Source organism: Oryctolagus cuniculus (genome assembly GCF_964237555.1).
Source record: "Oryctolagus cuniculus chromosome 17 unlocalized genomic scaffold, mOryCun1.1 SUPER_17_unloc_1, whole genome shotgun sequence".
Lineage (NCBI taxonomy): Eukaryota > Metazoa > Chordata > Mammalia > Lagomorpha > Leporidae > Oryctolagus > Oryctolagus cuniculus.
In genome coordinates this window covers 265,709-393,794 of record NW_027208202.1, presented here as the reverse complement: position 1 = coordinate 393,794, position 128,086 = coordinate 265,709, and the positions used below count along the sequence as shown (strand labels likewise).

Genomic DNA, 128,086 nt, shown 5'->3' with positions numbered 1-128,086 from the left:
TAATGATGGAAATCAAGGGCTTAGAAAACAATGACAAACCAAACCCAAAATTACCAGGAGGCAAGAAATGACATCAGAGCAGAAATTAATGAAACTGTAACAAAAATAAAAGAGCAACAAAATGAAACAAAATAGGCAAACCTTACAAACTAACAAAAAGAAAAACTAAAATAATAAGAGATAAAAGATGTTACAACTGACACTACACAAATACATAGGATCATAAGCAACCACTATGAACAGCTAAATGCTAACAACCTTGAAGAAATGGATAAATCCCTGGATATATATGACCTACCAAGATTGTAGTAAGGAGATATAAAAAATCTGAACAGACATATGGCAAGCAATGAGACTGAAGGAGGAATGTAAGAACTTACATGAGTGAAACTTTCAAGATCTGAAGGTTTTAATATTGAATTCTCCAAAATATTTAAAGAGGGACCAATACAATATATAATATATTTACAATACAATGCAATATACAAAATATTTAAAGAGGGACCAATACAATATTATTCCAAAAATACTGAAAAGAAAGGCACTCTGTCAAACCCCTTATATGAGGCCAATATTATTCTGATACCAGATCTAAACAAAGACACAACATAAAAAGCAAACTACAGACCAATAGTCTTGATGAACATAGATGTAATAAATTCCAACACCATATTAGCAAACTAAATCCAGCAGTACATATAAAAGATGATCCATGGGGCTGGCACTGTGGCATAGCAAGTAAAGCTGCTGACTACAGTGCCAGAATCCCATATGGGTGCCAGTTTGAGTCCCAGCTTCTCTAATTTCAATCCAGCTCTGTGCTATGGCCTGGAAAAGCAGCAGAAGATGGCTCAGTCCTTGGGCACCTGAACCTGCGTGGGAGACCCAGGGTAAGCTCCTGGCTCCTGGCTTCGGATCAGTGCAGCTCCGGCCATTGTGACCAATTGGGGAGTGGGCCAGCACATGGAAGACCTCTCTCTTTCTCTGCCTCTCTCTCTCTCTGTAATTCTGATTTTCAAATAAATAAATCTTTTTTAAAAAAAGATCATACATCATATTCAAGAGAGATTATCCAAGAGATCAAAGAGTGGCTCAACATTTGGAAATCAATAAGCATCCTAAGTCAGACTAACAGAATGAAGAACAAAAACCATGCACAATCCACTGAAAGAGATGCAGAGAAAGTATTTAATAAGATTCAACGCCCCTTCATAATAAGAATTCTTAACAAACTAGGAATACAAGAGACATCCCTGAAAATGATAAAGGCAACAGATTACAGTCTAACAGCAAATTTCATATTAAATGTGGAAAACCTGAACTCATCTCTCTAAAATACGGAACAAGACAAGGCCATTCATTTTCACCACTCTTACTCAATATAAAAAATAAAGGCCATAAAAACCAGAAAAGAGGAATCAAAATATCCATGTTTGTGGATGACATGGTATTGTACATAGAAAATTCCAAAAATCAGTTACAACTGAAGAAGCAATATCAGAAAGTCACAGGCTACAAAGTCAACATATAAAAAGAGAATTTTCATACACCAATAATGATCTTGCTGAAAGAAAAATCAAGGAAAGAATCCCTTTCATAAAATGTACAAAAATTTATTTAGGATGAAATTCAATGAGAACTCTTTACAATGAAAAGTATAAAAGTATATGATGAAAAAAATGGAGAAAGAATCAAAAAAATTAAGATATTCTTTGCTCAGAGATTGAAGCATTAATGGCATTAAAATGTACACACACCTGAATGAATCTATAGGTTCAGTGTAAACCATATGAGCATATCAATGGCATTTTATACAGAATTAGAAAAATGTATCCTACACTATGGAACCACAGAATGCAAACAAGTCAGGAAGTCCAGATTCCCTCAAGATCAAGCTGGAATCTCAATACTTGATTTCAAAGCACACTGCAAAGGCATAGTAACTAAGACGGCATTGTACTGGCATCAAAACTGACTCACAGATCAACAGAACAGAATAGAGAATCAAGAAATTCATCCATGTACATACAGTCAACTGATTTTTGACAAAATTGCCAAGAACATACATTAGTGAAAGGTTGTTTCTTCCAATTAATGGTGCTGGGAAAACTGGACATGAAAATTAGATCCCTACCTCTCACGATATACAAAATAAACTCAAGATAGATCAAGCACCTAAGTGGAAGATGTGAAACTATAAAATGGATACAAGAAACCCTAGAGGGAGTATTTCAGGACATTGATATAGACGATGATTTTTCAGACAAGACCTCAAAATCACAGGCAACAGAAGCAAAACTAGACAAATGGTATTGTATCAAACTCGGGAGCTTCTGCACAGCAAGAAAACAATCATTAGCGTGAATGTACACCCATCAGAATGGGAGAAAATATCTAAGTTCCTTACCTGACAAAGGACTAACATGCAGAATGATGGATGGTCCTTGATGCATTGTGATTTGGCTTATGCATTTGCAACTTGATGGTTTGTAACAGTGTAACCACACAACCAAGCTGATTTTCATTTCAGTCTAGTTTTCAATAAATTACATGAACTGGTCAGCATGTCTGGACTAACCACATTTAGGTTAAGATGATTTTGCCCAGATAGGATAATGGGACAGTTCTGCAGATGTTTAAGGCAAGCTAGAAGAAGCTCCAGTTGTTGCTGGGTTAGACATATTAAATATATTCATTTTCAGCTTTAATGTGCTCATTGGAACATCACTCCATTGTAAGTTGAGGGGCATCTCTATATTAAAAGTGGCCTAGTGCTGTTCTAAAGCTGGCCATGTTCATGCTGCTTGCCCAGGCAGTGGGGCTTCTGGGCCAGCCAGTTGGGCCCTGCAGGCTTGGCTGGGAAACTTCTTTGAGCACATGGCTGGAGCTCGGCACAGAACTGGGGAGGAACAGCAAACTTTGTGGACTAGATTTATTTTCAAAGATTTCTTTATTTATATGGAAGGCAGGGTTACAGAGAGGCAGAGGCAGAGAGAGAGAGGTCTTCTATCAGCTGGTTCACTCCCCAGATGGCTGCAACGTCTGAAGCTGTGCTGATCTGAAGCCAGGAGCCAGGAGCTTCCTGCAGGTCTCCCACGTGGGTACAGGGGCCCAAGGGTTTGGGCTGTTTTCTACTTTCCCAGGGCATAGCAAAGAGTGGGATTAGAAGTGGAACAGCCAGGAATTGAACCGGTGCCCATATGGGATGCCAACACTGCAGGCAACAACTTTACCCACTATGCCACAGTGCCGGCCTCATGGACTAGATCTTAACCAGCAGCCCAGATGAACTTTAATAAACCAGCCTGACATTTGTAGTCTCTCAAGATCCATACACACGAATCCTTTAATCAACACCAATTTGTGTCCTGACTTTTTATGGTTTGTGAAGTCTGAGCAAAGCTCTGGTTATGAGAGATCTGAATTGTGTTCCTGGCACACCACAGCCTAAAACACTGTGTGTGTGTGTGTGTGTGTGTGTGTGTGTGAGAGAGAGAGAGAGAGAGAGAGAGAGAGAGACTGTATGTGTATGTATGTACTAAGTAAGCATCTTAAAATTATTATAGAGGTAGAGTGACAGAGAGATGGAGAAGGGAGAAGGGGAGGGGGACGGATGGAGAGGGTGACAGAGAGGAGGTAGGGAGGAATGGACAGAGACAGCACTCCCACTGATTCACTACAAAATGCCCACAACAGCTTGCACACAGACAAAGCTGGGAGCCAGGAACACAATTCAGATCTCTCAGGAGGGTGGCAGTAATATTATTTTTGAGCCATCCCAGTGGACTCCCAAGGCCTACTCTAGGAGGGTTCTTTAGTCATGAGACACATGCAGGTAGCAAATGCAGGAACCTCCAATAAGGGACATGGGCATCTCAACTAGCCTCTGAATTCCTTGGCCAAACTTATGCCATGAGCCTCTTTTACATACACTTTTTGAAGTTGTAAAATAGTTGCCCTATTTGTTTGAATGGCCTAGAGACAAGGAGACACAGTCCATCAGACAAGATATAGACAACAATCAAATCATTAGATGTCAGTTTAGCTGGATATACACGGTGTTTTTTTTTTTTTTTTTTGTACTCTATATATTAACTACAACCAATCAGAGAAAGCACATGTCTTCAGGGGTCTGGCTTCTTTCATTAGCATAATGGTCTCCAGTTGCACCCATTTTGTTGCAAAAGACAGAATTTCATTCTTTTTTATAGATGAGTGTGTATATATGTACCATATTTTCCTTAATGAGTCACCAGTTGATGGAAATCTGGGTTGATTCCCTACCTTGGCTATTGTGAATTGAGCTGTTATAAACAGGGGACTACAGATAATTCTTTCATATGCTTATTACATTTCCTTTGGGCATAGTCCCAGAAATGGGATGGGTGGATCATATGATAGATCTATTTTCTGAGGAATCTCTAGACTGGCTTCCACAATGGTTATACTAGCTTACATTCCCACCAGAAGTGTATTTAGGGTACCTTTTTCTCCACATTAGCAGGGTCTAGAGATGGATTCTTATTATCAGAAAACGAAAGTATGGACCTGGCACTGTGGTGTAGTGGATAAAGCTGTTGCCTGAAGTGCTGGCATCCTATATGGGTGCTGGTTGGAGTCCCTACTGCTCCACTTCTGATCTAGCTCTCTGCTATGTCCTAGGAAAGCAGTGGAAGATGGCCCAAGTGCTCAGGACACTGCACCCACATGGGAGACCAGGAAGAAGCTCAAGTCTCCTGGCTTTGGTTCGGTTCAACTCAGGCTACTGTGGCCAGATGGGGAGTAAATCAGCAAATGGAAGACCTCTCTCTCTGTGTGTTGTCTCTCCATCTCTCTCTCAGTCTCTGTCTCTCTCTCCCTGCCTCCTTTCTTCCCTCTCTGTAATTCTGACTTTCAAATAAGTAAATAAAACTTTTTTTAAAAAAAAGCCATAAAAGTATAAGGGAAGCTGCTTCTGCATGTGGTAAGAAAATGATAATGGTATTGTAAAAAAGATGAGAGAAAACTCTGAAAATACAGAATAGCAAAGAAAAATAAGTATTTCAAAATTAAATTTAGACTAAATAATCTAAGATTTGAATTACTTGATAGAAAAAATGATAATCAGCTTTAACACTTTTTAAAGGTTTATTTATTTAAAAGGCAGAGTTACAGAGAGAGAGACACAGAGAAAGAAATCTTCAGTCTGCTGGTTCACTCTCCAAATGGTTGCAACACCCAGGGCTGTGCTAGGCTGAGGCCAGGAACTTCATCCAAGTCTCCCATGGTACTTGGATCCAAGGATCCTAGGTACTTGGGCCATCTTCCACTGCTTTCTCAGATGCATTGGCAGGCAGCTGGATTGGAAACAGTGCAGCCAGGATTAGAACTAGCAACCATAGGGATTCTTGCATTGCAGGCCATGGCATAACCCACTATACCATGTAGCCCCCAAAGTCAACCGATCAATACTTAAAATAACTAAGTTTCTCTCTCAAATATGTGAAGTAACTTGATTTAAACAAATTTACATAGTACTAAATACTAGAAAGTTAAAACGCCCAAACCAGTAACATTTCTCTACACCAAATGATGAACTTTCTTAAACAAACAGAAGAATTTAGACCAACTGCACTTAGCAATTACCATAAGAAAATAAATAAATAAATAACAGGTAAGTAAATAATTAGGGATAAATTTAACCAAGGAAGTGAAAGACTTATACCCCCAAAATTATAAACATTAATAAAAGCAACTGAAGAGGGCACAGATACATGGAAAGATATCCCATGTTCATGGATTACAAGAATATTGCTGAAGTAGTATTACTTGAACTAATCTGTTAAACAATAGCCATCAAATTTCCAACAACTTTCTTTTTGTAAATAATTTTTATTTATATAAGGTGAACAAATTTCATGTGTTGCCTACATATGGATTTAGGAGCACAGTGATATTTTTCACCCTCCCTCTGACCCACACTCCCACCCTCATCATTTTTCATATATATAAAAAATCCTAAAATTAATATGGAACAAGAAAAACAAATAGTCCAGTGAAATGAATCATAAGCAAAAAGAACAAAGCTAGGACATCGCATTACCTTATTTCAAACTATACTACATGCAATAGTAATTAAAATAACATGGTACTGGCATAAAATTAGACATACTGGTCAGTGCAATAGAACAGAAGGTCAAGAAAAGAACCCATGCAACTATACCAGTTGAACTTCAATAAACATGACAAGAATATACAATGTGAATGGACAGTCTCTTCAATATGTGATGCTGGGAAAACTGTATATTCAATTATACAACAATGAACTGGGACATTATCTTGCACTAAATATAAAAATTGACTCAAAGTGGATTAAATTATATGAAATGGTGCAACTACTAAAGCAAATACAGAGGAAAAGCTATGCAGTGTTGGTCTAGGCAGTATTTTTTTTTTAGATTTGACAAAATGCAGACAATAGAAACAAAGACAATGAGATTACATCAAAACTAAAAGCTTCTGTATAGCAAAGAAAGCAATTAACAGAGCAAAGAGATAACCTACAGATTGGAGGAAATACTGACAATCCACATATGTGATAGGGTTTAATATATAAAATATATAAGTATTCAAACAACTCAAAAATTGGGTCTGAATGAACGGTTCTCAAAAGAAGGATTTGAATAGATGTTTTTCAAAAGAAGACAAACTAAAGGCTAACCTTAAAAGGTTCAACATCACTAATCTTTAGGGATATGCAAATTAAAACATCGCACCTGTTAGAGTGCCTCTTCTCAGAAAGACAAAGGATAGCCCAGTGTTAGCAAGGATGTGGAGAAAAAGATAAGCACCATACACCTTTGGTGGAAACAAAAATTAGTACAGCCACCATAAAGTTGAGATAAAATACTAAAACTAAAACCACTATATGATTCATCAATACTGCTTCAAAGTGTCTTACTGGAAAGATTTTAACTTAGTATGTGGAATAAATGTCTGCCTGCCTATATTCATTTCAACATTTTTCATAATAGCTAAGATATGAAATCAGCCTAAGTGTCCATCAACAGACAAAAAAAAGTGTGAGTGTGTGTGTGTGTGTGTGTATATATATATATAAATATATATATAAATATATATATATATATATATAAAGAAATAACATTTAGCCTTTTTTAACATTTAGCCTTTTAAAAAAAGAAGAGATTCTATCATTGAGGGCAACATGGATGAACTGGAAAACATTATACCAAAACAAACCATACACAAAAAGACCAATGATCAAGTTCTCACTAATATGTGGAAGCTAAAATAATGGAAGTCATAGAAGTAGACAGTAGAATGGTCGTTATCAGAGGTTGGGGAATAGGGGAAAGCAGGGAGATGATAATCTGTGGGTACAAAGCTCAGATAGACTATTTTAATTTTTGAGATTTAATATACAGTATGGTGATAGAGGTAATCATTGAGTACTATTCATTTCAACTTCACTAAGAGAATAATTCTCAGATGTTCTCACCACAAGAAATGTCAAATATTTGAGATGATGAATAGGTTAATTAGTTTGATTTAATCTATCTATATGGTAGTCACAAAACACATAACTTTATAACCTATAAATATACATGATTGCAATTTATAATTACAATAAAAAGTAGAAAAATACATGATTAAAATATATTGATCAAGTCACTGTTTCTCATAGTGTACAATGTAATACTTTATCCATTTTAGTATTTTTTGTTCTAGTACTATTGGTTGAACTCTGTAATTAACACACAATTATTCTTAGGTGTTTAAATTTTAACTGAAAAGTGATCCCTGTTAGGAATTTGGAAAACATTATGCTGAGGGAAATAAGCCAGTCACAAAGGGACAAATATCATATGTTCTCCCTGATTGGTGACAACTAACTGAGCACCAAAAAGGAAACCTGTTGAAGTGAAATGAACACTGTGAGAAATGGTGACTTGATCAGCCCTTGCCCTGACTGTTGATGAACAACTTAATACGTTATCCCTCTTAGTATTTTTTTTGTTTGTTCTACTTAATACTTTTGGTTGAATACTGTAATCAATACACAGTTATTCTTAAGTGTTGAAACTTAACTGAAAAGTGATCGCTGTTAAATATAAGAGTGGGAATGAGAGGGAAGAGATGTGCAATTTGGGACATGCTCAAGCTGACTTGCCCCAAACGGTAGAGTTAGAAACATACCAGGAGATTCCAATTCAATCCCATCAAGGTGGCATGTACGAATGCTATCTCACTAGTCCAAGTGATCAATTTCTGCTCACAATTGATCATAATGATAGGACTAAGAGCCAAAGGGATCACATAAACAAGACTAGTGTCTGCTAATACTAACTGATAGAATAAAAAGGGAAAGAACGATCCAACATGGGAAGTGAGATACACAGCAGACTCATAGAATGGCAGATGTCCTAAACAGCACTCTGGACTCAGAATCAGCCCTGAAGGCATGCGGATCTGGCTGAAAAGCCCATGAGAGTATTTCAAGCATGGAAAGCCAAGACACTCTGGCAAAAAAAAAAAAAAATGACCTAAATGAAAGATCTCCGCAAGTGAGATCCCAGTGGAAGGAAAGAACAGGTCATCAAAGAAGGAGGTACCTTTCTGTGAAGGGAGGAGAGAACTTCTACTCTGACTACGACCTTGTCTAAATATGATCAGAGTCAGTGAACTCAAAAGGCTTCCATAGCCTTGGCAACTCATGACAAGAGCCTAGGGTGATTCCTGATGCCATAAACAAGAGTGTCAATTTGTTAAGTCAACAACAGGAGTCACTGTGCACTTACTCCTCATATAGGATCTCTGTCCTTAATGTGCTGTACATTGTGATTTAATGCTTGAAAAGAAAAATCTGTTTTAATTTATTTAATAAAACATTAAAATAAATCTGGATTTGCATTTATTTTTTGCAAATGAATATTAAAAGTTAAACAACAGGGAACCGGGTGGTATACAAGTATTTGTATACAAATAGTCTAGCAGCAGGTTTCCTGCCTTTACTGCCTGCATACAATAGAAGAAAAATGCATTTGAATTATTGAATCTAAATTACTAAATCTAAAATTGTCTCAGCATTTCATTCTCTCTTTACTTGTACAGACACAGTATGCTCAATTTATACAGATAATCCTAAAAACTTTCAGTAGAAGTCATTTTAGAAACCAGTCTAAATCCCAATTAATTCATTTTTGGAGAACAAAAGGGGGTACTATTTCAAAGCACTTAAAACATGGCTGCTGATTATCATTACCAGTTTTGATAACCAAAGCTTCTTCCCTTCCAAAGACACTAACCCAGTTTCCTTCTATTTCTCCTTGTTGCCTTGACTTTGTGATTTTAAGGAAAAGAATTGTAAAAAACTCTTCTGATCCTCTATTTATGAAAGGAAAAGAGAGGATGACTAGATGATGGCACTTGATGCAGTAAGAACCTGAAAGCTAATTGCCCCCTCCCTTTCCTGCCCAGCTCAAGAGTTTCTGCAAACATTTTTGGAGAACGTCAAAGTGTTGCTCTGACTTTTGCACCATCCAAAGAAGAAAAGATGGTTATTTTATCATCACCAGTTACTCAGGACTAAGGTGGCTCATCTCATTAGTAAATGTCCTGTGAAAGACAAACATGAAAGGCCAAATGACTAGGGGCGAAGTCTCTCGGAAAATTCAGCAATCCCCTTCATGGGTAATCTTCCAGGGCATCAGGTCATGTGTTGATCTATTGCAATCACAAACTGTAAATAAATATTTTCTTCTTACCTTCCAGCAAATGCTGCGGAACCTGCTGCTTCTCAGCTGCCCATGAATCCCCTTCTGCCCTTGTTACCAAGTAATTGTTGTTTACAAGTTGTTCTTCCCATTCTTTCCTACAGGAAAGAAACCAAAGCATGGGAATCCCTTTTTTAGAATTCTTCTGCTTAGAAAGCAATGCTATAGGAAATTAATTTTAAACAAGCCTAAGAAACAAAACTTTTAAATCATGTATATTTAATTGTGTACTGTTTCTGAATGCATGGCTGTCTTTTGGAAGACAGTTCTTCTGTAGATTTAATGAATATGTAGATAGCTATAATTATGCCAGTGACTGAAATTCATAAAGTTTAAGGAGGCTATTCCATCTCCACTAAAATGCTGGTAGTGCAGTTCAGTGAATAAACAAAAAATTAATATTAATATAAACACTTGACTCCAATACATACTTGACTGCCAAAGACATATTTCAAAAAATACACACAGAAAGGTGAATTGTTGATTACACTGATTTATCACATGAGATATTCGTGTAGATAAACCGGTTTCTCTTTAATGTTAGGCTGGGCAGTTAAGTATAGTGAGACTACTTACTTTAGCTGTTATTGCAATTCACTATTGAAATCTGCAATTTCTCTCTACATGATCAGTTCTAAAATTTTAACAGATATAGGTAAATTTGAAAAAAAAATTAAAAAATTAAAAACCCTCACTGTAAAAACTGCTAAAGGCAAGCCTGAATACCTTGCAGTACCTATGGCTGAGTAGATAAACAACTGAAGTACACCTCTCAGGCATGCAGGCACCAGGGGCCTAACACCTGTGCCTCATTAATATACAAATAAATCTGCTCTTGGGAAACAACTGGGAATTCATTGTCCCAACTCATTTACTGAGTTTGAATAAGGGAATTAGACTGCCGGTGCCGCGGCTCACTAGGCTAATCCTCCGCCTTGCGGCGCCAGCACACTGTGTTCTAGTCCTGGTTGGGGCACCGGATTCTGTCCTGGTTGCCCCTCTTCCAGGCCAGCTCTCTGCTGTGGCCAGGGAGTGCAGTGGAGGATGGCCCAAGTACTTGGGCCCTGCACCCCATGGGAGACCAGGAGAAGCACCTGGCTCCTGCCATCGGATCAGCGTGGTGCACCGGCTGCAGCGCGCCAACCGCGGTGGCCATTGGAGGGTGAACCAATGGCAAAAGAAAGACCTCTCTCTCTCTCTCTCTCTCTCTCTCTCACTGTCCACTCTGCCTGTCAAGAAAAATAAAAAAATAAAATAAAATAAAGGAATTAGACACGTATTCCCTGCATTTTGTACCAAAACAAACACTAACAATCATTTTTTGGGGCCAGTGCTGTGGTACAGCGGGTTAACGCCCTTGCCTGAAGTGCCAGCATCCCATATGGGAGCCAGTTCAAGACCCAGCTGCTCCACTTCTAATCCAGCCCTCTGCTATGGCCTGGGAAAGCAGTAGAAGATGGCCCAAGTCTTTGGGCCCCTGCACTCACATGGGAGACCAGGAAGAATCACCTGGCTCCTGGTTTCAGATCAGCACAGCTCCAGCCGCTGGGGCCAATTGGGGAGTGAACCATTGGGTGGAAGACCTTTCTCTCTCTCTGCCTCTCCTCTCTCTGTTTGTAACTCTGACTTCCAAATAAATGAATAAATCTTTTAAAAAAGAATCATTTGTCAACAGTGGAGGCAAGTAAGATTGGCTTTATGAATTTTTCTCAAATTTAATAATGTCACAAATAAACCTATAATTTAAAATTTATCATCAATGCTGAAACCCTGGTAACAATATCTTGAGAGGCTTGCTGAAAAGAAAGCCACTGAAACCTCTAGTCATCCTATCCACATGTGCTTGCAGTCATTACCCACCACACCCTATCATCTGAGGAGAAGACAACCTCACATACTAGGCTAACAGCCATGAATATGACCGACTGAACGCCTGAAGCTCAAAAATCTGACCACGGCAAAGACGCATCTTCCCCAAAGACCTCCAGAAGTGCAACTGAACTAAAAAGAAATTGCTAAATTTTGCCTTATATAAAAAGGTATATATAAGAGCACATCAAAAAGTTCCTGGAAAAAAAAGTTCAGCACAAACTTTTCAAAATGCCTGTATGGTTCTATCTTGAGACACATTTTTCATGAATACTCACAATAGAGGTATGTGGAGAGAAGGAGTGTGTGGGTAGGAGGGTGGGAAGAAGAGAGAGAGAGCACAAATAAATAGCAAAACTCTAACAATGATGTCATCAAAATGTCAAAAATTCTATTTATGAACAAATATTTTACATAAATCTCCTCTAACCTCTGCAATAACCCTCTGGAGAGAGTGTTTTTTATCTCCCTTTCCAAATGAGGAAACTAAGGTTCAGAAAAAAACTAAATAATTGGTGGAGAGAAAAAAGGAATGAGAATTACAAAACACACCTCCCTTGAATAAGTTGGAAGACAGGAGACACTAGAAAGACACATGATACTCCAGATATTATGGGCAAAATTGCTTCTAGCAACAAGGCAAGGTTGAAATCCGTGATTTCTTCCCCAAATTTTTCATTTCTGAGTACCACAATTAAGGACATAGAGATGAGTTTTCACCAGTTGCACTCAGAAGGTAGGTTAACAACAGCTGTTGTGAGGGTTCATAACCTGGGTCATTTAGGTGTACAAAAGCCTTGAATGGAATAGTTTAGAGGCATGGGCATTGAAGGGTTCCTTTTAAAGGCTGGAGTGCCATCTAGTGGTAACTATTCTACCTTGCAGGCACTGGGTCCCTGAAAACAATCAGCACCAAGTTGGGAGAGGCACCCTATGTAGGTTTCATCTCTACACTGATGTTAATGGACCAGAGGCTGTCATGGAACCACTGTGTTGAGGACTCTGAACCTATCCCTCAGAAAGGAAGACTGTGCCTGACTAAAAACAACAGCCATGAGTGCCATCATCATTTCTCAGGAAATCAAACTTTCACAGCAGCAACTGATGCCCTCCCCCTTAAGAATTCCTGCTTAGATAGCGCCTTGTCCCGAAATAGTTTTCTCTGACACGGAAATGCACTAGACTATGCAATGAACCCTTATAAATAGTAAGTACATGTAGCTGATGATTACATAGGAATATCTATTTCTAATTATATTAAAGTAATATTTTCCGAAGATATGAACATAAATTTGTATGAGACTAGAATTTTTTTTTCTGTCACAAAGGCGTTTAGTTTATTCTATCACGGATACTCCGGGGTTCACATTTCCAGACGCCGCTCCTCCTTTACAGACGTTCAGGGAAGGGACAGCAGCTGGCCGCCTTGGGGGGGGGGCTCCTGAGCTAAGGCACTGCCCTGTCTGGCTCTCCTGGTGGGAAGTTCCCTCCCCTGCACCCCCCCGGCCTGCCCCCCCAGGCCCGGAAGCCAGGGGCCACCTCCTGGGGTCCCTGAAGACCACTGGGCTCTGCCACCTGGCCCTGGCACTGCAGAGCGCCCCCACCGCGGGAAAAGGTGGGGAGGGAGGAGAACCCCAGTTCCAGGGAGCCAGTGTGCCTACTCAGGCCTTGGAGGCCTGGACACACCTGGGCACGCCCACTGTTCTCTGAGGGTCTGGCTGGAGTCCCCCGCCCACCCTCGGCCCCAGCTGCTTGCCAAGAGACCAGGATATTGTGCTTTGGGGTCAGCGCTGGGGCGGGGATGGGGTGGGGACTAAGGAGCTTGTGCTTTAGCAGGGGGTGCCGACCCTCCCATACACACTCGGGGTGGCTGGGGGCTAAGTCACGGGCCAGGCTGAGACTCCCCGCCAAAGCAGGCTGGTGGTGATGCTGTTGGAAGGGTATAGTGTGGGGCGACCCCCTTTGGTCCTCCCCACCCCACACTGGAACCCCCCCCTAAAATGCTCCACCTGGAAAGCGAGATCGTCGGGCACAAGGTGTACACAGAAGTCAGAGCCAGGGGGCAGAAAGGCTGGTAATGGGGGGGAGAAGGCGAGAGGTGTGGGGGTGGGGAAGAAGCCTCCGTGTGCACATGCACGCACACACTCGCGTACACACACTCATGTACACACACACTTGCCCTAAGCGAAAACGAGAGGAATGGTGAGAAGAAACTGCCAGCGGCCCAAGCAGACCCTGCTCTGCCCCTGGGGGAACCAGGCCCACCCAACCAGCCAAGGCCAGGGACCTCCCTTGAAATACAGCAGTGGGGGGGGGGCAGAGAAGTTGAGGGAGGGAGGGAAGCAGGTCAGACCCATGGGTCCCGAGTCAGGAACACACAGCCACACTCCACACACACGCACACGCACTCCGCTTGCCTGCCCAGCACATGTCCCCCCCATATCCTGCCTTCCACAGTGCGTCCCCACCCCCACTGGGGACCTGCAGGTGGGCTGGTGGGGTCAGACCCAGTCCAGGTGGTTTGAAAAATAAAAGGAAATCTTATACTAAAATATTTCAGTAGCTAAAAAAATGTTCTGTACACGGGTAGGGGCTGGGCCCTGTCCCGGTTGGGTGGGGGTGGCAGGGCAGGGGCGGGGGTGGGAAGCGGAGGAGAGGACAGCAGCCCCACCCCTCCAAGTCTGCTCCCCACCCCCCATTCCAACCCAGGTCCCACTCTGCCTCTTTTACCTTCATTCAAGTTGCGCGTGCGCATGCACACACACACACACACACACATACACACACTCACACACAAGAGGCTCCTTGGCTGAGGATCTCCCTCCCTGGGGCTCCAGGGGACACGGGCTGGAGGGGTGAGAGCAGGTGCTGGGCCACCACCCCCAGCCACCTTAGGCTGCTTGTGGCATTGCTCTGAGCCTGTTGGCTCGGCTGTACCACGGGCAGTGCCCACGGCCTCGCCTGCCCCGGCCCCCAGGCGCAGGGACTGAGGAGGAGGCAGGAAGGCGCTTTGGAGGGGGAAGCACTGGGGGGTGGGTGGGGGTGCGGAGGGGTCCTGAGCACCCCCATCCAGTCTCAGTGGAGGCTGAGGAAGGACTTCCACCAGGCAGGCCCCTGCCCCGTGCCCGGACTGGTGTGTGTGTGGGGGGCACAAAGCTTGGGGTGAAGGAAGGGGGAGCCATGTGTGAAAGAAGGAAACCTGGGCCTGCCCCCCGCCCCTGCCTGCCCGCCCTTGCCGGCCCTGCCCACCCCGGCCAGCAGCTCACACTGGGGAAGGGGCTGGGACACGGGGGAGGGGGACCCAGGAACATGCAGTGACCCCTGCGGGGCCTGGGGAGGGACAGACAGTAGCTCCTGACCAAGGTGTGTGAGGACATGGGGGTGGGGGAGTGTGACGGCCCCCCCAGGTGGGGTAGGGGAGTGTGACGGATCCCCCGGGTAGGGTGGGTGGAGTGTGATGGCCCCCCTGGGTGGGGTGAGGGAGTGTGATGGCCCCCCCCGGGTGGGGTGGGGGAGTGTGACGGCCCTCCCGGGTGCGGTGTGGGGGCGCGGTTACTGCAGGGCCTCGGCCGAGGGCCGCCTCGCCCCATAGCTGGCCGGCTGGAAGCTGTACTCCCCGCCCGTCACCTCCGGCTCCATCTTGCCCGAGTCCCTGATGCAGGCGGTGTAGGGTCGCCCTCGGGTGAGCAGCTTCAGCTTGGGCATCCAGCTCTGGCGCAGGACCTGGCGCGCGTTGGGGCACACGCCGGCCGCGATGGCGTTCCTCTTGCTCTCCTTGAAGTTCCTGCAGTGGTTCTTGAGGGCGTGGAGGGCGCGGCTGTCTAGTGGTTTGCCGGTGCCACAGCTGGGGGCCAGTGCGTTCTGGTCAAAGGAGGAGGCGAGGAGCGGCCGGCAAGACCTGGTGCCGGGTTCCTGGGCTGCACCCTCGTGATGCACACCTTGGCACCTGTCACCAGCTCTGGCTTCTCGGAGGGGCCGCCTTCGTCCTGGAGCTTGGGGTGACAACGGGTGCCGATCTGGTCGAGGAGCTCAGCCAGGAGCGACGCCAATCTTGCCGCACCCTGATCGGTCTGTGGGTTCCGGGAGGGCCTCAACCTTCTCGGCTGTCTGGCCCACGTTCATCGCGCTGTGTACGGTGTACCTGTTGCAGATCTGCCGGCACTGCTTGTCTGAGCCTTCCTCCCCTGCGTCGTCCTCCTGGTAGGAGTCGGGCTGTCGCTGGTGTAGACGCTCCAGGTGCCTGGGCTCCTGCGGTCCGACGTGCTGGGCCCGCTTCCCACGCCCGCAGCGGCCACCACCGCCCCGCTGGCCGGCTGCCCTGCCCCCACCCCCGCAGCCAAGGCCACCCCGGCGGGGACCTGCTGCAGGGGCTGCCGGTTGGCCGCCAGGTCCAGCATGGAGAACTTGGCCATCTTAAGGCTACCGCCACTGCCGCCGCTGCCCCCGGCCTCCTTGGGGCCACCGTCCCACAGCCGTTTGGCCGCGGGCGTGCACTGCAGCGAGTCCGACTTCTGCTACTCCTTCCTGACCGTTGAGACCAGGGGCAGCGGCGAGCTGCAGGTGGGCCAGCCGGAAGTCTGCGCCACTGGGCTCTGTGGCTCGGAGGAGGGCGCCCCTAGGTGTGCAGGCCCTGCGAATCGCCGCTCCGGGAGCTCACCTTCAGGAAGAACTCAGCGCCTTTCTCCAGGATCTCCTGGATGTGCAGGAAGCCCGCCGTGTCCGTGAGCAGGAACTGGTCCCACGTTCGTGCTCAGCGGCCCGTGTAGCAGAAGCTCAGGGTCTGCTGGAAGGACTGCGGCTGCACGGCCGCCGGCAGCTCCACCACGGTGCTGCGGCTGCTGTTGAACAGGAGTAAGAGCTGCTGGCGGCCAGCACGGCCTGACCCCTGACCACCACCGACACGTCACAGGGCAGCCCTGCAGCCGCTGTTCTCTGAGGCACTCCAAGATGCCGTGGCCGAAGTTGGGGATCTCCATCTGCAGGCTCTGCGCCATGGTGGGGCTGCGCCATGGCGACTGAGGCCTGGCCTGAGCCCTGGGTGCGCCCCCTGCACTGGGGCCTTGGCCTCCACCTCCATGGCCTCCATGGCCTCCACCTCAACAACAGCGGCAGAGGCGGTGGCCACTCACTGTTAAATTTAATTGTTTTAAAAAATGATGTACAGCCGGCGCCGCGGCTCTGGGTGCCGGATTCTGTCCCGGTTGCTCCTCTTCCAGTCCGGCTCTCTGCTGTGGCCTGGGAGTGCTTTTTTCCCTCCATAATGAAACATCAGGGCACATCACTGACACATTTTAAATACATATAAAAACAGAATGCACAATTATCATCAGCCTAATACGAATATCTTCATATGTCTAGATGAAACATGTTCCCATATGAGGAGGCCCCACTGAAACAAAAGCAAAGAACACTTCCCTGCATGAGGACTGACTGCTAGAGTTACGATGATTTTTAGGTTAAGGTTTGAACTGAGAAATCCTGAGATTCCACCTCAATATCCACAAGGACATAAAGAACTGAATTTAAAAAAACCTGATGGACTGTCAGATATAATGCCTGATTTTCTACAAAAACATATATTTTTCCTTCAAAACTAAAATTTAGCAGTCTCTAAAGTCACATTAAAGTAGGGAAATTCAATTATTCTTTCATAAAAGCAATCAAGAAAATGTGCATAAGTTTAACTTTATGGAATGTTTTTACCTCATTTTTTAATTTCATAAAACTGTAATATATAATAGGTAACTCTGTTATTTTTTAAAAACAGGATCAACATTTAGAAATGAGGTGAGGAAAGGACACTGTACCAGGAAATCTCTGTGATATTATCTGAAGTGAATAAATTTTCTATTCTGTGGTCTACTGTGATTTCTTTTGATTTTTTTCTTTATTTACTTGAGAGACAGAGATATAGAGTGAAACAGAGATAGAAAAAGAGATGTCCCATCCACTGGTCCATTCCCCAAATGGCTGCACAGCCAGGCCTGGACCAGCCCAAAGCTGGTAGCCAGGAATTCAATCCACAGCTCCAATATGGGTGGTAGGGACTCAAGTACTTTGGGCATCACCACTGTCTTCCAGGGTCCACCTTGGCTAGAAGCTGAAATCAGGAACTGGAGCTAGGGATCAAATTTAGGTACTCCAATGTGAGATGTAGGCATCTTAACCGATAGGCCAAATACTTGCCCCTAAAGGCATTTCTGATATCATCAATACATAAGGAAAAATTCCCTTCTTTGAGACGTTTCTCTGCATATCTCCCCCACTCTCTTCTTACTGCCGTCCTACCTCATTTATGTTGGTATGTAGGATAACTGACATAAGCTTGATGTCTAGCTTTCTACAACAAGGTAAAGAATTGGCCACACAGTTTGTAATGTAAGCAGTACTGAAAAGGAAATACTTATACAGTCAAGAACAAATTTTTTTCCAACAATTTAAAAATAGGCATTTATTTAGTAAAATCCCAAGTCCTAATTAAAAGGTCATTTTATCTCTTTTTTCAAAAAATGGATTTATTTATTTGAAAGGTAGAGTCACAGAGAGGGAGATAGAGAGAGATCCTCTTTCCACCAGCTCACCTCCTAAATGGCCCCAATACCCAGGGCTGAGCAAGGCCAAAGCCAGGAGCTTGGAAATCCATCCATTCTTCCACATGAGTGGCAGGGGCCCAAGTACTTGGGCCATCCTCCACTGCTTTTTCTTCAGGCATTAGCAGGGAGCTGGATCGGAAGCAGAGCATCTGGGACTGAAACCTGCCCTTGTAGAGGGTGCTGCTGTCAAAGGTGGTGGCTTAACCCATTGCACAATGATGCTGGTCTCCATCTTATCTCTTAAAGCATGTTTTCCAACACTAGATGGACTCATGGAATATTATAAAAATAGAAATAGATGTTTCTGTTAAATATTTTCTTTTTAAAGATGAAAATAAGTTACATTTTAAGTGAATCTATCATTCACTCTACAAGTTCTACACCAACACTATCCAACAAAATTTTCTGAAAATACAGAAATGTTCCATAACTAACTGTCCAAAATGGTAACCACTCATCACACATAGTAACTGAGAAGTTGAAATATGGCTAATGCAGTTGAAGAATTACATATTTTATTTTAAACAAATTTAAGTCAAAATTTATATGGTTAATGGTTCCCATATTGAACAGTGAAGCTCAAAATATTTTAACAATGATAATACACACACACACACACTGGTTTTAAAGCAAAACTGTAAAGTTTCAAGGAATATAAAGATAAATCTACACATGATACATAATCATATGTAGTACAACTGGAGAAAGAAAACAAACATTAAAAGTAAAAAGGTTCAGACATTTGACCTGGTGGTTAAAAAGTCAGTTAACATGCCCACATCCCATATCAGTGTCTGATCTGAATCTCAGTTCTACCCCCATCTCTAGCTTCCTGCTAATGTACATTCTGGGAGGCAGCAGGTGATAGCTCAAGTACTTGGGTCTCTGCCACCTAGGAGGGGACCTGAATTGGTTCTCAGCTCCAGTGTTTGCATGGCCTAACTGCCACTGTGGCATTTGGAGAGCCAACTAGGGGATCTAAGCTTTCTCTCTCTCTCTTTCCTCTCTCTCTCTCTCCAACTAGGGGATCTAAGCTTTCTCTCTCCTCTCTCTCTCTCTCTCTCTCTCCTCTTTCTTCTCACTGAGAGTGTGTGTATTTGTGCATTTCTGTGTAACTAAATACAATTCAATTTAAAAAAAACTTTGTTAACTAATACATGTGGTCAAATAAATCAAAATAATTCCTTAAAAGAGGCTTTTATACAGTATGTCATAATTCTAAATGCATAGTGGCACTAGTCAGAACTATCAGATAAGCATGTAAGAGTTTCTTTTTCCTTCCCATCCCTCTCATTGCCTTTTCCCATGGTATTTCTGTCACCACCACCACCCTCAGCCACTGTCTCCTCTCACCAAACTCTTGTCACATACACATGTGAAAGTGAGGAAAGTCCATCTTCAGTGGCAGCAGTGTTAGCTCTATTAGGTACCAATGGTGGCACCTAGATATGGATATAACCAGACTCAGCAACAGATTGTCTAAAAGAACTAAGAAAGGACAGGTTAAAAAGAAAGTAAATGGGTCATGTGATCAACTTTAGTTGAAGGTCAAATATGTACTTCAAATTTGTTGGGATTAAGGTACTTGAATAAACAATACACAGAGGCTTATGGAGATGTACATCACCACCTAAGCCTACTAAAAAACTCACTAAAAATCATTACAAGGTGAATATCCTTATCCAAAATGGTTAGGATTCAGAAGTGCTTCAGATTTTTAAGATTTTGGAAGATCTGCATAGACTTTACTGGCTGAAGATCCTTTATCCACCTGCAGCGCCAGGCAGAGTACCAATACATTCCAAAACTTTAAAGTTGTTTTCGCCCATATGTGGTGTACAGTTCAAAAATACATGGCTATGTGCCCCTACATTAAATAATGGTTTTGTCTGTAGACCTCTCCTTTCTATTTTTTTTTTATATATATATATTTTTTTTTGACAGGCAGAGTGGACAGTGAGAGAGAGAGACAGAGAGAAAGGTCTTCCTTTGCCGTTGGTTCACCCTCCAATGGCCGCCGCGGCCGGCGCGCTGCGGCCGGCGCACCGCGCTGATCCGATGGCAGGAGCCAGGAGCCAGGTGCTTTTCCTGGTCTCCCATGGGGTGCAGGGCCCAAGCACCTGGGCCATCCTCCACTGCACTCCCTGGCCACAGCAGAGGGCTGGCCTGGAAGAGGGGCAACCGGGACAGAATCCGGCGCCCCGACCGGGACTAGAACCCGGTGTGCCGGCGCCGCTAGGCGGAGGATTAGCCTAGTGAGCCGCGGCGCCGGCCCATCTCCTTTCTATTTTAGAGGCATTTCTCATATGCCCATCAGGGCTATCTGTTACCAGTCCATTTAATGCTCATACAGTAGTCCTCACTTATGTGCAGTTTCGCTTTCTACGGCTTGTTATGCCTGGTCCATGAGGGTCCAAAAATATGAAATGGAAAATTCCAGAAGTAAACAATTTCAGAGTTGTAAACTATACGTGGTAATGAGTGGCGTGATGAAATCTCATGCCATTGTGCTCTGTCTTGCCCAGTGTATCCATGTTGTGCACACTACCACCCATTAGCCACTTGGGAGCCATTTCAAGTCATCAGAGTGGCTGTTAGGGAGTCACAATGCTTATGCTCGAGGAAGCTTTATTCTGTTTAATAATGATTTCAAAGCACAAGAATAGTGATGTGGTAATTCAGGTATCTCACAGAAAAGCAAACTAAAAAGGTAAAACAGTTTGACTTATTAAAGAAAAAATATATACCCTGACGTTGACCTACATTAGGGATGAAACTTTTATCAATGATCTTGTGAGGGGAGAAAAAGAATGTCAGGCTACTTTAGCCTTGTACCTAAAATTACAGAAGTTTCAGCCATAGTGTGTGATAGTAAGGACTTAGTTTGGAGGGCCAATGCGTGAATTTTCTGTGGTTTCATGCATCTACGGATGTACACAACACTCCTGAGGTCTTAGAATGTACTAGGGAATAAGAGGAGACTACTGGACATTAGCTTTTAGAAATCTCAAATCTATACACCTTTGTCATTTGCTCAGACTTTACACTTATTGCATATTTCAGTCTATTTTGACATCATAAACTATCATCTTCTTAAATTTTAAATAAAGGGAGAAATGAGAAATAAGACTAAATGGAAGAAAATAGGATTGATTGGTAAAGCCTTCCTGTGATGAAATATACTTTAATCAGCAGACCTTTCAGCCATTCAATTATTCTCCTCTAGGTTTCTGATTATATTCTGGTTGGTTAGAGTATGCTGGTTCACTCTCCAAGTGACTACATCGGCTGGGGCTGGTCACTGCTAAAGCCAGGATCCAGGAACTTCATCTGGGTCTCCAACATGGGTGCAAGGGCCTGAGCACTTGAGCCATCTTCTACTGCACCATCTTTCCCAGAAACATTAGCTGGAAGCTGGATCAGAGTTGGAGCAGCTGGGATTTGAACTGGTGCCAATATGGGATGCCGGCGTACTATAGGCAGCAGTTTAACCAGCTGCACCACAGTGCTGGCCCCAGGAGTAGCATTTTTCTTACTAATATTTCAAAAACAGTTTCTCCAAATCACAATGAAAGATTAACCATTTTCTTTTTATTTCCTTTTCCAAATTAAATTTTCATCAAAACTCTGTTAGCTATAAGTGACCCTATTACAAAAATTTTAAACTATTTTAAAGTTCAAATACTTTAACAGAACCTAAATCTGGTCCTGATTTTCCCTTTGGTATATTAAATTTGCTATTGTGTTATCTATATTCCTAATAATTTGAATATTCCCCCAATAAATGCCATAAAAATTTAATTATATGACCACAGATATCTTTACTTTTTTTATTTTATTTTTTGACAGGCAGAGTGGACAGTGAGAGAGAGAGAGAGACAGAGAGAAAGGTCTTCCTTTTGCCATTGGTTCACCCTCCAATGGCCGCTGCGGCCAGCACACTGCAGCTGGTGCACCACACTGATCTTTAGGCAGGAGCCAGGTGCTTCTCCTGGTCTCCCATGCGGGTGCAGGGCCCAAGGACTTGGGCCATCCTCCACTGCACTCCCAGGCCAAAGCAGAGAGCTGGCCTGGAAGAAGGGCAACTGGGACAGAATCTGGTGCCCCAGCAGGGACTAGAACCCGGGGTAATGGCGCCACAGGTGGAGGATTAGCCAAGTGAGCTGCGGTGCCGGCCCCACAGATATCTTTTTATGAACCAAATAGATGTTTCCAGAAATATTACTGTAAAACTGAGGTTTAACACCCCCCAAAATCTCATTTTTCTATACAGCCTTTATAGTAGTCCCATTAGGTGGTGATGGCAAAGTGACTTGGTCCGTACACACATGCAAGAGACCTAAATTGAGTTAATAGCTCCTGGCTTTGGTTCCAGCCATGACAGTCATTTGGAGAGTGAACCAGTAGATGGGGATTCTCTTTCTGTGTTTGCCTCTGTTTCTTTCTATCTCTGCCTCTGAGTTGAATACATAAAATACTATGATTAGAAATGGCATCTAATGATATAGAAGCAGGAAAATGGTTGTTCCTTCTTTAGAATCTATCAGCAGCTCTGATGGCATAGGAGAAAGGGGGCAGTAGTAAAATCACTAAACAAATCACTTTGGCTTTATTCATTTCTCTTATGCCCTTCCACCTTCACTCAAATCTCTCATATGGGGAAAAAGTCTGACTTACAAAGTACAAAGGAGATAAGTAGGTTCTAGGTGTGGCAACACAGAGAAAGGATGGAGCAAAACAGTAGCTACCTTGGAGAGTGTGAACTTATTACTGTGCTCTAAAGAAAATCCAGAGAACAGGAAGTCTAAGTCTAGTTCTATGATAGCAGAATTGTGCTGTTCAAGATAACTTTAAGACCTAAAAGGACATTTTAAAAAGAAGTGAGAGTTCAGAGTATGCAACTATCCTGTTTTGCTTCTAAAGGGCATGCACCTGAATTAGTTTCCTAATCTGAACAGGTTGATTAGAATAAAGTTTTTGGAGCTGTTTGAGAATATGTCAACCAGACTAAACCACTTCTCTATTTCTGAATACTGTACATATAACCCTAGAATATAAATTGTATCCCTATACACAGATGATACCGGGGCATATTTTAACTTTCAACATTTTTCTCAGTAACAAGCTAATTTTAATATCATAGCTATCTTACTGATGTTCCTTATATTTCTAGGCACATAATACCCATTATCAAATATTTCAAATAGTGTGTGATCTCATTTTCAACTCTCAGTTAAATATTTTGATAAGATTCAAATATAACTAAATTTAAAACTTTAATCAAAATAGCAGTTCATGCAAAGTAACACTGTCACCACATGAAATAGATACTCAGCTATGTGACTACCCATATTGTGGGTCACATTAGCTATCTTTATCAGTAAGGCACAATTCTGTCATTGACTAAAGTAAAACCAAATCTAACCCACTCTCAAACTGCAGAAGAAACCAAAAGGATACATTCCTAAGGAGCAGAAAATGAAGATTGTGTTCCTATCACTCATCTCCCTGCAAACTCCTGCCCCTCTAGAGTGCTGAGCAAACAGATCTTCCTCCTAAGTACCATTTAATTTCAATTACCCCATTTGGTCTTTTCCAGATCCTTGATAAAAGCTTCCACTGTAACCCCAGTTATCAGCTGTGTTAGTTATTTCCAAGTTTCTCTCTCTAACTAAAGCACAAGTTCTCCAAGAGGAGGAGCTTGTGTTTGGATTCCTTTGGGTCTATTAGTTTTTCTTTTTTAAAAGATTTATTTATTTGAAAGTCAGAGTTACACAGAAAGAGAAGAGGCAGAGAGAGAGAGAGAGAGAGAGAATCTTCCATCCAATGGTTCACTCCTCAGATGGCCTCAAAGGCTGGAGCTGTGCCAATCTGTAGCCAGGAGCCAGGAGCTTCTTCCTGGTTTCCCATGTGGGTGTGTGGGTGCAGGGGCTCAAGGACTTGGGCCATCTTCTACTGCTTTCCCAGGCCATAGCAGAGAGCTGGACAGGATGTGAGCAGCTGGGTCTCAAACCAGCACCCATATGGGATGCCGGCACTTCAGGCCAGGGTGTTAACCCACTGGACCACAGCGCCGGCCCCTGAGTCTATTAGTTTTAACACATAGGCTTGTCTACAAAGGAAGTACAAGGAAGATATGCAGAATGACTGAAGATGTATTCTCTTGAGTAGTGAGAGAGAGAGCTCTGAAAAGTACTTGAAAGCCCTGGATTAACAATAAAATGAGAAAACTAACTGCTACAGCAGTCAGCATTGTAGCACAGCAGGTTAAAACCCTAGCCTGTAGCGCCAGCATCCCATATGGGCACCAGTTTCTGTCCCAGCTGCTCCATTTCCAATGCAGCTCTCTGTTATGGTCTGGGAAAGCAGTGGATGATGGCCCAAGTCCTTGGGCCACTGCACCCATGTGGGAGACCTGGAAGAAGCTCCTGGCTCCTGGCTTCGGATCAGTTCAGCTCTGGCCATTGCAGTTATCTGGGGAAGTGAACCAAAGGATGGAAGATCCCCCCACTCTGGCTCTACCTCTCTCTGTAACTCTGTCTTTCAAATAAATAAAATAAATCTTAAAAAAATTAACTGCTGCCACTGTGTCCCAACAATCAAGGCAATGTGTCTACAAAATAGACAAATCTTAAATCTCCATTTCTAATAAAATTTCTTTGAAAATTTCTCCCTTAAACCATATTGTTGAGTATAACAACCTGCTGTGAAGTCAAATATCAGATAATGAAAATTAGAATTCAATATATTACTACTAAGCAAGTTAGTAAGTAAATAAATAAGAAGTTGTTGTAAATTTTTAAAAAGGTTTCCACTTTTGAATGTTTATGCAATATTTCCTCAAATAACTTCAGTATTATTGACCAAATATGTAGTTATGTTACGTATTTTTACCACCATACCTACAAAGCACAACACACTAATATATATTACCAACAGTGACCCATGGCACTGACGCGGAGGCATTTCAACCTGGAATACAGTGCCAACAACAACAACAAAAACAAGTCTGTGTAGGGGAAGGGACTGATTCAGAGCAGCTTACCCTATGTTTCAAACGAACGCCTGTCTACTCGAAGATAAACACTGACATGCCTTGGATGATGGGGCTTATGGCTGACTATGTAAATAAGCAAGCTTAAACAACCCTCCCACACACACACACACAACACATACAGCCTGGTGGAAGATAATCAAAATGGCTTGAAGTGATTTCCAAAGGAAAGGAGCTCACACTGTAACAGTAGGGTCAAACCAGCTTGGTTACTTAATTCAAGACTATAAATGCAAAAATAAGTTAATGTAAGGCTACAGACACAAAAATCAGCTAACCTTTTTAATGGAAGGTAGTAATTTCAGAGCCTTAAGTAATCAATTAGTTCAGAGAAATTATCCTCATACAATATATAAAAAGAGATACTGACCAGTTCTACTATCATTTGTCAAGAAGACATTTTCATCAATCAAAAATATTTCTTTCTCCTCTCAAAAGTGTCTCCACTGTGGAGATTACAACAAAAGGTCATGTTTTGTCTTTGGTTTCTGAAAAAAAAAAAAAAAACAACAAGGTTGCACATATTGTGCTCCCTGAAATCATAACTATAAAGGTTGTGGTGCTTCTGGAACAAATACGGAAACTAGAAATAAGAACACCTGACAATGAGATTGTTAGACTAAATATAATGAGATTGTTAGACTAAATATAAGAACAGGTCACATAAAGATTCACACTATGTAAGCTACAAGTAATTGTAGATAAATCAGATTCTTAAAATACTCATCTATTACCAATTTAGAACTATAAGTGATTTTTTAAAAAAACTTTCTGAGATAAGGGCCAAATTTGTCAGGTGAAACAGTTGATTGAAAGTTAAAGGAAACTTTAGAAGAGAGAGAAAGGACATATGAAGAAAGAAAACTTGTTACCTACTAACTATATGTTATGTAATGGGGCCAGGGGTTCCACACAATTTATAGGTAACTACAACTGTATGACATAGGTGCTATTGAAAATATAATTTTACAGATGAGGTAATTAGCAATCAGAGAGGTTAGTTACCTTGCCTCAAGTTATACATTTAGTAAGTGGCAGAGCTAAGATGTCAACTTTGTCTTATTTCTTTGTGCTTTTTCCATTTTGCTTCCCTAAATCATGTATTTATTCTTAAGAACATACAAAGTTTGTATCATATAATTATAAATTCACAACAAAAATCAGGCAACGAAATGAAGTCAGGAAAACAATGCTATCAGAAAAGGAAGTTTAATTCTAGTCCTTCCTTCCTCTGCTACCTACTAAGGTAGGAATCTGTGGAAAAATAATTAAAATATCTAGGCCTTAGAAATTTAAGATGGTGGCATGGAGGGGAGAGGATTCAGGTCGATCCCCCTTATCTGTAGTATAACTGCCAGATTAATTGATTCCAATCAGCTCATATCATTAAATAAAATAAAATTTTATTGTATGAGTGTGATTAGAACTCAAATTTCTGAATTTTAAATCTTGTTGTCCAAAGAAGGATTGTGTCCCACTATCACTCTCTCCTTTAATACTTTGAACTGCTGTCTATTATTTAAATGAGATGTATGACAATCTTACCTATGAATGCAAAAGGTACTAAACCAAAAAATGTGAATGATGGGAAGGTATTTCCTGCATCCTTTCAAGTTGCTGATTACTTATAAAGATACATAAAAATCTTTACTATCAAGACTTCAAATCATTTTTAAAATACACTCAGCAGTTCAAGAGAGTATAAATTGATGTGTGGCTTTTTTCTTGTTCAAGAAATAATTTAACTTCTAGATTCAAAAAGCTAAACTAACTAACTTTCAAAACTTCTCCCTGGGAAGGACCAAATGGCTGCTGAGTAAGATATTCAGGTGAACTTCTCTCAACACAGATATTAATTTGAATAGCTGTTCACAAACTAATTCACCTTCACAAAAGCCAAAGCAAGGTGACCACAGTGCCTGTGGTGCTGGCATCCCATATGGATGCTGGTTCTAGTCCCGGTTGCTCCTCTTCCAGTTCAGCTCTCTGCTGTGGCCCGGGAGGGCAGTGGAGGATGGCCCAGGTGCTTGGGCCCCTGCACCTGCATGGGAGACCAGGAAGAAGCACCTGGCTGCTGGCTTCAGATCGGCACAGCGCCGGCCACAGCAGCCTTGGGGAGTGAACCAATGGAAGGAAGACCTTTCTCTCTGTCTCTCTCTCTCACTGTCTGTAACTCTACCTGTCAAATAAAAAAAAATGTATAAAAAATAAAAAAAATAACAAGGTAGTGAAGAAGGCAACAAGGGGCACTGTGGCACAGTGAATTAAATCACAGCTGATTTGGGAGCTTAGGTTCCTGTCTCAAGTGACTCTGCTTCCCAATCCAGTCCCTGCTAATGCAATTGGAACATCACCAGATGATGGTCCAAATGCTTGGGCCCCTGACACCTCTGTGAGATACTGAGGGAGTTTCTGACTCCTGGCTTTGATCTAGCCCAGATCTAGCCATTGAGGCCATCAAAGGTGTGAACCAGTGGATCAAAGATCTCTCTCTCTGTCTCTGATGCTAATCCTTTCAAATCAATCAATCAATCATTTTTCTTGTTTTTTAAGGGTAAGAAGGAAATTTTTACTACATCACCCTTCCCCAAGCTCCGAGCAGCCCAGTCTAGAGAGAAACAATTACTGCCTGGGGAAGAGGGAAGTCCAGACCTTAGACTTGAAACTCAAGACCAGGCTTGCGACTGTGAAATCCAGACTCAGAGAGGACGCCATGGTCTCTGCCTCCTGGACAGGACTCACAGACTAAGACTTTGGATCCTCCTCAGCCATGTACTCCTGCCTCAAACTCGAGCACACAGCAGGGCAAACTCCAGTCCGTGGGCAGCAGGGCAGTAAAGTGAGTTAGGACCTAGCCTTAAAGCTGCTTACCTTCAAGCAGACAGCAAAGAAGACCAACCACAAAGGAGTAGGGCAGGAAATTGAGATCAGTAGCAGTCCCACTACAGTGGCACCAGACAGACAGCAAGGCTCCTATAACCAGACCTGCATGTGCAGACAGAGACAAACCTGCCCTAACACCAGATGAAGAACTACACCCATGTAGGAACAGACAACTCTTTCTCCCTGCATCACCTTCAACCTCCTAAGGGCTTGGAACACAACTACAAGATAATGCCAACTTACTCTCAAAATGGACAGCCAAGAGATCTCCCCCATCCCTGTTCCCCAACCACAGGCAAGCGAGGAACAAGGTCCAGCCATGAGGGAGTAGGGCAATAAAGTGAGCACAGAACTGCATCACAGATCTGGTAAAACCATTGCTTGGCAGGTATTAATAGTCCCACGGTCAGTGCTTGTAGACAGAGGACCAGCCCTTGTCACAGGTGGAGACCACAGCCCCAGTGAATTAGACTTATATCCAGGCCGACATCACATGTGGTTGATTGCAGTGGTCTCAGGTAGCAAGTCCATGTCAGCAGTTGGCAGGTCATGACAAATTTGCACTTGACCATACCCGAGTCTGGAGGCCTTTTTTTTTTTTTTTTTTTTTGCAGGCTGAAGGACTTAGGTTTGATCTAGCATTGTAGCATAGGTGGCCACAAGACTGCTCATTCCAATCCTCCCTCAACCCTCAACTCCAGGCAGTACAACACAGAGAGAGTAACTGCGGTAAAAAAAAAAAAAAAAGGCAGATGGGTATTCAGGCATTGTATGGAGACATGGGGCTGGCACTCCAGGAACTCCTGAATCCTTGCTGGACTTAGTGCCTCTGTGACAGCAAACACATCCCTGCCAACGCGAGCACCTGAGCAACCACGTCAGACCTCAGGGCAGCATTCCTGCACCTCAGGCACAGTGGACTGAGGGATGGCACCCTTGTGGCCCTGGGCCACCATATGAGCTGCTCCCAAGAACCATGCATTCCTCTAGGACTGAGAAGAGAACCCCATGTCCCAAATGCCACTGTCATCCTTTGCTATGAAAGACATTGGGAGACTTCACAGCATCCAAATTAAAATAAAGCCAAAATTCTTACCAGATACCCAAATACACATTTTTAGGAAAAAGTCTTTTACACAAAATCAACTGATTAAAAGTGAAAGAAGGGTCCAGTGCTGTGGCTTAGTAGGCTAAGCCTCCACCTGCAGTGCCGGCATCCCAGATGGGTGCTGGTTTGTGTCCTAGCTGCTCCTCTTCCGATCCAGCTCTCTGGTATGGCCTGGAAAAGCAGCAGAAGATGGCCCAAGTACTTGGGCCCCTGCTCCTGCATGGGGAGACCTGGAAGAAGCTCTTGGTTCCTGGCTCTGGATCAGCCCATCTCTAGTCACTGTGGCCATTTAGGGGAGTGACCACTGGATGGAAGATCTTTCTTTCTGTCTCTTCCCCTTTCTCTGTAACTTTGCCTCAAATAAACAAATCAATCTTGTGAAAGAAACAGCTATTCTGCCAGATGACAAATATCCATGTAGGAACACTGAAGTATGAAAAGGCAAGGCAGTGTAACACCTCCAAAGGAACAAAGTAATGCTTAAGTAACAAATTCCAAGGAAAAGAGACTTAAAAATACCTGATATTCAAAGTAATGATTACTAGGATGCTCAAAGAGATACAAGAGAAAACACACTCTGAGATGAACAACAGCCAGAAAACAATTCATGGCTTTAATGAGAAATTCAGCAAAGATACAGAGATCTTGAAAAAGAGTCAAACAGAAATCATGAAAATGGAGAATTCAGTGTTGAATAAAAAGTACAGCTGAAAGCCTCAATAACAGACTAGACCAAGCTAAGAAAAAAATATGATCTGAAATTCAAGACATCTTTTGGAATAAACCAGACCCCCTCCCCTCCAAAAAAAAGGATATAAAATGGAGATAGCCTTTGAACTGTGCAGGCCAATATTAAGAGAAATATACAAATTCTGGGGATTCCTAAGAATGAATATAAAATAGTAAGTCCCTACATTAAAAAAATGATCAGTGCCTGGTGTTGTGCCACACGGGGTTAAGCTGCCACTCATGACATGGATGTTCCATATCTGAGCACCTGTTTGAGTCCTGCCTGTTCTGCTTATGATCCGGCTCCCTGCTAATGTGCCTATGAAAGCAGCAGGAGACAGCCCAAGTATTTGGGTCCCTGCAACTCATGTGGGAGACTCACATGCAGTCCCAGACTCCAGGCTTCAGCCTGGCCAAGCCAAGGCAGTTGCATTCATTTGGGGAATGAACCAGCAGATGGAACATCTCTTTTTCTCTCTGTCCCTCTTTTTCTGTCATTCTGCCTTTCAATAAAAAAAAAAGGAAGAGCAAGAAAAAAAAGAAGTTATAAAACATACAACCTAACAATGTATATCAAGGACCTAGAAAAACAAGAATAAACCAAACCAAATGTTAGTACAATGGAAGAATTGATAAAGATCTTGGGTTGGTATTGTGATCCAGTTGGCTAAGCTACAGCTTGGGAAGCCTGTATCACATACTGGACTGCAAGTTCCAGTCTCAGGTATTCCACTTTTTTGTTAAGGATTTATTTATTTATTTGAGAGGTAGAGTTACAGAGAGGGGGGAGATGGAGAGAAAGTTCTTTCATCTGCTGGTTCACTCCCCAAATGGCCACAATGGCCAATGGTAGGCTGTTCTGAAGCCAGGAGCCAGGAGTTTCTTCTGGGTCTCCCACACCCATACATGGGCCCAAGCACTTAGGCCATCTTCCACTGCTTTTTCTGGTCACAGCAGAAAGCTGGATTGGAAGAGGAACAGCCTGGATACAAACCAGCAACCGTATGAGATGGCAGTGCCACAGGCAGAGGCTTAGCCTACTATGCTACAGCACTAGCCCCAGTTATTCCACATTTAATCTAGCTCCACACTAATGCACCTTGGAAGAAGCAGATGATGACTCAAGTACTTGAGCCTCTGCTACCCATGTGTAAAACCAGGATGGAGTTCTTGGCTCCTGGCTTTGGCCTGACCCAGACCTGGATGTGGCCATTTGTGAAACCACCAGGTGAAAGCTCTATTTCCCTCCCTCCCCCCCTTCCCTCCTATCACTCTGCCTTTCAAATAAATCAATCACTTTTTAATTGTTTTTTTTTTATTTGTGTTATTTATTTGGACAGCAGAGTTGTACACAGAGGAGGAAGAGACAGAAAGAGATATCTTTCATCTGCTGGTTCACTCCCGAACCGAACATAAAGGACTAGGGTTGGGCCAGACCGAAGTCAGGATCCAGGATCTTCTGGATCTTCCACAAGGATTCTGGGGTCCAAGCACTTTGGACTCCTTCCACTGCTCTCCCAGGTGCATTAGGGAGCTAGATTGGAAGCGGGACAGCCAGAACTTGAACTGGTGCCTATACAGGATGCTGGCATTGCAGGTAGTCATTTTACCAGCTATGCCACAACACCAGCCTCTCAAATAAAAAAAAAAAAGAAAAAAAAAGAAAAAATTTTTCTATTTGCTTTGGCTCTGATCTTTTTTTCTTTTTTTTTTTTCAAAAGATGTCTGCATTTCTTTTTCATTTTTTATTTTTTTAATTTTTTGACAGGCAGAGTGGACAGTGAGAGAGAGAGACAGACAGAAAGGTCTTCCTTTGCCGTTGGTTCACCCTCCAATGGCCGCCATGGCTGGCGCACTGCGGCGGGCGCACAGTGCTGATCTGATGGCAGGAGCCAGGTGCTTCTCCTGGTCTCCCATGCGGGTGTAGGGCCCAAGCACTTGGGCCATCCTCCACTGCACTCCCTGGCCACAGCAGAGAGCTGGCCTGGAAGAGGGGCAACCGGGACAGAATCCAGTTCCCCGACCGGGACTAGAACCCGGTGTGCCGGCGCCACAAGGCGGAGGATTAGCCTAGTGAGCCATGGCGCCGGCCTCCGATCTTTTTTTCTAAGATCTTCCACCTGCGGCGCTGGCACCCCGGGTTCAAGACCCAGTCGGGGCACCAGATTCTGTCCTGGTTGCTTCTCTTCCAGTCCAGCTCTTTGCTGTGGCCCGGGAAGGCAGTGGAGGATGGTCCAAGTACTTGGGCCCTGCACCCACATGGGAGACCAGGAGGAAGCACCTGGCTCCTGGCTTTGGATCGGCACGGCGCGCCAGCCATGGTGGCCATTTTGGGGGGTGAACCAATGGAAGGAAGACCTTTCTCTCTGTCTCTCTCTCTCACTGTCTAACTGCCTGTCCAAAAAAAAAAAAAAAGAAAGAAAGAAAGGAAGAAGTTGAAAGAAGTTGAAGTATCCCTATTTGCAGATGATGTAACTCTTTATACAGAGTAATGTAGACTCCACCAAGAAACTATCAGAACTGATTAATTAATTCAGTAAAGCTGCAGGAAACAAAATCAAGACCTAAAAATAAGCAGTATTTTTATCATCAATAATGGGCTCACTAACAGAGAAATTAAGAGCAATCCTACTAGCAATAGTTATAGAAAAATGAAATATCTTGAAATAAGCTTTAATTTTTAAAAATTTATTTGAGAGAGAGACACAGACAGAGACAGGCAGCTCCCATTTGCTGGTTCAATCTCTAAATGCCACAACAGAAAGGGTTAGGTCAGGCCTAAAATCCAAGAACTCAACCCAGGTCCCAGAAATGGAAGGCAAATTACTTGAGTCATTACCATTGCCTCTGAGGGTCTGGAGTAGCAGGAAGCTGGAGTAAGTAGTGAAATCGGGTATTGAACCCAGGCACTCCAAATGGGACACGAGTGTCTTAACAGTTTAACTGTGAGGCCAAGATCTGCCCTCCCATCACCCAGAACAAAATTTAACCAAGGACGTGAAAGACATTTACAATAAAAATTGCAAAGCACTGATGAAAGAATGTGAAGAAGACAAAAAAAAACCCACAAAGTTCTCTGTATGCAGATTAGAAAAATTAATACTAGTAGAAGTCCATGATACCTGAAGCAATTCACAGCTTCAATGTAATTACAACCAAAATGATAGACATCATTCACAGAACTAGAAAAAACAATCCTAAAATTCATATAGAAGGACTTTAAAAGAACTCAAATAGATAAAGATATCTTGAACAACAAAGTTGGAGGCATCACAACATCAGATTTCAAGACATATTATAGAGTTACTGTAATAAAAAGAGTATGGTATCAGCATAAAAACAGACATACAGACTATTGGAACAAAATAGAGATCTCAAAAATTACTCTACATACCTACAGCCAATTGCTCTTTGATAAATCTGATAAAACTCATACCAGAGAAAGGACAGTCTCTTACATAAGTGGTGCTGGGAAACCTAAACCTAAATATCCGTACCCACGGGGCCAGCACTGTGGCTTAGCAGTGCCACCACCTGCAGTGCTGGCATCCCATATGGGCACTGGTTCCAGTCCTGGCTGCTGTACTTCTGATCCAGCTCTCTCCTGTGGCCTGAAAAAGCAGTAGAAGATGGCCCAAGTTCTTGGGCCCCTACACCCATGTGGGAGACCTGGAAGAAGCTCCTGGCTCCTGGCTTTGGATCGGTGCAGCTCTGGCCATTGTGGCCATCTGGGGAGTGAACCAGCAGATGAAAGACCTCTCTCTGCCTCTGCCTCTGCCTCTCTATAACTTTGCATTTCAAGTAAAAATAAATAAATCTTTAAAATAAAATATCCATACCCAGAATCCAAAATGTCATCCCATGCCTCTCACCATAATCTAAAATCAACTCATAATGGAAGAGACATAAATGTAAGACCTGAAATTATGTAACCCCTGGGGGAAAACATTGGCAAACATTAATTTTTTTTAAAAAAAGACCCCAAGAGCACAGAGAGGAAAGGAGAAACAGACAAATGTGATCATCCCAAACTAAGAAGCTTCTGTACAGCAAAAGGAACAAATCACAGCTGACAGAAAACAGTTACAAGCTGTGCATCTAACAAAGGACTATGACTCAGAACATGTACAGAACCCCAAACACCACAAAAACGGAACAATCCAATTAACAAACAGGCAAAGAATCTGAATAGATATTTCTCTGGAGAAGAAACACAAAAGAAAACAAAAGCATGAAGAAATGTTCAATATCACTAGCCATCAGGGACATGTAAATCAAAACCACAATGAGGTTGGGAAGGGTATGGCGAGAGAGAATGGAAGACTGGGTAACAGGCACCAAACACAGACAGAAGGCACTGGTTCCAGTGTTCACAGCACAGTGCTCCTGTTCCACTATAGCTCACAATAATGTATTATACACTGCACAAAGAACCAGGAGAGAGAAACTAGTAGCTACCAGAACACAGATAAGCTGAGGACATAGAAAAGCTATTTTCCTGGTTTCAGGTATGCTTTGTATATGTAGTGAAATACTGCACCATAAAAGTATTGTGTGGGGAGCAACTGAGACTAGACTAAATTACTGGAACTAGGACTAATTCTATGCATCTGCTCTCCCATAATATGGCACTGGGGAGGAGCAAACAACTACGCAGCTGCCTCATCGGTTTGACTGATAAGCTGCAGGAGCTGATCCTGCTCCTGATTGGAGGAGGAGAGCAGCGTACTCGGCGTGTAGGTAGCAGAGTTGGGATTGGTGGAAGAGGACTATAAAGGAGGAGAGAGACAACATGCACCAGGAACATCTGAGGGAACACCTGAGGAACATCTGAGCAGCCCCCGAGAGAGCCGGCCGGCGGTGTGCCGCTCCTCCGCGGAAGCGGGGAAAGCGGCGGGAGGGTGCCGCCCCTCCATGGAGGTGGAGGGGCCGGCAGCTAACCCAGGACGGCGTCGTTCCTCCACAAGTGGGGAACCGGCAGCAAACCCGGGAAGGGCCGAGCAGACAAAAGAACAGCACAGGGTCCAGTGTCGTTCCTCCATGAATGGGGGAGCGACAGTATTGCATGCTAATCAAAAATATTTTAATAGAATAATAATAAAAAACATTTTACCAAGGTAGTCTCTGACTCAGTGATATAGAGAACATAACATGTTGAGAAAGGGAAGCGATTTTGGAAGCTCTCTTCAATATAAGAAATTAGACCACCACTATTTGAAGCCAAGTGCCTTTTACTGTCTTTTCTTAAAAAATATATATTATATATATAAAATATATATAGAAACATTCCTTTTATTCTTCAATTAAAATTCTTTTGGAATATGAAATTAGTATTTCTTCAGAGTAAAACACCTGTCAGAAAGTATGAATACATTAAAAAAAAACAACAGGACTCACAAACATCATGTCTTAAGAATTAAGTCTCCAGTCACCCTACTATATCAATTATAGGATTTATTATCTAAAGACACAAAGAAGTATTTTGTGATTTTCTTGCATTCAGAAACTTTTTTATTTTCTTAGATTCAGCATCAGGGTCCCTAGCTAAATTATTATAATAGAACACTGGCTAAGACTTATAATTGATTATCATTAGTTTTTATTATTTTGTGTGTCTCTTAAAGTCAACATCACATTTAAAGATTATTACTTCAAAATTATCCCTTTGTCAAAAAATCAGAGGATAATACATTTTTTCCTAACAGCACAGCTTGGGAAAATATACTCATCAATGATGCCAAGTTAAATTAAATTAAAAAACAGAGTAAATTTGGTGATCAACTACCATATATATGAATCTAGAGAAGAGGTAAATATGATTTAAAATTTATTTTAAAGCAAGATACAATAATTTGCAATCTATACTATGCCATTTCTGCAATGCCAAGATAAAGGAGTATTTTGAGTTTCTCAGAGAATGCCAAATAATTGGTCTGAGTTCAATCTAACTTAATTGTCTAATAAGGTAAGTTTACTATGGCTTTTCAATTATATAAACAGACTAAAATCTATCAATAAATGAGACAAAAATTAAATTATTTTCTATACTGTGCAGTATGACATTATACTTTAAAAACCTTAAAAAAAATTACATGAATCAAAAACCAAACAGACTTCCTAGGAACTTTTGTAGAAAGTTATAATCTAATCAAAAAGATTTTGGGAAACATAGGGTAATAAAAGGGAAGTTAACAATGTTCACCTTCAATTAATTTCATAGGTCACTGTTATACCATCTAATAAGATAACTAAAAACATGCAAGCAGCTGGTACTGCAGCTAGACAGATTAATGTAATAGTCTGTAGTCATCTGGGCTGGCAAGGGCTCGCCTCTTTTGGCAAGGAGGTCACTTGCCCTTGGGAAGAGGGGGGGAGGATGGAGAAACAACATTCCTTCCACCATGTGGCCATGTGTGCTCCATTCCCTAAGTTAAACATCCACTGCAGCACACACAGGAAACTCTCTCTTCTTTCACATCCGGCAGTTTTCTCTCACATGTAACTTGACAAAAAAACATATAACATAAATATAAATAAATATATATATAATAAATAAATAAACATAAATATAAAACCTGTAAGATGTACTGCATAAAACTAATAATATATTCTCATAACACATCACTGCAAATTAGTTGGAAGCCAAATACTTAAATTTAAACCAACACTTCCAAAACAAGATGTGGCCTAAAACCATTCAGGCATCATATAACCCCATACAAGTGTCTCAGGAGTTAAATCCATTTGTTTTCTACCTCTCTGAATCAATGAAGAAAACCACTAAGAAATACAAATCATTGTAAAACCTCATAGGCCATAAAAATAAATCTGTGAGTATTAGACATATGAAGCTGTAGTTAGTGTCCATGGATTTAAGTTCCATAATTTATTTGTTATAATTCCAGATATCACTTCTTTTTTTTTTTTTTTTTGACAGGCAGAGTTAGGGTCTTTCTTCCATTGGTTCACCCCCCAAATGGCTGCTAAGGCCAGCGCGCTGTGCCAGTCCAAAGCCAGGAGCCAGGTGCCCCCTCGTGAGCTCCCATGTGGGTGCAGAGCCCAAGCACTTGGGCCATCCTCCACTGCCTTCCTGGGCCACAGAAGAAAGCTGGACTGGAAGAGGAGTAACTGGGACAGAATCGGCGCCCCAACAGGGACTAGAACCCAGGGTGCCAGCGCCACAGGCGAAGGATTAGCCTAGTGAGCCACGGAACAGGCCCTGCATTTAGATTTTCAAGAGGCTTTGTTTTACATGTTTTACCCCAGTATTTAAAAGTTGTGGGAAGGAAGCAGATCAGACAATATAATGCCCTTTTTACAGATGAGAAACTAGCTCGTTACCCTGGACATAAGCTCTAGTATGTCAGTGGTAGGCTTAAGGCCTGAGCTGTCTGATTATGAAGAAAGGTTAGGATTTCTGAGGCAGTTTAAATAGTTGTTACACAAAAGGACTTCTGAACACTGGAAAATTTATATATTTTTTAATAACCTGTTACTAGCTAGTTTAAAAGAGCTATAATGGCAACAGAAAAATAATTTTCATCTTCTAAAGCAAATTTTACTAATAATTCTGTGGCTACTTTAATGTGACACTGCTACATTTTTCTAGGTTTTGTCTATCAATATTAATAAGAAAATATACACCAGCACTGTGCTTCTATGAATTCTACATTTAACTCAATTGCCAAATTCACAATTAAGCTTATTACATTACAAGAGCTACTGCCTACTGGGTAGAAAAATATTAATTTCACACTTTAAATACTATAAAACTATTTGACAGCAGTGTTGGCCTGCCAATTGAATCCTTTCCTGTTTGAGCTGTAACAGCCCTATTGGCTGAAAAGCCCTAAAAGGGCATTAACAAACAGCTCTTAATTCAATCACATTTGCATTTTAACCTTTCGTAGGTACTCTGAAAGAAGTCTTTAGTACTGTGAAAGATATACGGGAAAACAAAAAACAAATTATAATAAAGGTTAATACTACATATACATTTGTTCTAATTAGTGTGCTGTAGGATAGGAGGGCAACAGATATCTGATGTAAGCTCATTTACAAGAATTTGGGTTATTACATTTTCTGATACTCATTATTTCTGCAGATAATCACATACCACAGTAATATTTAAATATTATCACATTTTAAAAGCACAAGTCCTAATTCTTTGCTATTCTAAGATTAGAATCCTCTAAGAAATTGGATCTTATACATTATCCTGTAATAGTCTATATCTCTGTATTTACTACCTACCTACAAGAATTAAAAGTCTCTTCAGAGTCCAAAGCAGAACTTGGTTCTTCTTCCATTTTTATTAGAATCTCCTGGAAAAAATTTTAAAAACACACTAAAATAATGGAGATTGCAAAGCAACGTTTCAGTTAAACAGCTGTGTAACAGTTCTATGCAGTATATTAGCCAAAATAAAATGTCCCCTTGCCCCTTCCCTAAATTATCTTCTGTACTTCTTTTAGGAAAAATACTCATCTTAAAGCCACAATATAAACCAACAGCACTCCTAATTTGCATAATAATGCTATCAATGTAATTACTAACAAGAATAAATGAAGTATAATACAGGTTTTTTCCTTAAAAATTTATACATTTATAAAAATTGAGGAGGCAGAGGTGAACAGAAAGCAGATTTGGTAGATTAAAAATACTTTTACTAAAGAAACTTAAAATGCTAATCAATGCCAATATAATGAATATAATATATATTAAGTATAAATATAAGTTCTCAAAATATATATTTCAAAGTTTAGTTATGAAACAATAGTTTCCCATGATTAAACAGATCATTCGTTCTTCAAAAAAAAATTTTTTAAACTGACAGAAAATCCTAAAATGCATAAACCATTTAGTTATACGCTAGCATTTTCTTTTTTTCGACAGGCAGAGTGGACAGTGAGAGAGAGAGACAGAGAGAAAGGTCTTCCTTTGCCGTTGGTTCACCCTCCAATGGCCGCCGCGGCCGGCGCACCGCGCTGGTCCAATGCCAGGAGCCAGGTGCTTCTCCTGGTCTCCCATGGGATGCAGGGCCCAAGCACTTGGGCCATCCTCCACTGCACTCCCGGGCCACAGCAGAGAGCTGGCCTGGAAGAGGGGCAACCGGGACAGAATCCGGTGCCCCGATGGGACTAGAACCCGGTGTGCCGGCGCCACAAGGCGGAGGATTAGCCTGGTGAGCCGCAGCGCCGGCTATACGCTAGCATTTTCATAAAAGGGAGTTTTCTGTTGGTGACCAAGTCTCCATGCTAACAGCTGGGACAGCCAAAGAAAAAGCTCAGGAGAGAACAGACCCGGAAGGTTTTCCAGCTCCCATTTCTCCACCTGCTAGAAATGGAGGAGGCAGAGATGAACGGAAAGCAGATTTGGTAGGCGGTGGCCAGAAACAGATTTTAGGGCGGCAGGGGCGGCGTGGGGGCCGCGTCCACAAGCCAAGGGCAGCTGAGGGGCCGGGCGGGCCGAGCGCAGAGCCACCCGCGCCCGCGCCCGCGCCTCCTGTCTGTCCTCTGGCAGCTTCCTGAGCCGCCGAGGCCGGCATCCTGCCCTGGGCTGGCGCCCTTCAGGTACAGGATCCCGCAGTCCTCGGCCACCAGGACTCCAGGCTGCCGACGACGGAACTGCGCGGGGCAGCGGGTCGGGGTCAGGGCGGCCGCGCCCGGCCCGGCCCGGGCCTCCCCCGCGGGCCTCGGGGATCCGGGGGTCCCCGCTCGGGCGAGGCGCGGGGCTCGGAGGAGGGGCCGCGGGCGCTGGGGAGGGGGCCGCGGGCACTGGGGAGGGGCGGGGGCGCTGGGGAGGGGGCGTGGGGTCTCTGAGGAGGGGCGGGGGGCTCTGGGGAGGGGCGGGGGCGCTGGGGAGGGGGCCGCGGGCGCTGGGGAGGGGCGGGGGACTCCGAGGAGGGGGCCGCGTGCCCTGGGGAGGGGCGGGGGACTCCGAGGAGGGGGCCGCGGGCTGTGGGGAGGGGCCGGGGCTGTGGGGAGGGGGCCGCGGGCGCTGGGGAGGGGCGGGGGCCGTGTTGCAGCCCCTCGGGCCCCCGCAGGACCGGTCTGGCGATGGCTATGGTGACGGTGATGGTGTTCACGGTATTGGTGGTGATGATGATGATGGTGTTGATGGTGTTGGTGATGGACGTGTGTGGTGTGGCGGCTGCGGAGCCCCGGCGCCCAGGGAAGGCCCAGAGTGGGCCAGCAGGGGGAGCCTGGGCGAGCGACGGTCCCCACCCACCCCTCCCGCCCGGTCCCCACCCACCCCTCCCGCCCACCTACCCCGCCCTGCCCGTCCTGGCCCCTCCCGCCCGCCCCGCCTCCCGCCCACCCTGCCCACCCCGCCCGCCCCGCCCTGCCCTCCTGGCCCCTCCCCGCCCCCCCCCCCGCCCTGCCTGTCCTGGCCCCTCCCCGCCCCGCCTCCTGCCCGCCCTGCCCTCCTGGCCCCTCCCTGCCCGCTCACAGGAAGAGGTTCTCCAGGACTTAGTGGTAGTCCGGGCAGCTGCTGTCCTGGAGGAAGCTGGCGGCATAGACGATGATGGCGTTGAGGCCCTCGCTGTGGTAGCCTGTGAGGGCGGCCGTCGCTGGGCTCTGAGCCACGCAGGGGCACGGAGGGTCTTCCGGGCCCAGCAGGGGGTCTGGCGTCCCGGGTGACCACGGGTGCCCGGGGGGGGGTCTCACCTCCGTGGGTGACCACAGGTACCCGGGGGGGCGTCTGACCTCTGTGGGTGACCACATGGTAACTGGGGGGCCTCACCTCCGTGGGTGACCACAGGTACCCGGAGGGGGGACCGACCTCTGTGGGTGAGCAGTGGTACCCGGGGGGGCCTCACCCCCATGGGTGAGCATTGGTATGGGGGGATCCCCCCTCCGTGGGTGACCACGGATACTGGGGGGGGTCTGACCTCTGTGGGTAAGCACTGATATGGGGGGATCTCCCCTCTGTGGGTGACCACGTGGTAACTGGGGGGCCTCACCTCCATGGGTGACCACAGGTAACCGGGGGGGCCTCACCTCCGTGGGTGACCACGGGTACCCGGGGGGGGTGTGTCTGAGCTCTGTGGGCAACCGCGGGTACCAGGGTAGGGTCTCACCTCTGTGGGTGAGCACTGGTACGGGGGGGGGAACTCCCCTCCGTGGGTGACCACGTGGTAACGGGGTGGCCTAACCTCCATGGTTGACCACGGGTACCCGGGGGGCCTCACCTCTGTGGGTGACCACCTTCATGTGCGGCCGGATCATGTGCAGGTCGATGCTGTGCTCCTGCTCCCTGATGATGACCGTGGGCCACAGGCCCCGTTGGCCGCACCGCTGTCCTCTGCCGCGCTGTCCCCAAACAGATCTGCACTGTCCCCAGGCATGTTCTTGGCGGTGGCTACCGGGGTGTCACCTGGAAGAAGCACCCCTGGGGCTGGACGTGTCGGCCTCTCACAGCCGCCTTCATTCTCCCGACCTGGCTGCCTGTCCCCTTACAGGACCTGGCTCAAGTGCCACCTCCTCCAGAAAGCCGTCCGTGATTGCACCTCCCGTACACTTGACTCCTAACACTTCCTGGGTCTCTTCCCCTTTAACTGAAGCGAACAGCCAGAGGCCCAGGGGGTCACAGTGGGCTGCTCCATGTCCCCCACCCCCCAGCAGAGCCATATGGCTGACAGCAGTGCGGGAACTGGGGTCCACAGCTGTGCCATGGAAGACACAGTGCTGGGGGCGGAAGTCAGACCCAGCTCCCTTCTGGGTCACTCCCCAGGCCTGCAGTACTGGGGTGGGAGCGCCATCCTGGTCTCTCCGTGCTGGGCCAGAGCGCCCAAGCCACCCCTGCAGCCGGAGTCCGGAGCAGAGCTGGGGATGGAACCCAGGATCTGATGGGGGGAGCGGGCGTCCTCCCGGCCTGCCCTGGGGTCCCGCACACAGCGCTCCCCTCTCGGGCTCCCCGCTGAGCTCCGCCCTGAGCGCTGGGCGCCGCTTCCTGTGGGGACCTCGGGGCGTGTTTGGTGTGGGGATGGAGACCAGGGCATCCGGGGTCAGACTCTGTTCCGGGCCCAGCTCCCTGCGCATGCGCACCTTGGGAGCAGTGGTGAAGGTGTGGGGCCCTGCACCCGCGTGGGGGACCCGGATGGAGCTCCACTCTGCTGGCTCCAGCCTGGCCCAGCGCCGGCCTTTTGGGAAGTGACTCAGCGGATGGGTGTGCTCTCTCCCTCTCTCTAGCTCTGACTGCGTTTCAAATAAATCAGAAGAAAAGCAAAAAAAAAAAAAAAAAAAAAATACTGAACTTCTAATACACCTTAGAGGTTTACCCAAATATTTATGTTTTAATTGCTGACTTACAATATATCTGTCAAAAGTTCAGTGATTTAAAACATGAGAGAACAGAAATACCAAAAAGCATTCATGTCTCCTGCAATACTATCAAACATCTAGAAAAAATATTTACTTAAGAAACGGGAATATTCATCAAATAAAAGTTAGAACAAATTCACACCTATCAGTTTAAATTGTATAGAATAAAAATAAATTTACTGAAGAAACTATAAAAACACTTATCAATGCCCCAATGTAAAATATATGTCCTTACTGATAGAGATTTAATAGTCTAATTTTTAAATACACATTTCAACATTTAGTTATGAAAACACTGTATACTACTAAATATATGTGTTCCTCCTAACAAATGACTAAGATCAGAGCCTGCGACGGGGAGGCCGCAGGGTGTCTGTCCGCAGACTGCGGGTGCAGGAGTCTCCGTGGGCTCCCTGCCAGGTAGCGGGGCGCCAGCGAACACCCGAACCCAGGAGCGCTAAGAGTCTCGGCCGAAACATCCCGCACCAGCCGTGGCACGGGCAGCAGGGGCTGAGGTGGCCTGAGGCAGAGCCTGCGGAGACGGGGCGCTGCCGGGACCCTCAGCGGGGACTCTGCACCCCGACCAGAGACCCAGGGCTTCTCCCGCCTGCCGGACGCGGGTCTGAGAGCGCGTGACCCACCGTGCCGCCCGCACCCGCTCCCTGGGGCTGCCCGGGAGCTGAGGGCCGGGCCCCTGACCACCGGTGTCCAGGTGAGCCCGCAGAACCCTGCAGTCTTGGGGGCGGGAATCTCCACGTTTCCAGAAACGCACACGGGGACGTGGGTGCCGACGGTGATCCCGACTGGCCCGCGCCCCGTGCTGCACTGTCCCCCAAGTCCCCTCCACCCCGAGGCCTCAGCGTTTTCCAGAAGGCCACGCAGGTGGAGGCGGACACTGGAGCCACTGGGGCGCACCTGGAACAGCGGGCGCCGTGTGTGTAAGGACGGACAATTGTACGTGGCCCTCAGTGACATCTGGAATGCTCCCTGGCTTCAGGGCTTGGCGAGATCGTGAAACACCCGACAGTCAGAACCGAAATGTCATTGTAGTTGTCACTGTCGCCATGAGCTTGGTGAGGCTTTGCCCCTGTGCTTCGCCGGGTTTGCAGGGTCGAGGAGGGGAGGGGAGAATCGTCATGAATTGATGAAGACGCTGACACTGGACGAAATAGACACGGACTTGGCTTTGCCTTCCTCCTTGTCCTCACCGGCACCACACGGGAACAAGATCCTCACCACACAAGAGGTAGCTTCACTCACTGCACAGTGTCCACCTTAAAAAAGAAAAGTTTTTAAATTGCTTTAAGATTTATTTATTTACACGGGGGTGGGGTGGGGGAGAGAGAGAGAGAGAATCTTGCATCTGTCAGGTCACTCCCCAAATGCCCACAGCAGCCAGGGTTGGGCCAGATGGAGCCGAGAGCTCTACCCAGGACTTGCACATGGGAGGCACAGGTGGCTCATCACCGCCAGCTTCCTGGGTGCATTAGCAGGGAGCTGGAGTGGAAACAGAGGAACTGGGGCTTGAACCAGAACCCTGCTACAGGCCGCTGCCATCAGACACTACAGCCTAGCCTACGGGGCCAGGACACGCACCCCAGGATTTTTTCAGCTGCTGTCTTGACAACTTGTTACAGCCGCCCTTGTGAAGTAATAATTAACTGCTTGTCTCTTAAACGTTCTGAGAAAGCACCAGAAACTGGGATGGAGGCCTGCTTTAAGCACAGCTCACTGACAATGCCAAGGCCGTACCTGGGACCCTCCTAACAGTCCCCGAGGCATGAGAGCTATCGGGTGTGATGAGTGATCTGCGTGAAGGTGCCCCAGGTGTTCCTGCATTAGCTGCGGCTGCAGGGATCCCCTTCCATGGAGTTCTCACGTGTTTATAAGGACAGGAGGCTGAGAGAGAGGTTTTCCCTCCGCTGGGTCATTCCCCAGAGGGCTGCAATGGCAGTGCCAATCTGAAGCCAGCAGCCAGGAGCTTCCTCCAGGTCTCCCATGCGGGTGCAGGGGCCCAGGGACTTGGGCCACCTTCTGCTGCTTTCCCAGGCCACAGCGGAGAGCTGGATCAGAAGTGGAGCAGCCGGGACATGAACTGGCACCCATGTGGGATGCCAGCACTGCAGGCGGCGGCTTTACCCGCTGTGCCACAGCCCCAGCCCCTGATGTTTTTCTATAGAAATATTTTGTTCAGAAGTCTGAATGATAGCGGGGGTGGGTGCAGTCTTAAATGTGCAGTTACACTTGCCCAATGGGATGCTGATTTTGCAAGAGGGAAGCAGCCCAAGGCATGCCATCTGAGCAGGCAGAGGCCCTCCTTATTTTTCAGAATCTTTCCTGCAAGCTTTTCCCTTTTCTTGGGGGGAATCTCCCTGTGCTCTTTCCAAACTGCTATGAATGATTTAAGTGCTGAGCCTTAAGCCTACTGCCAAGCCTAGAGTACATCGGATCCAGATGCTGAGATAGGCCAGAATGGTCCAGCCTCTGTACCTCCCACACAGAACCACTAGAGGGCTATACTTGGGATGAGAAGGTGATGAAGGAACCATGGGGAACCAAGCACCTCAGGTGATGCCTCTGAAAGCAAATATTAAGCTATTTGCACTGGGTTGCAAACTCCAGGGCAGGAGGCCCCAGGGCAGGAAGCCATACTGGGAGTCCATAGCCCGCACTGCCTAATGTCCTGCGTGGGGTGCATTGATCACTGATTGTTGTAAATCCAGGGCTCCCAGCAGTCCCCTGTGGGTGCTCTGGGATTGTAGTTGTGCGGTGGGTGCAGCCTGTGTGTGCTGGGTGAGGCGTTCAGCTCAGCTTCAAGCTCCTGGCCACAGTGGTGCTACACCAGGCATAACTCAGGCCAGGTAAGAAGGGCTGATACCAGGGGCCAGCACTGTGGCATAGCAGGTAAGGCCACCACCTGCCATATGGGATACAGGTTTGAGGCCTGGTTACTCCACTTCTGATCCAGCTCCCTCTATGGCCTGGGCCCCTACACCCCCATGGGAGACCTGGAAGAAGCTCCCGGCTCCTGGCTTCAGCTTGGTTCAGCCCCAGCTGTTGTGGCCATCTGGGGAGTAACCCAGCAGATGCGAGATTTCTCTCTCTCTCTGTAACTCTGCCTTTCAAATAAATCTGTTTTTAAAATCATAGGAAATAAAACCACTTTCATGGCAAAGAGAAAAAAAAATAAACATCAGAATCTGGTTTTAGACTGCAAATTCCTACAATATAACTTCCAAATATCAGGATACATTCATTCTTGTAATATTTAAAGCTTAATAATTTAATGATTTATCCAATTTTATCTTATGATTTTAATCCACTCTGAACAACTCAGCGTGCCACTGGAGATTCCCACAGTGGTCCTGGTGAAGTCAAATAGTAATTACAGAGCTTTCAGTGTAAAGATGAGATTATTTTTAATTATTGAGTAGAGTACTTACATCTCCATACTTATATAGTTATGCTACTCATTAAATGGTTACTGAAAGCTGAAGTGTAATTTTAGTGATAGCTACCTATTTTTCTGTACACATTTTACAGTTGACAGATTAGTCAAGAACGTTTGTTCTCTTCAAGATCTTTACAGCTGTGCCAAAGTACTCAGGAGGATGGAAAATGGACTGTGTCCACTTAATAAACCTTTAACTCATTTTGCAAGGTACACTTTCAGGTTTTCTTTCTTCTTCCTCTTTTGTTTTCTCCTCCAAAAAAAGGGTCAAAAAGATTCCTAGGATGGATTACAGCATGAGTAAATGGTGACTAAAAAGCTAAATATTTATGATTTAATCCAGCTGTGTATTTGTTGTTGATTTCTTGAAAACTTAGGCAAGGTACACTTCACTTTATTTTTTTAAAATTAGCAGTATTATAATAAACCCGAAAGAACTAAAGTTTGCCTTTGTCTCTCTAAACGGAAATTTCCAACAACATATTCACACACTGCAGCCATTTCCTGTGAAATATTCCATAACCAGCACAGAATAAGCACTATGGTATATATTTTAAATATGAGCCTTCTCTATCCTTAAAATTAAGGATTATGATTATTTACATCTCACCATTTCTTCTTAAAGCTTCTGTTTATCAAATCAAATATAAAATGCTTCAAATAATTGAAACGATCTTTAAAAGAAGAATTTTTATCTTGCTAAGAAATTACAAAATTACAAAGGTCTTTTCTGGTTTATAACTGCTACAAAATGAAAATATCAGATTAAATTTAACTTTCAAGGTACACGAGATGGCAATAAGGAAAAAAAAGCAGTTTTTTTTTCAAAAACATACTAAATAATGAGTATAATTTCACTAACCATATTTAAAAAGATTTCAGAGTCTGCTATATGGGAAAAAGGCAATAAAGTTTTGGAGTAGGAAAAACTGCTTTGTTTCCTCAATTCTCTGGTTGAAATTAATTATAGCAAATGTTTATGAAAACATCCGTTCCTCCCAATTATAAATTCTTAATTTTAGTATGGATGATTCCAGACTTTTATTTTGGAAAGAAACTGTTGGAGTATTGAAAGGTTTACAAAAGAACAGACAGAACTTGTAATTCTGGAAAATTGTACATACAATGGGCTAAATCCTGTAGAGTTTTCATTTGTGTGAAACATTTGGAGGGGATTAATAATGGTAACCAGGAGAAGTCAAAAACAGACAGAAAGCTCCATATTTCATCTAAGCTGTTACATGATAAAAACATATGTCAGAGAGAGCAGGACAAATGCCATGTTGAATACTTATGACCAAGAAGTGACCTATCCCCACCCATACAGTTAAGAAAAAAATTCTATGTTGCATGTACCCTGTGAAATGTCCTATTGCCTAACCACATCCTAGCTGAAAGACAGCCAGTTCCTCTGTAAGTTCCAAGAAATGTCATTAGCTCATGCAAACATAGTTGAAAACCCCTACTTATTACACCAGAAAATTGTAACCGAACCCTGCCACCTACATTGTGATTTTGCCCCATATAAGTCTTGCTAGACAGGGAACCAGCAACACAATGTGGCTCCCAAGTCTGTACTGTGTCCCTGGCTGGTCAGTCTGCAACTCATCAATAAAGTTCTACCCAAATTCAGTCTCTGAGTGGTACTCTCCCCATTCCCCATAACACATTTGGTGACACAAGAGAATACCAACTAATAATTACAAACAAAGGTTGCTTTACCTCTGAATCTAATTTCTAGGTAAGCAAAATAAAATAAGTAATGATTTTATCAAGGATTTAAATAAACGTAATGATAATACATTCACCAGAACATATGTGTAGTGTTGCCCAAAAATAACAATAAAGGGTGCGAGGGAGTTTACTATGATGCTTTTCATTGCTATTCTGATTTTGAACTAAGTTGCCAGGCAGCCATAACTGTAACAAGAATGCTCAGGATGTTTTCCAATCATACTTTACCTAAGGAGCTTTAAATGATCAAACAGTACCAATATCTAAAAATGTTTTAAGCTAACACATTTCATTTGTTTGAGTAATAATTTAACTGACAGTAAGTTTCTAGGATACAACTGTAATTTTAGAGGTATATCAATAAGTAATGTAAACTAGCCACTAAAATAATCTGGATATGGTTCTTTATGCATTTTAAATACATGCATAAATAATATATACTATACGTATTAGATGTCACCATATATGTAAAAACACAATACATTTTCTATCTAAAGAAACAGTTCACCAATTACTTAGGGCAAGAAAAGTTTGAAATTTACATAATGTTAACTGTTAAACAACATTACAAAGTGAATTTATAACATTCATAATTGAAGTGTATTAGCTAATTTGAAAAATACATGTTAGTAAATTGCCTTGGCTTAAATAAGAATAGAAAACACAATATTTTACAAGTCATTTCTAACATGCTTTTAACAGAGTGAATGGCATTCAGACTCCTCTTCTGAAGTTTAGCTCAGGGCATCTACAGGTTTTATCAGTGCAGTTTGAAATCATGGTAAAGAAAGGTATACAATAGGTTTCTGCAGTCTGTTTTATGCACAAACATCTGTCTGCTTCTAGGTTAAGCTAAAAACAGCCAGAACAACACTATACAATAAGAGCACCTACTCAAACGTGCCTTCAGTTTACATCTGAAAACACTGGGTGTTACACATCACTTCACACTAGCTATGAATTCTGAAATCTAATAGAAAAATAAGACATAGTCTCTGAACTGTTAGAGGACCATCACCAATTATGTATGATAAGTAACAATTCGAAGAGAAAAATGACTTGGTTCAAACGAAGAGGAAAACAGTCACAGGTGGGTGGTGTAAAGATCCTAAAGGATTTCCGTCCTTTAATTAAATTAACTACAGTGTTTTAGTTAAAACCGTCCCAGCACCATCCCCGCAGCCAATGCCGCCTTGGCCTGGGCACTACCCTCCCACCCGCCCGCCCGCACCTGGACCTGGGCCGGGCGGGCGCCTGCGAGGCTGCAGCGCGGCTCTTTGTGCGCCGAACGAGGAGGGCGGTACGCTGGCCAGGCCGCCTCCCGCTCATCACCCTTGAACTCCGAGTCCGAGGCAGAAGAGGGCTGCCGGCGGGGCACGGTCGGGGTCTCTCTCGGTGGCGCCCTGGGCCGGCTCCATTCTGTGCGGGGAGCAGGCCGGCTAGCGGGGGAGGCGGCCCGGGTCCCCGCCGCCGCCCCGACCCTGCCCCCTCGGCTTCTGCAGCCGCGCGGGCCCCGCGGAGCACCCCCCGCCCGCCGGCTCCTGGGTCCGCGGGGTCCTGGCCGAGTCCGGCCTCCTTGTCCGCCTGCGCACTCTGGCGCCGCGCGGCGGGCGGGAGACGGGCGTTGGGTGCCAGGTCCGGGCTGGCTGGGCCATCGGGTGTCTGCGCAGCACGAACGGGGCTGACAGGTCGGCGGGCTCGGCCGAGGGGCCTCGGGCAACCCGCGCACCTGCGTGGGGAGGCGGCGAGGTCCCCGGGAGGCAGGAATGGCGTTGGTGTCCTGCAGTCTGGTTTGCACGTAAAGAATGCAGTCATCTGGTGGCTTGTGGTCCCTGGACTTGCCCCGAAGGTGGGAAGGAAGCCGTTCGGATTGCACTAAGGTTTTGATCATCGCTGGTGGGAGGCAGGAGGATAGGCAGGGGCTTACGGAGCAGTAGTCTGGGAGAACAAAGAATTACAGAGCACTCGAAAATCGTTATCTCGCCCGAAGTACTAGAACAAGATGCTTTAAACATGGGTTGGAATTGAGCAAAGATTAGACACCTTTTTAAAAAGGTGCTCTGAGCACCACTGACACCACGGTTCTGACAGTATTTCATGGCAATGGACGGTGACAGTTCTACCACAGATGCTTCTCAAGAAGAAATATATCTTCCAATTGCAAATGTGGCTAGGATAATGAAGAATGCCACACCTCAAACAGGAAAGATTGCAACGGATGCCAAAGAATGTGTTCAAGAATGTGTAAGTGAGTTCTTAGCTTTACAGCATCTGAAGCAAGTGAAAGAGAAACAGAAGACAATCAATGGAGAAGACATTCTCTTTGCCATGTCCACCTTGGGCTTTGCCAGTTATGTGGAACCTCTGAAATTGTACCTTCAGAAATTGAGAGAGAAAGGATTTGGTGGAGCAGTCACAGCTACAGAAGGACTAAGAGAAGAGCTTACTTACAGAGGAGGCATTCACTAACCAGTTACCAGCTGGCTTAATAGCTGCGGATGGTCAGCAACACAATGTTATGGTTTATACAACATCATATCAACAGCTTGCTGGTGTTCAACAAATTCAGTTTTCATGATCTGCAGAAATGATGGATGGAAGTGTAGAGAAGCAAGAGTCTGTGATTCTGGAACGGACATCAGAAGAAAATGACGTGAAAAAATGTCTCTTTGCACATTAAATAGGTGTAATGTAGTTTCCTGATGCTTGACTAATTGAGGTGTTAATTCTGACTTTTTCATGAATGATTTTAAAGAAAAATTTGGAATTTAAAGGTATTAAAATATTTTTGTTTTGTATGAGAAAAAATGATAAAATCCCTAATTAAGTGAATGACTTTAAGAAATCTATGAGAAAAGTATATTCTTATGCTGACTTAAACACATCACTAGTGAAAAGAGGGACATCACCTCATTTTAGGAATCAGAGTAACCGTAAACCTTCATAGGCTAACTATTTATGCTAAAATTTCAGCAGTACCCATTAGATTTTAAGAGAGTGCTAAGGTCAAGATGTGAAATTTGTGAATTTTGTAATTTCCCATTGAGTGTATTAGTTTATCTGCATTCTTATGTTTTAGTGTTCATAATTAGTTGTCTAACATTTTAAATTTTTCTCTTTTAGATGAAGAAAGGTCAGATATAGAACAGAAATCTAGTGAAATATTTTAAATAAAAAACGCTTTTGGGTAGGTAGGCCATTTTAATTTTAGAAAGCATCGTGTAATTCCTTTTAAATAATAAACAGAATTAGTTTTTTAAAAAAGACAGCAGGCTGACATCAGCAAAAAGTTTCAGAGTATGAAACTCCAAGTACTTGTCCTCCCATAGAAACACTGAAAGACAAGCAATTAATCAAGCAAACTGTGTCAAAACTCTGAGAAACAGTCAAAGATTTAAAAAAGTCTAATGAATATAGAATCAAGAAAAAGAGAACTTGGAAATTCTGTGGCATTTTTTACTTGCCCTTAGCTCACTCAGTCCCTTGGCTGTAGCAGTCTTCAAGAGGGAAGCTCACACACCCAGCTTGGGAGTCTGGTACCTGGTTCCGGACAGAGCACAGCAGATCATTTTGTAAGTTGTTGTGCACATCTGCTTGAACCTGGTCAGGGGCAACCTGAAGGAGTAACCAAAAAGGCATTTCTCTTTGTTTAGGCAACTTAGAAGAAAGCATCAGGCATTACTGGAACATACTGCAAGGCAAACTAAGAGCCCAAGGATGCCTGGGGCAAAAGATTGCAAGTGAAACACAAAATAGACCAACCCAATGCCTGGGAGCAAAAGCTAGCGAGAGTTTCTCTGGGAAATTAGGACATTCAAAAGGACTCATATACATGGGAGAATGCAGAAGGCCATGTGCCTTTCAGAGGAATATGCATGATCAGAAAGAAACAGAGAAGACAGCTTCCCCAGCAGGAAGGAGTGCAAGCCTGAGCAAATGTTTAAGGACTCTGGCAGCACAGCCTACAAAGACATGGTGCCACTTGGTTTTCCAGTACTAGGGTTTTGTTGTTGTTGTGATTGCTGTTGCTCTTAATAGCTCCTGACATTCAAGAATATCTCTGTTAAACACAAGAAACAATGACCTCAGTCACTACATATCACAATGAGTAAGTATTTTCAAAAATAGTTTGGGAAGTCACTAACAAATGGACTACTATACTCTTCAACAACTCTGCCCAACACTATAAATGATCAGATCTGTGTGAATACAGGGTCTTCAAGAACTTCATATTATGTGAAGAACTATGGATGGATTTAAACGTTTTTGCACTACAATGGAATTACCTTTTAATTCACTTTTTCCAGAAACTTTTCAAGTCCCCCTGTATATAGAAAACACCAGCAATGGGCCCTGCACCTGCATGGGAAACCAGGAGGAAGCACCTGCCTCCTGGCTTCAGATCCGTGTGGCGCACCAGCCACAGAGTGCTGGCCATGGTGGCCATTTGGGAGGTGAACCAACAGAAGGAAGAACTTTCTCTCTGTCTCTCTCTCTCTCTCTCTCACTGTCTAACTCTGCCTGTCAAAAAAAAAAAAAAAAAAAAAAAAAAAGGGCCGGCACCGCGGCTCACTAGGCTAATCCTCCGCCTAGCGGCGCCGGCACACCGGGTTCTAGTCCCGGTCGGGGCACCGGATTCTGTCCCGGTTTCCCCTCTTCCAGGCCAGCCCTCTGCTGTGGCCAGGGAGTGCAGTGGAGGATGGCCCAGGTGCTTGGGCCCTGCACCCCATGGGAGACCAGGAAAAGCACCTGGCTCCTGGCTCCTGCCATCGGATCAGCGCGGTGTGCCGGCCTCAGCACTCTGGCCGCGGCGGCCATTGGAGGGTGAACCAACGGCAAAGGAAGACCTTTCTCTCTGTCTCTCTCTCTCACTGTCCACTCTGCCTGTCAAAAAAAAAAAAAAAAAGAAAAAGAAAGAAAGAAAGAAAACATCAGCAAACAAAATAAGAATATGTAAATAAATCAATTGAATATGGGATATTCTCAGTACAGATAATATGTTAGACCACAAAGTAAGTGTCTATATATTTCAGACAAGATTGGAAGCGGCATTCAGGGTGGTATGGGCACAGTCAGTATTAAGGTATTTCTTTTTTTTTTAAGATTTATTTATTTATTTAAAAGTCAGAGTTACACAGAGAGAGGAGAGGCAGAGAGAGAGAGAGTCTTCCACCCGATGGTTCATTCCTCAATTGGCTGCAATGGCCAGAGCTGTGCCGATCCAAAGGCAGGAGCCAGGGGACTCCTCCAGGTCTCCCACATGTGTGCAGGGGCCCAAGGACCTGGGGCATCCTCCACTGCCTTCCCAGGCCACAGCAGAGAGCTGAATCAGAAGCAGAGGAGCCAGGACTCGAATCGGTGCCCATATGGGATGCAGGCACTCCAGGCCACAGCACCGGCCCCCAATATCAATATATTTCAAAGACTGAAATCTTACAAACTATCATTTCTGACCCTAAGAAAATAAGAAATCAATGACAAATGAAAAGTGGAAAATTCTGAAATATAATACAAATATGTCCAGCACAGATAAACAGATGGACAATGGATGGATAGATGCACAGATGTACACAAAAACAGATACATACACATACACATACAGTGGTTTAAGATTTTAAGGAGCATAAAAATGCTTTGAATGATCCCTGGTTCAACTTTAAAGATTTTTCCGCACCCCCAAGCAAAAACATTACTGAAATGGTAAAATTAAACTGTCACATTCAGTTTAAAAAAAAACCAGGAAGCAGGACCATCATGATTAAAAGCTAAGGCACAGGCAAGACGGATCTAAACACATGCTTGAGGAGAACATTTGGCCTAGCAGTTGAGACAGAGGTTGGGATATCTGCATTTCATAACAAAGTGGTGGGGTTTGGGTCCTAGGTCCATTCTCACTTACAATTTTGTGTTGGTGCACACCCTGGGACACAACAGGTGATGGCTGAAGTGGTTATATACTTGCCATCCATGTGGGAGACCTGGATGGAGTTCCTGGTCTCTGGCTTCTGTGGGCATTTTGAGAGTGAACCAGTGGAAAGGGGCTTTCTCTGTCTCTTTCTCTGACTGCCTCTCTAATAAAATTTTAAAAATACGTTTTCTTCAATTTCCCCAAAATTAAGACAATTAGTAGTTTATATGACAAAATGGAATTAGGAATAATAAAGAACATAAATGTATATAAAGTGCTTAGTGTAGTATGTAGTACAATGTAAGTCCTCAATAAAGCTATCATTTTTATGAGCATTTTACTCAATATATTTATAATATTGGTTCCAATGAAAGAATAAAAGTTAAAGACACTTAGTCCTGCATGAACAGAATATATTTACTCCTTAAACACCTAAAATCATTAAACATTTCCAACTCTTTATTCTTAGTACATAAAAGGCATTATTTCTGATACTTTAATGACCAAAACTTTATTTTGTGCATTACACAAGGATGATGTGCCAAACTTGTGTGTCCTTGTAACATCACTCCTGTCAGTGGCCATACTAAACATCAAAAATGACACAAAGGAAGAGAATGGAAAATGATACAGCAAATTTAATAAAATTGAAATTTAAGACATTAACTCATCAAATTAGTGAGCTTAATACACACACACATATATATGTATATGTATTATATGTTTCTTGGAATTGACAAAATACAGATAAAGAACTAAAACTACATTCCATCTAGTAGTCAACACAACATATAATACAGTACATAACATTACACATACACAAGAATAGTACAATAAAATTTATGAGAAAAATTCATTCATGATTCTGTAACTAAATGGAAAAAGGACTAATTATAAAGATAATTGTAAATAGAACTACCTAATTTAAATTAACATCTAATAACAGAAAAGTAAATATTCCTATTATGACTATCATATCTCCATGTACTCTATGGATCTCAAAACTGTTTTAAATCTCAGGAGAAAGAGAGATAAAAAGAGAGAGAAAGGGAGGGAGGGAGGGAGGATTGGTCTTGAATCCACTGGTTCACTTCCTGGTGGCTTACCCAATGGATAGAAGATTCTCATTCATTCTCTCTCTCTCTCTCTCTCTCTCTCTCTCTCTCTCTGCCTCTCCCTCTCTGTTCATAGCTGTGCCTTTCAAATAAATAAATCTTTATATATATATATTTATAATTTTTTCTCCTTAAGATACACAAAATATATGATGTTGAATCAAAATCAAAGGGATCGCTGTTCAGGCTCAGTTTTTAAGGATTTTTTAAAAAGATTTATTTATTTGAGAGGTAGCATTACAGAGAGAAGAAAAGAAAGAGAAAGGTATTCCATCTGCTGGTTCCAAAGGCAGGAACTTGAGCTTCCTCAGGGTCTCCCACTTGGGTGCAGGAGTCTGAGCACTTGGGCCATCATCAGTGGCTTTCCCAGCCCATAAGCAGAGAGCTTAGTCAGAAGAAGTGCAGCTGGACATGGACCAGCTCAGCCTACTGCACCAGCCATGAAATTACTGTTTTCAAGGCAGAGTATTCTGCTGAATTCTTCTTATGAGGCCAGTGTTACTCCAATGCCAAAACCAGACAAAGACATAACATGAAAAGTAAACTTAGACCAATTTTCCTGATACACACAGAAGTAGAAATTCTCAACAAAATGTTAGCAAACTGAGTCCAATGCTACATCAAAAAGATAAGACGCAGAATGAAGAACAAACACCATATGTTCATCTCAATAGATGCAGAGAAATCATATGCTATGATTCAGCATTCATTCTTTATAAAAACTCTCAAAAATTAGTTATACAAGGAGCATTTCTCAAAATGATACAGCTACAAGTGTGTATACATATATGTATATGACAAACCAACAACAAGTATCATGCTGAATTCATAAAACTTGAAAGCATTTTCTGTCAGATCTAGAACAAGAATAGGATGTCCAATTTTTACCACTCTTACTTGATATAGTGTTTAAAGTATTAGCATGAGCAATTACAGAATTAAAGAAACAATGAGCTTCACAACCCATAAAAGAGAAAATCAAAATAGCCATGTTTGCAGATGACATGATTCAGTACATGTGCCTCACATTAAAACTGTTAACCATCAACTCTAATGGAAATAGGTCCTTTAAGTCACTCAACTTCCTTCACAGGAAGAGAATGATAAGTGTGTCTTGGAGTCAGTTTAGGAAACCAAACTTGGACTCCAAAATAATATGCTTGGACACAAAAATATTTATGTAGACAGCAGCACAGCATCACCTAAAGACTGGTATGGCTCACTTTCAAAATCCATCGTGTCCTGTCACCATGGTAACATGGTGAATGACATCATCCTGCCATTCCAACTGTCACTCTCTTGAGCTGAAAGGTTCAAACTTGAGTGCAGTGGTAACGTGCATATGGTCATATCCAGAGCGGTCCAAGATGGGAAATCTCAACTGCTGTCCAGCAGGTAGGTTCACACTGACTTTCACAATGATGTTTCTTCCAATGCGCCACTTCTGCTTAATACACTTTCCTCATGGACTTTCATTTCCCCCATTCCAGGCTGTCTACAGATTTCTAAATGCATTTGTCATCTGTATTACTCAATTTCTACTTTTGATGCTGCTATTAAGTTTGTTGCTTCAAAATATTTCCTAAATTTTGAAAAATACATTATTCCTAATGCCAAGTTTGTTCACAACTTATTCAGAAAATGAATGAAAGAAACTCACACTACTGTCATCAGGTCAGGTAAAATTAAGACCAAACACATAAGACATCACACAAAAAGGAACTTTGAAGCCAATTTCTTCTGTCTGTAGAGTTCACTATCTGAGACCAAGACTGTAAGAACAGTTTGAATCCAAATAATTTTTGTCACATTGGAAAGAGATTGGGATTTCAGGGAGGGTTTCCATGGGGTGAATAAGCACATGAAACCTGTTGTTTGGGTGTTGTCAGGAAAACAGGAAGGAGGGAGAGTGCTGTTGCTTACTGGGACAGACATCTGAAGACAGAGAGAAGAGGGTCTGCCTGAGGGTCCTCAGGCAGAATCACAGGTTGTATGGGGCAAGTATGACGATGAATGAGCCTCACCAGTGGGAGAGGGAACTGTGTATGCTGTCCCTGCAGGGTCTAGGGAGAGGTGAAGAGTTCCTAGGGACTGGGTTTTGGTGAGGGAAGTCATTGGCATGAAGGTGGGCACACAGAGTTGGTACAGACACTGTCTTTTTATCAGAAAGTGATTTTAGACTGCTCAGCCACTTTCTATGAAGTGTAAGTACTAGGTTTTTTGTGACATTAAAAAATACACATGAGACAGGGTAAACTATAAAGAAAGAAGACCCATAAGCTCAATATTCTCAAGTCCAGGTTTCAAAGATCAGATACCCGTATCAAATGTCCATATTGTGTCCTATCATCATGGAAAATTAGAAGAGCAAGCAGAGTCACACAGAAGAGACACAGGAAGAGGGGTCAGCCTTATGTTCTAATGAACATCCCCAGTATTAACCAGTTCAGTACCGAGAGAGCCACATGAATTCCCTGCAACAATCTGATCCCAAATTCCCCATCCCCCAGCACCACAACAATGGAATGGCCCCATTTTGGGTGAATTCCTGTTCAGTGTTCATGCAGCATTGGCCATGGCAGAGAAGTCAATTCTTGGCTCACCCTCACATGGCAGTTGCTCTGGGATGTCCTGTGTTTTGACCCAGCTTTAAAACCAAACATACCACTGGCCCTGTGGGGACATCTGGCCATGGAGAAGGCTGAGCCAGTAATAGTGTGAAGATGCTGGGCCATGATTGGCATAAGTTTGGGTTTCTCCAGACCCACAGAGAGGATGTCCTGGAGGAAAGCGTCATATTTTAAGTCAAGAATAGAAACCTGTTAGAAACTTAAAATAGAAACCTATTTTAAGTCAGGAAGGCATCTGAGTCATGATTTCTCTTGTCTCCAGGACTTTGCCCCGAACAAGACTATTCCTGAAGAAATCCTGCCCTGGAAGATGTCAGAAAGCCACTTAGAGTTCTTAGTCCAGGGTTCTAGTGGAGATATTCATGGTCCTCTATCCTTTAGGGAACCAATGATGAGATTGTCCCAGATCCATAACTTGTCAGTGTTATGAATGTGGACAACTCACAGACAATGCATAATTTTCAATTTGCTTCACAGTAAATCACATGAAATAGGCTCTGATCTGCCCATGGCTTGGGGCTATGTGGGGAACATAGGAATGACTGAGATTGTCCATGAACTGTAAAGCTTCCTACACATCAAAAGGAAGGAGAGTAATTTCTATCCTCTCCTCCTCTGTGGTCAGTTATCCTCCCTGCATTCAATCACTACCAGGTGGTCAGCTTGTGCTTCCAGGCATTTGAAGATTGAAGAATTTCAGACAATCAGGCTTGATGTAGATTCATTTGTTCTTAATCACTTGAGCTCAAACACAACATGGGCCATATAAATATTTCCACATCTCAAAACAGGGAACTTAGACACATGCTGGTTGTGGGGTGGAGTGGGGGATGGGAGGACTCTGTAACTTTTCAGGTACAAGCAGCTTCTCTCTAAGATTTGAACTGTCAAGCACAGGTCCCTGTTCTCTCATCTCAACAAAGGTATTTAGCTACACTATCAAACTGATGGGTAGGAAATGTTCATCAAAGTGCAAGATCTGCCTAACATCCAACTGTGATTTAGAAGATGGTTCTGCATGATTGAATGTGAAAACTGGGATGAAAATTAGAAAATGCAATGATTAAACACCTCTCTGTGGTCTCCCACCATTGGGATGTCAACAGCTGTCTGTATTGTCAAACTGTTCCAGGATCTTGTCTAAAGTGTTTTAGACGAAAAGGAAGTCGAAGGTCAAGAACATCGGCTGCCCATTCCATACAGAAGGTCAGAAAAATCGGTGTCTTGCCAAAAAACACTATACCTCCAACAATGGAGTCAGTTGAAGGTACTGTGCAAATTCAATCAGTAAGCTCATTCAACAATCAGGATTCCACTTTATTCAGGGTCTCATAGTTAAGACAAAACTCTTAAAAGCTATGCTATCTGTCTTTCATTCCATGTTTGCAAAATTAAAATTGGTCAACACAATCAGCATGGTGACCACTACAGTGGAAAGACATGTTAACACTAAACTTGGGGTCACTGTTAGTAGTAACATCTCAGTCAACTGTTCACATGTTTGCCTGATTGTGCAACATGGTTTGAAATGGACACTTCACTGAGAATGCCACCAGATTTCATACTAATATTAAGTCATAATATTAACTGCTGATAAAGTGTGAAACCTGAACAGAAAGTTTTCACACTTGACTCCCACTTTCCTTTTTCTTATGACAGTTCCATTAGTAAGGTACATTTTTAATGGAGACTGAACCAATAAAGAAATATTACTTTTTAATGAAAACTTTTATTTAATAAATATAAGTTTGAAAGTACCACTTTTGGATTATAGTGGTTTTCCCCCCATAAGAACCCTCCTACCCACAAACCATCCCATCTCCTACTACTTCTCCCATCCCATTCTTCATTAAGATTCATTTTTAATTATCTTTATATACAGCAGATCAACTTAGTATATACTAAGTAAAGATTTCAACCCACACAGACACACAAAGTATGAAGTACTTTTTGAAGACTAGTTTTGCCATTAATTTTCATAATACAACACATTAAGGACAGAAATCCTATGTAGGGAGTAAGTGCACAGTGACTCCTGTTATTAGCAATTGACACTAATATTTATGATGTCAGTAATCACCCGAGGCTCTTGTCATGAGCAGCCAAGGCTATGGAAGCCTCTTTAATTCACATTCTCCAACCTTATTTAGACAAGGCCATAATCAAAGTGGAAATTCTCTCCTCCCTTCAGAGAAAGGTACCTCCTCTTTGATGGCCCATTGTTTCTGCTGGGATCTCACAGAGATCTTTCATTTAGGTAATTTTTTTTTGCCACAGTGTCTTGGCTTTCCTTACCTGAAATACTCTCATGGGCTTTTCAGCCAGATTCGAATGCCATAAGGGCTGATTCTGAGTCCAGAGAGCTGTTTAGGACAACTGCCATTCTATGAGTCTGCTGTGCATCTTGCTTCCCATGTTGGGTCATTCTCTCCTTTTTAAGTCTATCAATTATTATTAGCACTCGATCTTCTTTATGTGGTCCATTTGACACTTAATACTATCTTTATGATCAGTTATAAACTTAATTGATCACTTTACTAATAAAATGGAATTGGTACATGCCAAAATAATGGTATTTGGAGCCCCATGGCAACTTGCTAGCTCTACCATTAGGGGTAAGACTGAGTGAGTGTGTGCTGAACTGTACATTTCCTCCCTCTCTTATTCCCACTCTTATTTTGACAGGGATTAATTTTCAGTTAAATTTAAACACCTAAGAATAATTGCGTGTTAATTAAAAAGTTCAACCAATGGTATTAAGTAGAACAAGAAAATACTAAAAATAAAATACTAAGCTGTTCTTCAAGAGTCAGGACAAAAAAAGGGCTGATCAAGTCACTGTTTCTCATAGTGTCCACTTCACTTCTACAGGTTTCATTTCAGGTGCCAAGTTAGCTGTCACAGATCAGGGAGAATAAATGAAATTTGTCCCTTTGGTAGTGGCTAATTTCACTCAGCATGTTTTCCAGATTCCTCCATTTTGTTGCTAATGACAACATTTCATTTTTTTACTGCTGTGTAGTATTCTATAGAGTACATATCCCATAATTTTTTATCCAGTCTTCTGTTGATGGACATTTAGATTGATTCCATGTCTTAGCTATTGTGAATTGAGCTGCAATAAACACTTAGGGGCAGATAGCTCTTTTATTTGCCAATTTAATTTCCTTTGGGTAAATTCCAAGGAGTGGTATGGCTGGATCATGTGGTAGGGCTATATTCAGGTTTCTGAGGAACCTGCAAACTCTCTTCCATAGTAGCTTTACCAGTTTGCATTCCCACCAACAGTAGATAAGTGTGCCTTTTTTCCCACATCTTCACCAGCATCTGTTGTTAGTTGATTTCTGTATGTAAGCCATTCTAACCAGAATGAGGTGAAACTTCATTGTGGTGTTGATTTGCATTTCCCTGATGGCTAGTGATCCTGAACATTTTTTCATGTGTCTGTTGGCTGTTTGGATTTCCTCTTTTTAAAAATGTCTATTTAGGGGCTGGCGCCGCGGCTCTCTAGGCTAATCCTCCGCCTGCGGTGCCGGCACACGGGGTTCTAGTCCCGGTCGGGGCACCGGATTCTGTCCCGGTTGCCCCTCTTCCAGGCCAGCTCTCTGCTGTGGCCAGGGAGTGCAGTGGAGGATGGCCCAGGTGCTTGGGCCCTGCACCCCATGGGAGACCAGGAGAAGTACCTGGCTCCTGCCATCGGATCAGCGTGGTGCCCCAGCCGCAGCGCACCGGCCGCGGCGGCCATTGGAGGGTGAACCAACGGCAAAGGAAGACCTTTCTCTCTCTTTCTCTCTCTCTTTCTCTCTCACTGTCCACTCTGCCTGTCAAAAAAATGTCTATTTAGGTCCTTAGCCCATCTCTTAAGTGGGTTGTTTGCTTTGTTGTTGTGGAGTTTCTTGATCTCTTTGTTGATTCTGATTATTAACCCTTTATCAGTTCCATAATTTGCAAATATTTTTTCCCATTCTATTGGTTGCCTCTTCACTTTCCTGTTTCTTTTGCAGTACAGAAACGTCTCAATTTGATGCAATCCCAAATGTTAATTTTGGCTTTGACTGCCTGTGCCTCTGGGGGCTTTCCAAGAAGTCTTCACCTACCCTATATCTTGCAGGGTTTCTTCAATGTTCTCTAAAAAATTGATGGTGTTGGGTCATAGATTTAGATCTTTAATTCATGTTGAGAGGATTTTTATGTAAGGTGTAAGGTAGGGGGTCTTGCTTCATACTTCTGCATGTGGAAAACCAGGTTTCCCAGCACCATTTGTTGAACAGACTGTCCTTGCTCCAGGAATTGGTTTTAGATCCTTGATCAAATATAAGTTGGTTGTAGATGTTTGGATTGATTTCTGGTGTTTCTATCCTGTTCCATTGGTTTCTCCATCTGTTTTTGTACCAGTACCATGCTGTTTTGATTATAACTGCCCTGTAGTATGTCTTGAAATCTGGTATTGTGATGCCTCCTGCTCTGCTTTTGTTGTCCAAGATCACTTTAGCTATCCCAGTGCCTCCATATGAATTTTAACCTCATTTTTCCAGATCTGAGAAGAATGTCTTTGGTATTTTGATTGGTATCACATTGAATTTATGATTCATAAATTATGCTTTGGGGAGAATGGACATTTAGATGTTGATTCTTCCAATCCATGAACATGGAAGATTTTTCCATTTTTTGGTATCCTCTTCTATATCTTTCTTTAAAGCTTTGTAATTATTATCGTAGAGATCTTGATATCCTTGGCTAAGTTTATTCCAAGGAATTTGATTTTTTGTAGCTATTGTGAATGGGAGTGATCTTAGAAGTTCTTCCTCAGCCATGGCATTGTCTGTGTATACAAAGGCTGTTGATTTTTGTGCATTGATTTTATATCCAGCTGCTTTGCCAAACTCTTCTATGAGTTCCAATAGTCTCTTAGTGGAGTTTTTTGGATCCCCTAAATAAAGAATCATACCATCTGCAAAGAGGTACAGTTTGAGTTCTTCCTTCCCAATTTGTATCCCTTTAATTTTTTTTCTTGGCTAATGGCTCTGGCTAAAACTTCCAGTACTATATTGAATAGCAATGGTGAGAGTGGGCATCCCTGTCTGGTACCAGATCTCAGTAGAAATGCTTCCAACTTTTTCCCATTAAATATAATGCTGGCCATGGGTTTTTCATAAATTGCCTTGATTGTGTTAAGGAATGTTCTTCTATACCCAGTTTGCTTAGAGTTTTCATCATGAGAGGATGTTATATTTTATCAAATACTTTCTCTGCATCTATTGAGACGCAGAGATGGTTTTTCTTCTGCAGTCTGTTAATGTGGTGTATCACATTGATTGTTTTGCTAATGTTGAACCATCCCTGCATGCGTGATAAATCCCAGTTGGTCTGTGTGGATGATCTTTCTGATGTGTTGTTGAATTCTATTGGCCAGAATTTTATTGAGGAAATTTACATCTATGTTCCTCAGTGAAATTAGTCTGTAATTCTCTTTCTCAGCTGCATCTTTTTCAGGTTTAGGAATTAAGTTGATGCTGGCTTCATAGAAACAATTTGGTAGGATTCCCTCTCTTTCAATTGTTTTGAATAGTTTGAGAAGAATTGTAGTTAGTTCTTCTTTAAATGTCTGGTAGAATTCAACAGTGAATCCATCCAGTCACAGGCTTTTCTTTGTTGGGAGGTCCTTTATTACTGATTCCATCTCTGACTTGGTTATGTGTCTGTTTAGTTTTTATGTCTTCATAGTTCAATTTAGGTAGGTTGTATGTGTCCAGGAATCTATACATTTCTGATAATTTCCCAGTTTGTTGGCATACAACACTTTATAGTAATTTCTGATGAATCTTTTTATTTCTGTGGTGTCTGTTGTTACATTCCCCTTTTCATCTCTAATTTTATTGAGTTGCATCTTCTCTCTCCTTTTTTTGGTTAGTTGGGCCAATGGTGTGTTATTATTGACTCAACTCCCAAGTTTACACTAAGGTTGGTTCTCATGGTTCTAGCAGTCTGAGGTGTCTGTGTCCTCCATTTCTCTTGTTCTGTTACTTTTCCAATGGCCTCTATATTTTCATTTATACTCCTAATTATAACCTGACTCATCACTATCTCCATTTTAATTCACTGTTATTTGTGGAGACCCTGTTGAACTGGAGGTGAAGAATGGGAGAAGGAAAAGTTTGTATCAACATATGCTTCAACTCATTTTTAAGTCAACCTGAATCCTTGAACTTTTATCTCTCCTATTCTCCCTATTTATTTTAGTAAAACTAGCAGGGACTAGAGTTGTCTGGATGCCCCCTTTACGGGTCTTGTAAGGTCCTGATGGTTTCCTTTGGAGGATGTGACTTTGTTATGAAGGACACCCTAGGTATATTTCACAATGGTCACTTTTCCACCTGAGTATTTCCAAAAGGGCATTTTCATGCTATCCTGTGCCCACAAGGGATTTTCAATTGAGCTTCACCATGAGAATCTGGTGGACTTGTGGAGCACAAACATATGGAAGTGTGGTGACCCCTGTGAGATTGGAACCCCCTGGAATTGTTCTCAAGTAGGTGCACTCAGCCATCCACATTCCCATTTATGTGTTTCTGTGAGCAACAGGTTCCAGTGACCCCTGCTTCAACTATGCTGATTTCAGCTGTGCTTCTCTGCATCTGTCATCTGCAGACAGAAATTTCAGGGTGGCAGCTTGATACATCTAAGTTGTGCCTTTTTGAGGTTTGTCTCTCCCTTTCTATAACACCATTGTGTATCACTAAGAAGTAGATAGCAGAAGATGAAGCAGGTATCTCTGTACCTCAGTGTTCACAGCGAGCAGAGAGTAGAAACAAAAAAACTGGATTATTTCCCAGTATTTACAAACAAATGGAGGAGTAATGACAATGTGGTATATGAACACAGTGGAATCATTATAATATGTAAAAATGAATTAAAGCTTTATACCACACCATGGATGGACATGGTAACACATGACACTTACTGAAATAAGGTGGACACAGAAAGACAAACACTGCATGTTTCCATTACAATGACATGTATACAATAGGCAAATTCAAAGGGGCTGGAAGTACAGATTAGTTGGGGATGCAAAGAGGGGGAGTTACATTTCTTCTTTTATAGATGCAGAGATTAGATTGGATATTATGACAACTGTTGGGGTACACAGGTGTTGTGCTTACACACCACAGCCAAGTAATTCATGCCACTGAAATAATATACAATAATAAATGTCTACTTGCCCACAGCAATTTAAAAATACCTGAACGGATAATGGCAAATGTAATACTGCTTATGTAGATTCATAGAGGTAAATGATCTTGAAACGCATCTAGAAGTGGGGATTTCAATGGCCTACAAAATGGTCAGGAGCAATGATGAGACATCATCAAGGAATCAGTGCACTATAACATTCGCCTATTGCTAAACTGACTGCTTCATAATCATTTGGTTGCTAGTAGTAAGAAAGCCAAAGTTCCCCTTCTCATTTATTTTCTGCTCTTCTTCTTGGGTTTTTCATTCACTAAGGTGGATGGCCCAGCATTGGCACATGTGCAGTTCCCAGCCCACATCAGGTGCCCTTCCTGCTACTTGTGGGTACAGGGCTGGCTTGTCTTTTTCTTGCTCTGTTACTTAGTGTAGTACAGAACTCTTGACGTTGTTCACTGCTCACCAACACCCCCACATAGCCTAGTCCCACGTCCACAGCAATCAAGTCTCCCTGCCTAACTCATCCACAACACCTGACAGTTATCCTATGGTTCTCTTAGCTGCCCCTGAGCACCTGGTGGAAGAGATAAGGAGAGATGGAGCAGATGAGGAGGCCACATCTCTTGGCCAGGTATGACTATGGTTTTTGGTCAGGAATGTCATTTGTATACAATCACTATTCTTATTATTTGAAAGGCAGAGTTACACTGAGAGAGGGAAGGGAGTGAAAGATCTTCCATCTAGTAGTTCACTCCCCAGATGCTTGCAAAGGGCAGGATGGTCCAGCCCAAAGTCAGGAGTCCAGTGCTCTATCCAGACCTCCCACAGGGGTTATATGGACCCAAGTATTTGGGCCATTCTCCATTGCCTTCTCAGGCACAATAACATGGCATCATATTGGAAACCCAGCCACCAGGACTCAAACTGGCACTTCAATATGGACTGTTGGCAGTGCAGGCAGCAGTTCAGTTCACTGTGACAAAGCAATGGGCCCAGTCAATTTTTTTTTTCAGATATAAAAATCTGAACACATACATTGCAGATACCTTCCACAATTTATTTGTTGGGGGAACATCCAGTGCATGTCTATTATAAAGTGAGACATGACTCAAGAGAGTCTTCATTAAATGACAGCAACAGTTACAAGGTATGTGGTATTGGGCATTTTCCACAATAGCTGTTTTGCATATGTTAAAATTTTCACTTATTTATTTTAAAGAATTATTCTTTATTTGAAAGGCAGAAAGACAGAGAGACAATGAAAGATCTTAAATCCTCTGGTTAACTTCCTACATGGCTATAATAGCCAGGGCTGGACCATGTGGAAGCCGGGAGCCAGGAACTCCATCTGGGTCTCCCACGGGTTGGTGTGGATTCAAATACTTGGGCCATCCTCCACTGCCTTTCCAGGTACATGAGCAGGGAACTGGCAGCATCGGGCCTTATTTTCTGTGAAAAGCTCACATCTTGCACACGACTGTCATCTATGCTTTATTTGTGGGCAATTGCCTTATGTACGGTATACCATCAAGTTTCCCAAAGTCAGCAACAGAAGAGACCTGTGCAAACAGTATCTGCTCTTATAGTGACTTCCTTTCTCTGACTGCAGGTGGACTCAAGATCCAGTGAAAATTGTAAGTATTCTAGAATGCCTCAGTTGCTGAACAACAACTGAAGCGATGAGAAAGTGGGATCTTCCTGCCTGTATTCTTCTGGACATGCAACCTGATTCCAGCTTCCTGGTGGATTAATAAGATTGGGGGTGTGGTGAAAGAAACAGATAGACTAGCCCATAGCTACAGGAATCTAAGATAGGACCTGGAAGTGTCTATGTCATTCAGATGGAGTGGGTATCCGTGCATCAGTATGGTGAAGTTTTTAATGAGTGAGTGTGTATGTCATTTAAAGTGCTTGCATGTGTATATGTGTACATATTTCCATGAAAAATGTGTTCCCAAATGCACAACTGAAGGTTCAATTCTAAAAAACAAAAACAAAAACAAAACAAAAAAAAAAACACAAAGAACCTGATCACCCTCTGCACATTATGTAAGTGAGCTCATTCAACCCTTGCCCCACTAGTGTCTGAAGGGTAGGTTACAATTCCATGGCGTGCATATACATAGAGAGAGAGAGAGAGCTGGAAAATGTCAACATGATTTGATCATCACACACTGTCTGCATACAATGAATTCTTATGCTATAATCCATAACTATATACCATTATAGTAATAAAAACAGTGAGGTCAGAAGAAAAGTTTCAACATAATGACTGGTGCTCATTTTTAAATGGTAGAATTTCAGCATTTGAAAATCTTCTTTATTGACTTGTGCTGATACCTAGGGATTGGCAATAAATGAACATGATGCTTTGCCTACAATTGAGTTCTTCTCCCACTAAAGGTTGCTTTTAATTAAGTTCAGAAGCTCATAGAGGAATGACACACTCAAATAAAATAAACAGATGTTGATCCCTGAGTAGAAGTGTCCTTGGGAGATCAACAGTAGCAGTTTAGCTTGGCTTTTCAATGGGCAGGAGTCATCCTAGAACTATTACTGAAATACAGCAACCATGGTGATATTTACCCCAAATAGTTTCAATGAATAAAGCTGCCTTGAGCTCAAAAGCTTAAGGCTCTGTTTCTCATGTCTTTCACATTCTTTGCCTTTACCTTAGCCATCACCCCATGCCCATGTCCACCAATGCTCCCTGATGCACCAATATACTGACAGTCACCGTATGTCTTTTTAGTGCCCCTTGAGGATGCATGGGAGGAGCTTCCTGGTGACACGAAGGATAAAGAAACTCCAGAGTATACTGAAGTAAGGTTACCTGCCTTCCACTAAAATAGAAATCCTCCTTCCTTGGCTTCTTTCTTTCTCAATCATATAAAGAGGAGCAAAATCTGAATTTGGAGAGGGTCCATGATATACCCTGTGCCCAGTGAGTGTAACTGAAAGGGAGAGTTTACACAAAGAGAAAGCTGACTCTGGACACAGTGAAAAAAATTACTGCCAGGGCTAGACCATAGCAAGCTTCTCTCAGCAGGATTTACTCATCCTTCAAAAAAATTTATAATTTCCAAACAAAGTAGACTGGAGAGACACGTCCCCCATGAAGAGCTCATGTCTGTTGGCATGAGTATCACTGCTCTGCTCATGTCTTTGGATTCCCTCTATATGACCACTCTCTCATACATGGTTTCCCAATGTTACTAAGGGAATTAAAGAAATGTGCAAAGGGCAAACAGATTGACCTGATCCTCATGGTGCCATTTTCTAATTACAGGTGATCTCAATAAGAACAGCAAGTGGTATGTATTCTGGAATCGCTTACTCACTGTAGTATGAATAGTCCTGATTATAGCACAGATGGGACTATCTTGGGGGCTTTAGTGTGGAAGGGCACCTGATGCCCAATTCCTGCTATAAAAGAGGACTGGAATCTGGTAATTTCCTGATGAATGGTAATGATCATTTACTGGTGTCCCAGGAAGATACTGGCTTGTGTATGGGAGTGGTAATTTTCTATGTAGGTATCCATGTGACATAATCCTGAGTGTATGACTTTGGCAGTTTCTGTGTATTACCCTAGTTATGTTCCTCTGAAGTCACTATCAATATCTCAATAAAAAAGCAATCATATAGGTTACAGTATGGTTACAGGAACATGTATATAAACAAGAGTGGAATTGTACACTTCACTGGGTTCTGTTCCTTATATGCCTAATAGATCTTGGTCATTCACATCAGTTTATCTAGGAAAACATCCCAGCAAACCCAGAGCAATCTTCACCTAGCTGTATAAGGACAAAACAATGTTTCAGAAGCACAGGGAATATATCAGCAGCACCATGAGGCAATAATACATCTCACTCCTCAGGAGGCCTCTTGCCTTGTGTTGCTAGCTTGCTCAGCATATTTCCCTTTTCACACTTCCCCGTTCATGAGTCTTCTCTGGGAAAGATATCCTCTGAATTTATCTGTACAACCCACAGTTCTGGTAGAAATATGGGAAAGAGGAGCCATCAGATAGATATGGAGGAATTCTGAGACCTAACGTTGCCCTTCAATTCATGCTGCTAAGATGTCATCCATTAGCCTAACCATGGTATCTGTGTGTTATGTAAGAAATGTGGCAAAATTCAGAGACAAATGAGTTGGGGTTAAGATTTGACTGCCAAAGGGGACTCTTGGCTTCCTTTTCGGAGGGCCCTTGGGTGCCTGTGCACTGCAAGGTGGGAAAATGTCAACTCAGTCCTGGGTCCGAAGGACCCCACAATATTCCTTCTGAGCCTCCCAGTGGAAATCGGTTCCAGATTTCTTTGGAAGGCATTTCCAAGGAAAGAATTCAAGGTTGTGGTGTGAGGTCCATATGAACACAAAAGGAAACAAAGGATACTGTGGGATTCCTTTGGGAGAATGCTTTCTGGGGAACAGCATTGCATTTTCATAGAATTAGATGGTCTCTAACTGTCAGGATGTTTCCCACAAAGTACTGAGACTGCTTCTCTGACAAACATTTACTAGTGTAACCCACAGATTATCTACCCCAACGATATTTACTTATAATCTTTCATCTCTAGATCACTGTGCTTCCATGGTTCTGAAGGGTCACACTGCTGGGAGGGCTAAAAAGAAAAAAAAAAACTGTGGCCAACAGCGAGTCTATGATGCATTGGAGGAAGCTTCCCCATGTGCTCTATGCGAAAGAGCAGAGCACAGCTTTGGCTTGTCCCTGGCAGAGGGCAAGCTTAGAGGCAGAAAGAAGATACTAGGACATTCACGCCATGGCAGGCAGCAGGGATCCCATGATTTAATTACCAGGAGAATCAGTTCAGCAGCATCACTTGGGAAAATGGAAGAGGATTTCCCCATTCTGAGTGAAAATGAGCAGGACACATCCTTGATGCTAGCTTGAGCACTGTCCAGATGTCTTCTTAATGGCCTGGTAAGAGGAGGTCATTCCAATGTCAGTGTCTTCCATCTTCATTTCATGATGGAAAAGACACACAGAGAACTTGCTGAGGGTAAGATAATAGGAGGCATGTCTCTATTTCTCTCCCCAGAAGGGCAGGGCATGACTCACCAGAGATGGATTTCAGGTTCAGGCCAGATAAAGAGAGGATCCCAGGTCTGATCCTTTGGGGCCTGAACAGGGAACAGGATTTTGGAAATCACCTCACAATTATTATCCATGCAGAAGCATAGAATCTGGAGGGGCCATCCCACCTCAGGGCTATCAGAGCTGCAGCACACTGCAGTAAGAGGACAGGTGGGGAGGGGCATGGGCACCAGCACAGGGTAAGCTCAGCACAATGATGGGGTTTATGTGCCCTTCCTGCTCCTCTGTAATTTAGAAGCACTGGAAAGTCCTAGAGTTCCCAGGGCCAAAGTCCATCTGTGTTCTAATCTTGTGTACAGGAAGCCTGGCCAGAGCTGGTCTGTCTTCTTCAGACATTGCCATCCCACAGCCTGGCTCTTGGCTGTCCTTCTAGGGACCCATAGGCAGACTGAGGAATATATCCCTGGTCTGGGATGGAGCACAGGGATGGAAAGTTTTATTCCTCACTTTGCAGACACTGTTGGACTATACAACAGGCCGATTACCTATCCAGGCTCTGACCCAAGTCAGGTGCAATCAGAATGAGCTACTGAAAAAAGTGTTCTTCCTGCACAATTTGTTCCAGCTGCTCACAGAATGCTCTCTCTTAGCCTGGGACAGGTCCATTCTCCAGTTCATACAACTCAGAGCATGCACATTATGGCTGGGGTTTGGGGTTTTCAGATGCAGGCTGGAGGTATCATCATTCAGTGTATTAAGGAAAGTGAGATGTTAAGAGGTGGTGCCTTCAGCTCCTCTCCCTCACTGGAAGGCTGGAAGCTGTGGTCAATGTCTGCCTGAAGGTCAGGTCCACAGAGCCAAGGAAGGGTCTGAGAGCACAGAGGAAGGGGCAGGTTCATGTTGAACAATCCAGGATGTGCTCAGGTTGAGGGGAGGAATAGGAAAGACTCTCTGTCAACATTTATTGTCTGTGTTTGTGTCTCTTAAGATTGGGTCTTGCAGAGCATTTCTGATTCCAACAGTGAGGATGAAGCCTCTTCAGGTAGGAGCAATACCCACAAATCCCAGAGAGTCAAATTAGGGGAACGATTGGATTATCTGCTGCTTTGGACTCCTAAGAGGACATATTAACTGAGGAGGAAAAAAAGACATTGTATGTAGACATCTGATTTGTTATTTTTATATTAATTGTGGAGTAGGAAGACATTTTATGCCCATGAGATTGGAGCAAGCTGAATTTTTAACAATCATTTCTTGCTTGACTATTTAAATGTTCACACTTGCTTAATACTGACCATCCCTGGCTTTACCATTGCAAAGATCAAATCCCCTGCATTGTGATAGGATAGCACTGCCTGCATATAGAGTACAAGAGATGTTTGAGTTGTGTGTTGACCATTATGTTAGTCCATTTTAGGTTGCAACACAATACCTAAGATTCTCTAATGAATTAGAAACAGAAATTTCTTTCTTATCAAGGTTGGCAGGTGAAAGACCAAGATGTGTCTGAGGAAGGGCTCTTTGTTGCATCCTCAACTCACTTGGCAGAAGGCAGAAAGCCATGGAATACAGTGGGACACCATCTCTCACACACACTGGCCTGTACTCACACAATCCTTGTAGCAAGTGCCAGGTGATAGTGAGTAGTGGACCCTCCCCCTCTGTACAGCCAGTAGATAGAACAATTCTTGTGTGCTCTATCCTCACTGCCTACTTCCAGTTTACAATCCCAGTCTCTCACTCCCAGGGTTGGCCAAGTTAAAGAATACTTCCTCTGAGTTGACTGGGGAGGCCCCAGCAACTTAGAATTGTGAGGGCAAAGCATTAGTCTGAGTTCATCTTGGATTCTCCATCTCACCCAAGTCTGGAGTAGGCTTTATGACAGGCTGTTATCCAGTTGCTACTGGAGATACTGCATAGCTGTACAGGCTTCCCAGTGGATGTGTCTTAGGGGATTCTGGACTGGAAGTACACACTGGCCCTCATGGTTCTGCTGACCTCATCCCTTGGAATGTACTGGTCTCAGTGGATGGTCTCTCGGCACCAGGGCTGTGTGTCACTTTTCCCCTCAGATGCACTGCTCCAAACACGCCAAGCTGCCTTGTTCACCTTCTAGTCATACCCAGCAGATTCCATGTCCTCAGGCATGCCAGGCGTCCTACTTCCCAGGCCATCCACTGCTCAGTGAAAACTCTAGAAAGTCCCATTTATTGATATGGCCAAGAATACACCTGCTATGGAGTCTCTGTTGCTTCCTTGGCAGACTACCAGAATTTGAACAAATTAAATTTCCACTCCTTATTGGGGCATCTTTTCAAATGGGTCAGGTAACATAGTATTGCACTGATGATTAAATATTTCCAAACTCCACAAGGTTAACCCAGATATATGGTGTGGGTGCTTGTTACCTTTCCAGGACCCAACAGGAGACCATGGCACTCACTCCCCATATAAACAGTGGTCTTGGTATATTGCCGTGCATGGTAATAGATTTTTAAAAGATTTGTTTATTTGAAAGGCAGAATTACGGACTGGGGGGGGGGGCAAAAATAGATCTTCCATCCAATGTTTCAGTCCCTACATGACCTCAATGACCAGGCTGGGCCAGGCTGAGCCAGGATTCTGAAACTCCATCAGAGTCTCCCAAACAGCAGGCAGGGTCCCAAGCACGAGCCATCTTATACTGCTTTCCAAGGCATATTAGCAGGGAACTGGATCAGAAGTGGAGAACCAGGGACACCAACCAGTGATCCTATGGGGCAGTCACCACAGGTGGCACTTTAAACTGCTATACCACAATGCCAGCCTCAGGTGGCAGTATATCATTATCTTGGGCTCCAAAGCTCCCATCACAGACAATAATATGATTGGTGGAGGTTGACCAGAACAAAGGGAATGGACAATAATTATGAGACAAAATTGGGGAAACATGAAAGATGGAAAACAATGTGTTACACAGGTTGACACAGGGACCATGGCTACCTAAGGGAGGAACAAGGTGACACTTCCTAGCCACTTTTATGGGAATCTGAGGGCTGAAAGAAGAGGTCAAAGTTCAGAGATCCTCTCATTACAAAGGTGAAGCCACCCAAGCCCTGCAACAGGGGTGTAGAGACGGAGCTCCAAGAGGGTCCGAAGGTTGGCCTACATCATCCAACCAGCAGCAGGGGTCCAAGTCCTCACCTCAAGTCTAACTCTTCCCTTTCCTTCTCTCTGGCAACCTCATCACTCCCTGCTCCTGTGCAATCAGAAGGCTACAAGGGAGCATCCGAACTTTCTCTTGGGAGCAGCGATCTGGGTGTAAGTGATTTCCACATTCATCGCTTTCTGATTCTTTGGCTTTCTTGCTCAAAAGCTCCTATTCCTTTGTCTCCCTCATTCCCTTCTCAACAGAGTTGATGATTCTCATCCTGAAGGACCTGGTGTCATCCAGGCAATTGATATAATAGCAGTGTGGATGCTGATCCAATCTCTCTATAGCCCCCCGATTTGATCAGCCTTGTCATCACTCCTGCCCCCAGACTGCCCTATGAAATGGTGCTGAGCAACCTGGCTGGCCCACACAGGGAACTGGCCTGGGGACAGGCAAGCTGGGTCCCAAACTTGGTGGGAGGGATGACTCCAGGGAAGTCTGAATCTGTCCTTAGTGTCTACCAAGACAAGTCAGACAGGTCTTTTCCTGCAATGCCTGCTTCAGGAAACTCACTCTGGTCTCCTTCCAGCTGTCCACATGTTCCCTTGATGTTAACTACAGTCAAAGCCTTCAGGACATGGAGGAACTAGACAAAGAAGCACAGGAACTGTGAGTCTGAAGCAGGTAGACAGGGGTCAGGGAAATCAGGGCATAGATTCCATTGCTTCACATTCTTTGTGACACCTCAGGGATGACAACAAAATGGAGCCCAGAAGTGGAGAGACTGCCATCGAGCTTGACCTGGAGAGTGGAGATGAATGGATTTTCAGGATCCACACAGGTTAGTGAAGAATGTACCCTGAGGTGGTCCCATGGAGCACATCCCCATTCCATGGAAGCTCCTAGAGCTGCTAGGAGGACTTTTGCTTTCATCTGAAGGGAAGGCTGGAGGTGTTAGCAGGATTGGCAGGCAAATGACTTTGGAGGGGGCTGTTAGTTGTGTTGTTAATGGGAAGAGCTGCCATAGTTGTTGAACATCTCCCTCTACAAGATGCATCCCTACCTGCCCATCCTGAAGTCAACAAGGAGCCTCACTGGTGTGGGGAAACACAGGGGGTTGCCCCTGACCACATCCAACTCAGGATGATTAGGAAGAGGCAAGACAGAAAGAGGAAACTTTGAGTGCCTTCTCACACCAGGAAGAGAGCCCAGTATACCCACCTTTGTATCTTTGTGGCTACCCACCCCATCCTGACATCACATAAGAGCTCACACAGAATGCAAGAGCTGTGGGGATATGTCCAGACCTTTTGGGGCCCTCAGCCTCCTTTCTCAGAGGCTGAGGATAGAGGCTTTTTAACATGCTGATTGTTTTATTTTTGTGGTTATAAAGTCTTCTATCTTCCTGGCAAACTTAATTGTCAGCAAATAAGGCAAAGCTCACTTTGAAGAGTGGCAGGAGCAGGGCAACAAGTCCCCAGTGTGCTCATTTGCACTGATTTTATACTTCAATTACAAATACACACTGGATATACAACTCTTTCAAAAGAAATGTCATCCATCACTTTTTCCATGCTGAAATATACCAAAGCAATAATGGTTGGGTTTTAATGCCACAAAATAATTCTTTGCCAATAAAATCTCCAAGATGACTTCTACATGGAGGATAGAAAGAACTTCCGCAAGATTAGGGAAGGAAACCAAAGAGCTCTGTGCAGTTGTCCATAATTAACATGCAGGTCACAGGCCTTGGACCTGTGGGGTAAGGACTGAAAAGGCAGGGTCAGGACTCCCATTCTGTGTCATAGACCTCCTGCTGCTCACAAGACCCAGGGGAGTGGGCCTTGGATTTTTAATCCCAGTGGCCCAGAGACCTAGCCTTTCCTGTACATCAGGTTCACTGCCAAAGTGGCCAGTCCCCTGAAGGATGCCCAGGTGAATGCTCAATGGGAATTCATAATTATAGGACATCCATACCCCAAACAAATGGGCCTCAGTGCAACATGGCCCTGACTGCTGTGCATATCAGGACCTAGGGTTACCTCTAAGGGCTTTTGAGTACTGCACACCCATCCTGTTGTCCCTACCCCTACATCATCCTTGTCCCTCCCACTGATCCCTGCACCCATGTCATCTTTGCAGACATTTTTAGCTCCTTGGATGATTTTGGTGTGGAGTACTGGGACGCAGAGGAGCTGGAGTTTCCCAAGCCATCGGAAACTTGAACCATACAGGAGGAGACAACTTCAGAAACATCCCTCCTCACCAGTCCTCTGCTAGATTTGACATTAAATTCTTGTCACCCAGTACTAGTGATTTTCACATGCTTTTATGTCAAAGAAAATCCATTATAAGAAAACACCTTTAGCAAATGTAGAACTTAAAATGACCAGAGAGCAGTCACCCTAGTGAATCCCACCACCATTAATGCCTCAAGAGGAATCTAGTTTGGTCTTCACTGAAGAAAGTCACTGCCAAGTTAGCTGTTTCACTCTGTCCTTACAGTAATGACTTTCTAGGCATTTTGTCTCACATCAGTTCCTTCCTCTGGAAGGGATCATAGGGTCCATCGCAGATCTCTGAAAACCCCTCTTTCAACTTAACCTGATTATTTGTACTTTATAGAAAGGCCTGATATATAAGGGAAAATGTCCCCGAACTTTGTGAATCTCAATTTATTCCCTTTATATGGAGAGTCAGTATTAGTATATCTGAGATTATGGAGTTATTTTCAATCATGTCTACAGAATTATTTTCTCAGTGTGACTAGTTAGCCTTTTCTTATGGGTCACCATTTCATTCATGGGATCATTAAGTTTTAGATTCTTTTGATTTCTTTGAATCAGCAAGTTTAGGAGTTTTTTTCCTTATTTAAATTTGTGTCATTTGAGTTTAGAACTAAAAACTTCCACTTTACTTTAACATCAACCTTATTTCAGAAAAATTTGATTTCAGATACCAAATTTTTTTTAGTTAATTAGTGATTGCTATGCATTTGAATCCCTTAGACTATTAAACAGGTACACATAAGTTCAGATTCACCTAGGCCCACAACTCCAGCAGAAATAAGTTTTCTTATTATTATATATATATAATACATATATATTATATATTATATATATTATATGTATTATATGTATTATATATATTATATTATTATTATTCAAGCATATACATCAGGCTTACCATGAACTCTTGTGTTTGAAACAGAATTGCCCAGGATCACCCTTATTGATTTCTCCTTTGTTGTCTTTAAATGCATTATCTTGGAAATAAACTCTCAAAACAAAAGAATTCTTTGAAATTTCTGTGCTGATGTAAAAAATTTCATGTGCCGGAATAAAAACCTGTCATGCATAAAATATCATGAATCCAATTCTTGATCAATTAAAGATGTACAAACATACACACATACACACACACACACACAGAGAGAGAGAGAGAGAGAGAGAGAGAGAGAGAGAGAGAGACTACAGACTGGGTGGCTTGGGCAATACAATGTTGATCATATACTCACATATCAGGAGTTCATGAATGATCTTCTGGCTTCCTGTAGCCTGGGGATGTTCTACTGCTCACTATCTATGTATACCCCATGGTAGAAGGGTTGAGCCAGGCCCACAGTTGCATCATTATTTTCAAGATTTATTTATTTATTTGAAAGGCAGAGTTACAAAGAGAGAGAAAGAGAGAGAGAGAGAGAGATCCCATTCACTGCTGGTTCACTGTCTAAATGGCCACAATAGCTGGGACTGGGACTGGGAAAGACAGAAGCCAGGAGCTTCATCTGGACCTCCCACATGGGTGTAGGGGGCCAGGCACTTGGGCCATCTTCCACTGCTTTCCCAGGTGCATGAGCAAGGTGCTGGATCAGAGGTGGAGCAGCAGGTCATAAACTGGTGGCCATATGAGATACCAGTGTTGGTGGTGGCAACATATCCTATGATGCCAAAACATTAACCCTCAGAGCTGCATCTTAACCCCACCTCCCCACATATATACACACACATGGGCATCCCTTGATAGCAAAAGACAAGATTGATACCATACAGGCTCTTCAAGCTTCTGTTACCCTGCAAGCATGTAGGGGTGAACTGACCCCAAACATTCCAGGCACCAGTTGGCAAGATCCATGGATGACATGGTGTATAACTGTGACTTCAGAAACACAGGCATGGCATGCAGTGGAGGCACTGGGCTGGCCTCCTGATGCACTTGCGTATGATGCAGATAGTTCTGAGGCATCAGGTCCAGAAGTGATGATAAAACTGGATGGAACAGGAGCTACAGTCTTAGACACAGTGAGCAGCAGTCCAGAGAAGTAACTTCCTTGGAAAACAGCTGATAATCACTCATGTTAAGCCTCACATATGCTTGGAGGGATATTATGGACCTTTGGCTGGTTTATTGGCTATTCTAAAGGGACATGTGGGAGACAACAAATCCCCACATCAGAGGCTGAGGTAGAAGCACAAGAATGGGTCTAATAAAGGACCTTCTGTTGGTGAGTGGGTTATCTCCCTTGTTGGAGGGCACAGGGATGTGAACTTCTATGCATAATCTAAGATCAGGAGATAGGGACAGACTGAGTTTCTAGATCAGCCATGAGCCCCTGGACCTCATTTCAGCAAGATTTCTGGATGACTACTGGTTCATCAATGGGAATTTCAGTCCTGCAAGGGATACATAGCAAAAGTAATCCTCTTGGACACATCCCTCCCTTGATGTATTTAAGGAAATGTGTGAAAATACTGAATGAATATTTAAAGGTATGTATATAACTTCATAAATACCTCTATACTTTGAAAAATAATGTTGTGGGGCTGCGCTCTGGTGTAGTGGGTACTGTTGCCACCTATAGGGCTGGCATCCCATATGGGTGCCGGTTCAAGTCCTGGCTGCTCCACTTCTAATGCAACTTTGCCTGCTCCCAAGTGGTTGGGCCCCTACACCCTCATGGGAGACCTGGATGAAACTCCTGGCTCCTGAATTCTACCTGACCCAGCCCTGGCTGTTGCGGCAACCTGGGGAATAAAACAGCAGATAAAGATCTACCTCTACCCTCTACCCTCTACCTCTACCTCTCCTTCTCTGTAGCACTGCCTTTCAAATACATAAACCTTTTTTAAAAGAGAAAAAAGATAAAGTTGTTTCTTACTTGTAAAGCACTATCTTTCCTTCCAGGATGTTTCCCTCTCAAAGGAAGGAGGAAGTCAGGACTACCTTTAATTTACAAATGTGTACACCACAAACACATAAAAACATATGTATCCTAGAAATAAATCCCGATAGAAACCAATCCATAATACCCAGGTACATGACTTTCACAATACGGTGGACATACATAACTAATATACACAGCCCTCAAGGAGTTCATACAAAATCAGACACAGACACACTCATGCTCTTCACATAGGGGCCATTGAGCTCTCCTCTTCTGTTCTGGAAAGCATGGGGGTCAGAAACACCCGGAATGACCCTTTGCTGATATTTCCATTCACCAAGGATGTCACCAATCACCATGGGCATGTCAGTGCATCAACATCAGTGGAGAATTGGCCTCTCTTTCCTAAGAAACCATGGCCACTCATTTTTAGAAGGAATACCCACAGTTTGAAAAACTCATGGTACTCAAAGACTTTGGGGTCAACAAGGGTAGGTGAAGGCTTGCCTCTAACCCAATTTGTTCACTCATTCAGTGATTCTGGTGAGATTCTCTTGTAGGTAGTATACCTAGGCACCAGGTCAGAGAGCACAGGCTGGAGGGATGGTCCTAACACAGGGCAACCAAAATGGGGTTCCTTGGGGACTTCTCAGAGCTCAGCACATGGCACAGGCCTGAAGGCTACACACTCGGTGAAAGCCACTTCTGGTCCAAGCAGCATGTCCTAGAAAGACTGCCCAGGAGAACTACAGGGCCAGCTAACTGACTGTCTTGGAAACACCTGGAGTCCACATGCTATATGCTCCCCCACTTTTGGAAAGGCACTCAGGATCCATGGCTGGTTACCACCCCTTTCTGACAATACTTCACATGAAATATACTCCTCACCAGGTCAGAGGCTGGATGTCTGGCCTGAAAGCCCTGGTGGAAAGTATAAGTAGAGTGTCTAATTTAGGGTCCACCAATCCTAGGCCAAGACACTTGGCAAAACTGTTGGAAGTGTGTGCACATATAAATTGCCCATGGACAAAACCAGGAGTCAGGACCATGGGTCAACCCTAGTCCCCTGTTCATTAACCTTTCCTTGCTTCAACAATGACAGGTGGAAACTCACATCATGTCCATAACAAAAGTTAAAACTAGACAAATCCACATTATAGACACATCTGTAAATGTGTATATGTATTGAACAAACCTCTGAGGAAGCATACATAATTGTGTATATATTCATATTTGTCTACAAAACACTGTCAATTGTTCCTTTAACTGTGGAGCTGTATGGGATGATATGACATTGCAGATGGGAAAAATTTACTACTGTCAATATTTCTAGAACTGTAGGCATTCAAAAATACATGCAAACATATATGTCTCCAAAATGAGAAACAAAAAAAAAGGAATCCAAGAATCTTAAATCCACATAACAAGACAATGTACAAATACAAACAACTATACACAAAACACTGGGGAACACAATCTGACAAACATAGACACATGCATAATGTATATAGACTATTTGTCCAGGAGGCATTGGGTCCTCTACACCTCACTGGCAAGCTTGGAGCATAAGACACCTGGAGACCCTTCACTGCCAATTCCAGGGGCCCTTAGTGCATACCAATCACCAGGGCCTTTCCACCAAAATAGCCTTGACAACAAGAATCTGAATCTTATTGGGGAGATGGTCACTCTTTCCACCAAAGAACACATCCTTTGATTCAGCCATGAGCCTGAGTGACTCAGAGTCCAACAGAACTAAAGTTAGGCCTCTCTGTGGAGAATTTTCTCACACAGAGAGCTATGTTCTGACTTGGAGCTAGTCCTTGTAGGCCTGAGCTCTGGTGACATAGGCTGGTGGCACAGGTCTGCCATGTCATAGAGCCCTGACGAAACCTTAGGACTTCCAAGGATCTCCTTGGATGTTTATGGCCCCCATGGCTTCCATTACAGGAAGGGAGATGGTCAGCCAAGGGCTCCAATGACCTCAACCCAGCCAGGGTTCTACACTTCTGGCCCATGATGGGCAGCTTCTGTTCTGTATGCTATTCATAGCTAAAATAGTGTTCTTGGAGAAATATACACTTTAAAATATGCATATACATTGAACAAACTCCTAAAGATACATACTTAACTCTCTATTTGTACCACTCTATAAACATAGGAAATGGTTCCTTTACCTGTATAGTTGTATTCTTGCATCTAGGATGCTTCAACTCCCTAGGAGAAAAGAGTACATTAGCACCATTATTTCTTTCTTTCTTTTTTTTCTGACAGGCAGAGTGGACAGTGAGAACAGAGAGAAAGGTCTTCCTTTTGCCATTGGTTCACCCTCCAATGGCCGCCATGGCCGGTGCGCTGCAGCCGGTGCACCACGCTGATCTGATGGCAGGAGCCAGGTACTTATCCTGGTCTCCCATGAGGTGCAGGGCCCAAGCACTTGGGCCATCCTCCACTGCACTCCCTGGCCACAGCAGAGAGCTGGCCTGGAAGAGGGGCAACCGGGACAGAATCTGGCGCCCCGACTGGGACTAGAACCTGGTGTGCTGGCGCCGCAAGGTGGAAGATTAGCCTAGTGAGCCACAGCACCGGCCCACCATTATTTCTTTAAATGTATATAAACACAAATGCATACAAACATGTATACCACAGGAATAAGTAAAATAGGCAAACATCAGATTCCACATGTATGAGTAGAACAAGAACGTGAATATATACAAATAACTTAGATATACAACACAGTAAAGCACACACAAACTGACACACACAAACACACACATACACACATTTACTTCCTTGGTCTAGTGGCCATTTGGCTGTCCACTCCAGTATAGGAAATCTTGAGGGCATACAAACCCAGGAAATCCCTTCACTGACATGTCCATGGGTGTGGGGAGCAATCCGGACTAGACTAAGTTACTCGAATTAAGACTTATTCTATGCATCTGCTCTCCCACAATATGGCGCTGGGAGAGAAGTAAACAGCTTCCGCGCAGCTGCCTCCAGTTCAACTAATAAACTGTAGGACTTGCTCCTGATTGGAGAGCAGCGTACTCGGCGTGTGGGCAGCCGAGTTGGGATTGGCGGAGGAGGACTATAAAGGAGGAGAGAGACGGCATGCACCGGGAACATCTAAGGGAACCCGTGCAGCCCCCGAGAAAGCCGGCCGGCGGTGTGCCGCTCCCCTGCGGAAGTGGGGAATGTGGCCAGGGGGAACTGCCCTTCCACGGAGGTGGAAGGGATAGTAGCCAACCCGGGAAGAACCAGCAGCAAACCCGGGGAGGGCTGAGCAGACGAAAGAACAGCGCAGGGTCCTGTGTTGCTCCTCCACGAAAACGGGGAGCGACACATGGGAGCCTGGCAACACCAAGCCCAGGGACATGTCATTAAACAACCTATGGCAAATGTAGCTCACTGGGGAGCTGACTACTCTTTCCAAAGATGTCCACTAGGAGGAAAAGCCATCTTTTGGTTAAATCAAAGAGCTTAGAATCTCAAGTGCCAATGGGTCTGGCAGGGATGGACCTCTACCCTGAGAGCATTCCCTCACATTGTGTTCTCACTTCATGGAGACAGTACACATAGAAATTATACAACATGGCACCAGGATGGACAACCCTTCCAGTATGGGACTTCAAGGAGGATATATGGGGAATTACAGAAGCCAAGGAAAGCCTCAGACTCTGAACAAAATGCCTGATTACAGAGCTGGCTCTGCCTAGAACTCCTTTGTCCTAGAGAGGCCAATGTAGCTACCTGGAGGACTGGCTCACTGACTCACTGAGAAACAACTAGAAATCATGTATCTTAGGCCTCCCACATTGAAACCCTAGGACTCCCAGCACCAGCAGGATCCTGGCATTCTGGACTGCAGAAGGGTATTCAGGAGTAAAACAAAGCCTAGAGGACAAAAAGGAAATGGCAGATGACCATGACCACATGAAGTTTAAACATAATACACAAGCAGCATTAAAATAGCCAATGCTATAGGAATCATCTTGTCAATGCACATAAGCAAAGGATGCTGTCTGCCCATTATGTGGTGCCCTAGAAACAAATGCGATTTCTGTGTTTCTTTAGAGAAATGTTTAAATAATACTAGCTTCAGCATAAACCTACAATAATAAGAAAATCTGAGAGGTGAGGACTTCAGGCATTCAGTGAGAGAAGGCACCTTAAATAAATTCCAGTATGTCCATAAACACAATACTCTGGATCTGTAGTTCATTTGTGCTTTAATGAGGAAATCATGGGTGATGAACATGGAAAAAGCAAGTTACATAATTTCCCCCGATTTAAAAATGGTATGCACATTTATTTTTAAAAAGTCACATGTGGACAAGCAAAGGCACTGAAGTAACTGAAGCAATTTCAAGAAATAGGAATTAAGTGCCTTTCATGTCAACACTTTCTATTGACTAATAAAGCCCACATAGTATTCTCAAAAGGATAGACACATTGGTCAATGCAGAACAGACACTCATCAAGTATGACCATACATTTCCACTTATAATCTACACACATAACCACAAACCAGTACTGAGGATGGCGTATCTCCAAAGTCACATAGGATGTGCAAGACCACCACAATCTAAAACTACTTTCAAAGAATATATACATGTGGCAAAATACACCTTATTTCACTACAAAGCATATGAAAATATAAACACTAAATGCCATCTATGTCATGTCTTCACACTTGACTCAATCAAATACACCCACACTGTCCAAATTTACAATGCCAGGAGCCCCAGATATAACATTTCCTCAAGTAAATAATCTTCCTTGTTTCATTACTCCCATCATTTTCATTACTACATGTTTTTTCTATAGTAGAAGCTGGTTTGGGAACAGGATAGACAGTTTAGCCACCTGAAGCCAATAATATAGCACATGTAGGACCTTTGGTGATTTACTATTTTTGCACTTCACCTGGAAGTGTTTTTATCAATTTTTGGAGCCACTAATTTCATCATAACAGTTAACATTAAGTCACTTACTATATCCAAATACCAAGCACCACTATTATTTATAGTTATAATCCTCCTAGGACTGGCATTGTGGCACAGCAGCTTAAAGCCCCAGCCTGAAGAACTGGCATACCATATGGGCACTGGTTGGAGTCCCAGTTTCTCCACTTCCAATCCAACTCCCTTTAATGCATCTGGGAAGGCAGAAGAGGATGACTCAAGTCCTTAGGCCCCTGTACCCACATGGGAGACCCAGAAGAAGCTCCTGGCTCTGGAATTTGGATCAGCTCAGCTCCAGTCATTGTGGCCATTTGATGAGTGAACCAAAGGATGGAAGACCTCTCGTTCTCTCAGTCTCTACTTCTCTCTGTAACTATGCCTTTCAAGTAAATAAAATAAATCATTAAAAAAAAGAAAGGACTGGCACTGTGACAAGTGGGCAAAGTCACTGCCTGTACTTCCAGCATCTCATATGGGCACCAGTTCGAGTCCCAGCTGTTCCACTTCTGATCCAGCTCTAAGCTATGGCCTGGGAAGGCAGTGAAAGATGGCCCAGGTCTTGGAATCTTTCACCTGCACTGAACACCTGGAAGAGGCTCCTGGCACCTTGCTTTGCACTAGTGCAACTCCAACTTGGCCATTTGGAGAGTGAACCAGTAGATGGAAGACATTTATTCTCTGTCTCTCCCTCTATCTATAACTCTGCCCTCAAATAAATAAAATATTTTAAAAACAATATAAAAAAAACACAAAGGAACAACTGGAGCACCTTATAACCCTTCCTTGTTAAAATATAAATAAAAATATTACGTAACATTGTCATGGCTTATTTATAGATTTAAATCTTTTATATCCTATGGCATATCCATTTCAACTACCATTCCAAGATGCTACATCATCCATTATAGAAAAAAACAACTACACTCTCATAACTACACACTAATAATTTTATTCTTAACTAGCTCTTGAATTCCTTACATTATTCCACCTGTGTTAACAACCAAATTAACCCATAAGAAGAGCTACAGATGCCCAAGAAACAGATTTAATTGTCTTTTATTATTTATATTTTATTATTCAAATATTAATTGCCCATTCATATTTACAAATTATATACATAGGATAGATGAAATTAACAACCCCTCTTAACCATAAAAGATACAAGACACCAACAATACTGAAGCTCTGAATATACAGATATGAGGGCTTAACCATGGGCTCTTTATATAATGCATACAAGATTTGAAACCAGGAGAATTATTATTGCATACAGTAGATAACACAGTTGTCATAAAAAATAGAAATACCAATCCATATATTACTTTCATCTGAAGATGGCTTACACCCATAAGTTGACACACCATTTGATCTAAAAACAAATTCCATCCCAAGATGCTTGCATGAAGCAATCTTCACATCTACTCCACTTGGTCTATACTATGACAATACTCTGACATGTGTGAGTCCATATCTCCATGTCTTCAATCCAGGGCCACTAAAACACTTTGAAAACTGACAAATATCTGTGTTACATCTTTATGAATCTAGGTAACATCAATTTAATATTGAATGCAAAATATTTCTGTAATGAAATGCCACAGACACACCAATATAATGAATTAATATGATCTCAATCAAATTAACAGTATTTATTTATCCAACTAAAATTCTAAATACACAACCCACAAACCCACATCAAAATATATTGAATCACCAAAGATTAAATTCCATAATAAACAAAATGAATAAAAGAGTATTCACCTTTTTTGTTATTCCCACAATAACAGGATTACACACTGTAATTATCATCTTATCCCCTAACATTTTATTCCCATCTCCCATCTGCCCAGCTAACAATCAATTCATCTACCTTCAACAGTGATTGGTTGGAACAGAATAGAAACACCGGAGATCAATCCAAACATCTATAACCAACTCATATTCGACAAAGGACCTAAAACCAACCCCTGGAACAAGGACAGCCTCTTCAACAAACGGTGCTGGGAAAACTGGATGTCCACATGTCGAAGTATGAAGCAAGACCTCTACCTTACACCTTATACAAAAATCCACTCAACATGGATCAAAGAACTAGAGATGCACCACGACACCATGAAACTAATTGAGAGCATAGGGGAAACCCTTCAAGATATTGGAACAGGCGAAGAATGCCTGGAGACGACCCCAGAGGCATGGGTAATCAAAGATAAATTAAACAAATGGGATTACCTCAAATCAAAGAGTTTCTTTACAGCAAAGGAAACAGTCAGGAAAGTGAAGAGGCAACCAACAGAATGGGAGATGTTATTCACAAACTACACAACAGATAAAGGATTAACAACTAGAATCTATAAAATGATCAAAAAACACCACAGAATCAAAACAAAGAACCCAATAAAAAATGGGCCAAGGACCTTAAAAGACATTTTTCAAAAGAGGAAATCCAAATGGCCAACTGTGGGGAGCAATCCGGACTAGACTAAGTTACTCGAATTAGGACTTATTCTATGCATCTGCTCTCCCACAATATGGCGCTGGGAGAGAAGTAAACAGCTTCCGCACAGCTGCCTCCAGTTCAACCAATTAACTGTAGGACTTGCTCCTGATTGGAGAGCAGCGTACTCAGCCGAGTTGGGATTGGCGGAGGAGGACTATAAAGGAGGAGAGAGACGGCATGCACCAGGAACATCTATGGGGAACATCTAAGGGAACCCGTGCAGCCCCCGAGAGAACCGGCCGGCGGTGTGCCGCTCCCCTGCGGAAGTGGGGAATGCGGCCAGGGGGAACTGCCCTTCCACGGAGGTGGAAGGGATAGTAGCCAACCCGGGAAGAACCAGCAGCAAACCCGGGGAGGGCCGAGCAGACGAAAGAACAGCGCAGGGTCCTGTGTCGTTCCTCCACGAAGAGGGGGAGCGACATAATGGTGCCGTGACTCGGATAGGAAACCTAACTCAGATAGGAAACCTAGGACGGATAGCAAACTTAGGAGGGAAGAAACGGGAAGAAGCAGGAAAATACCAGAGAGAGAGACTAGCAAACAGCCTAGGGAAAAGCCGGACGAAAAGGGTGCCGGAAGAAGCTATTGAAAGCCTAGGCATAGATTCAGATACGGACTACGGGGGGAAGCTGGGAGAAATCTCTAAGGTCGAAAGCGAAAGTGAAAGCTAGAACAAACAGACTCGGACGCGGACTGTGGGGAGAGGCCAGGAGAAATGAGGGAGGAATATTGTTGGAGGAAAGCATGGGGAAACATACCGGGTAGAGAAAAATGTTAGGGAAATTGAAGCCACGGGGGGCAGGCCGAGGCGGAAACGAAAGCCACTTTGGGGTTCTCAAGTTAGCCCGGGAATAGGGGGCGAGAAGTTGAAACCAGAAGCTGAGACGTAAGCCAGATTGGGATCCGTCTGATTAGCCCGGGGAGCAAAGGACGGGAAGCCAAATCGTGGGGCGGAGACGTACGCTGGGTTGAATTCGCCAGGCTAGCCCGGGGAACTTAGATTGAATCCTAGTGGCGGAGACGCAAGCTACGCTGTGTTACTCGCGGAAGCCGCCGCGTGCAGAGAGAGCACGGGGCGTGAATAGATAGGGAACGCTGGCGTAGGCCGTGGTTCAGACGCGAAAGGGTTAAGCGTGGAGACCGCGGAGCGCGCAAAGCCGAGCCGCGCAAAGCCGGGAAGCTGCGCAGATGAGAGAGGCGCGCGGGCTGAAGCGGCGAGGTGCCGGGAAGCTGCGGGGATAAGAGAAACAGAAGTTTGGAAGTGAAGTAAAAGAGAAATGGGAATGCTGGAAGATAGAAGTGAAATGGGAGAGGTAGGAATGCCCGGAGATAGAGAAATAGAGAAAAATAAGGCCTCCCCTCAACATGCCAATTAGAAGGCTTGGATTCGGTCTGCCCGATTAGTGAGGCGATGAGCACCTGGGCGGCTAGCCGCAGGTCACCGAAGACAGGCACGAATTAACATCAGTAAAGCTTCCCCACAATGCAACAATTAGGAGGCTTGGATTCGGTCTGCCTGATTTAAGGCGGTAAGCGCCAGCAAAGCTCGACCAGAGTATGAGCTGCAGGTCACCGAAGATAGGCACGAACCAACACTAATAAGTCTCCCCCACAATAAGGCAATGAGAAGGCTTGGATTCGGTTTGCCTGGTGGGTCTTGTGGGTCCCCTGCGGGCAGAGCAGAGCGTGCGCTGCAGGGCACCGAACACAGGCACGCATCAGCGCCTAGAAGCCTCCTCACGATGGCGAAGAGAGGACCCGGATTCGGTTTTCCTGATTGATAGGACTTGTAAGAGCCTGTGGCAACTCTAGCAAGTAGAGCAGAGTGTGTGCCGCGGGACACCGAAGACAGGCGCGTATCAACGCTAAAAAATAAAAAGAAAGGGGGATCTGTGGGGAGCAATCCGGACTAGACTAAGTTACTCGAATTAGGACTTATTCTATGCATCTGCTCTCCCACAATATGGCGCTGGGAGAGAAGTAAACAGCTTCCGCACAGCTGCCTCCAGTTCAACCAATTAACTGTAGGACTTGCTCCTGATTGGAGAGCAGCGTACTCAGCCGAGTTGGGATTGGCGGAGGAGGACTATAAAGGAGGAGAGAGACGGCATGCACCAGGAACATCTATGGGGAACATCTAAGGGAACCCGTGCAGCCCCCGAGAGAACCGGCCGGCGGTGTGCCGCTCCCCTGCGGAAGTGGGGAATGCGGCCAGGGGGAACTGCCCTTCCACGGAGGTGGAAGGGATAGTAGCCAACCCGGGAAGAACCAGCAGCAAACCCGGGGAGGGCCGAGCAGACGAAAGAACAGCGCAGGGTCCTGTGTCGTTCCTCCACGAAGAGGGGGAGCGACAGCCAACAGGCACATGAAAAAATGCTCAGGATCCCTAGCCATCAAGGAAATGCAGATCAAAACCATAATGAGGTTTCACCTCACCCCGGTTAGAATGGCTCACATACAGAAATCTACCAACAACAGATGCTGGCGAGGATGTGGGGAAAAAGGGACACTAACCCACTGTTGGTGGGAATGCAAACTGGTCAAGCCACTATGGAAGTCAGTCTGGAGATTCCTCAGAAACCTGAATATAGCACTACCACAGGACCCAGCCATCCCACTCCTTGGAATTTACCCAAATGGAATTAAAGGGGAGAAAAAAAGAGCCATTTGCCCCTCAATATTTGCTGCAGCTCAATTCACAATAGCTAAAACATGGAATCAACCTAAATGTCCATCAATGGATGACTGGATAAAGAAACTATGGGATATGTACTCTATGGAACACTATACAGCAGTAAAAAACAATGAAATCCGGGCATTTACAACAAAAAGGAGGAATCTGGAAAACATCATGCTGAGTGAAATAAGCCAGTCCAAAATGGACAAATATCATATGTTCTCTCTGATCGATGGCAACTAAATGAGCCTCTAAAACGATACCCATTGAAGTGAAATGGACACTATGAGAGACAATGACATGATCAGCCCTTGTCTAGACTGTTGAGGAACAACTTACTATTTTATTCCTTTTAGTATTTTTGTTGTTGTTGCTCTGTTTGTTCTACATAAGACCACTGGTTGAGCTCTGTAATCAATGCACAATCATTCTTGGGCATTTAAAATTAACAGAAAAGTGATCTCTGTTAAACATGGGAGTGGGAAGATGTATAGGTCGGCACATGCTCACTCGGACTTGCCTCCAATGGTGAAACGAGAGATGTGCCAGGGGATTTCAACTCAATCTTATCAAGGAGGCAGGTACCAATGCCAGCACACTTGGTAAAGTGATAAGTATAAGTACACAACCGATCAAAAAGATAGGGTAAGTGTGGAAGAGATATCACAAATAAGACCAGTGTAAACAAATAATGAAGGATAGAATTAAAAGGGAGAGAATGACCCTGCGGGGGAAGCACGACACACAGCAGACTCATAGAATGGCAAACACCCAAAACAGCACTCCTGCCTCAGAATCAACCCTTGGGACATTTGGATCTGGCTAAAAAGTCCATGAGAGTCTCACAGGCATAGAAAGCCATTACATGATGGCAAAAAACAATCTAAATGAAAGATCCTGGTGAACAAGACCCCAGCAGAAGGAACAGGCCATCAAGGAGAGAGGCGCCTTTCTCTGAAGGGAGGAAGGAACCTCCACTGTGATATGGCCTTACTAAACAAGTTCAGAGTTGGTGAACTCAAGGGGCTTCCATAGCCTAGACAGCTCATAGCAAGAGTCTCGGGTGATCGCTGATGTCATAAATAAGAGTGCCATTTGTTAAGTCAACAATGGGAGTCACTGGGTACATGATCCCCATGTAGGATCTCTGTCCTTAATGTGTTTTACTATGAAACTTAAAAACAACACTACTAGTCAAACAATACCCTATACCTTGTGCAGTTGTGTGAGTGCAGCCTATTGAAATCCTTGCTTAGTATATACGAAGTTGATCTTCTGTATATTAAGGTAATTGAAAATGAAACTCGATAAAGGGGGGGGGATGGGAGAGGGAGTGGGAGAACGGAGGAGGGCCGGGGGAGTGAGGGAGGTTGGGGGGAAGCCACAACAATACAAAAGTTGCACTTTGTAAATTCACATTTATTAAATAAAAAAAAGAAAAAAAAACAGTAAAAAACAGTGATTGTTACAACTCATTCTTAAATAACAATCCATAGCACTGAAAGACAAACCAGGTCTCTAGAATCAATCTCATATTCTGTGATTCAAAAAATTGACTAAGACAGTTACGTTGTACATGCTCACACACAACTCAATTACTTATTAGCACTAGCTTTCACTCCTCAAGCAGAAGCAGTAATTACTGGCCTCTGCCCTAAAATAAAAGCATCATTAGCCATTTCCTCCCTCAAGATGCATCTTTGATAGTAGTTATTGAAAGTATTTGCCTATTTATTAAGCATTAGCCCTAGCCATCCAATTAACATTGATAAAAAGAAGCAAAAATGTCCCTATATGATCTTCAACTATGATTACCAGAAGCCCATGTAGAGGCCTCTATTGCCAAGGCAATATTCTAGGAGGCTATGGCATAATATGAGCCACTACAATCTTAGATCCCTTAAACAGACTACAGAGCCTATTCACTTTTGAGGATCCCTATGAGGAAAATCATAACAAGCTCCATCTCGCTCTGTCAAACACATCTGGAATCACTAATCACTTTTTCATTAGTGAGCCACATTAACATTGATAATTGTGAGAGTTCTTATTCAAACATCATGAAAATTTACAAGATCTACAGCTCTAACACTGGCCCATGGCCTAATAACATCAATATTATTTTGTCTTGCAAACTCTATCACAGGCAAACTTCACTCTGGCCAAGGACTACAAAACAATTTCACCTCTAGCAGCAGCATGATGAACCCTTAGCAAACCTAACTCACTCAGCCTCAGGGCCAATCATTAATTTAATCAGGTGGCTCTTCACATAGTCATCATTCTCATGGTCCAAACTTACTACCATCCTAACAGAGACTAACCGGTGAATTAACACTGAACTCCGTCTACCTCCTAATCACAACACCACAAGGAAAATTTATATATCATATCAATAATATCCCTCTTTGATTCACATCAAGAAATAACTCATTCTTCATCACCTTCTTCCCTACTATCACCCAATCCTCAAATCATTTTAGGACACATACTTTTTTTTAAAGATTTTATTTATTTTGAGAGGTAGAGTTACAGACAGTGAGAGGAACAGAGAGAAAGGTCTTCCGTCCATGGTTCATTCCCCAAATGGCTGCAATGGCCAGAGCTGCACTGATCCAAAGCCAGGAGCCAGGTGCTTCTTCCTGGTCTGCCATATGGATGCAGGGGCCCAAAGACTTGGGCCATCCTCTACTGCTTTCCCATGCCACAGCAGAGAGCTGGATTGGAAGAGGAGCAGCCAGGACTAGAACCAGCGCCCATATGGGATGCCGGTTCTGCAGGCGGAGGATTAACCTACTGCACCAGTGCGCCAGCCCCAGGGCACATACATTTTAAACAGAGTTTAAAGACAACATTAGGTTATGAATGTAAAAACAGAAACTTAAGTTTCCTTATTCACTAGTATGCAAAAACCACTAACTCATGCTCGGAAATATAATACGACTTGCTTAATTTATAAAGGATAGAAATAATCCATTGGTTTTAGGAACCAAGAAATTAGTGTAACTCCAACTAAAACTAATCTATTTTCTTCCTCTATAACTTGACTAATTATAGTAACAGGCACCAATATTTATGAGGAAATTGCTTTTTAAATCTCTAATGTGCCTATTTAATTTTATTTGAGAAACAGGGCCACATTCCTATCTGCTAGTTCACTACCAACATGTGTGGTGCCAAAAATTCCACGTGGGTGGCAGCCACTCAACTACTGCTGTTTCCCAAGATATGCATTAGTGGGCAGAGTCAGAAGCCAGAGTCAGGTCTCATGCTCGGGTATTCCAACATGGGACACGGACATCTGAACCAGCATTGTAACCTCCTGCTGAAATACTGGACCTGTACTGGGGGTAACATAGGAATTTTCCATGCGGGATGTACGTTTAAAAACACATAGTATACATAGGGGTCAATATGATCTGTGTTTTCAGGGATCGCTCGGGGGTCTTAGAATTTGACCTCCAGAGAGAGGGGAGGGCAGCTCGGATTTCTTATCCTGAAGTGAAAACTAGTAGGAATCACAACCCTAAAGCCTGGGAATAACACCAGACACACCCCAAGGCGAGCCCAGGATGGCAGGAGGATTCCCAGCACGGGACGGGCATTGTGACCCCAACAGAAGAACGAGACCCAGCAGGGGACACCCCCCACCACCATATAGGTGCTTCCTCTGGGGTCCACCTGACCACACTAGGACCCTCAGTGCACACGCCCCGGGGGGACCGCCCGGACCCCGGGGCCACGAGGGGCCGCGCGGCTGCTCCACCTCCCTTCTCAGAGGCCGAGGCCGCCAAGCGGCGTCTCCACAAGAGCCCTGCCGGCCTGGGCTGTTCTGAGAGGAGCCACGCGGACGCCGTCACGACCACGCACGCCCGGGGTCCTCGCTCTCCCTTCCCAGCTGCCCGCTCCAGGACGGCCTCAGGGCCCCAACGGGGCCGCTCCAGCAGTGGACACCAGGACTCGCCAGGCCTGAGGAGCCAGCCAGGACGGCGCCGCGCGGACACGGGAAAGTTCTCGGGCCCGGGCCGAACCTGCGCCCTCACCTGGCGCACGACCCGCGGGCCCGCCCTTCCTGCCAGTGTCCCCGCTGCCGCTCGCCGCCTTGTCCGGGGATCAGGGCTGGAGCCGTGGACGCCCGTCAGGTAACCGCACAACCCCGGACAGAAACAGAAAGGCGGGCTTCCCAGAGAAAATGGCGGAGAGCGCGCAGCCCCTTTTATAGCCCTAGTAGTGGGGCGGGGACTCCTGGGAGACCGACTCTGATTGGACAACAAGCAAGGGCACCAACCAATCATAAAACGAATACTATAAAAAAGACAACCAGGAACCGGGAAGTGTTTGGCGGTGCTCAGGCCAAGCCGGCGACAGTGAAATGCAGTGTGGGACACAAAGTCGTGACTGTTGAAGCTCTTGACATTGATGGAACGTGAGGAGGGATGGGGGAGGGCGGCGAGCATTACCTGCAGGCTCTGTCTTCTGTGGCTCTGGAGGATGAAACCACAGCGGGAAAGATGGCGCAGAGGGGAAATCAGAATTTGTCCTTTGGCCGAGTGACTGTCAGGGGTTCCATAAGGACCCAGGTTCTCGGGGCCAGCATCTGACACAGGATAACCCCGTGCAAGGACGGAGGTGGTGGGGACTCCCCTGGCGGGGCTGAGCTGGGTGGAGTGGAGGAGCGCTGTGAGGGAGAGTGCAAAGAGGAGGGTGCGCTGGGGATGGATGGGTTAGGAGATCCTTTCTGTTCCTCATCAACCGTCTGGATATTTGTGCAGGGAACCCCAGGGGCCCTGGGGCCATTCAAACGACACAAAGCGGCTCACCTGTGCCTCTGCCCCTCACTAGAGGGAAGCAAGAACAGGTGTCAGCCTAAGGAACTTGGGGTTGCTCTGTGAGGTGGGGGTTGTAAATAAGGTGCAGGATACTGGAGACCAGGACTGACCCTGTGTGAGGGGGGCACTGGTTATGCAGGGGAGGAAGGGAAGGCAGGCAAGGGTGGGGAGGGGGGTCCTGGCCCGGGTGGAGGGTGGATTCTTTTGGGGGAGAGGTGATGCTTGATGCACAGACACGGGGTGTCCACATTGAGCTCAGCCCCAAGCTGAGTGACTTCTGAGCTTCTCTGTAATTCTGGAGAAGGAGATGCCCCAGCTCAGGCAGAGGGCAAATGAGTCATTTCAAGTTGTGATCCTGGAAGGGGGAGGGGGACAAGCACAGAGAACAAAGACGAAAATTCCTGAATGGTCACCGTCAGGACACTCAAGGTTCCTTTTACTACTTTGAACCTCAGGACTCCATCACCCACCTGACACCCTATCCTGCACCCAACAAATGAATGTCAGCTCTAACCCTCCAACAGGTACCCAGCCCCAGCCGCCCCCAGCCCTGTCCTATCCCTTCTGGCAGCTTAGGGTCTGGCCTCCGAGTCGCTCCTGCGGGTTATAGAGGCGGCCGCCAGGGAGCGCCCTGCACCCAGCGTGGAAGTCACCTGGCCACTGTGGATCTCAGGTTCGTGCGGGCGCACCTCCCGCGGGTCAGAAGCCCGGCCTTGTCGGGGTCCTGCCGGCTCCTTTCCACCTGTGCTACCTGGCAGCCGTGGGCAGGGCGGTGGTCCCCCGGGCAGCCGAAGGGATCTCAGAAGCTCCAGGCACAGCCTCGCCCCCTGCCGCCTGGAGCACCAGGCACTGTGAGGCTCCCTGCAGCAGTCGCTCCCTGGCCGCTCCGCGCGCACCCCTGCTGCCCAGGCTCCCGGGGATCCGGAAATCCCTGAGGCCAGAATCCCTGTGCCGCCATCGGCCGTATGTGGGCGCCTTCGTGGGGAGGACAGGTGTCCGCGTGTCCATCACAGCAGATTCAGCAGCAGTGACAGAGACCAACAAGGACGCCAACCGGGTTACCTGTGCGCCCAGCGCAGATCTGTGTCTGGAACCTCTGCACCCCACAGTATTCATAGACACTGGCATAACTCGCTTACACCGTAACTGTGCATCAGGATTTTCATTATCATGTAATTATTATTTTCATTGTGAGCACGCATGCACACACACGCACACCCCACGCCAGCTGCCCTGCGTGCATTCGGCTCCAGGTGCATGCACCTGCTGTGCCTGCGGAGATCTCAGCAGAGCAGAAGCGCCGCGGGACATTGGAATAACCCTCTGTCTCCTCATCAAGGCTTTGCGCTTCTCGAAGCCCCTCTCTCAGGTGGGCAGAGGGCATCCGTCCACCGCCGGGACACCCTCACCACCGGGCCGGGCCACGTGCGAACTTTGGGAGGGGCCCCAGGTGAGGCCCCACTTCCCCCTTGCGGGCGGCCGACAACACTTGTGTGTCCACATCGCGGCCGCCTGCCCTGCCCCTGGGGCGCACGGAGCGGGACTCAGAGACAGTGGAGGCCAACTCCATGCACGGGACCGCGCGGCTGCGGCAGAACCCGGGGCCGCCCCACGTGCTTCCAGGTTGGGCCCAGCAATGCGCAACCGAGGGCGCAGACTCGGAAACGTGTGGACTCCGCCAGCAGGCTCCCCATGCACACGCGCGGGAGCCCCCATTAACCACCCTGGTCCCCCTCACACGGAGCCCGGCCGCTGCCTCCCCCGGGGGAGAGACCCGGAATTGCACGCATCCTGGAAGACCCGATGCCGGAGTCCCGAGACGACCTAGGAGCCAGGAAATGGGGTCCACAGCCCCAGATCGAGTCCAATCTCCGGCGAACAGGTGTGGAGCTCAGTCTCTGGCATGGCTGGAGCGATCCTGTGGGTATTGCCGGGCTCCTGGAACTGCTCCCGGGCACTGTGATCCCAGCCCAGTGTTCTCCAGATTCCGAGCGCCGGAACGAAAAAATAGAAGCGTCCGCCAGGGGGCGACCGACAGCCCCGCCAAGTTGGGGAGACCCAGGCCCCAGGCGGGCAAGGGAGCAGCACTCCCGACACGGGCCCGTCTGCTTCACTCCACGCGACTGTCTCATCCCGGGTCGTCGAAGCTCCCTCCGACTCTGCCTTTCTAATAAATATTAATACAGAATTTTAAATACTGATAGAAACAAGCCTCACAAGCGTTGTAATAGGCGCAGTGAGGGGAATAGAGGCGGGGTCTGATGACCGGAAGTGATGCGGGGGCTCTGGGCAGCGCAGGACAGTCACACTAAATTCCATTTGTAGAAACTCTTGAGCTTTATTAAAAGGAAAACGTTAAGAAAGTTTCCAGCAATAAAAATTCATAAGTATTCCAATCAGAAAAGAGAATCCTGGGTTTTCAACACGAATTTTTATTTTAAAGATTTATTTGAAAGGCAGACGAGAAGAGAGAGAGAGACTGAGACCTTCCATCTGTTGGTTTATTCCCTTTATAGCCACAACGCTGGCAGGAGCCAGGAGCTTCTTCCGGGTCTCCCACGTGGGTGCAGGGGCCCAAGCCCTCGGACCATCCTCTGCTGCTCTCCCAGGCGCATTAGCAGGAGCTGGATCCGAAGCGGAGCAGCCGAGCCCTGATCCAGTGCTCACATGGAATGCAGGTGTCACCGTTGGTCCCTTTAGCCATAAATTTATTGGCGCTCTCAAGCAGAACTGGGGCCCCCCTGACTTGGCTCAGCTCTGACCTGGCGCTGGGTGGGTGGAGAGGGGGGCGTTGGAAGGGCAGTGTCTGCTGCTTCTTCCCTGCACAGGAACCTGCGGCTCTCCCTTAAATGCTGGGCAATGCTGAGCCGGGGATGGTCAAAGCCAGGGGGCCTTTTGTCCTTTCTGTCTCCATCCGAGGTCAGCGCACATGCTCCCCTTCCCTGGACACAGCTTTTGCCCGCGCAGATCCAGAACCCGAAGGCTCTGGGAGGAGTCCCGGCTCCAGCCCATGTTTCCGTCTCTGACTCCTCGGTTCCCTGCCTTCCGCGTCCCTGACGCCCGTGGTTCCTGGTCTAAAACGCACCGCGTCGCGCATCCGTCTGTGGGCGGGTCCGTGACGGTTCTTGGGGCCACAAAGAGGGAACAAAGTGAGAAAAAATATGAAGGATGCAAATGAAAAATCGGGATGAAAGATGCTATCATGAGCATCAGGCAAACTTTAGCGCCAAGATCTAATGCGACACTAGGAAGAATTAAAATGTATGGAAAAACTTCACAACCCCAAATACAGAAACATAGAGGAATGCACTTGAGGCAAGAGAAAGAATGCCATAGAAAGGAGGAAGAGATGAGGATTCATCAACGTGAGATGGAAGAACAAATGAGACCCAAGAGAGGAAAGTTACAGTCATATGGGCTAAATGGGCCCAAGAGAAAGAGACGTGAGAATGGGAGGTGGAGGAGCAATGGACAGCGAAAGTCCCAGAAATTCCCACCTCCAGGTGGTGGTGGCGGCGGCACAGGTGACGAAGCTAACCCTGGAGTTCCGCAGCACCATGAGTGGTTCCGTGATGGGAAGCGGCATGCGCACTGAGCGCTTTGGGCAGGGAGGTGCGGGGCCTGTTGGTGGACAGGGTCCTAGAGGAATGGGGCCTGGAGCTCCAGCAGGATATGGTAGAGGGAGAGAAGAGTATGAAGACCCCAACAGAAAGCCCGATTTTAGACGTGACAGAGAGGCTTTCATTCCATTTGGTTTTGTCTTTTCTTGTTTAGATATCAATCTTTTAAATTCATGGATTTTAGTAAAAAAATCTTCCTTTTTATGGATGTTAGCAATTTATTGACCAAATATTTGTAAATGGTCTGTTTGGGCAGGTAAAATTATTTAATGTAGTGTCTGAAACAGGAGAGTATTTTTCCCCTTTTATTCCCATTTTAATCTTTTTAACTGTATAATGTTCCTGAAGTTATAGCAGTGTATGTGTGCCACTGAATTTCCAAAGTGTCCCAAGTTTTTTCCTGTGCTTCAAATAAATAAAAAATTAGTTATAATATTGACCTTCAACTTTTTCAAGTTTCTATGTACATTAGGCTAAAAGGTTCACTGGTGCTCGTGACCCCACCAGGTCCAGCCAGCGACCGCCTCCACTCCCCTTTCCCCACCCTGAGGACCGAGTTCGAGGCCTCCCATCCCCGCTGTCCCATTCTGAGGGAAGCCTGAGCCACTGTAGCCCCAACTTCTCAGCAGCTCAGGCACAGCCCCCGGGTCCCCCCACAGGCCTCGTGCCTGGGAACTTTGCGCGGTGGAGCCCTGCGCTAGGCCCTCGGGGGCGCCAGGCGGATGCACAGGTCCCTGATTGGGTGGGGCGATCAGAGCGTCTGCACCCGGGGAGGCGCGGGAGCAGGCAGCAGAACCAGCACCGTCCGGGGGCGGGGCCTGGAACCTCTGGGGGCGGGGCTGGAACCATCAGGGGCGTGTCCTGAGCCTTCCAGGGCGGGACTGGAACCCCTGGAGGCGGGGCTGCAACACCTGGGGGCGTGGCCAGCCTAGGACACGCCCGCCTGCAGTCGCTCCAGCCCGTCCGCATACTGGGAGGCCGCCAGCGCTCCTCTGGAACACGTCCAGGGCCGCCCCGCAGCTCTCCCTCACCGCGCGCTCCGGGTCCGCCGCGTGGGCCCGCAGCGCCGCCAGGCAGGCGGGCTGGGCGATGGCGCCCAGGGCCTCGGCGCACTCGTGCCGCACCGTGGGGCTCTCGGCCCGGCGCGCCAGGGCGGCCGCTCGTGCTGCAGCTGGTCCGGCACGTAGTCCACCTCGTGGTGGACAGGGCGCGGCCTCCTCGCCGCCGGCGCTGCGCAGGGCGAACCGGGCGCAATAGTGGTCGAAGAGCGGCCATGCCTCGTCCAGCAGCGCCTCTCGCAGCCCCCACGTCGTGCTCCTCGGCGGGCAGCGCGGGGTCCACCGAGAGGTAGGGCCCGGCCGCAGGCTCCGCGCCGCGCTGCGGCCACTACAGACGCCCACGGCGAGCTGGCCCGTCTTGGCCACCGCGGTCATGGGTCCGTGGAATACGTCTTCAGGAGCTCCAGGACCTTGGGGTCCCCCAGGGCCCCCAGGGCCTCCCTGCAAGGAACGGCCCCAGAGCTCGCGGGGCCGGAAGCTGAGGGCTCATATGATTCACTGCAAGCCTGAGAGCATCTGGGCCTTTGAATGGCACGCGCGGTTTCCGGGAAATGTCAGTGCAGGCTCAGCTCTGCTTTCTACACATCCCTGCTCCTTGTTTACAAAGAAGACATGGACGCTGAAGGAGCTTCCTGCGTTGTCTGGTGTTACAGGGAGCAAGCTTTGGTGCTGAGTGTTTTTAAATGGCTATGAAAGCAAAACTGAATGGTGAGTCTTTTAATTCAGGGATATGCAATTAAGACTGGAATGAGTGTAAGACTATTGGTCTAGGGAGAAACTGGATTTGATGAAGTGGCTCTTTCACGGCCCCATGATCTATTCTTTGGATGTTTTTAAAAAGTGGAAAGGTCATTTTGCTGCATTTCCCCATTCTTGTTTTTAAGGAACAACAGATTCCAAACCCTACAAATGGCTTGTATTGAATTTTACATTTGAATTACAGATTGTTAAATATGAAAAAACACACAAGAACATTAAGCAAAACAAAATGGGTAAACTAACAGTGTAAAAGGTTGTCAAAGGTATGAGACAGCCCAAATTATCTCACAATGTTGGTGAGAGGTTAAAACAGTTCACTCTTACCAGCGCCGAGGCTCACTAGGCTAATCCTCCGCCTGGGGCGCCAGCACACCAGGTTCTAGTCCCGGTCCGGGCGCCGGATTCTGTCGGGGTTGTCCCTCTTCCAGGCCAGCTCTCTGCTATGGCCAGGGAGTGCAGTGGAGGATGGCCCAAGTCCTTGGGCCCTGCACCCCATGGGAGACCAGGATAAGCACCTGACTCCTGCCTTCAGATCAGCGCAGTGCGCTGGCCGCAATGTGCTGGCCTCAGCGGCCATTGGAGGGTGAACCAATGGCAAAAGGAAGACCTTTCTCTCTGTCTCTCTCTCACTGTCCACTCTGCCTGTAAAAAATTTTTTTAAAAAAGCAGTTCACTCTTTTTGGAAAAGGATCTTGTAGCTTCTAAAAATGTAAACCCAAACCTTCTGTAAAATCCATCTACCAATTATATTCCCTAGTATGTATTCCAGAGAAAGTTAAAAAAATACAGAAAGTCTTAGCACAAGTGCACATAGCAGTTTTGTTGATAACAGCCAAAAACTGGAAAGAGTCTAAGTTCTGGGAATATACTAAGGAGTAACAATAAAGTATTTGTAAATGAACATGGAAAAATCTGAAAAATAAGAAAATCAGACAGAAAAAGCTATGTAATATATGACTCCATTTACATGAAACTATACATAAAACTAATCCCTGCTCATAAAAGTAAAAAGTCATAGCAGTTGTTGGCATTGAGATGAGCAAAGGTAAGGATGAAAGAGAATAATCCAAAGAGAACATGCTGGGATAGTGGTAATCTCCAATATTTTATAAAGAAAAGTAAGAAGCAATGACCAAGTGGGGCTTATCCCAGGAATCCAACTTTGGTTTAGGATTAAGAAAATGCACAATGTAATTCAACATATTAACAGTACGAACAAGGGAAATTGTATAATAAAAGCCTATGATGAGACCAATAGATGTATCAGAATTATATGTACTTATGGATAAATTTAATATGGGAAACATCTGTATACTGAAAAACTAAGACATTGCTGAAAGATATTTCAGGAAATTAAAAGATTTTATCATGCTCACAGTTTAGAGCCTTGATATTTAGGAATTTCAAATTCTTTTTAAAGTGATTTATAGAGGGGCCAAAGGTGTGGCATAGCTGTAAAGCCACCACCTGCAGTGCTGGCATCCCATGAGGGTGCCGGTTTAAGTCCTGGCTGCTGCACTTCCGATCTAGCTCTCTGCTATGGCCTGGGAAAGCAATGGAAAATGGCCCAAACCTTTGGGCCCCTGCACCCACCCACGTAGGAGACCCGGAAGAAACTCCTGGCTCTGGCTGCCAATTGGGGAGTGAACCAGGAGATGGAAGATCTCTCTCTGCCTCACCTTCTCTCTGTGTAACTCTTTCATATAAAGAAATCTTTAAAAAAAATAAAGTGATCTATAGATTCTAAGCAATACCCAACAAAATCTCATCAATTTCTTTTTAAAAGCTTTATTTCTTTGAAAGGCAGATTTACAGAGGCAGTGAGAGAGCGAGTGAGTGAGAGAGAAATTCCAACTGCTTGTTAGCTCTTTATCCTTCTGGCTTTCTACATGCTTGGCAGTGGACTGCAGGGACGGGAACTGTGTGTCACTGTGTATCTCTGGTGGCCCTTGTGGCATCTTCCTGGTTGTGGTTAGCCTGGCTCCAGTCGGCCTGTACACACACCACTGTCATCGCTGGTTCTGGAGTTTCTATAACAATTACTGGAGCACGGCGTGCTTGTGCTGGAGCGGTTTTATTCCATGGGCCTGAAGATTTTTCTATACCACCACTGCCACCTCCATCTTCTTCCCAGTTATCACCTGGATCTTCTCTCATTATCATCTTCTTCCTTTTCACTTATCTGCATCGCCTGAACTTGGAGGCCACTATAATCCACCTCTTTTTGCTCAAACTCTTTCCATTCGTCTTCATCTTTCGTCACGGCCTTGGTGGCAGCCCCGGCGCCCAAGGTGCTGCTGTCTCCCGGCCCAGCCCCCTCACCCACCCCGCCGCCCGCTGCTCTGCTGCTCCTGCCAGGACTGCCCTCCACACCCACGGTGCTCGCCACAGGCTGCTCTGCTCTTCCTCCTTCTTCTTGTCCCTTTTGGCGAAGAAGTTGTCCAGGCTCCCCTCCTCCATCTCAGCAGGGGCCATGGCTTCCTTGGCCAGGATGGGTGGGGCCCGCAGCAGGTGCAGCCCTCAGGGCCCTGAGCAAGGGCACCAGGTTGGGTCTGTGCTCACGGGGCCAGGTGTGGCGCAGCCCCAGCCCTGAGGGGTCCCTGAGGTATGGGCAGCAGGGTATGTGGCTCCCACTGTGTGCTGAGGAGTGCTGGGTCCAATCATGCAAGTTCAATTCATGCTAACTATCAAAGAAAAATGAAGCATTTTTCATCTTTCAAACTGTGGTTTTCACACTGTAATTTTTCTATCTTAAAATACAAACATACTAATCATTGTGTCACACTTGTCAACAGTGATCAGGACAGTTACATGCTGTATTAGTCTGTAGTCTGGGAACAATAGGTTACACAATATAAGGTAGCCCAGGTGTGTAGTAGATTGTATCAGGAAAATTTGTGCAAGCATAATCTATGATGTTCACACAACTACAGAATCACCAAATGATGCACTTTGCAGAATTTCAGTTATTAAGTGAAGAAAGACCATACACACACACACACACACACACTACATCTAGGAAAGTAGATGTGAAATGTTTTTATAGTTCACTCACTTTTTATTTTTAAGCACACAAACTTACCAATGTCATGGTGCCACTGTAGTATTAAACTGAAAACTACCTCATGTCCTCATGTGTTTATTTAACTTCTCAAGTTTCAATATATTTAACATGCACACAGATGCTTCAAGAACTTTTTCTTTCTTTTTCGTGTAGTCTATAATTTTTTTTGGGGGGGTGGGGAATACAACTCCGTGTTGCAAAATTACACCACAGCCCCTCAAGGCAATCACCAAATCTGTGTTGTTTATTTTATCACCAGAGACTGACGAGTGTCTTGCGTGTTAAAAGTGCTTAACAAATATGAACATGAAAAATTTAAAAGTGTTATTTAGTCTCTCAAGACTTACCATGTTCTTCATTTCACTTGAATTTTCCTACTTTGTTCCACTTTCTTTTGCAGTAGTCAGTCTTCAAAGATACTAGTGCCACTGACAGTCATGAATTTAGTATCACTGAAAACAGAACAAAATCACTTGCCACTCTCTTTTGAAACAATTTATGTCTATATATATTTAAATATTTTATTTATTTGAGAGGCAGAGTTACAGTCAGAGAGAGGGAGAGACAGAGAAAAAGGTCTTCAATCTGCTGGTTCACTCCCCAAATGGCCACAATGGCTGGAGCTGGGCTGATACGAAGCCAGGAGCCAGGAGCTTCTTCTGGGTCTACCACATGGGGGCAGGGGCCCAAGCACTTGGGCCTTCTTCCATTACTTTGCTATAGCAGAGAGTTGGATCAGAAGAGGTGCAGCTGGGACATGAACCAGCACCCATATAATGTATAGAGTATCTCCAAAAACCCTATAAAAACCCTAACAACCTTACTGTAGAGGCCACCGATCCAAACCAGCTACATCTGGTGCGGACATTGGTCCAAACTCAAGTGTTTTTTTGTTTGTTTGTTTGTTTGTTTTGACAGGCAGAATTGACAGTGAGAGACAGAGAGAAAGGTCCTCCCCTGCCATTGGTTCACCCTCCAATGGCCGCCACGGTCGGCACGCTACAGCCGGTGCACCACGCTGATCCGATGGCAGGAGCCATGGTCTCCCATGGGGTGCAGGGCCCAAGCACTTGGGCCATCCTCCACTGCACTCTCAGGCCACAGCAGAGAGCTGGCCTGGAAGAGGGGCAACTGGGACAGAATCCAGCGCCCCAACTGGGACTAGAACCCAGTGTGCCGGTGCCGCAAGGCGGAGGATTAGCCTAGTGAGCCGCGGTGCCAGCCTCAAACTCAAGTTTGAAATAAAACTCTTGCGCTTGCATCAGCCTCAGCTCCTGGTGTTCTTAATTGGTGGGAATTGGATGTTTCAGGTATAACAAAAACATTTGAGATTTATTGCTGAACTACCTTTATACCACCAAATGATATAAATTAGAATACCATAATCTTTTCTTCTAGATGATAATAGAATATTTTCACCTGTTACAAACCACAGCTGTATGAGTATGTATGCATGTATATATGGTTGTTACTATTCATAGATGACAATATAAAGGCAGCTAAAGATTATCTAGAGGACAAAAAGCCTATTCCATCTGGTAAGCAATCCATATGCATTTAGGTAATTTTTTGTTTACTAGAAATTTATTAGTAGGGCTAGCAATGTCATGGAGCAGATTAAGCCAATGCTTGCAGTACCACATATTCATGTCCTGGCTGTTCTGCTTCTGAATGAGCTCCTTGAAGATGCACATGGAAAAGAGGCAGAGGGTGGTCCAAATGCTTGGGCCACTGCCACTCACATGGGAGACCTGGATGGAGTACCTGGCTCCTGGATTTGGAATGGCCCAGCCCTTGCCACAGTGGTTATTTGAAGAATGAAACAGCAGATGAAAGATCTCTTTCTCTGTCTCTTGCCCTGCTTTCTTTGTCATTCTTCCTGTCAGGTAATTAAATAAACCTTTTAAAATATATGAGTATATTAATTTAGTCTCAAATGTGCAGGAGTACTGGTTCCATTAAGGACCTACAGAAATAGTAAGAAAATGCAGTGTGAATCTTGCTGAAATACTAGAGTTTTCCAGGTTGAAACAAATAAAGCCCATGTATTTTTCTCACAAATTAAGAGAAATACAGATGTAAACTGTGATTTTCATTTTTTTCTGTGATTTCACCATATTGAACATGGGTTCCTTAGGTAAAAAAATAATACACTGATTTAAAAAAATCCACTAAGTTGGAGATGAAACACAAGAACTGTGGGTTTTAATCAGAATGTAGTATTTTGGTGAAACTGAAGCCATATAAGTGTATATACACTCTAGTCTTATTTCTGCTGATAACTTTAAGACAATCCCTTAAATTCACTAGGGCTCAGTTAGACACTATTGTCTAATCCTAACTTTTCTGTAAATATAACAAAGAGGAAGATATACAGGAAAAAAAGAAAAGTAAAGTATTACAAATATTTACAAACACACTATTAGGAAATATAATCTTGAATAAGAAATATTTGGTGCTATTTTCAAAGCATCTCAGATAATGCTTAATTCCATGAATTAAGTATGATTAATCAGAAAGTAAAAAATTAAACATCTATGACATCTATGTGATACTACCTAAAACTGAGCTCATTATAGCTGGATAACCATAAACTCTAAAATGCTGACAAATACTAGGAAACAAGTTATAAAAAAGAATACCTCTGGATCTCAATAGCAGTTTTCAGTGAGGTACGTAGTTGATTATTTGCAGTAAATAACAGGAATGTTCAAAATTTCACTTTAACAGGCAGAAAGATGGAAATTCTGTATCCAGATATAAGTGATCAAAAAACCTGATTATAAATACTAAGCAAAGTTGTCAAAAGAGCAGTCCACTGTAAGGGATTATGCAGAACCTGAGATCTTTTGTTTGAGGATGCCCAAGTGTCAGTCAGGGCAGGTCATATTGTCTACTGAACAGATTCTCTAGAGAGAAATCTTGAAAACGGTGCTTCGTTTCTGAGTATTGTGGTCCTCACTGAAGTTTTTCTGTCTACCTCTCCAAAGAGCAAATCATTGGCCTTCTGTTGGGATGAAGGTGCAGCAATCTTTTGGTTGAATAGGGATATGGAAAGGATCAAGAACTTATAATCCTCAAATCCAAATACTCATAGTACATAGTACCCTTCACAACTTGGGGATCACAAATTCTAAACTATTTTGAGAAATCTGGTTTAGCCTTGCTTTTCTTCCGAGATCAGATGAGATCAGGCATGTTCAGTGTGGTATGGCCATAGACTAGCCTTGCTTTTCTTAGTATCACTGGGAAACCACTTTCCCATTTTCCAAAACTGTTGACATATCTTGACAGCTCTTTATCCCTTTCCTGATCACTCTGCTCCATCACAATATGCTTTTTTAAATGTCCTAACACTAATCCCTATAAGTTTAAAGAAATGCACTTATTTAACACATTTAACTGAAAGTTACATTCTTATTATATTTATATTTCATATTTGTTATATCTGAAATATTAATTATATATTGATGTATTATTCTACCAAAGCGAATGAAAATACATACAGGCTTCTGTCAGAAATTTACCATTTCTTCTTCCAATATCAATAAAAAGACTTATGCATTGAGATTGATTCCTTAAGAGCTTGGATTTCATAGTGAGACCATTTTGCATGAAGTAAATATTCTGATGTATAAACTATATGTTAATACAATTGCCAATACATTCTGAATATAACTTAAATATAACTTTTTATACTCAAATCTTTCATGTAATCTGTTCATTTGTTTCTATCCATTAGCAATGATTAAAAACCTTATTCCTAAATCTAGTTCTGTTAGAATTATCAATGCAGACATTTAAGCCTACAATAAGCAGTAGGTTAAGATTGATGAGTGTATTCAATTTCTAAAATGTCCATTTTTACAGTATTTTTAAGCCTCAGAAAACATTCTTGTTATATTTTATTTTATTATCAAAAGATAAAGATATCATTACTTTTCTAGCCACCACATATAATTGTTCAGTGTTATTAATGTACAATATGTTTTAAAGTATAATTTAAATATTAAGTATATTTAAATTGTACAAAACCTTTAAATTTTAGAGGGCTATTTATGCATAATAATCTATATATGAAATTAATATTTCAATCTCAAAATTTCAAAACATAGTTTAAATTAAATTAATCACAGAAGGGTTCTGATATGTATACACTAGCTAAGAAAACTTCAGGGGCAAGTATTGTGGCACAGGGAATTCAATAGCTTCCTGAAGAGCCAGAATCCCATATGGGCACTGGTTTCAGTTCTGGCTGCTCCACTTCCAGTCAATCTCCCTGTTCATGGCATGGGAAAGCAGTGGAAGATGGCCCAAGTACTTGAGCCACTGAAACCAACATGAGAGACCCAGATTGACTTCTGGCTCCTGGCATTGGCCTGGCCATGCCTCAGCCATTGAGCTACTTGGGGAGTGAACCAGTGGATGGAAGATCTGTCTCTCTGTCCTCTCTGTGTAACTGCCTTTCAAATAATGAAAGAAATATTTAAAAATATTTTAAAATAACTTTAATTCTATTTACTTTAGCAAGATCATATACTAACACTCCCATCCGCTGTTTTACTTCATGGGGTCTCAGCATTGCTAATCAAGACCATAACAGTTATGACTTCACATATGTAAAAGTGGCTATTACAGAAGAATAAAAAAATTAACAAGTACTGAAGCAGATGTGGAGGAAAGGAAATATATATAAAATTGTTTGTGGGAATGTAAAATGGAAAACATTCAAGAACCTATGGAAAATCTATACTAAATTCCTATACAATATGAATAAGGCATAGATTTTTTTTGACAGGCAGAGTGGACAGTGAGAGAGAGAGACAGAGAGAAAGCTCTTCCTTTGCTGTTGGTTCACCCTCCAATGGCCGCCACGGCCAGCACGCTGTGGCTGGTGCACCACGCTGATCCAAAGGCAGGAGTCAGGTGCTTATCCTGGTCTCCCATGGGGTTCAGGGCCCAAGCACTTGGGCCATCCTCCACTGCACTCCCTGGCCATAGCAGAGAGCTGGCCTGGAAGAGGGGCAACCAGGACAGAATCCAGTGCCCCGACCGGGACTAGAACCTGGTGTGCTGGTGCCGCAAGGCAGAGGATTAGCCTATTGAGCCGCCGCACTGGCCAAGGTATAGATATTTTAACATTTCTATTCAACAGTGTAATGGAACATTGTGCTAAAGAAATCACACACACAAAAGAAAAAAACTCCAGATTGCATACAAAAGAGCAAACGTGACTTGTAACATCTAAGACATATTTGCAAGCAAAAGACATTCTGAGGTATTCACTAAAATCCCTAAGTAAAACTCAGTGATGTTCAGAATATAAAATAAATACATAAGCATCAATCATATTTCTGTAGAGTAGCAATGAACATCATGAAAATATAATTAGCATTAGCATTCAATGTAGCGTCAAAGTGAAAATATTACTAAGAAATTTAAAAAATTGCATTTTATACTAGAAAAGAAAAATATAAGAACACACAATTTTTAAAACAAAGCAGTGATTTCAGTAAGACATTTTAATTTTAATACAACAAAAAATGTGATTATAATTAGTCATTGGAAATGCAATCAAATCTTGGGAAATATATCAATTCCTATACAGTAAAATGACTGATTCAGCCAAAGACAAATGTTGCCAGGAACATGAAGAGCATGGAACCCTCATAAACTTCCAGTGCAGCCACTATGGACAGCAATTCGGCAGTTTCTCAGCTTGTTCTACATGGGACTGTTTATTGCCTCAGTAGTTTATCTCCCAGGTATGCCACTAAAAGATACAAAATCCACACACCAATAAAGGCTCACTGCAGCAATATTCATGAAAGCCAAATATGAAAGCAACCCAAACACTAATGTGTAAGAAAGCCAGTGTGCAGTATATCTTTTATAATGGCATACTATTTGGCAATACAAATCAATTAAGAAATGAAAGACCACAAAAATAATGAATGTCAAAATATTTTAAAGAGGAAATCAGAAGCAAACTCCACACATTGTAGCATATCCAAAAGAATGGTGGATCTCTGGAGATAGAGTTTAGATTAATGCCTGTCTGGGGATACTGGTGGATGAGGAGTTATTGTAAATAATATGAAGAATTTGGTGATTAATGAACATACATTCATATTAGACTGTACTTATGATCACTGAACTCCAAAAATATGACAAAGCATGGAATACTCACTTGAAACATTATGGCTGGGCAGAGAGACTCCTGACTTTGGGATTCACAGAAGAAACTAAAGACAAACAAATATGACAAGGTTTCACATACTCTGCTCATTTTGGTTCAAAAATATTTAAGACCATAAACAAAGGGGCCCTTACTGTTCAATGGACAATGTTTAGTATGAAAGAACTATCATTTAGGAAATTTTTACACCAAAATTAACATTTAATTCCATGTTTCTTATTTGATATTGCAGACAGCTCCCGACACTTCTCCCGTGGCGCAAGCTCCATGCCCCGCAGGTGCCGGGAGAGGAGCTGAGCCTCCAGGTCATGGTCCAGAGGGTCACTCCACTCCCGCAGGGTCCCCTGTGCCCGCGTCCTGTCGCAGCCCCCACCTGACTCCATGGAGTTGGAGGCCAGAGAGTTGCTACAAAAGAGGGTGTTGGCCTTGCTGGTGTGGCTCAGCTCCAGCTGGAACAGCAGGTCCAGGAATTCCATATATTGTAATTCATATGCACTTAAGAAATACTTCATTTTTTGTGGGTGAAACAATTTAAAAGATGTACTTAGCATCAATTTAAGATAAAGCACTACCTCTTAAGTACTCCACTAAGTGATTTAATGTACAGTAACACTCTCCAAGGGGGGTTAACTATAAGAGCAACATGTAGGAACAAGGAAAATAACACTACTAATAATAGATAACTTTATGTCAAACTTTCTAACAAAGCAAAAGAGAAAAGACAGTATTACTTTTATTATATGTAGGAATAAATAAGCCAGGTTTGATTGTCATTGCTATTTTCAAGATTCTGTGTCACTAAAATCTATATAGGAAGGTGTCACTGGGAGAGAAACCCTTAGTATTGATGATAATAGATTTTTCAGTACATAATACACAATTACAAACTGTTGTATTAAGCATTGCTCCTGTGTTAAACCATTGTCAATCCTCACAGTTCTGTGAGTTAGGTAACATTAGGCATCTTGTAAAGGAAGTAACTAAGTACAAGAAGGCCAAGTGATTTGCCTAAACTCAGACAGCCCACCCTTAGCAGATTCTCAATTCGAATCCAGGGATTCTGGCCAGAAGACAGGTTGTAACATGTACAGTAGATTTTACTTTTAAAACTAATTTTAAAAAGTACTTTTTTTAAAAGTAGATTTTTACTTTTAAGGGTTTTAAGTAGGAAGACTATATAAGGGACAGGTATGAGAAAGAATAACATTAGTAACATTTTGGACTTGTTAAGATTTAATTACACAACTGGTATCCAAAGAGAGATCTCAAGTAGGCAGTATGATATACTAATCTGAAATGAAGGAGGGTTCCTGGGCTAGAGATACAAATTTGGAAATCATTAGTACATACAAGGTAGTAAAAATCATTAGAAAGAATATCAAAGATTGCCCTCTAGAACAATTCTATGTTTAAAAAGAGGGGAATGAGAAAAAACGGACTATGATGAATACACTAGAAAGGCAATAGAAAACTAGATAAATGAGTGACAGTTTTATGTTTATTTCAGAATATTTATGATTAAGGCCAATATTTGTCATTTTCGATTTTTGGATGATAGCCATTCTACTGGGAAGAGGTGACACCTCATTGTCATTTTTATTTGCATTTTCCTGATGACTAGTGATTCTGAATTTTTTGTCATCTGTTGGCCATTTTTATTTCATCCTTAGAAAAATTCTTGTTCATGCCATTTGTCCATTTTTTGACTGGAGTGTGTTTTGTTATTAAATTTCTTGAGCTTATTATATATTCTGGATGTTAATCCTTTATTGGATGTATATTTTGAAAATATTTTTCCCATTTTGTTGATTACCTCTTCACTTTGTTAATTATTTCATTTTTTGCACAGCAACTTTTTGCTTGATGTAATCACATTTGTCTATTTGTGTTTGTTTTATTACCCATGTTTCTGGGATCTTACCCAAGAATTCTTTGCCTAGGCCAATAGATTGTAGACTTTCCTCTATGTTCTTCTCTAGTAATTGTGATGGTTTTGGGTATTAGGTTTAGATGCTTGATCCATTGTGAGTTGGAGCAAACTGGTTTCAAACTTCAGCATGTGAAATCCAACTTTCCAAATACTATTGTAGAAGAGACTGGATTCAGTTTTAAAATATTATTTATTTATTTAAAAGGCAGAGATACAGAGAGAAAAAGACAGGGAAATTAGGGGGAAGAGAGAGACAGAGAGAGAGAGAGAAAAGAGAGAGAGAATCAATCTACTGGTTCTCTCCCCAGATGGTTTCTCTGCAATGGCCGGGGCTGGGACAAACCAAAGCCAGCATTGCTGAGGTTCTCCTGAGTCTTTCACATGGGTGTAAGGGCCCAAGGGGAATTAGCACAAAGGTGGATTGGAAGTGGCACAGCTGGGGCTTGAACCAGCACCTATATGGGATGCAGAAACTGCAAGTAGAAGCTTAACCTTCTATGCCACAGTGCCAGCCCTGAAGAGACTGAATTCTACCAAACTTTAAAGGAAGAACTGATCCCCATTCTTATATTATTCAAAACAATTGAAAAGGATAGAATCAATCCAAACCTGTTCTTTGAGACCAGCATTTCCTTAATTACAAAAGCACAAAGATGCAATAAAAAAGAACTACACACTAATATCCCTAGTGGACAAGATGCAAAAATTCTCAATAAAATAGTATCAAATAGAGTTCAGCAATACATCAACAAGATCATCTATCCAAAGTGGAATTGATTTGAGGGATGCAGGGGTGGTTCAACATACACAAATCAATAAATGTGTTATTTAAAATCAACAAAATGAAAGATAAAGCCATATGATTATCTCAATAGATGCAGAGAAACATTTGATGAAATACCACATCTTTTCATGAAAAGACACTTTAAAAATTGCATAGAGAAGAAACATACCATGACACAATCAAAGCAATATATGACTAAACCACAGGCAGCATCATATTGAATGGGGATAAGCTGGGAAGATTTCCACTAAATCTGGAGTCAATGACAACCATTTTCACCATTATTTTCAGTATACTTCTGGAAGCTTTAGCCAGATAAATTAGGTAAGAAAAACAAATCAAAATGATACAAATTGGAAAAAAAAGAAGCACAATTATCCCTGTTTGCAGTTGATATGATCCTTTATATAAACAAACTGAAAGACTCTAATAAAAGACTATTAGAGGAGCCAGCATTGTGGCACAGCAGTTTAATGCCCTGGCCTGAGGCACTGGCATCCCAAATGGATGATGGTTCAAGTCCCAGCTGCTCCTCTTCCAATTCAGCTGTCTGCTATGGGCAGGGAAAGAAAGAAATGGAAGATGGCCCAAGTCCTTAGGTCCCTGCACCCATGTGGGAGACCTGGAAGAGGCCCCTGGCTTCTGGCTTTGGATTGGCATAGCTCCAGCCTTTGTGGCCAATTGAGGAGTGAACCAGTGGATGGAAGACATTTCTCTGTCTCTCCCTCTCACTGTAAATCTACCTCCCAAATAAATTATTACAATCATTTTTAAAAAGAGAAAGAAATAAAAGACACAAAATAGAAAGTTATCCCATGTTCATAGATTGGAAAAATTAATATCATCAAAATGTCCATACAACCCCAAGTAATCGATAAATCCAAAGCAATCCCAATCAAGACACCAAAGATATTCTTCACAATTATAGAAAAAAAAGATCCTAAAATTCATATGGAAAAATAGAAGACCCCAAATACTTACAGCAATCTTAAATAAAAATGAAGCTTGAGGCATCACAATACCAGATTTCAAGACATACTAGAGGGCTGTTATAATTAAAACAACCTGGTACTGGAACAAAAATACACATGTTGACCAATGAGACAGAATAGAAACCCCAGACATGAACTCACATATTGGCAACCAACTAATATTTGACAAGTGAAATAAAATCACTCCCTAGACAGAAAGATTTTTTTGTTTGTTTGTTTTTGACAGGCAGAGTGGACAGTGAGAGAGAGAGACAGAGAGAAAGGTCATTGGTTCACCCCCCAGTGGCCACTGCGGCTGGTTCACTGGGCCGATCCAAAGCCAGGAGCCAGGTGCTTCTCCTGGTCTCCCATGCAGGTGCAGGGCCCAAGCACTTGGGCCATCCTTCACTGCATTCCTGGGCCACAGCAGAGAGCTGGACTGGAAGAGGAGCAACCGGGACAGAATCCGGCACCCCGACTGGGACTAGAACCTGGGGTGCTGGCACCACAGGCGGAGGATTACCCTATTGAGCCACAGCACAGGCCGACAGAAAGATATTTTGAAAAACAAATGAGGAAGCTATTTTGGAGGAGGGTTTTCTGTTCAGAACAATACTACTGACAGGTTACATAAAATGACACTGAATAAATGACCTCTAATTTTGTAAAAATAAGTATTAACTTGGAGAGAACAAGCTTTGACGGGATCCTGGGATTGGAAATTACTGGAATGAGTTAAGGAGTAAAGGGAAACAATATTTATGACAGCGAGGAAAGGCAGTACTCTCACAGTGCGCATAAGCATTAAGTGTGTCACACATACACACACACGCACGCACCATGAGGTAGTTTAACTCACCATTAAAATCACCATTTTTTCCACTTCTCTGTCACAGAGTGGTGACCAGTGGCTGCACAACAGCATTTTCAAACCGCTGTCTAGATGGCAACCAGAACTCAGGAGCCCCGGCAGAGTGTAACAGTCACAAGTCAGCAGTGAGTACACTTGGGTTCCAGTTTGTTGGTCTTTGAAAACTAGGCTGTGACCGCTTGAAATGAGTTGGTCAAGTTCTCCGTGGCCCTCTGCACTGCGGGGCACAGCTGGGGGTCCCCACAGCTCGCCCCCGGCCTGACAGGCTGCTTCCCATGCGAGTCCCTCCAGTCTGCACACCTCAACTCCACCCAGAGAGCCTTCGGCAAACATGGCCAGCCCTCCCCTCCCCAGGACAGTGCCGCCTCCCACACCCAGACCAAACAAAGTGCAAGGAATCCAGGCTCCAGAAAAACGACATCTATTGTCCTCAGAGACTGCAAGCTGAGTCTCCTCAGGCCAGGAATGGAAGTCCTGGGGTCGTGGGGGTTGAGAGCCACGTCTCCTGTCACCACTTCAGCTCTGGGCCCACAGTTCTCTGCCCTTCGGATCCTTCTCCTGCCTCCCCTGGGCCGCCTCTGGCTCCACTCCCGGGACAAGCGAGGTTACCAAAATTAATCTGCAGCTGGGACGTGATGTCATTTGCAGCTTTCTGGAAAACATGGGAGTCGTCCTCTTTGTCATCCTTTACCACAGCATCTCTGTATTTTGACTTGTGAATTGCCACTGCTTTGGAAGGGACAGTTGATTCTGGCTTCCGGGTGTTCAACTCGGACTTTGGTCTGGTCTGTTCTTGAAGATTCTTCCACTCATCTAAGGTCACCTCTTGAACTTGAGTTTCTTCTTCTACCTCTGACTCAGGGACTTTGCTTGGGGTTTCCTGCTCCAGAGTCCTGGGACTCCTCCATCACTGCGGTCGGCTCCATGTCACGGGTGTCTTTCCCTGACGCCCAAGTGCGCACTCCATAGCCCATGTTGTCTTCAGTTCTGACTGCTGTTTTATCATTCCCGCCATATCTTTCAAAATCTTGTCTTCCCTCTGGTCGACAGCATCAAAGGCTCTGTTTCGGGGACTGCCCCTGCCTCTGCCTCGCATGCCCCCTCTCGGGCCTCCACGCCCTGGAAGAGGCCTCTCATGATCAAAGCTGTCCACTGGTTTTCATCTGTAAACGTCTCAGCTGTGCAGTCCACCTGCCTCTCGGTCTCACAGGGGCGGGATTCCCTGTAGGGTCTCCGCTCTGCTCCATCAAGCGTCACCCCTGCGCTGGCTGTCAGTCCGTCCTTGCTGCTCCCCTCTTCTGGGAGTTCGTTTCTGGGCAAGTGGCTGGCGGGCTGCCGCCGGGGCTGTCGGGCTGCTGAGCGCGGGGCCAGGAGGCTCTTGCGCTCCTTCTGGGACTCCCTCCTCGCGCCAGGTCTGTGGCCAAGGCCGCGGCTGGGCTCTGGCCCCCACGGCCACCGGCTCCAGCCACGGCCGCCGCAGCCCCCTCGTCGCGCCTCTTGTGCTGCAGCTGCTGCTGGCACTGGCGCTCGGCCTTGAGCAGGATGTCGAAGGGGTCCGACTCGTCGTCCAGCGGCAGATGGAAGCGGTTGGCCACGACGCAGCCGAAATTCTCCTGCTTCGCGGCAGCGGCAGCCACGGGGCTCCCCAGAGCGCCCTTGATGCCACCGCGGCCGCCTGTGGGCCCGCCGCGGGCAGCCCACGCGATCCAGTCTCAGGAAGACCCATCCTGACCCGAAGCTGCTCCTCGGCTGCACAGGATGAGTCTCAGGTCTGCACGCCTCCAGGCGTTCACTTTTGTCCTGGTCACCACGCTGTTCTTTGTGCGCAGCTACATCAGCTTCAAACATGCAGGCATCCCATCTGCCGTGCTGGATGGGCTTGGCCACCAAGGAGAACCAGGTGGCGAAGACCAAGTGTGGCCTCAGCAAGCCCTGCCCGGCCAGCTTTGCGTTTTGATCTCCAGCGGGCTGCCAATGCCGTGGGCCCCTCCATGTGCTTTGAAAACCACATTATCCTGAGTCCAGTGAAAAACAACGTGGGCAGAGGCCTGAACATTACCCTGGTGAACGGGACCATGGGACTGGTGCCGAGACACAACTCCTTCGACATGTACTGGAGACACCAAGACTCCAGTGCGATTCCTTAAAGAAGTTCCAATGGGCACGTTGGTGCTGGTGGCCTCCTACGATGACCCAGGGACCAAGATGAATGACGACATCAGGAAGCTCCTCTCTGACCTCGGCAGCTCCTATGCCACACAGCTGGGCTGCTGCGATAGCTGGGTGTTCCTGGGGGCCGAGAACTCAAGAGCAAAAGCCCCTTTGAGGAATACCTGAAGAACAACCCAGACACAAATATGAGGGCTGGCCAGAGCTGCTGGAGATGGAAGGCTGTGAGCCCAACAACCTGTTCTAGGATGGCCGCGGCTCACCCAGGCCCAGGGCTCTGGGAAGCTCCTGCCCAACTCAGGGGGCAGAGGCCCAGCAGGGCCAAGGAGGAGGCAGCACCGGTACAGAGAGCGCCGAGGGGCTGCACACACCGCACCTCGCTGCCCTTGGTCAGAAACCAAACCTGCCCAGCACCCCGAGAGCTCCTACCTGGGAGCTGCACGGATTCTGGCAGCTGCCATGTGAGGGTGGCACCGGCGTGCTGCATCCAGGGCCAGCTGCCGGCCCACCCTGAGGGAGGACTGACCACCCACACCCGAGCAAATTAAAGTTGTTGTTACTGATTCGGAAAAAAAGTACTGAGTGACAATCATACATGATCTAATCATCCTTTATCTGTGTTTTCTAATCCTTAAATAATAATTATGAATTATATTTGCAACACTTCACAGTTTTTAAACTGTGAAATGGGCCGGCACTGTGGCTCAGTAGGCTAATCCTCCACCTGTGGCACCAGCACCTCGGGTTCTAAACCTGCTTGGGGTGCCGGATTCTGTCCTGGTTGCTCCTCTTCCAGTCCAGCTCTCTGGTGTGGGCCAGGAAGGCGGTGGAGGATGGCCCAAGTGCTTGGGCCCTGCACCCACATGGGAGACCAGGAGAAGCACCTGGCTCCTGGCTTCGGATCGGCCCAGTGCGCTGGCCGTAGCGGCCACTTGGGTGGTGACCTAATGGAGGGAAGACCTTTATCTCTGTCTCTCTCTCTCTCACTGTCTAACTCTGCCTGTCAAAAATTAATAAATAAAATAAAATAAACTGTGAAATGAATATGTAGCACTAAAAGGCAGACCAAGGCACTGAAGGATACATTCCTAAAGTTAGAGAATAAAAGGACCTCTTGACAATTCCCAAATATGTATTAAGTGTACTAGTTGTCATTTTGTTTAGACTTCTAATACCACACAAAGATTGAAAAATCTCAAAGGCTTGGTACACATCATCTAATTCTTTCCTAGTCAAAGATAAAAGATCTTAATCATATTAAATTTTTAATTGTTTTAAAAAAGGAAATGTAGAAAGTAATCTTATTATATATGTAAAGCTTTGAAGCTTTATTTGAGCTCCCTCTTGAGAAACGTGGTGTGGCACACATTGCTGTCTCTAAAATGGGTAGTGACACGCATGCACGGTGTTCTGAGCAGGAAGAGTCACTGCATTAGCAGTCCTTTTGGGCCAAATCCAGCTCCTTTCTATCTTTGTATTTTGTTGGAATACAATCACACCTGTTTACTTACAGTCTATACATATTTTAGGCAACAACAGAGATATTATGGTTCATAAACCATAAAGTATTTACTTTATGACTATTTATGAAAAGGTTTGCCAGTGCTATGCTTAGATCAAAGATCCTTTGATATGTTTTAATAGGTTTTATCCATCATTCAGAAATGTTTAGAGAGTATGTAACATTGTATGCAATCCCTCAACAATAGTCAACTAATTTGAGTGTTTATCATTTGAGCATTAATGCATTGGGAGGAAAATCCAAAAATCTCATGATTAGTCATTTTTTAGAAACAGATCAGAAAGCCAGAGTAGCATGGGGCTTTTCTTTGCACATCAAAAGATATCTCAAATATTATTAACTAAATTTACTAAGTTGTGTCATCAAACCAAAGGCTTTAAATATACTGAAATGGTCTAATAATCAGTATAATATAGATCTATCCTCATTTTGAAAATGGATGCATACCACATTATTCTATATGTATTATAATTTATTAATTTATTTATTGGCTATTAAACTATTTTCCAACTTTATGATATAGCATCATTAACAATGTCCTTAAAGTTCTGAGGTATACCTTTAATATATGTATGAAATATTTCAACCAATGTAGGCTATTTATATTACATATATTATCTCATTGTTATATATAATACATTACATGTGTCCTTACATAGATGTGCATATTAATGTATAGTATTTCTTGTTATTTCTTGTTTTCTGTAGGATATAATTCCTGGGAAGTAGTTACAAAATATTTTTTTACAAAAGAGAAGAATCAGAAGCCAACCCCCACACATTGTAACATATCCAAAAAAAAGAAATGGCCAACTCTGGAGACAGAGTTTAGGTTAAAGGCAGTCTGGGGTTAATGGTGGATGAGGAGTTACTGTAAATAATAATTTAGGGATTAATAAAAATGTGTTTATATTAGAATGTGCTTATGGTTATAGAGCTCCAAAAATATGACAGGCATGGAATACTCACTTGAAATATTATGGCTGGGCAGAGAGGCTCCTGACTTTGGGCTTCACAAAAGAAAGTGAAGACAAACAAACAAGACAAGGTTGCACATATTTTGCTCAATTTGGTTCAAAAATACTTGAGACCCTAAAGACAAGGGGTCTTACAATTCAATGGGCAATATTCAGTATGAAAGAATTACACATATTTAAGAAATTTTTGCACCTAAATTAACATTTAATTCCATATTTCTTATTTGATATTGCCTAATTCAAATTAATTCCAAATACACTTAAAGAAATACTTCATTTTTATTATGTGAAACAATTTAAAAGATGTATTTAGCATCAACTTAAGGTAAAGTACTACCTCCTTTTTTTTTTAAGGTCTTCCTTCCATTTGTTCACCCCCCAAATGGCCGCTACGGCCAGCGTGCTGCGGCAATCTAAAGCCAGGAGCCAGGTGTTTCCTCCTGGTCTCCCATGTGGATGCAGGGCCCAAGGATCTGGGCCATCCTCCACTGCCTCCCGGGCCACAACAGAGAACTGGACTGGAAGAGGAGCAACCAGAACAGAACTGGTGCCCAACCAGGATTAGAACCCAGAGTACTGGTGCTGCAGGTGGAGAATTAGCCTATTGAGCCATGGCGCTGGCCAAAGTACTACCTCCTAATCACTCCACTTAGCATAATAAAACACCAATTCTGTTATTTCCAGATTATGTTAGTCTTAATAAACTACTTCCAAAGACAATAATATTAGACGTGAAACTAATGTAAATGTTTTAACACTCCTTAAACTTATACACCAAGTAAGATACTGTTTGGAGTTTATTTCATAACATTAATTATACACATGTATGGCCTACAGAGTGAAATTTTAATTCATGCATACAATGTGTACTGATCTAGGATAGACCACATACTAGGCTGCAAAGCGAGTCTCAGCAATTCAAAAGACTGAAATCATACTATGCTTCTTCTATAACCACAATGAAATTAACCTGGAAATCAACAACTCAAGAATCTCTAGAACATATGGAAACACATGGAGACTGAACAATATGCTCCTAAATGAACAGTGGGTCATTGAAGAAATAAAAAAATTTCTGGAATGAGTGAAGATGACAATACAATACATCAAAACTTATGGGATACAGCAAAAGAAGTGTTAAGAGGAAAGTTTATAGCAACTGGTAGCTACATGAAGAAATTGGAAAGGCACCAAATAGTTGAGCTATCCATGCATCTCAAGGACCTAGATGAAAAACAACTAACCAAACCCAAAACTAGTAGGAGAAAAGAAATACGTAAAACTAGAAAAGAAATAAACGAAATTGAACAAAAAAAGAATACAAATGATCAGCAAAATGAACAGCAGGTTTTTTGAAAAAAAAAATTGACACAACATTGGCTTAAGTAAGCAAAAAGAGGAAGAAGACCAAGAAATAAAAGTAGAGATGAAAAAGGAAATATAATGACAGATACCCCAGAAATAAAAAAGAATCATCAGAAATTACCACAAAGAGCAGTATGCCAACAAATTGGGAAACCTAGAAGAAATGGTTAGATTTTTGGACTCATGCAATTTACCTAAATTGAGCCATGAAGACACAGAAAACCCAAACTGACCAATAACCAAGATAGAAATTTAATCAAGAATAACGACCCTCCCAGCAAAGAAAAGCACAGGACTGGATGGCTTCATTGCTGAATTCTACCAGACATTTAAGGAAGAACTAACTCTAGTTCTTCTCAATCTATTCAAAACAATTCAGAGAGAGGGAATCCTTCTAAACTCCTTCTATGAATCCAGCATCACCTTAATTATTAAACCTGAAAAAAATACAACAGAGAAACATTGATATAAAAATCCCCCAACAAAATACTGGTCAATTGAATCCAACAACACATCAGAAAGATCATTCTCCCAGATAAAGTGGGATTTATCACAGGAATGCAGAAAAGGTTCACTATTTGCAAATCAATGTGATACATCATATTCACAAACTGAAAAGCAAAAACCATATGATTATCACAATAGATAATTTAAAAGAGGGATTTCAAAGCTCTCTATCATGGGGATTACAAATGATTAAAAAAGAATAGAAGACGACACAATACATGCAAGATTTGTCCCTGTTCATGGAATGGAAGAATCAATATCATCAAAATGACCATACTGCCAAAAGCAATTTACAGATTTAATGTTATACCAATAAAACTACCAAGGACATTCTTCTCAGACATAGAGAAAATGACACTGAAATCCATATGGAAACACAAGAGATGTGAATAGCTAAAACAATCTTACACAACAAAAACAAAGTCAGATGCATCACAATGCCAGATTTCAAGATTTACTGCAGGACATGTATCATCAAAACATCCAGGTACTGGCGGGAAAACAGATGGACAGACCAATGAAACAGAATAGAAATTCCAGAAATATATCCATGTATCTACAACCAATTTATCTTTGACAAAGGAGCTAAAATCAATCCCTGGAGCAAGGATAGTCTCTTCAACTGGCATAGACAAAGAGTTCTTGGAAAAGACCCCAGATGCCCAGAGAATCAAAGCCAAAATTGGCTAGTGGGATTATTAGCTTCTGCACTGCAAAGGAATCACTCAGCAAAGTGAAGAGGCCACCAAAGAATGGGAGAAATTATTTGCAAACTATGCCACTGATAAAGGATTAATAACCAGAATATACAAAGAACTGAAGAACCTAAGCAACAATAAAAGAAACAACCCAGTTAAGAGATAGGCAAAGGACTTAAACAGTTATTTTATTTTTCAAAACAGGAAATCCAAATGGCCAACAGACACCTGAAAAAATCCTCAGGACCACTACCTATCATGGAAATACAAATTAAAACCACATTGAAGTTTCACCTCACCCCATTTGAATGTCTTTCATATAGAAATCAACAAACAATAAATCCTGGCAAGAATGTGCATAAAAAGGTACCCCAACTCACTGTTGGTGGGAATGTAAACTGGTACAGCCACTGTGGAAGACAGTTGGAGATACTTCAGAAATCTGAATATAGAACTACCATATAACCCAGCCACTCCACTCCTGGAATTTTGCCCAGTGGAAATGAAATTTGCACATGCAAGAGTTATCTGTACTCCATGTTTATTGCAGCTCAAATCACAACAGCTAAGATATCTAATCAATCCAAATGCCCATCAACTGAAGACCAGATAAATTATGGGGTATATATACCATGGAATACTACACAGTAGTAAAAAAATGAAATCAGTTGGAACAAAATGGATATAACTGGACATCATCCTTTGATTCGCAATCATCATCCATTGATTCTCTTCAGAAACATGTTTCTAAAACACAAACAAGTGCAGTTTCTAGGCTCATGAAACTTTGTGAAGAAAAATGTGAAGCGAGTGAAATAAAGAAAGGAAGAAAAGGTAGCAGTGGACCATCTGTAAAAGGAATTAAGAATTTAGGAAATACTTGCTTTTTTAATGCGGTCATTCAGAACTTGTCACAGACTTATATCCTGACTGAACTTATGAATGAGATGAAAGAAAACGGTACAAAATTCAAGATTTTTCCTTCCTCAGACTCTCAGCTGGACCCACTGGTGGTGGAACTTCCAAGCCCTGGCCCACTGACCTCAGCCTTGTTCCTGTTTCTGCACAGCATGAGGGAGACTGAAAAAGGACCACTTTCTCCAGAAGTTCTTTTCAATCAGCTTTGCCAGAAGGCACCTCGATGTAAAGATTTCCAACCACAGGACAGTCAGGAGCTTCTCCATTACCTGCGGAATGTAGTGAGGACAGAAGAAACGAAGAGAATACAAGCTAGTGTTCTAAAGGCATTTAACAACCCAACTACTAAAGCTGCTGCTGATGCAACTAGGAAAAGGTCAAAGCAGATGGAAAAGGTGTGAAAATGAACTTCCTAGATCGGATCTTTATTGGTGAACTGACTAGCACAGTAATGTGGAAGAATGTGCAACTATCTCCACCACGGAAGATCCTTTCATTGGTATTTCCCTTCCTATAATAGAAGAAAGGGTCTCAAAGCCTGTGCTGTGGGAAGACTGAGTCAACACAGAAGTTCACAGGAAGAGATCATGATCAGTACAGTGGCACGGTTACCACGGAAATACTCACCAACCCAGACCTGCCAAGAAACACTGTCCTTCTAAAGATAAGAATCAGCAAATTCATGACAGAAAACGTCAAAGAAAACTCTCACCCGCAGGAGAAAAACCATTTTCACGTACCAGGAAAATGCGGACTTGGGCATGGATGGCTCTCCTTCAGTGTCTGCCGGCGCAATGGGTCCCAGCGAAAGCCCCAGCGACGGCAGCGGAAAAGAAGCCAGCGGTTCTGAGAGCAGTGTTGAGGCCCACAGTGAGGCCTCCGAGTCGAAAGCACTTCTAAGCAGGCGGGGCAGTGCAGGTCCCGCGGCAGACCCTGCGCACACACAGAGGGGACCCTGCCATCCGCTAAGGAGACCGACCATAGTGAAGAGGGAGTGGCTAACGCCATTTCTGAACTTTGAGCAGCCCTGAAATTGGAGATGGAGATTTTGACAGAGAAAAGCAGCCACTTAGAATTCCAAATAAGTTAGGTTTTGCAGGGGAGGAGCATATGAGGCCTCGCAGTCCCCAGCATGCTTTTCAGACCCTCTCTCAGAGCTACATCACTACTTCCAAAGACTGTTCAGTTCAGTCCTGTCGCTACCAGTTTACGTCTGTGGAATTACTTATGGGGAACAACAAGCTTCTGTGTGAGAACTGTACTGAGAAGAAGCAGGAGTATCCAAAGGAAATCAGTTCTGCGGAGAAGAAAGCAGAGGGGTTCATGCTAATGCCAGGAAGCAATTGCTCTTTCTGCCGTTCCTCCTATCCCAATTCTCCATCTGAAAAGATTCCACCAGGCTGGCTTGAGTCTTTGTAAAGTCAACAGACATGTAGGTTTTCCACTTATGCTTGATTTAGCACCATTCTGTTCTGCTACTTGTAAGGATGTAAGTGTGGGTGATGAAGTTCTCTGTAGTCTCAGTGGCTCCACGAGAGGAGGGCACTACTTGGCTTATGTGAAAGCAAGAACACCCTCCAGGAAGTTATCAGAATATCTCACTGGAAAGAAGACTGGGCCTGGTGAGAAAGAACCTGACAATGAATCAGTGGGCCAGTGGGTCCATGTTAGTGACACTTATGTGCAGGCGGTTCCAGAATCAAGAGCACCTAATGCACAAGATTACCTTCTTTTTTATGAAAGACTATTATGAGATTAATTACTTGCCAATGGTAATATTTAGATTACTTTTATTTGAATGCTGCAACACCACCAACATATGTAATGTGCCTTTGTAGTCCTCTTTCTCCTGTAGGAATGGCATGACCCTCATATGCTTCCGAACTTCCTCACCATTGTGGGAAGCCCTTTTAAAGTAAGTTCAATGTACTCAGTGCTTTCAGATTTGCAGTCTCAAATAAGCAACTCAGAATTTACAGAAGAGGAAAACCCTTCACCATGTGGCTCGTTAATACAGGCAGTCAGAGTCAAATCATTCCTGAAGACAATGCTTCCTCAATGTGCTACACCTTCCTGATCTCATATATATGTGTATATCCTATGCCATTGTTTACTTATTATTTTTAACATCTTTTCACCTTTTTAGCCCTAGCTTTTTTTTTTATTGAGCAATCACATTTCACATTAAAACATGTAACTATGAAACATTGTTCATCCAGCTCGCACCCCCTCTAAAATCATCTCAGGGCTATCCAGTGGTATATGTGTATTGCTACATAAGAAACACTGCTGTGATAACGGAGTAATGCCTAATACAGCATAGCTCTCTTGTCATCTTGTATGATTCAGCCACATAAAAAGGCATCACTGTAATTTAAGTAGTGTGGATTTACCAATAATCTATTGATTGGCCTCTTGCTTTGAGACCTAGAAAGCTGCTGAAAACATTTCATCAAACATACCATTTGCAACCTATTCATAGTGGAGTTAGGAATAATTTGCAAGTGGTTGTCCAGAATCAAAATATAATTGTAGATACTGTAAAATGCAGAATTGGTAAATAAAAGTAGATAATCCATATGGAACTGTAGGATAGTTTGACATATAAAGCAAATTATATTTGTAAGTGATAGAGAATTATATTATTAGACTTAACAGGGAAATATAATAAATACACTTTCTACCTCTGTATTTCAGTATATGTTAAAAATGGTTTTTGGAATTTTGAAGTCACTTTTATTGTCTTCAGTAAGCATCATTAATAAGTTCATGTGAGTTTATTTTTATTTTCATGGGGCATAAAGTTGACCTTTCTTGTTTTCTTTTTAAATAATATGAAAAAGATGATGGTTTTTTCCTCTAGATAACAAATTATTAAGCTTTTGGAATTTAGCATGAAAAATACTATTAAGTCTAATTTTCAAAAACAATGGCTTCTTCACTGCCATATTCTTGAATCAAAACATTAACTGTAATTCAGTCATTTTGATCATTCTTTCCCAAGAATGAACTACAGGCAAACACCAGATGAGGGCCTGGGTCCAGGATGCTCTCCTCTGGAGAAGAAAGGATAAGAATAGTGGGTGTAGATAATGTGTGGAAATATTTAACCAAGATTGGCCCTTTTTAAAATGTTAGTGTATATGACACAATCAAGGTTACCAGTGCTGCCTTTTGATATAGGGATGGATGGAATTGTGATTAAGGTGGTAATGGTATACCAAATATAGTGCTTAAAAATCATTGCATGAATTCTCTTTTTAAGATATAATGCTTTTCTTGATTTTTTAAGCCATGAGATAATGGAAGAATATATTTTTATAAATTAATCTGCTAAGTCAGGTTGTATCTTATATAAGTACCTTGCAGTATTTTCTTTTTAAGTATAACCAATTAACATTGAAGTACCACAGTTGGAGCAGTGAATTTTTTTAGAAGTATTAATAAATTTCTTCATTCAATTCAGCTATTTTGGTAATAGCAACCACAGTCCTCTCCAACAAATGTAAATATTAAATCACCTCATTTTTCTCATGGAAAAGATACTAAGAAACATGCACTTCTCATTGACTAGTCATCTGTTTCTTGTCAGAACTACCATGGGCCAGTTACTGTACTGCCTTTTAACATTCTGTAAAATGGAATGACCTACATAGATTTTAGGCATTATTCCAGAAGGTACATGCAAGTAAGACACATTTATTTTCATTTCCTTAGTCTTAAGTGAATTAATGCTGAAATTTTTTATGGCCTAGGACTACAAGTTTTTTCTTCTGAAAATGGATAAATTTGGCTTTGATACCCAAAAAATATCCTAAACATTGTTTTGTAATAGAGAAAGTATGCTGAATTACACATTGGCCTACATTAGTTTTTTTAAATTTTGATTATTCCCAATGCATATTTGTAAGGATATTAAATTGTGAGGCCACTAGCATAACAATAGCATAACAGTGAGCTCCTGGGTCACCTCAGGAAACAGTGTAGATGAGTGAGAATGTTTACAGACCATCAAACAATTACCATGATGCTTGACTGAAGGAATTTAAGAAGCATAGCAAGGCCAGCGCCGTGGTTCAATAGGCTAATCCTCCGCCTTGTGGCACCAGCACCCTGGGTTCTAGTCCCGGTCGGGGTGCTGGATTCTGTCCCGGTTGCCCCTCTTCCAGGCTAGCTCTCTGCTGTGGCCTGGGAGTGCAGTGGAGGATGGCCCAAATGCTTAGGCCCTGCACCCCATGGGAGACCAGGAGAAGCACCTGGCTCCTGCCTTTGGATCAGCGTGGTGCACCGGCTACAGTGCGGCAGCTGCAGCACGCCGGCCGTGGCGGCCATTGGAGGGTGAACCAACAGCAAAGGAAGACCTTTCTCTCTGTCTCTCTCTCACTGTCCACTCTGCCTGTCAAAAAAAAAAAAAAAAAAAAAAAAAAAAAAAAAAAAAGAAGCATAGCAAAGATGTTTTCTAGCTTTATTTAGAAACTGGTTTACAGGGTATATTAAACCCAAATTCTCCCTAGTTTTTCCATATTTAAAATGATAAAATGTTGATTATGTGCTAATTATGTGAATATTATTGACATAACCAAATATACATCTATACTTAAGATTTCTATTATTTAATGTTTTTAGGAATTATGTGAAGACTGCCTTTTCAGGCGGCCAAAGAGAGTGACAGTTGATATCAATTAAAAAAAAGTAGTTGATTGGGCCGGCGCTGTGGCTCACTTGGTTAATCCTCTGCCTGCGGTGCTGGCATCCCATATGGCCACCGGGTTCTAGTCCTGGTTGCTCCTCTTCCAGTCCAGCTCTCTGCTGTGGCCCAGGAGGGCAGTGGAGGATGGCCCAAGTGATTGGGCACCTGCACCCGCATGGGATACCAAGAGGAAGCACCTGGCTCCTGACTTCGGATTGGTGCAGTGCTGGCCATAGTGGCCATTTTGTGGGTGAACCAATGGAAGGAAGACCTTTCTCTCTCTCTCACTGTCTAACTCTACCTGTCAAATAAGTAGAAAAAGTAGTTGATACCTGTTCTTATTTTAAATGTACCAACAGAGATATTTGACTACATTTAATAGCTGTTAGTGTGCATGTGTGATTTTAATCATGATTTTTATACAGTAGCTGAATAAAATTTCCTGAACCTTAAGCTGTGAACTGTATCAATTCTCATCTAATGTTTGGAAAACAAACATCTTACTACTTTTCTTAAATTCATATTGATAATTTATTTTTCTGCATGATAGCTGATCAAATAAGCCTCAACCAAAAATGTAATGTGCAGTAAAATTGAGCAATAATATCTAGTGCATTATTAACAGAACCTATTTCTAGGTATTTAAAATGCTTTTGTTCACATAGAAGTCCTCAATTTAAATTTGTTTAAAAGATAGATGACTATTTTCAATTTTGAGCAATAAATTCGTGTCATTCCTAAAAGAAAAAAAATACAATTAGCATTAACATTCAATGTAGCGTCAAAGTGAAAATACCACTAAAAAATTAAAACATAACTTGGATTTTATACTAGGAAAATACAAAATATAAGAACACACAATTTTTAAAACACAGCAGTGATTTCAGTAAAACATTTTTTTTTCACGGCACTGATTTGTTTTTAATTTTTAGAATCTCTTGCTGTGACACAACAGGTTAACCCGCTGCCTGTGATGCCAGTATCCCATTTGGGCACCAGATCAAGTCCCAGCTGTTCCACTTCCAATCCAGCTCCCTGCTTATGTGCCTGGAAAAGCAGTAGAATATGGTCCAAGACCTTGGACCCCTGCACCCAGGTGGAAGACCTGGAAGAAGCTCCTGGCTCCTGGCTTCAGCCTGGCCCAGCTTTGGCTGTTGCAGCCATTTGGGGAGTAAACCAGTGGATTGAATCAATCTCTCTCTCATTCTGCCTTTCAAATAAATAAAACAAACCTTTAAGAAGAAGTATTTTAAGAAACTCTGGATGACCGATTTTGCCTTTACAAAATCCTGTCCCCAAACAGTGAGACTCCTGGTTTATGAAGGACCCACAGGGAGGAGTGCAGGTGCCTTCAGCAGTTGCTCCACACTCAGAGCTGCACGCTTCTCTGATCTAGGAGAGGCTCGGAGGGTGCGAGAGCCCGCCAGCCCCCACAGCTGTGCACCTGTGAGCTCACACATCCCAGCTCATACACCTGGGCACCCGACACACACGCATGGGGCATGCACCATGAGTGATGGCAGCCCCCAAGTGAGGAAGAAGCCCCCAGGAAGGCTGTCTTCCACCTCAGAACCAGGGCAGAGAGTGATCAGTGCCACCAAGGGGACAGAACCTTGTCACCCCAGCTGTCATCCTGAGTCATATCTAGAAGCCCTCCCTGTGTGCCCAGCCCTGGACTGAAAGCACCGTGCACCTGGCAGCCTGATGCCCCACAGAGCCCCAGGAGGGAGGAAGCACAGGTACTGTTCTACATCTGAGGGCACCGAGATCAGAGACATCAAGGCCCTTTCACAAGGCTGGATTTGAACTCTGGGGTCTCTCTGAGCCCCTCCCCTGCACCCCACCCCTGGTCTCTAAGGTGGGCTGACACCAGAGGAGGTGTCTGCCAATCACTTCCAGGATCTGACTTCCTGTCTTCCTCCATGCATCACGTGCCTGAGATTGTCTGTGAGCCTCTCTGGGAGGGAAACGTGGCCTGGGTTGCTCCCTGCAGGCCCCAGGCCCCTGGTGTCCCTGTGCCCCTGTGTCACTGTGTCTGCATTACACGAGAGGCCCCTGGCCACATCTGGCTGCAGCCTGGAAGGTGAGCAAAGCATGTGCACGTGTGCACTTGGCATCCAATGCACATGCATGTGGACACACACTCCTGGGCCCCTCTGGGGAAGAAGGCAGGAGAGGGGGGGTCACGGAGCAGGAGGGAGGGGTGTGGCTGAGGTCAGGGGAGGTGAGGCTCACCCAAGCAATGTCCACACACCATCCCTCATCACCTGTGCCCCAGTCACAGAGCCCCAGCTATGCCAGAGCACATGAAGGACCCAGGGCCCAGAGGGGCAGGCACGTGGACCCGTGCAAGGTCACTATGTGTGGAGGGGCAGACACATGGACCTGTGCAAGGTCGCTCTGTGTGGAGGGGCAGGCACATGGACCTGTGCAAGGTCACTATGTGTGGAGGGGCAGACACACGGACCCGTGCAAGGTCACTCTGTGTGGAGGGGCAGGCACATGGACCCATGCAAGGTCACTCTGTGTGGAGGGGCAGGCACACGGACCCGTGCAAGGTCACTCTGTGTGGAGGGGCAGGCACACAAACCTGTGCAAGGTCACTGTGTGGAGGGGCAGGCACATGGACCCGTGCAAGGTCACTCTGTGTGGAGGGGCAGGCACACAAACCCGTGCAAGGTCACTCTGTGTGGAGGGGCAGACACATGGACACGTGCAAGGTCACTATGTGGAGGGGCAGGCACATGGACCCATGCAAGGTCACTGTGTGGAGGGGCAGGAACATGGACCCGTGCAAGGTCACTCTGTGTGGAGGAGGCAGGGCCAGGCCTGGAACTCAGAGCCCTGAGCCCAGCTCAGGCCCCTGACATCAGAATGGGAGGCCAGGACTTGCTTTGTGTGAAAGGTGGTGGCCAGAGAGGGCAGGAAGTGTGAGATGAGGAAGGAGGGCAGCTGATACAAGGGTCGTGGCCAAGGTTGCCACTGTGGCACCAGGGACTCAAATCTGCTGGGACCTCTGAGGGTGGCACAGAGGCCTCCCAGGATTGCCCATCAGCTCTGCAACCTGCAACTGGGGTCCTTACTTCCCGACTTCTGGGGTGCACTTGCCCAAGAGCCCTGAGAGCTCCTATGGCACCCCTGGCACTGTCCTAGGCACACTTGGTGCAGGCTTCAGTGCAAGCTGTGGGCACAGAGTAAGAGAGCACAGAGTGCTGGCAGATCAGACAGAGGGGTCATGGGCATGAGTCAGGGGCAGAGCTGTCAGCCGAGGTGCTGCAGCATAGCAGCTGT

General features: G+C 44.1%; 1 protein-coding gene and 6 pseudogenes across 2 annotated transcripts; 4 read left to right on the top strand and 3 right to left on the bottom strand.

The window, feature by feature from the left end:
* Positions 1–15,194: 15,194 nt before the first annotated feature.
* Positions 15,195–107,417, bottom strand: LOC138843110 (nucleus accumbens-associated protein 1 pseudogene; annotated as a pseudogene).
* On the top strand, positions 49,158–50,440 carry LOC138847826 (nuclear transcription factor Y subunit beta-like; annotated as a pseudogene).
* LOC138847825 (uncharacterized) lies at positions 55,782–75,985 on the top strand. 2 transcript variants are annotated; one of them, XM_070067639.1, is made up of 11 exons: positions 55,783–55,938; positions 58,306–58,440; positions 64,922–64,992; positions 65,971–65,995; positions 67,114–67,184; positions 67,651–67,675; positions 70,415–70,468; positions 72,677–72,726; positions 73,149–73,228; positions 73,309–73,400; positions 74,702–75,982. In XM_070067639.1, exons 1-11 carry the CDS (start codon positions 55,809–55,811, stop codon positions 74,782–74,784), a joined length of 816 nt encoding a protein of 271 aa, XP_069923740.1. In that variant the 5' UTR covers positions 55,783–55,808; the 3' UTR covers positions 74,785–75,982. The 2 variants fall into 2 exon arrangements, with proteins under 2 accessions (XP_069923741.1, XP_069923740.1); XM_070067640.1 differs by lacking the exon at positions 58,306–58,440 and having other exon boundaries at positions 55,782–55,938; positions 74,702–75,985.
* On the bottom strand, positions 95,824–97,985 carry LOC103346316 (deoxyhypusine hydroxylase pseudogene; annotated as a pseudogene).
* LOC138847824 (protein FAM3D pseudogene) lies at positions 97,956–114,982 on the top strand (annotated as a pseudogene).
* On the bottom strand, positions 98,073–101,652 carry LOC100353747 (protein CDV3 homolog pseudogene; annotated as a pseudogene).
* Positions 114,983–117,787: 2,805 nt separating the features above from the next.
* On the top strand, positions 117,788–122,550 carry LOC138847852 (ubiquitin carboxyl-terminal hydrolase 45 pseudogene; annotated as a pseudogene).
* Positions 122,551–128,086: the final 5,536 nt, after the last annotated feature.

Coding starts and splice junctions, on each gene's coding strand:
- LOC138847825 (XM_070067639.1), top strand. CDS start 55,809: ATGACATCATCCTGCCATTCCAACTGTCACTCTCTTGAGCTGAAAGGT. Junction 55,939..58,305: donor TCTCAACTGCTGTCCAGCAG/GTAGGTTCACAC, acceptor AAACTGTTCCAG/GATCTTGTCTAAAGTGTTTT. Junction 73,229..73,308: donor GACAAAGAAGCACAGGAACT/GTGAGTCTGAAG, acceptor GTGACACCTCAG/GGATGACAACAAAATGGAGC.